We start from the raw sequence: 144,179 nt of genomic DNA on the forward strand, positions 1-144,179 counted from the left end.
AACAAGATAAAAACAAAACATGATGATGAAGCTGAAATACAAAAATTTTCGGCGCGCTCGCTGCGCTCGCTCGCCAAATATATTATATAAAAAAGAAGGTAAGAACAAAACTTGATGACGCGGACAAAATGACAATGTCTATTGTGTTCACACATGTCATTTAATATTTAGCAGGCAAAATGTTTCACTGAGCAGCGGCTGCAATTTCTTTCGTTCTGAAACGATCGCCAATTGGATCAAAAGGCGCCAACGGTTTCGAACATACGGGGGGGGGGGCGCAAAAAAAAACCCAAATCAAACAAGATAAGAACAAAACGCAATGATGACGCGGAAATATACAAATTTCGGCTCACTCGCTCGTACTAATTTAGAGTATTTTTTCAAGTCCTCGTTTGGTGGTATAAATCGTTATCTATAAGGCCGTCACTATATCTTGATTAGAATTGTAAGATTTAATAAGCAAAAAATGACAAGAGTTCCATGTTTAGTAAGCTGAAATATAAAAATTTTCGGCTCGCTCGCTGCGCTCACTCGCCAAAATTTATCAAAAAAAGGAAGAAGAAGATAAGAACAAAACGTGACGACGCGGACAAAATGACAATGTCTATTGTGTTCACGCATGTCATTTAATATTTAGCAGGCAAAATGTTTCACTGAGCAGCGGCTGCAATTTCTTTCGTTCTGAAGGCGATCGCCGATTGGATCAAAAGAGGACGCCAACGGTTTCGAACATACGGGGGGGGGGGGGGAGGCGCAAAAAAAAATAAAAAAGATAAGAACAAAACGTAATGATGACGCGGAAATATACAAATTTCGGCTTCAGTTTGTTGGTATAAATCGTTATCTATAAGGTCGTCACTATATCTTGATTAGAATTGTAAGATTTAATAAGCAAAAAATGACAAGAATTCCATGTTTTGTAAGCTGAAATACAAAAATTTTCGGCTCGCTCGCTGCGCTCGCTCGCCAAAATTTATCAAAATTCGCTACATTTAAATCACCCTCAAAAGACCCCTTTAGGTGCTTGAAAAAAGCATATCATGTAGACTTTGTTTAAAGTCCCTACCGGGATGGGGTTGGGGTTGAACACTTTTTCAGAAATTAGGGGCGCAATTTTCGCGCTTGCCCCGGGCGCCGTTTCCCCTAGATACGCCACTGCTTGGGATGACCCCAAAGATTCGAAGACCAGTATCGTTACATGACCTTTTTCTTCCATGATGCTGGTTAGTTCGGACTTCCAAACCGTGAGCACGCTATTGCCTCTACACAATCTCAAATAAAAAGAAAATAATGCACAGTACAAGAAATTGATTCTATGAACATCATATCATCACTACTGACTTTATTCATCCCAATAACCAACTGAGTATAGACCTTGTCATAAACATACTGCTACAGTCTTTATTGGTTCAGTTGGTGTACACTGGAGCACATGTAACGAGTCTGACATCCACAAGTCATACAGCCTACGAATCAAGCAGACGAGCTTGACACTGTGTAAAATGATAGTCCATACGACCCACGACTATATAGTCCACCATCTCCACACTATAGGCAAATATCAACAGGCCCATGAGTCCGACATTAGGTAAACAAGGCCAATGAGTTTTGAACGAGACAAAAAAGGCCCACGAGACAGACATTACATCATGGGACTTAATGTACGTATTAAGTGTTGGTCTCGTGTGCCTTCTTTGCCTATGGTGTCGGGCTTATGGACCTTGTTTGCCCAGTGTCAAGCTCAGGGATCTTATTATTATTTGCCCAGCGTAGTGTCGAGCTCATGGGCTGTATGACTCATGGACTTTTTTTTTTCAATGTCGAACTCGTGGGCCGAATGACTTGTGGGTGTCGGGCTTATGGGATGACCCTGTTTACAGTAGTCTGGTTTCCAGACCCTTGGCCAACTGGAATTCTTTTACAAAATGCGCCCTCCGGTGCGACGAAGTTGCACTTGGAAATAAACAATTAACTGGGTTAAGGTATAGAATGACTGAAACACACATTTCATTTTTCATTAAAACAAATGAATAAAAATGGTACAGCAAAATTACAACACAAACTTTGCATAAGAAAACTTTCACACACACACACACACACACACACACACACACACGAACACACACACACACCAGACGCACCCCAACATACGCACACATACAGACAGAGAGAAATAGTGAGAATAAAGCCGGCCGCACACTCTACAACTCACGACCTTGGATCTGAAAAAATACGCGTATGTATTGTGAAGCTATTGTGATTTATTTCGGATTCAAAGTCTGTCAGTCGTAAGGTCGTGAATCGTAGAGTGTGCGGCAAGCTTGAGAGAGAGAGAGAGAGAGAGAGAGAGAGAGAGCAAACAATTTGACAATCAATGATGCAAGGTGAAGATGGCATTATTTGCTGATATGATATAGTGTCGTATATTTGCATAGATCATTGTAACTGCCTGAGACTCCAGCGGTTATTCATCAAAGTTAGCACCCACCAGCAGTCTGCAGTTGGGGTCTAGGGCAATTACCCCGGACCTTCCATGTGGCCCTAATCCTAATCCTAATCCTGAACCTAATCGAACCCTAATCCTAACCCTAACCCTAATCTTTACTCTAACCTTACCATTAACCAGTATTTAGCCAGGGGTAATTGCCCGGATCCGCTGCAGTTGAAAACAGTTGCATCGGTGCTCTATGACGTTAACTACATTCTTAGTGGGATTTCACGGAGCACGCGAACGATTTGCGAAGGACGCGAATAACAAAATCCAGCATTCGTATTTTAGTCTGCAAAAGATCGCCAAACGAACGTGAGGGTTCGGAAGCGTCGTCAATTGTTCGCGAATGTCGTTTTTACTTCGGCGAGAATTTCAAAAAAGTTTGACATTTTTTGCGAACCTTTTCCGCACACTTGGTGGTGATTTGCTCGTGAATTGTTCTCGAAAGTGTCTTTAAAGCCTCGTCATATGCGCAAGACCTTCGCAAGACACGCGCGATGTTCGCAAAATGTTCGTGAAACCCCAAACAGACTCCGAAACTTTGGAGAATGTCTTGCGTATCTTACGCGAAATCTGCGAAGTTTTTCCGATCATTTTACGACGTAATCGCAAACTGTTCGCGTACCTTTTGAGACATTCTCGTGAACGTTTAGCGCACGTTTGGGGGATGTATGACCTATACGTTTTCTACAAATAAAAATCGTAACATACATCTAAACATCAAACAATTATTAACAACTATAGTAACAAAAGAAATTGAAGACCAGCAAAGAGAAATAAATGGTTGATATACCAAAAAAAAATCGCAGAATACACTTAAAATTAATCTAAAATATGTAAAATTTCATTTGAACTATAAAGATTATGTGTTGGAGGAACTGCGAAAAAAGATCAAATGCTTTACTAGTGGAGATATGTCCTAGGAAAAAAATGTAGGCAAGCACACGATAGAGAAATGAGAGAAAAAGAAAGGAGAAATAGAGGAAAGAAAAAATTCAACTCAAGACAGCTTCCACCTCTCCTTGGGTACATTTTCTCCCATAATTATTGAAAATTTTTCGTTGTTCGCATTTCCGTCGCGTGTTCTTCGTGTACGTAACATGCTGTACTTTAGCAATGATACACACGACATTCGCACATACGTCGTGGAAACTTCGCACAAATTTCGCAAGAATAGTTTTCGGCTTCATTGTCGGAAAACATTCGGAGAAAAACTTTTCCGAATGTTGGATTTTGTTATTCGCGTCCTTCACAAATCGTTCGCGTGCTCCGTGAAATCCCACCCAAAGGGTGGGATTTCACGGAGCACGCGAACGATTTACGAAGGACGCGAATGATAAAATCCAACATTCGGAAAAGTTTTTCTCCGAATGTTTTCCGACAATGAAGCCGAAAACTATTCTTGCGCAATTTGTGCGAAGTTTCCACGACGTATGTGCGAATGTCGTGTGTATCATTGCTAAAGTACAGCATGTTACGTACACGAAGAACACGCGACGGAAATGCGAACAACGAAAAATTTTCAATAATCATGGGAGAAAATGTACCCAAGGAGAGGTGGAAGCTGTCTTGAGTTGAATTTTTTTCTTTCCTCTATTTCTCCTTTCTTTTTCTCTCATTTCTCTATCGTGTGCTTGCCTACATTCTTTTTCTTAATACCTATCTCCACTATAGTAAGGAGCATTTGATTTTTTTTTTCAGTTCCTCCGACACATAATCTCTATAGTTCAAATGAAATTTTACATAGTTAAGATATATTCTAAGTGTATTCTGCGATTTTTTTGTATATCAAACATCTCTTTATCTTTGCTAGTCTTTAATTTCTTTTGTTACTATAGTTGTTAATAATTCTTTGATGTTTAGATGTATTCTACAATTTTTATCTGCAGAAAACGTATAAGTCATGCATCACCCAAACGTGCGCTAAACGTTCGCGAGAATGTCTCAAAAGGTACGCGAACCGTTTGCGATTACGTCGTAAAATGATCGGAAAAACTTCGCAGATTTCGCGTAACATACGCGAGACATTCTCCAAAGTTTCGGAGTCTGTTTGGGGTTTCACGAACATTTTGCGAACATCGCGCGTGTCTTGCGAAGGTCTTGCGCATATGACGAAGCTTTCAAGACAATTTCGAGAACAATTCACGAGCAAATCACGACCAAGTGTGCGGAAAAGGTTCGCAAAAAATTTCAAACTTTTTTGAAATTCTCGCCGAAGTAAAAACGACATTCGCGAACAACTGACGACGCTTCCGAACGCTCACGACCGTTTGGCGAACTTTTGCAGACTAAAATACGAATGCTGGATTTTGCCATTCGCGTCCTTCGCAAATCGTTCGCGTGCTCCGTGAAATCCCACCCTAAGGGTGGGATTTCACGGAGCACGCGAACGATTTGCGAAGGACGCGAATGACAAAATCCAACATTCGGAAAAGTTTTTCTCCGAATGTTTTCCGACAATGAAGCCGAAAACTATTCTTGCGCAATTTGTGCGAAGTTCCCACGACGTATGTGCGATTGTCGTGTGTATCATTGCTAAAGTACAGCATGTTACGTACACGAAGAACACGCGACGGAAATGCGAACAACGAAACATTTTCAATAATCATGGGAGAAAACGTAGCAAGGAGAGGTGGAAGCAAGAAAAAAATCAACTCAAAAAGCTTTCTTGAGTTGATTTTTTTTTCTTTCCTGTATTTCTCCTTTCTTTTTCTCTCATTTCTCTATCGTGTGTTTGCCTACATTTTTTTCCCCCTAGGACGTATCTCCACTAGTAAAGCATTTGTTCCTTTTTTTTTTGCAGTTCCTCCAACACATAATCTCTATAGTTCAAATGAAATTTACATACTTAAAGGGAAGGTAAACCCAAAGAACAATGTGGAGTGAGTGAAAGCAGCAACATTAGTAGAACACATCAGTGAAAGTTTGAGGAAAATCGGACAATCGATGCAAAAGTTATGAATTTTTAAAGTTTTGGTGTTGGAACCGCTGGATGAGGAGACTACTAGAGGATATGACGTATGAGTGGACAACAATACAAAGAAAATATAAAGGAAATTCAACAAAAATTCACTTTTCTAGAATTATGAAAGAGCAATGGACCAACCGCTTTCAGAAAGCAGGAAGAATAATTGCAACCCTTAACATATGTCAATATCAAGTTGATGGAATTTGTAATTTTCATGAAAAATGGATTTTTGCAGGATTTTCTTTATATTTTCTTGGTATTGTTGTCCACTCATACGTCATAACCTCTAGTAGTCTCCTCATCCAGCAGTTCCAACATCAAAACTTTAAAAATTCATAACTTTTGCATCGATTGTCCGATTTTCCTCAAACTTTCACTGATGTGTTCTACTAATGCTGCTGCTTTCACTCAATCCACATTGCTCTTGGGGTTTACCTTCCCTTTAAGATTGATTTTAAGTGTATTCTGCGATTTTTTTTTTGTATATCAAATATTCTTTCTCTTTGCTAGTCTTTAATTTCTTTCGTTACTATAGTTGTTAATATTTAATTGTTTGATGTTTAGATGTATACTACGATTTTTATTTGTAGAAAACGTACAGGGCATACATCCCTCAAACGTGCGCTAAACGTTCGCGAGAATGTCTCAAAAGGTACGCGAACAGTTCGCGATTACGTCGTAAAATGATCGGAAAAACTTCGCAGATTTCGCGTAACATACGCGAGACATTCTCCGAAGTTTCGGAGTCTGTTTGGGGTTTCACGAACATTTTGCGAACATCGCGCGTGTCTTGCGAAGGTCTTGCGCATATGACGAAGCTTTAAAGACACTTTCGAGAACAATTCACGAGCAAATCCCGACTAAGTGTGCGGAAAAGGTTCGCAAAAAATTTCAAACTTTTTTGAAATTATCGCCGAAGTAAAAACGACATTCGCGAACAATTGACGACGCTTCCGAACCCTCACGTTTGTTTGGCGATCTTTTGCAGACTAAAATGCGAATGCTGGATTTTGCCATTCGCGTCATTCGCAAATCGTTCGCGTGCTCCGTGAAATCCCACCCTTAGTGATTTCTCTATGTGGGTGTTACCTTGTGATTCATGTTTTTATGATCTGTAACGTATACAGCGTCATAGAGGATTTCAGCATTCTTGTCTTCCATGCTAGACTACAGGTAGTACCCTGTTATCAGTGACATAAAATAGAATTTCTATTATTAAACTAATCACTAGTACGTCAACACTATCCTCATAGGCACTAAATACATGTTCTCTTTTCTCTGTCTCGGCAGTTCGTAGAGGGCGTCAGGGGTACATGTATTACCAATGAAATTACTACAGAATGTACACACTCAGTTTTTGTTTCCTTGAATTGTGATAATCATAATGATACCATTACCAATGAAGGATAAGGATAAGGATATCTAATCCAAGACCTTTCGTGCCGGAAATGATCTTGTTGAAAGATTTTAATTTCTGCTTCATTTTTTTTCTATTCCAGAGAATCTTGATAAAAGATCGTCGTTCTATATCAAGATTAACAGCAAATGGTCTCTGAACGGGACAACCCCCTTTCATCTACTGTTTCAGTCGTGTCACAAGTTATTTTACATAGATGAATTTGCTGCCCATAAATATATATTCGTATATACAATGAAAGATGAAAGTGTCTTACAAGAATGGAATAGAGAGTTTGTATCCAGTTAACGCTGATCACTAGGACAAAGGATGTACACTAATAAGCACACGTACAGGTACAGGTTGGGCCTATGCATTGATAAACTGGAATCCATGCAACATTTTTATAAAGTCGCATGGGTCCACGTCATTCATTCTATTCTCATATCTTTTGTGTGTTTCAACTACATTTCAGAGGAACTTTTCTGGCAAAAAGTGACAGTGGTGTAAGTGACAGTGTCACCATTTAGCCTCTATCACTTTAAAGAATGTATTAAAAGTTTGACTCCTTAGAAGCTTGTCGTGGCTTTTTCTCTTTTGGAAAATATTCAACACCAGAGTTTGATGACGAGGTTTTTCGACTCTCTCGCTCTTCACGTCTGCGAGTGTACAGATCTCCAAGCGTGTAAAGGTGTGGATTGACTGCCGAGTTGATGGGGAGGATGAACACCACGCACCATGCATACAGCGCTGTCGGTATCACGAACGCGCCGGACTGCGCTAGAATGCCCATTATTATGATGGGCATCCAACAACAGAAATCTGTGCCGATAATCAGCGCCATGCGTGCGGCGAGACGAAGTTCCTGGTCCCGCTCGGGCGTGCGCTGAGCCTTCCGCGCAGACCTCCGGGCGTACACAAATATAGTGACGTAAATGAACAGAATTATCAGGAAACTAAGAAGATTGACTCCAATGAAGACAATGATACTGTAGTACATGTAATTTCCCACTGCCGCACTTGACACAACCGGCTGATTGTTCTCATTGGCAGTACTGTCAAAATTTTGAAAGGTGAATTCTACTTCTGTGCTACGAATCAGGGGAAGTCCGAGGCACACGTCAGAGTAGATATAAAAGCTGTCCCCGTTGGAAAGGACGTGAGTGACAATGGGAGGGATGAGGCTCATTATCACCGACACAATCCAAATAACAGCCGCAGAGATCTTCACCGACTTCTTAGTGAGGTGAAACCGGGAAAACGGAAAGACCACGCCCTGGAGTCGATCTAGACTGATAAGGGTGATCATCAGCACTGAGGCCTCGCTCGACAACACCGCGATGACTCCGACTACCTTACACAGCGGACCTTTACGCCAAATGTGGGCATGCACGAAGTAATTACTCCCGTACGCCGCGTCAGCGGACGCCAGAAAGATCATGTAGACGCCGGTGAGAAAGTCGGCGGCCGCCAGATTCATGATCATTATGGCTTGGATCAGGGCCTTCTCGCTGCGGCCGCCCTTTTCACGCAGACGCATCACCAAGACGAAGGCGTTACCGAGCAGGGCGCTGAAGCCTAGGATCCACATGAAGACGCTCAAGACCTGGTACTGGAGGAGACCTCCTGTGCAGGTTGAGAAGCGGGTCTCTGCGTAGTCGACGCAGTTCTCTAGATTCGTAACCCGACAGCAGAGACGGAAATCGCTTACGTATCTGTGGAATCCAAACAGACGAAAATGATGACAATTATAGATTAGGTAGAACCTATAAAAACGCATACAAACATCATGTAAATACCTGATTAGGTTGAACACGTACTCCTCACACCGAAGAGCGACGTACACCGACGTAGAATGTCTCACGGTTACCACTGTTAACATTTCCTTCTAATTATCAGGACTGGGGAAAAATTAAAACTGTCATTCAAATTCTTCATCTTCAAATAGTATTACTGCCCATTGATTACTGTCGTAGGTAAGTAAAGAAAAAGTAATAGTCGTAATAATCCAACAGGCAAAGTCATAGAGATGGCAGGGTATTTAGAAAATCTTACATAAGAAGGACGGGATGCTTTGCTTGTGAACCTTTACATTGATAAGGTCGTAACAGCTTTGATAAATATGTATGGTATACCCCATTCCTCATAGATTTGTACTCGTTTAAGCATTTAATAATGATATCTAGCTGCAAATAATTTTTAATGGCCTATTTTTTTTTTACTGAATCATTCAGACCTACATTGCCAGCATAAGGGCCCATGCAGCTCAGGTTGTTTGGGTTTGTTCCTTTCCTTTTTTTTTTACTGAGACTATTGCTTCATTTACAAGGAGATTATCATCCAGCCAAGAAATTAAATAGAAGTGAAGCTTTGAGGTGTTGTAATCTTTAATTAAATGAATACAGAGTAAGTTATGCTTACAGGTCTCGGAGTCCATCCAGTCCTTCGAAAATATCGACAGGAAGCTCGATCAGCTCAGCCTCTGTCAACACTCTTGGGAAAGATAATCAGATAATAAATATAATAAAGATAGTAATATTGGCTATATTTAGCAAAGTTTAAGACATAATTTATCATTCGCTTATGAAACGAAAACCCATTATATAGTGCTTTGAAATAGTTCCAAAATGTGAGTTAGGGATAGAAACAACCGCTGAAAAAATTTGAGTCCGTTTAATCGATATACAGCATTGTCAAATACATAAAATGTGAACAATAGCTATAATAGAAATGTTTCTAGACTACACCTTCTACTGTTAGGTTTATTGAGAAAAATATTGATATCTCCTTATATTTCAGGCTTTATTGCAAAAATTTATAAGGCAGGATATTTTGTTATAAAGAGACATACACATATGCGTCAAATGTGATATCCTGAACATCTTTCAAATAACTGCTCCCAAAGGTAAACTGGACCTTTAAGGTCATCAAAAATAGCTAAATGGAGCATTGATTCCTTTACTAAGTTACTTTCACGTTCGGTTTGTACCATGCAAAAAACAACTGACGTTCTTGATTCGGTAAGTAAGCATTTTCAATCCCTCCTATCAAAAATCATCTTTGCAAAATTGTTACCAATCACATAAGTGTGACACATCCATTCTTTTGTTTGGTTTTCACGAAACATTAGGTCGGATTTTGTGTGCAGGTCGATGAAAGACTTAAGTGGAAAGGGAACCATAACTGTATGTGACAAAAGTGGCATGCTAGTTGTATAGCATGCAGATAGTGCCATGTCTGATAATGGTCATTTTCAATATCCGCGGTCACATTGGCAAAAGTTTAACTTCGGAAAGTCTTTACGAAATTTAACTTCGGGAAGTCTTCGCGAAGTTTAACTTCGGGAAGTCTTTGCGAAGATTAACTTTGGGAAGTCTTCACGAAGTTTAACTTGGGGAAGTCTTTGCGCAGTTTAACTTAGGGAAGTCTTTACAGAGTTTAACTTCGGGAAGTCTTTTCGAAGAGTGCTCAACATTCTGTCCTCTAGTTACAGGCAACTGGGCGAACTGAAGTTACCGATACACTTTGTCCAAATCTTTGTAGCATTTGTCTGCCACATGATCTTGCAAGATGCAAGCTCTTGTAGGCCTACTACATTTTCGATACACAAGGATGAGAAGCAAACATTTGTAGTAATTTCGAACTGCATGCTTCTCGTCATAACTTACATTGCGTCGACTCGAATCAGGGAATAGAACGCTCCCGAGTCGATTCGGGAGATTTCGTTGCCTCCGAGGTCACTAGCGCATGAGGAGACAGTAGTTTACAAGTTAGAACCAAGAAATACTTGTGGGATTTTGTTGTAGAAATTATAGTATCATCATAAATTGACTAATCTTGATTATTGTTAATCTTTTCCAAATATCAATATGGGAGAAACATTGGTAGAATTTCACTATGATTTGCTAAAATTTCACAAATATAGACTTTTTCGTTTTAATACTTGGCAACTTGAGAGATGTACTGAGACTTAAAGCTTCTTGAACATGTTGCCAATCGAAGAATAATGGAATTACATTTAGCATTTTAGAGACTGTATTCCGCATCAAAAACAAAGAAATGCATCATAATAGACAATGATAAACAATGAAAGGTTCATGAATGAATTGAGTTCTTTACTATACGTTATAAAACACAGACAAGATGCATAGGAAAGCTGGAAAACGTTTCAGAATAAGAGTAGAAATATAGGAATATATCAAGACTTATACAATGCTGATACTTACAGTATTCTAAGGCTGATTAGTCCATCGAATGCGTCTGTTTCTATATACTCAATGTCATTACTTTGAAGGGTTCTGTAGATATGAATATATCAGGGAAGAAACGACATAGAAGGAAAAAAAAGACACAATTCTCAGATTATACATGTGAGAATAGAAGCTGATGGACAGCGTTTGAAAAACTTCGAAGGAGCGCTGTTAAACTAAATAATTTAACTTAACTAATAATGAATTATGCCAAGATACGGTCGGACTTTTTTTAATGTGAATGTGAATTGAGATGTAATATATCACTCGAAGACAATTGAAAATGGCAGGTTTATCTTATTGTCGGTAGATAGGACCCATTTTAATCGCATGTGTCACGCACGTTTTGGTTTGAATATCTTCCCTATTAAAATTCACGCGATCACCGTAGGAAAGCATGAGGGCAAGGGGCGCATTATACAAATCCTGAAAGCATTCGTGCTTGAAAACCATGCAAAAAGACGATTATCAATGCCTTTTCAGTATCAAAACATAACTGCATTGACTTGGCACTGGCGAGTACGAAGCACAGTGTGAACCGTGAATACACGCTTCACGGGAGGCCAACAGACACGACGGAATACAAAGACACGATTTCATGTTAATACATTCGAAACAAGCGAATGGTGGAAAACGGGCGAGAGAGTCGAATGAACGTCTAAAACGTCTCTATGAAAAATTAAAGAACATAAAAGATGATAACAACTGTCCTAAAAGAATTTACTTCATTCATCACTTGAATCATCTAAATCGGTGTGTGTGTGTGTGTGTGTTTTGAAGCTGATCTTCAGTATGGTCTTACCGATAAAGTAAGTTTTCCTCTGCTTATACTGCTAAATTCACGTCCGTAACATTTTGTTATTATACTCTTCATTATGATAAGAGGGCGAGAAGGCACAGAAGGAAGTGGAAAAACTGACGGACATATAAATAGACAAAAAATGCCCTATGACCCCACCATGAAAAGTTAAGATGACTCCTCATTCCGACCATTTAGTACTTTGTTCTACTTACAAAACTTCCAGGTTTATGAGATCTATGAAGGTGCCCGCCGCGAGTGAACGAATCCTGTTGAAGTTGAAATTCCTGTTGATGTGATATACATGTACGGGGCATGAATTTATAATGTTTTTAATCCTGTTTTAATGGAATCAAAATGTGGCACACTGTTCATTGTCTTTATTCATGATTGCAATTCATTATTCATCCTTTATTACTCATCAAAGAAATCATTCAAACATCCGTAAAACTATATGCAATGTGCTCCCACATGAAATCCGTCATTTTTTGTCGATTAAAGCTGAACTTTGGTATAAATGACAAACACTTGCGATCTATATATGAAAGTTGAACCTTTTCTGTCCATTTGAGCTTGATACTGGATCCCTTCAATAACACATTTCTGATATTCTATGGAGAGCGCAACACAAAAAAAAATCGATTCAGACGACAGCGAACTATCATACTACAAAACATGACGTCACAGGCAACTATTCCGTACACTGTCTATAATACTCAACTTGTTTTCCCTTAGTAAACTAGTTTGAAACTACGTGACATAAAACGAGGTCATGACAGCAACAACACATCAATATTTATTGATACCGCCATATTCATTTCTTACACTATAATTCGGAAAATAATGTCATGATGGCAAATTAGTGTAGAGAAAGATTTACACCTAGCCAATCGGTGACATGATTCGGTGTTTGTTTGTTTGTTTGTTTTGTATGTCATTAAACTGTTAATGATAAATGTGGTAAAGCACTGATATCAAAGTAGGTCTACTTTACATGATTTAAAGAAAGCCAAATTTATATTCGGATGGAACTGCATGAAGATAGAAAGGAATGGTACTTAATATCAAAATGAGATGAAGAAAGTCTATGTTCGCACTCTACATATACTGAAAACTTAAATCTGTTGCTGGACACACAAAAAAAATGCTACTTCGTCCTGCTGGACTGTCATGTAGGACTAGTTTTATGCTGTAGTCCAGTATGTGGCAAACTAATTTAAGTTTCCATTGACACTTGTTCTAGACAGCGATATAGTTAAGTAATATGATATAATCTTAATCGCTCCTTTAAGCGGTCTGGTTCCACATATTCATGACATTTAAGAATACAGCTAATTTCATCACCAGAAATTCGTTGGTGTAATAAATAATAACGAACATATTTGTTAGGGGTTTACAAGAGAGAGATGCAAAAATGATCAACTTACATGTAGGTCAGTGTTGACAGTCCCTCGAGCATCAGGCTTGTGATGTTAGACAGTGAACTCCCCCTTAAGATCCTTCAAAGAGAACATCAATAAAAGTACAGTAAGACAAACTCTCAACTTTTATATCAGTGATAATAATATGACAGTGGATAGAAAGAGCCATCCTACCCGTCCGACGAGACCGACACTCACGAGTCATACGGCCCACGAATTCGGCATTGAAAAGAGGGTCTATGAGTCATACAACCCACGAGTCATACAGCCCATGAGCTCGACACTAAGCAAATAAGGTTCATAAGTACGACAGTAGAGAAACAAGGCCCATGAGTCCGACACTGAGCAAAGAAATTGAAAAAAAAATAAAGAATTGGAGAATTCATCCATTTATAGTTGCAAAATTGTCTTTTCACCAACCTAATAATCATACATAAAATCGTGTGTTTATTTGCTTTATTCTTATTTACCAGCTTTAGGCACAAAAGCATACGTGTGTTTGCACGAAATCTGCATGATATGCAAGCAGATGACTTGTTAAATGCCTTTTGTTCATGTCGGTCGATTATGGTATGCACGGCAGGCTCCATTGTTTATTCAATCCAAAAGCATTCCGCGGTTTTACCGCTATTTCAATTTCTTTTTTAAGTTGGTGTCAAGTATTTATATCAGAATGTTTAGTCTCGCAACTACAAATTCAGCATAGTGGATGATGTCTCTGGTAACTACTGAAATCATAGTGATTTTTCCATGAATTGAATGCCAGTCCACAACATGCTGAAATTTACCTGGATGTATAGAGTTGAATTGGAAATAATAGCATGCTACACCAAACTTGGAGATCAACTTTTCAATTTCTTTAGGATATTCATAATCATAATTTCTTCATAATCATTACATTTCACAAGAGTCTGACGGAAAGAACATAAAAAATACTATGAAATTCAAAGTTATGTCATGACAGGCTTCAATGAGTCTATTCCTGCTTGATGGAAATGAAGAAATGATATCATGATGATTATAATTATTATCATTATGATCATCATTGTCATCATTATTATCATCATCATTATTATCATCATCATCATTTCCATTATTGTTAATATCATCATCTTCATTATCGCTTTTAAACGGCCACCATATACTATGAAATATCGATGTTATATCAAAACTGAAATTGCTCTGATTCTAGCGTTCCAGGATTCCCCAATATCCCAACTTTTTAAAGGGGATGGCTAGTACCTGATCAGTGGGAATCAGTTGGAATGCTTGTGGGATTCATCGAAGAGTACATCATATATATATATATATATATATTGTGTGAAAAATTATTTTTCTTCAGAATGGTCTCATATTCAAGTAATGTGCAGTTTAATCGCCCCATTACTGTACAGGCATGCTAACCTGGAAACATTAAACTGCACATTACTTGAATATGAGACCATTAAATTCTGAAGCAAATAATTTTCACACAACAATAGACATATAATGAATCCCACAAGAAGTGGAACAATCATCTCCCAGCATTCCCACTAACTCCCACTGATCGGTTACTAGCACTGGCGTAGCCAGGGGGGGGGGGGGGGGGGGCGATGGGGGCGGTCGCCCCCCCTAAGATTTGGACCGGGGATTTGGGAGGCGGAAAAAAAAATGCGTGTATACTGTATGCATGCACATGAAGCGGGTCTCCTTTGCAACCTTTCATCAAATAAGATATTTTTTTTTTTAATATTTCACTCAAAGTGTGCACCAGATCGTTGAATTTCAATTCAAAATATGCAAAATCTCTCGTGCTTGGGAGGGGGTATCCCCCTCCCAAACCCTCCCCCTCTGTGCCTCTTTCCCTAGCCAAGTACACTTTTTAGATTTACACAAAATTCTGAATAATTCTGAGTGCACAAGACATATCACTTATATTCCGAAAACTGATGGTTCCGTCATGTATCTTAAGGGGAATTTCCCCTTTTAATCGACCCTTTCCTCCCTCAGCCCCCCCCCCCCAAGAAAAAAAAAATCAGTTTTTTTTTTTTTGGTGATTTCTCAAATGTTGATTCCATCAAATATGCGTATACGAGATATCTCAATTTCAACCTTAAAAAGATAAAAGCTCCATCGGAAGGGAAGGGTGGAGATAACACTCGCCCACGCCTTCTCCCTGCTCGCCCCCCCCCCCCCCCCCCCGGCCATGCAAAGAAGTAGACTGTGGCTATACCCAGATCGCTTTATTTCAATTCTAAAAACGCAAAAGCTCCGCGAGCGGGAAGGGGAATCCCCCTTCCCCTAAGCTCTATACCTCACTAGACTTTATACATACGCACAGATGGTGCACATTCGGAATAAGAGCTAAATTCCGTGATTTTAATTCTTCGATGAAAAAGTATTGCACCAAAAATTTGCACCAGATCGCTGAATTTCAGGTCTGAAAACGTAAAATCACCTTCGTGTGGGAGGGGATATGCCCCTATCTACACCCTCGTGTGCATGCTTTTTCTGTTTGATTGCTGAACAGACAGCGTTCATGATATTCAGTGTAAGAATTAATACAAGAAGACTAGTGTATCTAAATTATACCATTTTATGGGCAAATTGTTCAATAATAATCTACACTAAAATATACTGCAACCTTAAACAAGTGGGACTGTTTCAACTCGTTAAAACACGCAAAAACATGCATCAAATTGCACCATTTGCAACATCAAAATGCAAAAAGTTCTCGCCGTGGGAGGGGGGACACCCCCCTCCCACACCCTCCCCTACCCCCTCGCTCGATCCGCTCGCTCGGGTTCAGTCGCGTTCATGATATTCAGTGAAGAGAATTAATACAACAAGTGTATCTAAATTATACCATTTTACAGGCAAATTGTTCAATAATAATCTACACTAAAATATACTGCTACCTTAAACAAGTGGGACTGTTTCACGTCGATGAAACACGCAAAAACATGCATCAAATTGCACCATTTGCAAAATCAAAATGCAAAAAGTTCTTACCGTGGGAGGGGGGACACCCCCCTCCCACACCCTCCCCTCCCCCTCGCTCGCTCCGCTCGCTCGGGTTCAGTGGCGTTCATAATATTCAGTGAAAAGAATTAATACAAGAAGTGTATTTGAATTATACCATTTTATAGGCAAATTGTTCAATAATAATCTACACTAAAATATACTGCTACCTTAAACAAGTGGGACTGTTTCACGTCGATAAAACGCGCAAAAACATGCATCAAATTGCACCATTTGCAACATCAAAATGCAAAAAGTTCTTACTGTGGGAGGGGGGACACCCCCCTCCCACACCCTCCCCTCCCCCCTCGCTCGCTCCGCTCGCTCGGGTTCAGTCACGTTCATGATATTCAGTGAAAAGAATTAATACAAGAAGTGTATCTAAATTATACCATTTTATAGGCAAATTGTTCAATAATAATCTACACTAAAATAAACTGCTACCTTAAACAAGTGGGAATATTTCACGTCGATAAAACGCGCCAAAAACATGCATCAAATTGCACCATTTGCAACATCAAAATGCAAAAAGTTCTTACTGTGGGAGGGGGACACCCCCTCCCACACCCTCCCCTACCCCCTCGCTCGCTCCGCTCGCTCGGGTTCAGTCTAGTTCATGATATTCAGTGAAAAGAATTAATACAACAAGTGTATCTAAATTATACCATTTTACAGGCAAATTGTTCAATAATAATCTACACTAAAATATACTGCAACCTTAAACAAGTGGGACTGTTTCAACTCGTTAAAACACGCAAAAACATGCATCAAATTGCACCATTTGCAACATCAAAATGCAAAAAGTTCTCGCCGTGGGAGGGGGGACACCCCCCTCCCACACCCTCCCCTACCCCCTCGCTCGATCCGCTCGCTCGGGTTCAGTCGCGTTCATGATATTCAGTGAAGAGAATTAATACAACAAGTGTATCTAAATTATACCATTTGACAGGCAAATTGTTCAATAATAATCTACACTAAAATATACTGCTACCTTAAACAAGTGGGACTGTTTCACGTCGATGAAACACGCAAAAACATGCATCAAATTGCACCATTTGCAAAATCAAAATGCAAAAAGTTCTTACCGTGGGAGGGGGGACACCCCCCTCCCACACCCTCCCCTCCCCCTCGCTCGCTCCGCTCGCTCGGGTTCAGTGGCGTTCATAATATTCAGTGAAAAGAATTAATACAAGAAGTGTATTTGAATTATACCATTTTATAGGCAAATTGTTCAATAATAATCTACACTAAAATATACTGCTACCTTAAACAAGTGGGACTGTTTCACGTCGATAAAACGCGCAAAAACATGCATCAAATTGCACCATTTGCAACATCAAAATGCAAAAAGTTCTTACTGTGGGAGGGGGGACACCCCCCTCCCACACCCTCCCCTCCCCCCTCGCTCGCTCCGCTCGCTCGGGTTCAGTCACGTTCATGATATTCAGTGAAAAGAATTAATACAAGAAGTGTATCTAAATTATACCATTTTATAGGCAAATTGTTCAATAATAATCTACACTAAAATAAACTGCTACCTTAAACAAGTGGGAATATTTCACGTCGATAAAACGCGCCAAAAACATGCATCAAATTGCACCATTTGCAACATCAAAATGCAAAAAGTTCTTACTGTGGGAGGGGGACACCCCCTCCCACACCCTCCCCTACCCCCTCGCTCGCTCCGCTCGCTCGGGTTCAGTCTAGTTCATGATATTCAGTGAAAAGAATTAATACAAGAAGTGTATCTAAATCATACCATTTTATAGGCAATTGTTCAATAATAATCTACATCAAAATAAACTGCTACCATAAACAAGTGGGACTGTTTCACGTCGATAAAACGCGCAAAAACATGCATCAAATTGCACCATTTACAACATCCAAATGCAAAAAGTTCTTACCGTGGGAGGGGGGACACCCCCCTCCCACACCCTCCCCCCCTCGCTCGCTCCGCTCGCTCGGGCTCGGTCGCTTCGCTCCCTCGCAGACTAACCGCCCCCCCTAAGATGAAATCCTGGCTACGCCGTTGGTTACTAGCCATCCCCTTCAAAGCTAGTAGGCCTATGCAAGGAAAGAGTAGAAGGGCACTCCGAGAAAGCAGACCTCCACCAAGCAGCCATGATTAAAATATCGCCATCTAGTACGCAGTATCTTCGACACAAAGATATTGGTATAATAGGACATCTACGCTTCAATATACTTTGGTGAGAATCTGATAATCCACTGTTCAGTTATTGGGAGATGAAGCTTACTTTATGTCCTTTATGACCCCTATGACCTATGAGCTGTAACGTCGTGTTCCCGAATTTGATTACATCTTTTTTGGTTCCTTATGAATACAGTCTGCACTTTTGTGAAAATCCACTTATCCGTACTCGGGTGATTAGGACTCATTTGTTGTTGTTGTTGTTGTTGTTGTTCATTTTCCATCTGTGAAGATGGCTGGATAGCCCATATTCAGCTACACTAAGCTGGTCTTCCATGGGGTCCAGTTGGATGTGGGGTAGGACCACTTCACCGGGTTAGACACCCTGCTCTTTGCGATGAATGAATGAAGCGGGATCTTTTACGTGCATGAGCTGTGACTCTCTCATACACGGGACCTCCATTTTATGTCCTATCCGAGGGACAGAGTGTTTTGCCTCTTGCTAGAGGGGACGGTATGTTTACACACAACATTGCTCAGTCCAGACTCGGGTTCGAACCCGGGCCGCGTGATCGTGAGGCAGACGCGCTACCGACTGAGCCAACTCACCGTACTCTATGTACTCTATGACCCCTATGACCTTTGATCTCAAGATCCTCAAATTTAATCGTTTCTTTCTTACGAGATTATGGAAACACCTTGCAATTTAGTGAAAATCTGATAATTTGCTCTTGAGTTATTAGGAGATTAAGCTTATTTCATATACTTCTGGTCCCCTATGACCTTTGACCTATGACCTCATGACCTTAGAAATTAAATTTGTTCTTTGTTACATCATTATAAACACACCTCGCAAGTTTGATGAAAATTCAATCATTTGTTCTAGGATTATTGGGATATTAAACTCATTTATGTCCCGTGACCCTTTTTATGAACTTGACCTTTGTCCGCATGACCCCAAAATTTAATCATTTCTCTCTTACTTCATTATCTACTCAAGTTTCATGTTTGATGAAATTTCATTATTTGTTTTAAAGCTATCTTGTCCACAGACAAACAAAGAGTAAGATAGACTGACGGATAAAGATATGGCATCGAAAACACAACTTTCGCCGGTCGTAGGTTTCACCTCCTGGCGGGGGTCATCAAAAAAGAAGAAAAAAAATCATCATCATCATCATCACCATCATCATAACGCATACTTACAACGCGAGAAGATACGAAGTCGGTTGGAAGGCACCGTCTTCAATGAACAAATCATACCGTTGTCTTACTGGCATTGGAGCTGAAACCACTCTGTCATAGAAAAAAAAAGAAAGACAACCAAGAAAAGTGTTGTCACGTCGATTCTTGTACGTCAGAGTTTGCTTGTTTGTTTGTTTACCATACGTTATATATAATTACTTTAGTGAGTAAATCATGTGCTTGGAGATGGGCTATAGGCAACATTAGGTGATTAAGCAACGCAACAGCGGGTCTCTGTAGATAACAAGGAAGACGAAAAAAAAATCGAGCCATGCTGGAGGAATGAACCTCGAATTTGAAGCTTATGGTTTGGCGACAGCATGCACGTGGTATGTACTTTGCTGATACTCACAGCGTGTCGAGATAAGGCGCGATCGCCAAGTCGATGACTACGGCTCCATTCACGAACGCCCTCGACGCATTTCGTCTGATTTCGCATCTCCCCCTAAACTCAATATAAGTACTGTAGTGGGACAAAAATATCGAACACATCGTCATAATCAAGGTATACAATAACAACAACCACAACAACAACAACAACGGCAAAAATGATGATGATGATAATAGTCATAATAATCATAATAATGGGAATAATGATTATACTACTACTAATAATAATAATAATGATAATGATGATAATAATAACAATGATGATAACTATCAAATGATTAATTCCTGACAGAGCTCAATCACAATAAGGATCCTTTTTATCAACAAGACAATCAGATAAACAAATAAAAGAAACAAATAGACCAGAGATGTTAACAAAGCATTGCAAGTATGAAGATGACGTCACGCTGTTGCTGACGTCATTATAATGCTTAGTCAATTTACATTACTGTATGCTATGCTAGAATGTGAAATCGTTATTATCGCTGTTATGACGAATGACGTCTACTAGTATAATATGTCAAGAGAGTGAAGTGAAATATCTATTCAATTTAAACGCTGGATGTAGTGCAATTAAATCGAACTGTGGCACGAAATTATCCCTGCACAATTATTCTCTTTAACTGAGAACTTTCTTTCCAAATTTAGATTTATGTCTTTCCTTGTCTTCAATTGTATATGCCATATGGCAGTTTAAACGTATCTTTACATATCTAAAGCATGGTTATTGACAAGTTAGTATAGTTTCTTTATTAGGCCTATATTAGGAAGCATAATGTAATCAGGTAGCACCCTTTTATTATTCTTGTTGCCACTGACATGGTGGTGGTAATGCAGGCAACATCCGGTTGCCTAGTAATGGTTCACCAGTGCGAGCCGTTTTTAGTTCGTTTTGATTTTTTGTCCACTACTGTCAATATGGTTTCCATGCATGCTAAGCTTATAAGATAAGATGTATATTCAGCATATTCCGGAGTGTTATCAAGTGTATATCCACTCCAATAAATGCATAGATGATGCGAAATTATCCTTCATTGACAGATTTCATTGAATAAAGTACAATTCTGGATAACGATAGAGTAAAAATGAACACTAAGCCTATGGTTTCTCCCGAAGGGGATAGCGTTTTGCATAGAACAGGATTGCTCTGAATGTAATACTACATTAGAGCAGGAAAACAGCACTGTTAATCATTATACGTCTATCGTGGTGGGGGTCAATGAAATGCTAGAGTATTTCGATGAAATGGAAATGAACTTACAACACCCTTGTTCCGGAAGACAAGACACTCACACCCTCTGGTGGAGGCGTTTGATTTTGGTTGCCGTCTTCTCCAGTGCAATAGATGCTCCCGATGTCACAAACGCAGCGGTTGGGACATTGTTCTACAACTGGGTGAAAACAACGAAATTATTTATTTTGTTTGCCGTTGTGCTGTTAGTGGTGCGTTAAAGTGGATTGGTTATGAACAGGAGACTGTGGACGTAAATTCAATTGGGGAATGCGGGCATCGCTCCACAGGTCTTTAAACCCACTACTTGTCGCTCTCTACCAAGACGCCAACGTGGGTGCTTTTTACCGCTGGAGAAATATCAAAGGGCATGCCATTTGAAAGAGCAATAATAAGCCAGTTCGGGGTTCCAGTTTGAGCATGAGCAGAAAAAGGTCATTTGTACCGAGAGACAGGTTGGTTTGTTATTTCACTTAGATAAGCATCTGTAATGCTATGATTATTCATGGATTCCCTATAAATGGTGCCTGCCAGTACATCCACCTGACAGTAAGCCTGGTATTTGGCAATGTTAACAGAAAAAGTTTGTTAATGATTCAAAACAGCACAATGAAATAGAAGCTTTCCAAAGTGTTGATTGACTAACCATTCTGGTCACTTCATCTACACAGGTTCATTCTTTGTTAGAATACAAGTTCCATAAATTGTTATGTTGGGCAAGCTGCTATATTATGTCACTTTGAACTGAGTGAAGTGCTTAACCAACTGAGAAAAATGAAAGGTCATTTGTACCCATGTGCACATGAGCATTCTCCGAACTGGCTTATACTATAAATTACAGCGGTTATCTTGTTTGGACAATACAATGATATTGTGACTTCCTCTCAGTTCCTCTCTTTTTTGGTTTCCGTATGTTTTTATCACCTTGACTCTCCCTCCTCTAGTTATAATCAGTCTTCTTATCACAAAAACTATCATCTCCTCTCTATTACGATTTCGTCATAAGTCAGGAACAGCATTTTTTTTTTTTTTGGGGGGGGGGACGAAAGCTTACGGCATTTACATTAAGTTTTACGTATATACACGTATATGTAAGTAAATATATGTATATATATATATACATATATATATACATATATATATATACATATATATATTTATACATATATATATATATATATATATATATATATATATATATAGAGAGAGAGAGAGAGAGAGAGAGGAGAGAGTCTTGATAAAGGGCAGGGCCCGAAAGCTCGAGAAGTAAAATCAAATTGTGAGGATTCAAAAGCTACGTCTATACCGTCTCTTCTTTACTCTCGATATATATATATATATATATATATATATATATATATATACATATATATTTATATATATATATATACATATATATTTATATATATATATACATATGTATGATGTATATACATATATATATATATATATATATATATTTATACATATACATATACCTGTATAAATATGTATACATATGTGTATATATATAAGCAAAAAAAAAAAAGGAAATAACAAGATGAATGATCCCGTACTACAAACTTCATTCGTAGATCCTCGCCTCATGGGGCATTTCTGGTTACTCTGGCAGGATGCAGTAGGTTGGTAGCAGGTGTTGTTGAAGGGACAAAGTGCGATGATGTTACCCGAGGATGTGGCAAAATTCGGGACAGCGCAGGGGTATTGGTCTGGAAGAGAAATATTGTACACAGATAAGACTTCCGACTCCCGCTCGGAGGACCCGAGTTCGAATCCCGCCCAGTGCTTACGTCCTTGTGTCACTCTCGACACGGGTATATAAATGAGTACCTTGCAACGCTAAGGTAATGATAATGGCAATGACCCTCTGGTAGAGCCATAGCAACACAGAAGAGACTACCCTGGATAAATAAGATTATTATTATTATCATCATTTTAATTATTATTATTATCTTTACACAGAAATCCCACGCTTGAATCATGGAGCTATAACACAACTCCACGCTTGAATCACTGGTGCAGTAATTTGAATCCTTTAAAAGCTTTCGCGTCATCATGTCTCCAATGTACCACATGCATCGATACATAATACATACATGGCATTATCCTGAGAACCTGTATTCCTTCATTCGATGGTGCGCGTTCAGGAAACAACAACGCGACAAAAATAGAAGCCCTGAATCTAAACTAGTGATTCACGAGTTTTCGATAGCAACATGAGTCTGACCTAAGCGAAATACAAAATATAGGTCAAGAATGCCACCTCGAAATGTTACCGTGTATAACGCTAATTGAGTATCATACAGTTAGAAATACATTAATTGCTTATACATTTTGCAGTCGGTAAAAAGAAAGAAACCAAGATGTACGATAGTAATGGTGTCTCATGTAAGCATATTATGCATAGTTCGCGGATGGTTCGTGATACAGATCTGTAGAAAAAAATGCACATGACTATTACCAAGGTTCCCCCCCCCCCCCCCCCTTCCCCCACCTTCCCTTTTTTTAACTTTGGCGCAAAGTATTCTAGATTTTGATTCATCAACTCCAAAAACATCGTCGTCAGTGAAAATGACGAATCTTAAAATTGCAAGGCTGTTCATTACAATAAGAGTATGAAAAGAAGTTAAAGAAAATATTAGCTATTCTCATCCAAAATAACATTTTTTGTTTTTTGTTTTGTTTTGTTTTGTTTTGTTTTGGTGTGAAAGGACGCCGGCGAAATACAAAATATTTTCATCCAAGAGTCACCATTGTACTTCATGAAAGAAGATGTTTCCCAATTCAGAATGATATTGATACTCAGTAGATATATGACACTGTTCTTTGCAGTGGTCTCTGTGTGCAGTCATGGACCTAGGTCCCCATGGTGCAGTTAATAGGGAGCTTTAGATTTTAGCTAGACGCGCGGACGTTCAAAGGGAAAAAAACATGATCTGAGCGTGCGCAGTATAATGACCCGCGCTACTGCGCACGCTCAGATCATGCTTTTTTCCCTTTGAACGTCCGCGCGTCTAAAATCTAAAGCTCCCTAATCACCTTCAGATGACGACATAAAGTCTTCACATATTATAGTGTTTGGTGTCACAAAGCCCAATCAGAGGAAACAACCGAATAAAGAAAGTGTTCCTCCGTCGGGGATTCGACAGTAATGAGGTCAACTAATTATACTCACAACAAAACAACTCATCGTCCCTTCTCGGGCAGTCTGGCGTCCCATCACAAACCCTGAACCGCTCGATCACCAGCGTCGAATTTAAACATGCGTATGGATCCATGACTTGTGGCGTTAGCCCGAGCGATGAAATGTTGGCGAAGACTATGATTTGAATAGAGCATGATATACAAAATCATATGACATTAGCCCTACTTAGTATATCATAATCATGTTTAATTGGGTCTCCGCCCTACATAAAAAATCGTAATTTTATCATCATTCTTTTTATTGAGTACATTGTTTACAACATAATGCTCGTATCCTAATAATTCAACGTAACTATAGAAGTCAATGAGAGGACGTGACGATAGACTCTGTTTGGACGACGACATGAGCTGAAAGATCTCAATAGAGGGGTGGCTGAGGTAAACTTGATCCCTAAGCTCAAACCAGGGAGGTGTTAGAAAAGGAGAGACAACTCTTCGTAATTCATGCAAAAACATGTTTGGGTTCAAAGCGTTACAATGGGATGTCTAGCATTCCACTATACACGCTTTGAAGTCATGCTCTGCACCGCTTTTGTTGCAAGGCGAAGTTTGGAGACGAAGAACGCATTTCACCTATCGTTGAATTACAAGCTTTATTTCACTGTGAAATGTTAAATGAAATACTCGAATTGATTAAGAGTAGTTAAGGAAAGAATTCAATATTATAAACATGCAATTCTAGTATCTTTGTAATGCGCAAATCGAAATGAAATGAAAATTAGGCCTTCTTAAAAACCTAAGTTTTCTATAATGCGCACATTTCCGCAGGTTAGTTTTCTATCCTTTAATCTGGGATATTTTGATCTATCAAATAAAGTACTCCGCTAAAGCGTGCTCCAGCGTGCTTTTAAACTATTTGCTGTTAAAGTTGTCAGTTTTACACTGCATTTTGATTCGCTGCTCCAATTCAAGGTACACAAATTCATTGTTGCCATCACATTGAAAGAGAGAGAGCGAAATGCAGTAGAAGCAAGTATTTCTAGATGTGAGAGCGCTAGTCCCGATTATTGATGCTCTCTTTTGTCAAAGCACCTGATTTCAACCTGTAGTTAAGCGCATAACTTCTCGGCGGTGCCGCGCATGACTTCAAAGGAGAGCAGGAGTTGTCTCTCCTTTTCTAACACCTCCCTGCTCAAACTAGATCCAGATTCTGGTCGGTTTTTACGGTAGCACAGTAACAATCAGCATCAAAACTTCGTTAGCGAGCTAAATAGTGGAGAAAGACTTGAAGAAGACTTGTCAACCCTCTGTGTGCCACGTTGATTTCTTATCTACAGGTATGTGTGTGAAATTTGTGCACATTATACTCATTGGCACAGAAAAAAAAATAAAAGATTACAGGGTCCAGGTGAGTTTAAATTAATCCCTTTCCGGTCCTGAATTTGGCGCTTGTGAGACTCTCCTTCTAGCGTTGTTATCGTAAATTAATAAAGAAGTCATCAGCTTCCGGCACTTCCGTGAGACGCTAAAAAGTACCAAGATGCCTTGTCGAATAGCATCGAGTTCATAATGATTAAGCTGATATCCTTACATCAGCTTGTAACACATGTCACACTTCCTCAGGCTTCGCTTTATACCCAAAAATTCGTCAGCTCGAATAGATTCTTATGTCAGACATTGCAATGAATATTAGTATATTGTGTAGATGGCGTCCTCAACGCCAATAGGCAGTTTGGAATACAATAATTCCTATTAGTCTAAGTAATATGGACCAGCTATCAACCTATACATACCACTACCGCTTGAATTCGTTTAAGTCTCTCCTTCGTAGGTGAGGGTCATAAAGCCTGACTATTGAGCAGTGTATTACAATAACACTGTAATGAAGCGGTAGCATTTAACAATTACTGGTTACTGCTTGCATAGTACTATATTGCTTATATAATACTCTCGCGTGATTGATTGATAGCTACAGCAACAATGCATAATTATACTATCTGCCGCGCATCATCTCTTACTGCAACAGCCGAAGGGGGCGCACTCGTTCGCCATTGCGTTGCTTGGGCACCTTGCGTCGAGCTGGTCCGCCTGTTGTATCGGGGGCGAACAGCATCCGATCTCCAGTGGCTGCCCCTCTGAAAATCAGTTTTAGATTAGAATCAAGAAAATTGTTCAATTCTTTGCTCAACGAAACATTCCATGTTTACCAGAGATTGAGTATACATATCAAACAGTCAGTTGGAATCGAACAAAAGTCAGTGGAATTGAACAAAACTTGCCAAAGAGTAAACAATATATCATAGATATAACCGTTTACAACATAATTCAGAGTCAATTCAGAGTCGATTCAGACATTCGAGTACTAGTAATATTTATCGGGAAGATAAAACAGTACAACGTATCACTGATAATCAAACCAGTCCGACTGCCATGAGCAACCAACTTGTCTCAAATGCATGGTGTCACATAACCCCTAAGTTTCGCAATGATAATTTCATGCAGATTCGTTATATTGCAGCCAATGTTATACTTGGATACCTACGCAATTTCTGTAAGCGGGACTTTGAAACGAAGGATATGACTTGCACATTGCAATTTCGTTCAGCTTTACTTGCTTTTCGGTATATGATTTTCATTATGATGAAAAATTTCTTAATCAAATTGAGTCACCCGTGAATCAAACAGTTATATTTGCGTGCTTGACATGACTTGTAGTATCAGTGTGAACAAATAGACCTTCATTCTTCCCTTCGAAGTCTGTCAGTTGAGACTCCAAAAGTACGCCACTTTTTAAATGGGATATGCTAACTTTATGCATCATTTTTTTTTGATATTTAGTAATCTCCTTAGCATATTGTCCTTTCAGTGATTCTTGCTTCTTTTTTGTCTCCACTCAGATTATTATCACCAAAGATCGTCTTCAATGTGTAGCTATATCCTATTTTCTTTGATAATTTGTCACTTATAATAACAATTGGTACATTTGCGAAATGTTATTAGTTTGGTTCAGCAAGCCTAGTATATCATAGCGGCGCGACTATTGCACTTAAACAGCGAACCTCTCTTTTCTCACAAGCGTTACGGGTTTCCATGTCTTCCTATAGTAAGCAAAGCTAACAGCGTTATAAAGCTGCTACAATATCGCATGTCCCCCCTCCCCCCCCCAAAAAAAAATGCATTGGGACCCACCGCAATGATATCTTTAAAAATAGTGAATCAATCTAAATACAAATTCAGGGTATGAAACAATAACTCATTGCCCACATCTTGCAGAAAAGCCAATTCGATTTGCTTTAGTGGTCAAAGAGAAATGAGGAGTTTCATAGAGGATGTCAGAAATCTCTTCCCTCCAATCGATGTCTATTGTATTCACACACAAGAGCATCGAAGTGCTAAACTTGGAAGAATCACACTCATAACATGCTTTTTATACAACAACCCACATTTCTATGTGACCACTTAACCAAATTGAATGGGGTTTTCTGCAAAATAGAGCTAAGATATTATATTTTAAGACTCTAAAGTAGCATTTAGACATTTTAATCATATTGGGTGTTATCAATGCGAAAATCTGATTGTAATTTCTTTTTTTTTTTTTTGGGGGGGGGGACATAATACTGCATAGTAACAGCGCATTTTCTTGATATAGGATTATTATACTTTACCTGCTCGTAAAATAAGCAGTCCCAATGAAATACACAGAGTAGAGTAGACTCCCATTGTCGAATATCTATAAGAGATAACAAAGGAATAAAGATAATTCCATGCACTGTCATTGCACATTCTTGCCCAATTCTCGGCGCTTCGTGAAATAATTATGATTTCGCACGTAGGTTCAAACAGTTTCTGCTCGCGAGGAAGAGACGGGAGTCATGAAAACAAAAAATAGGATCGCATCGTATAAAAGCGACAATGGTATTCTAAGAATGAACATCATTTGATACAAAGTAAAGTTTACACGATTACTTTACGTTTCGATATGGTACACAGAAACTAATAACAGGGAACCACATGATTTCATACTAACTCTGCAACAGAGCAATGCTTCCGAACAAAATGATTACGGATCAAATAATTTGCTCGGTCTCATTATTTTTATTCAAGAGTAATCTTCAAATAGTATTAAACGTGTTTATTAAATATGACACGTGGTGTCTGCCGGCGAGACACACACCCACGGGGAGAGAGAGAGGGGGGGGGGAGAGGGAGAGAGGAGAAAGCGAAAGAATCAAGGCAAAATAAGTAAAAAATGGAAAAAATATAATAAAAAGAAAACTTTCGGCATGTTTTCGGAGTCAATCGTTGCCTCACACCGAGGCCACGTAGCACAAGCTACCCTATTGAGTATAAACAGGTATAGGCGTCTTTCTCCCTTGACCTGTTATTTCAGAAAACATGTTCCACCACACCCTAAAAACATGGATTCAATTTAACAGACAACAAAGATCATCAACCGAGTACGTAAGGTTTTCACGTCATTAAGGTACTGCACCAAACTAACAAATCAACTAAGTTGCTCTTTTCATTTCTCATTTCATTTATTTCATTTCCAACAAAACTAAATTAATATATACCATTTTAAAAATACATATGCAGAATAATGCAGCTCATTTCAACAATTAAGGAAAATACTGTCAAAGGAAATACAATCATAAGCTGTAACTTTATTGTATCAAAGAGACTTTGTTGGAAATGGAGGGGACTGCTTAAAAGCTTCTTTTGTCATTTACTGTGAGCAATAAATAAGAAGTGTAATTACTCATGAGCAAACCGCTTTTGTATCATATCTCTGAAATGGCGCGAAACGGTCAAGTTATAGTGGCGGTCGGCTCTAGATAATCAGGGTCTACCGTGACATCTTAGACCCTCTTGTTTATTGTTTAGAAATGAGAAACAAGTACATTGTATCAATCTAACACTACAACAATACATTACAGTTCGGCCAACAGTATTGGAGAAGCTCATGCTTCTTCTGCGTCAGCCTGAGATTAAAGATATTATCATTTTAATCACACAGCTTGCAAACGCTATAAACTCATGTGAAACATGTCACAACCAAATCGGAGCACAAGCGGGAGCTCTTATTCAGTTTTTTTGCCAATTTGTTGTATGGAGCTGAAACAATCATAATAAACTTTGTTGTTTTTTTAATCATCATATCGATATGACTGGGTTCTTGAAACATTAATGAGCAATCTTGGAGAATCCACTTGAAATTTAGAGCTTGGCAATATTGTTACACATACACAAGGTTCTCAAGACAGTTTGGCCACATTTTATGTCTATCTGGTTTATCAGTACAGCGGAGGAGAATAGATTCCAGAGAATGGTAGACAGCTGTTTCACCACTACAGCAACGTGAACAGTGGTGAATGCCGATACCAATACTTGCTGGATAAACATGATGTATACGGACCGAAATAACATATTGGACATTTTTAAAACAAAATCAACCTCAAAGCAAACATTACGACCTTCGAATCCTAACGACTATAGCAAATAAGATGCAGACATTTCGATAACATTCAGTGAGAGTTAAATAAAAAACCCGATCTGATAATGACGAATAAAGAGGGACTACGATTAGATATCATTCAAATCAATGCTGTCTGCATATTACCAGCAACAGTATAACAGTGTCACCCAAATTCCAAACTGATCATAATCAATGTTTTTAATACTTTACCATGTGCTTTAGTTTTTTTGGAATTTAAGTAGAGCGTTCAATATCATCGAATGTGGCATTTACACTAAGGTTTTTGTGGCATAAAATTTAATAGACCATGGGTATAAGGTTTCTGATCGAATCGACAGCAATACATCAGTGTTAATGACTTAAAGCGCAAATATCGCATACAGATTATATAGTCCCATAGGGGTCCATGATAATGAAGGTCGAACTTCCTAATGTGTTTAGTTATAAATTCCTTCTCTATGCAATCTTTCATTTTCTTAACCAATAATGCCACAACCTATATCCCACAAAACCAAAAAGTGATAATCAATTCAAAGTGTACATAAATTTTGCCAACTCATGTTGTTTACCAGTTTGAAAGAAGCACAATATAATAAAATACGTACGAATATTATAGGCCTCACGACAAAAAAAAAAAATCTATATTGCATGATTTGCGACGTGTACAAAAATTAGATATAGCAATCGAAAAGAGTAATACTTAAGGGTGGAGCTTAAGAGAAATGTCGCATAACATTATTCATTTTCTTCATTTCCACCTCTGAAGGCAATCCATCTGGTATTGTGTGCACAGTAACTTGATGCTCAACTCACATGCCGACACTCACACGTCTTTGCAGAGCATTGTGACATCATTTAGCACTTCGTATCCTTATATACCAAAAACACAAGTTTTACTTTCTAGCAAACGAAATAAGACTGTTGTAACTTCATTCCCTCCAACCTCCTTGATGATAGCACGCATTATTTTCTATACTCATCAATGATGATCTGGTAAAATAGTGCGTTTATAAGCTAGCAAGAGCAGAAATTAAGGGAAAATAACGACAAGTCAGAATCCGATATACAGGGTGCTATAGGTGCATAATCAAAACACAAATCAAATATCTTAAGAGGTCAATAAAAAAACAATATAGAATTGACACACTTAACTAATTGACGTGGCCCTCTCCGTTAAGACTAGAAAAGTACTCACTCTTTTATTGTCATATAATAACAAAAACAATAAAGTGGAATAAGAGTCTCACACTACACGTAATCACTGTGTTACATATTCAAATATTATGTAACACGGTGATGACGTGTATAGTGTGAGACTCTAACAGAACTGTATTGATGGTAAAGAAATCAAAGGAGAGAGGGAGAGGATATATTTCAATTCAATTTCAATTCATTTCATACTTCTCATGATATCAATATTACATCGAAAGTGATAGCACAGGTTCCCGTAGCTTGTGAATAACATATAAAAAACAAACATATCATGATATATATAATGATATGATATACACAGCAATTATGATATCTGGTCGAAATCGAAATCAAGTTGTACAAAAAGAAGTATGACGGGACCTACAGGAAAGCAAGCTTGTTTAGCTGTAAGCCCCTATTGATCATTGTTTTTGAAAGAGAAAAGGAGAGCGGATATAGAAGTTCAGACCAGTAAATGACAAAGAGAGAGAAAGAGAAAAAAAAAGCATAATGTATCGATCTGATGGCGATAACAGATGGTAGGAATATACACATAATGGTTATAATTTTACTTAATTTCAGCGTTGATAGAGAAAGAAAATCTATCGAAATGAAATATTAGGATAATCAAACAGAGCCCTGATCGGTCTCGGTCTCTCTGTGGGGAAAAACTTCTATACGGGGCTCTCTAATAACCTGTTCGGGCCAAGGCGGCGCAAACACGTTCGAGACTAGCCAGCGTAGAGATCTAGCAGGAGTTTTCTGAAATATTTTTGGAAGAGTTGATGGATTTCTTGCTTCCGCTTTTCCTTTGGGGTCATTAAGGAGGAGACCATCTGGTTCAAGGAGATTCACTCGCTCCATTCTCAGTCCATGAGGCCCATCTTTTCATGATTTTGAATAAACTTTAAAGAGAATGTGCTGGAGACGCTTCTTGAACGGTCTAATGTCGCCATGAGCTCTTTCCACGTAACATACGTTGTCATACTGTCAAAATAGCCAATTTGGAAACTGCCTAGTGTGGATGCCGTCTACGATTTTTGCGCAATAATGTCAGCTTAATCATATCTGACGGATACTGTACGGGAGAGGACCTGACAACAAGGTATATTTTGACCAGTTCATCCTTCACTCCTAAACATATCCTATGATGTGATTCAAAAATCGAAATCCAGACTGCGGAATAAGGTTAGTCGGTGCTATGTAGAACAAGCTCGGGCGAGGTTTTTGTTGTTGTTGGTGTTGTTTTTTTGTTTTTTTTTTTTGGTTGTGAGGAACAACGTCTGTCATAGATAACATACTAGGTGTTGCAAAAACCATTTCCTATTTTTTTTTTAATCCTCAATAGTTATACTGTACGCGTGTATATCAGATAACGCTGATACTGATATGAGCTATAGCTGAATATTGTACAATTTTGTTGCAGGTAATTCAAAAATGAAAGCATAAATCAGTTTCATTAAATTCAAGATTAATTCTTGAGTTAGGGTTCAGATTTAAACCCCCTGTCTGCTGTGCAAATTTTAACTTCGCACGGGGGTCAGTTGGTGTGTATGGGAGTGTGTGGTTAACACCCAAACAATGGTCCTAGTCAATGACCAGGGTTTAAATGCTCTATTATTTATTCATAAGGAATTCCACTATTACAGCTAGTCTTTATTCATCCTTAAATGTATAAGAGTATGCAAGCACATGGAAACATGTGCTTACTTTTCTTTATGTGCATGCATTTCACCTTTACCACGAAGTCACACAAGCAGTGCCCAGGGCAATCCATCATGAATTATTATAAAGCATTCGTGTGCCTTAATTGGAGCAAGAGTCCAGAAATCTATAGTCAGCAGAGCTCTGAAAAGTTGGTATCACATGCCCATAATTATTGAGGGTCAGTGGTCAGCACACACTCACGCACTCATCATTGGTTCCTGTGTGAAGTTCTATAGTTTTGTACAGAGTGTAAGGATTAGACCAAAATCTGGAACCTGACTGTATGTTTAATGATGGGTTTAATGAAACTGATTTACGTTTTCACATTCAAATCACATCCAACTAAATTGCACGTCAGTCAGCTATTAGTCATATCAATAATAGTGTTATCAAATATATAGTTTTCGAACTATTAAGGATCAAAAGTGCGGGAAAGCGCTTTTGTAACACCTAATACTTTAATAAACTCTCGTCATCAGTAAACTCGTCCACGGTTTACGTTCCATCACCTCGCTTGCCAGCCACGGGATTCCAGCAAGGTAAAATTTAATCCGCCTGACGCCTCCCCTTTGTTCATAATATTTTCTTACTGTTGAGTGATATGACAAAGAGATGAGTTGCTTCATAATATCAGTATTTTTCTCACTCTATACAGTTGTTTGTTTACTCTTTTCTCTGCTCCACCTTGTTGATTTTCTTACCTTCAAATTCATTACCCCCCCCCCCCCCCACGCTGGGTTTTTCTATCCGCTCCTGAGGTCAAAAGTAATTCAGCGGCTGAACGGAGGCCTATTATCCTCTCAAAGTTTGAATGAAATAAGGCTTGATAATCCGATAATGTAAAGAGGGCCGATGCTTACTAAAAAACTTTCGGAATTACGAACCTTCTATTATTTTGTTGATGAATTAACGAACCTCCTGAACTAACGAACTAGAACCGTTTGAAGTATAATTATAACAATCGCGTTATTTGCGGGAGTAGTAGCCTGATGACGGTAAGAATGTATCAAGTGTCCAAAGTAATGGAATGCATTCATTTTGTCTCGGATTTGACAACGTTACTTTCACCTTGATCTTGATCTTGACGGTATAGGTTGATCAGCCCTGGTAGAGCAACGCTCAACTTTGGTTCATACATAGAGGTCATGGTACACCCGTGGTAGGAGGGACATTACTCAAAGTGTTTTAATAATGTATCTTTGAATAAATTTGGATCAGCTATATCGGTTACTGCTTGTGGTAAGGAATTCCAGTATCTGGTGGTTCTTGGGAAGAATGAATGTAGATGGAGATCAGTTCTAGAAGAAGGGAGCTTAATCTGGAGAGGCTTCCAACTCCTGGTCCTTCTAAGTGGTTCAGGATTGAATTCACCATGTCTTTCAAAGGGCGAATCAACCAGGCCATAGATTATTGCTGTTCATGTGACGCCTATGTTCCAGGGTAGGTAGTTTGATATTCTGGAGCACGGTTGTTACAGAGCTTCCATAATCATAATCGTTGGTTATAAAGCGGGCAGCTTTCTTTGTATAGCCTCTACTTTTTGGATAAGCCTCAAAGTGTGTCGTGTGGGTCCCAAACAGGGCTACAGTTCTCCAGGTGAGGGCGGACTAGACTCTATACCCCTTATATTATGCCTGCACTTTGACATTAGGAGGAGCTCTATTAAGGTTAATTACGCCGTAAGAATCCAAGCATACTGCTTGCTTTGTTGGTAATGTTGTCAATGTGTGTATTCAATATTTTTGGTCCGATGACAGGGTTATTCCCAAATACTTGTGTTGTGATACCTCAGCAAAGCGGACCGCATAGTCTAACAGTCCTGTAGCTCCTTGCTTTATCCAAAGCTGTGGACTCCCGACGCAAGGTCGGGGAATGATAAGCTGAAAATGGGAGGGACTGTATACGGTTTATGCTATTTAACACCCGAGGAGTCTGACCCTTTGGGAATCTGGATTTCATGCTCGTATGCGCTTGGAACTCGGCTTACTAGTATTTTACTGTCGCTGTATAACACACAATACAAGGTGTATCAAAAGGAAAGGTTCCTGTAGTGAATGGGCCTTTGAGCACTGAAGCAAATCACACACAATACACGCATACATACCTACTTACGTACAGACTTATACAGTCATATAATCATATAAAAAAACGCACACAACAGCTACACAACTAAACCTAACCTACCACTGCAGAGATAGAGTGCATGCTAAACAAAAAGCGAAAACGGAAAAACGGTCTCACTATCCTCTGTTGTATACAAACGAAGCAAATCCATAAGTTATTCAGGCTGATTAGGCCTACACTTTTTTTGGAAAATTGAATAAATGAAATGAAATGAAAGGAAAGGAAATTATTGCTTTCCATTACACCTTGTGTGTTATACTAGGTGTTATAAAAACATTTTCCACTTTTGATCCTCATTAGTTTTAAACTATAGATGTATAGATTACACTGTCATTGATATATGAGTAATAGCTGAATAGTGTTCAATTTATAGTTGGAGGTGATTTGAATATGACAGCACAAATCAGTTTTGTTAAATCCATGATTTACTTTGAGGTTAAGTTCCAGATTTTGGTCAAATTTGAATCCTCTGTACAAAATTGAACTTTACAGTACACTAGAACCAATAATGCGTATGTGAGTGTGTGCTTATAATGACTCTGAACAATAGACATGAATACCACGAATACCACCTTTTCAGAGCTCTGCTGACTAGGCTTTTAATCTCTACTTGTTCCTAGGCACATGAATGCTTTATCAATAATTCATGATGGATTACCCTGGGTACTGCTAGTCTGAATGCATGATAGAGGGTAAAATGCATGCACATAAACAAATAAGCACAAGTTTTCATGTGCTTGCATACACTACATTTCAGGATGAATCAAGACTATAGCTGTGATCATGGTGATAGTGGAATTTCTCATGAATATGTAATAGAGCATTCCAATCCTGGCCATTGTTCAAAACCATTGTCTTGGTGTTCATCACACACTCCCATACACACCAACTGACCACTGTGCAAAATTAAACTTTTTGTACAAAGAGTTAGAAATAGAACAAAGTCTGAAACCTAACTTAAAAATAAATCTTGACTTTAATGAAAATTACTGATGCTATCATTTTTAAATTACCGCCAACAAAATTGTACACTATTCATCTATTGCTGATATCAATATCAGTGTTATCTGACCTATAGTTTTTGAACTATTAAGGATCAAAAGTGGGAAGTTTTTTTTTCTAGCACCTAGTATTATTACTGAAACTGCCTATGAGGCGAAGTATACTAACTGATTTCTATAGGTCCTGTACACGTGGTTGACTTCAATGTATAAGGACTCCTGTACAGTCACACTGGTATAGATCGGATGCACTTACCTTGCGTTATAGAAATACCACGAATCAACAGATCTGTATAGGGCCCATCAGATTACCCAGACTATATGAGTGTCATTGATGCCTCGTGTTCAGTCACACCTTTGCCATGCATGTATACAAGCCGTTCTCCGATGAACAGTCAACTATCTTCGAAGGCGATCCCACCGATCGATTCAAGTTAACATGACTAAACTACAGCAGCCAGAGAGCAACAAGAACAGAACGGCGAGTTTCGGGGTGGGCGTGTTCCCGTGTACCACACTGGTGAAAACTGAATGCAAATATGGATGTTTTTTTTTCTTTTTATTTTGACTGCATCCATGACCAAAGTACTCAAATAGGAAGGGCATTTTGTTCTACAGCGGCGCAAACCCAGTGGTGGCTCTGAAACGTGCCTCTTACTTGTCATGGAAGAATGCACCTTTCCGCGCTTGAGCAGTTCCCTAAAGAAATCAGGTGACGTCTCCTTTTTGATGCTACTGTCGTTTTTTTGTTTTTTTTTTTCGTCTGTCCTATACTTTCCAAGCCATCGTGGAAATGACGTCATGGTAAACAAAGCCATGTTTCGTCACAGTGCAGTGTTGATGTGAGACATTCTTCTTTCATTCGGAGCACGCAGACTAAATCCATGCCGATGCGCAGTTGTACCATGCAGTACCTTGAGCACGTCAACCTTAACACTTTTCGTTGTCCCATATCCCACGTTTTACAAGTAAAATATACACATAACAAATGTTGAGTGCGTCAATAAAAGTCGAATACAACAAATAAGAGAGTAACATGCGAAATATGAGGAATCTATTCCGAGAAACATTGCTTGTATAAAAGTGCGCAGATTCACAATCTGTAAAGACATATATTGTTTGTTTGTTTTATTGTTTGTTTTATTGTTTGCTTGCTTGCTTGCTTGCTTGCTTGCTTTTTTTTGGGGGGGGGGGGGAGGAATGGGATGGGGAGAGATACAACCAATTTCTGATACAAGTCATGTATAGACCGAACTCATCATCATGTATACGGTGACCATAAGGAACACAGATATTTCTACTTCAGGGACTCCCTACCGAGCTGGACCCCCTTGTCTGAATAGAATATTTAAAAAAAAAGGTTGAAGAGAAAGAAAAGAGAAAACAGCGGTCCCCACCTGTACTATATGATCCTGATATCAGTTTGAGTGCTTGCAGTGATTCTAGTAATTACTCTACTGTATGAAGCTATACGTATTTTGTGAAGATAGACGTCTTCTTCGCTGACAGCACCAGGGAATCTCAAACGTTCACTGCAAAAAGTCCGGTGTTAAATAGTGAACACCGAGCTGGTGTAAAATTTTCGGCGCTCATTTATGGTGTTAAATTAACACCTCCGGGTGTCATTTCCAAATTATAAACTGTTTTTGAAGAGTTTCTTAGTACCTGCACTTCTTGTTGATTTTTTATTTAAACAAGACGATCAAGAATTTTACATTAAAATACTAGATTTTTGAAAAAATATGAAAATAAATTTACACCAAAGTAACACCAGCTGGTGTGGTCTCTTATTGAAGCTGGACGGGTGTTAAACCATTGATATTAACACCAACAAATATCAAATCAACACCATGTGGTGTCATTTTTGAATTAACACCAGTAGAGTGTCAAAATAACACCAGGTACAGTGTCAAATTAACACCACGAAGTGTCAGGTGAACACTTTTCAACACCATCACAGTGCATTTTTAACACCTGTGGGTGTGGTCCTTTATTGAAGTTTGATCGGTGTTAGATTTAACACCCGTGGTGTTAAATCTAACACCAATGTTTTTACAGTGTTGAACCTATCAAATTTACTCACCATTTACTATACTGTGTGCATTTCACGTCTAGATGAACATATACGACTTAAAATATCAGCATTATTTTTGCAAAATAATGCCTCACAAAAAGAGATAGTGGTTTTTTTTTCAAGTTCATGCTTTGTTTCACACGTAAGCCTATATCACTACATTAATTCGTTATTTAAAGAACTTCTTTAGCAGTGGGAGGGATAATATCTGAAGCTATGCCATTCGTCCTGCTAAGTCGAAAAAAAAGGAGTCATAATGGACTGAAATGCCTACACCTTCTTTCTTTCTTTTATAAGAACTAAAAGATTTTGGAGGTCACTTTCTTTCTTCGCTTGCCAACACAACTTTCTATTTTTAAGAAAACTATAGGCCTGATATCATTCCACGTAATATGTTGTGCTATAACACACCGAGATTTCCAGTTTGCGATTATCAAATAGTGGATAGAATAAGAAAAGAAATTGTCTTATCCTGCCTATAAACACATTACTGAAATCTGACCAACAAAGATGGTGCTGTCCATAGTTTCTGGTACATGGTACATCGCTGTCTGATTAAACACTTGCGGACTCCTGGGTCCCGTTGCATAAAACTTTTTCAGCACCTTAGAAAATTCTGGTTGGGATTTGCCCAACCTGAATTTTTTAAGGTTGCTAATCTAAGAATGTAAAATCCGTTTCATAAAAACTCTGGTTGGGAGCTTCCAACCGGAATTTTGTGATTTCAACCGGAAAAAAATCCGGTTGAAGTTTTAAGCAACGGGCCCAAGGTATCTTGCTACAGTAATATAGGGCGGTGAGTTGGCTCAGTCGGTAGCGCGTCTGCCTCACGATCCTACTTGTCCTAAGGGCAAAGGGCCCGGGTTCGAACCCGAGTCTGGACTGAGCAATGTTGTGTGTAATCATACCGTCCCCTCTATCACGAGGCAAATCACTCTGTCCCTCGGACAGGACATAAAATGGAGGTCCCGTGTATGAGAGAGTCACACTTCATGTGGACGTAAAAGATCCCGCTCCATTCATTCTTTTAACCCGGTGACGTGGTCTCACCTCACATCCAACTGGACCCTATGGAAGACCAGCTTAGTGCAGCTGAAAATGGGCTATCAAGCCATTTTCACAGATGGAAATGAACAACAAAACAAACAAACAATATTATCGCCATGATGAAGTATCACATCATTGGATAAAGTAGTCAAGATGAAACACAATATGGGAAAAAATCCTACTTTTTAAGCATGGAAGTATGGATACCCTCCCCCACCCCCACCCCATCTCTTTGCTCCTTTCTTTGGTACGTAGACATCTAAGGAAGTCAGACGAAATCACACTCACAGTTGATTCATTAGGCGTTTTCACATCAGCCCGATAAAAATCCAAGCTCGAGATATTTTTTAATTTCCCAAGTCAGAAAATAGCGCGCTATTTCGAAACATCGGGTTGATGTGAAAACACCTATTGTCAAAGAAAATTCAAATTAGAAATCATTAGTCATGTTCATGTTTTGTTGCTATTGTAATAAACTTTTCAAACTATTATGCTTCCACTTCAATTTATCCCATGCAGACAACATTCGCTGATTATTCTTAGAGCTCACCTCAGCATCGACATTAATTTTGATGCCTGAATTCAAAAGCTTGGAATATTCAAAGGAAGACATCATCCAGACCTATAGTAACCGAAGTTGGCTTTGTACATTCGAATGCTACTAACAGCATGCAGTCATGGTTTTCACAATGGACCTCACCCCACGTCGGCTGGATTTACGGTGTTTTCGCGATGAGTTTGCTTCTCCTCCAAGCCTGGCTCGTCGGCAACTTGGACGGAGATGAAGTCAAGTATTCGGGTAGGCAGGGCAATCAGTAATAGGGAGCTCTAGATTTGCGAAGGACGCGTTCAAGGGGAAATCCAGTCCAAATATCATGTTAGTCTGATGAAAAAAAAGAGTAAAATCTTACAAGTTGAATGGTACAAATTTGACTGAAATCGGATGAAAAATAAGGAGATTATGACATTTTGAAGTTTTGCTAATTTCTGCCAAACAATTCTTGTACAGTGGAATTGAATGTGTATGCAAATGAGTGACCTAACCATGTCATAACCTCACAATTTTCCATTGATCGTGTACAAAAAGTGATAAATTTTTTAATGTTTCTGTCATTGAAGTCTGGCCTGGTTGAATAACTTCAGAATAGTGATCAATTAGATATACACGTGTACCAGGATTTAAGCCTTGGGCATAATTGCGTTTGAATGAAAAACTGGAAATTATAAAATTTTCTGTACACTATATTGGAACTTGTGAGGGGGGTGACATGCTGACTTTGCCATATGCATATTCATATTGACCGTTCAAAAACTGTTTCCTGAAAAATTAGCGAAACTTCGAAATGACATATCAGCTTCCTTTTCTTTTCCCCCAATTTCGATAAAACTTTGACCGTTGAACTCGTAATATTTTAGTTTTTCTTATCAGACTAACTTATATTTGGACTAGATTTCCCTTTTAAGACGACGATTGCGTTGGCCGTTTTCCTCTCTCCCTGCGTCGTATTGTAAATCAGCTTTAGATTTCGCGAAGACGCTGCCTATGCAAAGTAAAATGGTGCCCCCAATTATGTCGTTTGTCACAATGGCATCAAGTAGATCTCTGGGTCGTGGATTTGAGCCGACGCTAAAATGGCGCAGAACTGACGTGAAAACTCAGACGACGAGAGATCAATTTTGGTAAGCGGTCTTGCGCATGCCCAGGACAGTTTTTTTTTCCTTTTAACGTCCGCGTCGTAAATCTAAAGCTCCTTATTACTAATAATAATGATAACGATGACAGCTACAATTAATGAAAGGCCGGGTAGAGTAGTTATGCAGATGGCGATGTTTCACTATTTTACATCTCCTAAACATTTTGGTCTCAAAAGATGCTAGACAGAATATAACATCAAAACATACTGGATAGTCGCATTTATCCATCATAAAATTATTGGTCATCATTACTTCATTTCATTTTCATTTCATTTATTTTCCACATCCTGATAAAAAGCATTTACAAAAAATACAGGAACGATACATACACAGTAGAACATTGGAACAGTGTGTAATCTACTACTACTACTACTGCTACTATCTACTACTAATATACTAATAATAATAATAATAATGATAATAATAAAAAATAATGATAATAATAATAATAATAATAATAATAACAAGTTATAGCGCATTTCAGACTTGAAAAGAATTTCAATACACCATACAAAACGAATTATAACATAGTACAAAATACACCAACAAAAATTTACAACACCAAGTACAATATATTTCTCTGCAGTAATCATTTCACAAATACGCACATACATAAGAGGTTAGAGCAACCAATTATACCTCTGACATAATTACATAAATATGTTCAAGTTTAACAAACATAATAATTATGCTATTTTGTACTAACAAGTTTTGAGATTTTATTTGAAATTATCAATATTGGCATCTGACTTCCCAGTGGGTCGGATGGCCAATTCTAGGGTAGAGCATATGAAAAATTCCCCTCCTCAAGACTTTGTACTTAATGTTAAAGAGTCTATACACGCTATATCGTAAACAACGAAATATGTACTGAGACTTGTCGCTGAGATAGCCGTTCACATTTTGTCGCTGGGACTAAATGTTTTACAAAACACACCCAGAACGTATATAGGAGGTAAAGCAAGTCAACACATGCATTGATAAAGAAAAAAGGAACGGAAACAGAGAATGTTGGTGTACGTAAAACGATATAAAAGCAAGAATTGAAGGCAAATAATGATATTTGTTCAGGGAAACCAGCAGCGTTTCATGGTTAGGTCAAGTTACACTTATGACACCAAAGACAGAAAAGACCCTACCTAGTAATGTTTGATAATAGATTTAATATTTGAAGCGAGTATTGATTATGGAGAACGAATGTTTAGATTTCTTTGTAGCATGTATTAAAAATGTATTTCTGCATGGTGTTTGACTTCCTTTTGCAGGTGAGTTCAACAGCGAAGTCCCCGCTCATGCAAGTATTTCACGAATTACGTCTCATACCGAAGCCTCGTCAACCTGCAGTCATCTTACACAACCCGCTCGAGCTGCTGAGAATTTGACCGCGGTGATAACCTCGTCCCAGGTTTTGTCTCCCAAGGATACAACTCACCAAAGGAGATCATTGTCACCACAAGCTATTGCCAAAATAAGGTATTACCACCTTACATTACACCTACACACACGCGCTCACACACACACACACACACACACACACACACACAAACTTAAAGTTATGGGTGGGCAAGGAGGTGACCATCTCCCTGCATGGGGTGGGTTAGCGGTATTTTTTTTTCACATTTTTCATTGCCAATATATATGTCTACTTTATATGGGTAACAATGACCAGTACATTTGTATTGGGGGGGGGGGGGGGTTACATTGTTCAGAAATTGACACTCGAAAGCCACACTAAAATAGAATTGTCAATTTGGCCCCGAACTGTGCTAAAGGGGGTGGCTAGTAACTGATCAGTGGGAATCAGTGGGAATGCCGGGGGATGATTGTTCCAATCCTTGTGGGATTCATTTAAACATATACATTACGTTGTGTGAAAATTATTTGCAGAATTTAATGGTCTCATATTCAAGTAATGTGCAGTTCAATGTGTCCAGGTTAGCATGCCTGTACAGTGACGGGGCAATGACCTGCACATTATTTGAAGATGAGACCGTTCTGAAGCAAATAATTTTCACACAACAATAGATGTATAATGTACTCTTAAATGAATTCCACAAGAATTGGAACAATCATTCCCCAGTATTCCCACTGATTCCCACTGATCAGTTACTAGCCATCCCCTTTAAACCGCCAATCGAGAAAATGCGATACCTACAGAGGCTCACATGAACCACACTAGAAGGCTACGAAGATGTAAATCTTTATCACAGAATCAACCTTGGCAAGTCAGATCTTCCGGTTATTTGGGGTTTGCTAAAGATTAATTTGCAGGAGCTCACCAAGTTGGTGCCGGAGTCTGCGACACTCACCGGCGCGCCGCGGCGGTCATACGACATTGGCTGATGTGCCCTCATAAATTTCTCGATTTTTACATGATTATGAACATTGAACTTTGAACATGTTATTTTCCTTCATCATACGTCCATCTTTGCTAAATTTCGAGACAAAGTGACGCCTGTATTACAGATTGTTGGAAATATTCCATATTATCAATGCGAGGCCCTGTGGCTCAATAGATACGATTCCTGACTCCCGACTCCCAATCGGAATACCCGAGTTTGATTTCTACCTAGTGCTTACGTCCTTGGACAAGATGTTTTTACCCACCACGTCCCTCTCGACCCATGGTGTATGAAATAGAATGGGTACCTGGCAACGCTAGGATGATGATAATGACAGGACCCTCTGGTCATAGAGCAGTGGCAACACTGAAGAGTCTACCATGGATAAATAAGACATTATTATTATTATCATTATTATTATTATTATTATTCTATTATTATTATTATCATCATTGTTACTGTTGTTATCATTTTCTTTATTATTATTATTATTATTATAATCTTTATCATTATTTTTATTATTATCATCATCTTCATCATCATCATTATCATTATTTCATTCGATTTTTGTCATTAGATTGTCTCCCATGTTTTTTTGACTCTCTTGAATAGAAGCCGAATTGAACAAACAGTGAAATCTTGAATAGTCTCACGTATTACGTTAGTGATCTCTACAATTTTTTCATGAACTTAGCATTCCCCATCCCCATGCATGTTTATAATTATGAATATTTGCTTTGCAGGAACCTTATTTTGAACCACGTCAACCCCAACACCACATTGCGGATATTTCGTAGGGACGTCGCACCTGCAGATTTCCAATACGGTCTTGGAATAAGAACCGTCGTTGCTCAAAACATGACCAGCCCCCTGCCAAAGATTGGGCCGCGCTGCGCGGTCGTAGGAAGCTCTGGACTCCTGGAAGGCAGTCGCTGCGGATCCGCTATCGACGACAATGATTTCGTCTTCCGAGTAAACCTCTCCCCCGTCGGTGGACCCTTCGAGGACGATGTCGGGTCTAAAATCAATGTGACGACCATCAACAGATCTCAGCTGGTTGAGTTTTGCAGACTTAAGAACATGAATAGGCCTATAAATCTATACAGTGATGAACACTACTACCCTATAGCAAATCGTACATCACATGGTATCACTCAGCACACGATAATTTGGTACCCCAGACATTCCGCTGAAAGGTTGGGCTGGGTTGCAGCCTTCTTCAACGAAGCGCTGGATCTATGGCCTTCTTGGGCCTACAGCCCAAGATCACTTGCGGATCTCTCATCAAGGTTTGTCTTTCACCCATACGGGAGGGCCACGAGTATGTTCTCGGTATCATTTGCTGTTGTTGGTTTTTTTTTTCTTCTTCTTTTTTAGAGTCGTTAGTTCTCAACGAATCAAATACGTATTATGCAAATGAGAAATTACCATTCATTATTATCTTATGTGGACGCAGTATCTCTCTCTCAAAAAACAAAAAAAAAACAAAAAAAAAAAAAACATCTTTAGGCCTGTGTCATGTATATCGACTTGAAGGAAGAGTGTGATTTTATTTTCTACCAGAGCATAATAACTGAAGGAGATGTAGATCTAGATGTTCGTTAATCGATATTAATTCGAACGTTTGTGGCTTATTCAGAGGGTTTGTTATTCAGGAGGTTCGTCATGTTCGTTAGTCCGAAAATGAATAATAAGGTTAGTCAATTTTCGGATTAACGAACCGGTGTTTTTTTTTTTTTTCATTTTCGCATAAGTAAACCTTCTTAATCATCGAGTATTTCATTTTCGAAATAACGACCCTCCCGAAGAGCAAACTGTATTAGTAACTATAGTAACCCATGCATTCGGCCTCTTTTTATATGGTGTTGTAAACCTACATTGGGGGTGTACCAGGTATCTCTCTAAATTCAAGGCACGGCTTTACTGGGAATCCGACATTTTCTTGCAGAAGTATTGTTCTGATCATACGTGTTATCATCGTCATCGTCGTCATCATTGTAGTGATACTCATTATTTCTTTCATTATCATTGATACGACATTTTTGTTAACATTTTTCGTTGGGTGGAATCATTGGTTTATTGCAAGAAGTTGGTGACACGACATTCGCTCCCGCGACAATGTTATTGCTCCGGGTTTATTTTCTCCGAGAGCTCATAAGGTACGGGTTAGGGTTGTGATAACGTTTTAGCTTAAATGTGATGTGAGGATTTGGATTTAGGTTAGGGTTATGTTTGTGGGTAGGTTTTATGTTGTAGATATTTCATGAGAGCAATGTCATGCAGCCAAGTAGTTGTCATAATCAATAAGGTATTAAGCAACTCAAATGAACTTTTCCCTTCGTCAATCTACAGGGTGTGGGGGATCCCGATAGCTTCAACAGGACTCTCTGTCATTACCGCCGCTATTCTCCACTGTGATGACGTCACACTCTACGGATTCTACCCTTTCCCGCGGGATTCGCAAAATCGGAAATTGCGCTACCATTACTATGAGGACGACGGCAAAGAGACCAATGGTGGCCACAACATGGACCAAGAATACGCGCGTATGCAACAGTTGGACGCTGGTGGCGTACTTCGACTTGTGACAGAGCCTTGTGTTGCAGAATGAAAATCAGTCGAATGGACAATGCCTAACATACTCGCAGCACTGATGGGGTTTCTTTGCTTTGCTACGAACATTGATGATTATTGTGATGAAAACAGGAAAAGATTTGGAAAATAGAAGAGGAGACACTTTTTTGCAACAGCAGCTTCTTTCACTAAACAAAAATGATTTTGATTTATCATGAAATAATGACATAGGGCCTACTATAGTAGTATTTTTAGACAACTTGTGAATATTTTTCGTTGGTGGATCTTTTAACTGGGATTACAGCTGTTGAAATTTGTGTGGAATGTATCCTATTACAAGAGATTCCTCAAATTGCTTGAAAATAGTCACTTTTTTTTTACTTTAATTTCACTTTAGCCAACTTTTCGATGTCCACCGTTCCCCAGCCTTTACACACGATTGTTTTTTTTTTATCTTGTTGCTACATATCTCTGCTTTCAGCTTATCATTTTGATCTTCATACATTACCTAAAAAGCTATGATTCAACTGTGAGGTATGCGCTCACTGTATAGACAGACTCATGCAAATGAGGTGCTTGATGCGCATATGAGTGAGTACAAATAGGTTGCTAAGAATGATGGATAGGCCTATATATTATAATCAATATGTACAACTGTTGCATTTTATTTTGAATATTTCACAATGCGTTGATCTTGGCATTTTTTCCCCGATGGGTTGTTAAAACAGACGTCTGGATGATTTTCAGACTTTTCAGTGTGGACTATAGTCCATAGCCCATAGTCCACACTGCTCGCCGACTTCGTTTCTTCTCTTGGTTTCATGAATCTTCACTTCTCTCCCCTATCTCCATGATTCTCCAACATTCAACTCCTCCCTCTTCCTCGTCCCTTCTATTTCATCTTTCCCCTTCTAACGATGTCTGAACATCTTACTTGATTCTCACTCTATTCTTCCTATACCACTCTCTCTATTCCTTTCTCTACCGTCTCCATTAGTGCAACTTCAACTTCTAGACCATTACTGTCCCCCACTCTTCACTTTTTGCCCTCCTTACAACCCCCATATGTCGCTTCCCTCTTCAATTCCCCTCTTTCTAGGCTCTTCTGCCAAACAACGATCCGGTTAAGGACTACATACACATGGTGTCACCGCAAATCTTTCTCCCTAATATTATTATATTCATCTCCGATTTTACTCTATTTAAGTTATAGTATACTCGCCTGGGGAAACATTATCCTCGCATTTGGCAGTTGGAAGGACTACTTTTGCTAGAGAAAAAAAGCTCTTCGTGGAGAACTCACACTGATGTGTTATTTCATGAAAACAAAATCTTAAAGGTAATGAATAACGGATTTGTATTTTCTACATCTAGGACAATTCATGTACAAACTTACCAACAATTACATTCTCTCCCATTTGTGTTTAAGTCCAGGCTCACTAAAGATAGATCTGTTCATCTTTATCCTACCCGGCAATCCAACTCATTTCAATCGCCATTAACTACACACTAAGAAAAAATGATTCATTCTTGCACCTTTTAAGGGTGCAAAGTGATGTCACACTGGTGGCTCCCTATGGGTGTTATCTTGCACCCTCAAGAAATTGGTGCGAAAGTAGCACCATGGTGCAATGGTATAATTTTGCACCCTGTGGGTGCACCTTTGCCCCTCCATAGAGGGTGCAACATTGCACACTTTATTTAGGGTGCGAAGTTCTTCCCTTGGGTGCATATTTCCACCCACACTAAGTGGTGCTAAGTTTCACCCTTTTCTTGAGGGTGCATCTTTCCACCCACACTAATTGGTGCCGAGTTGCACCTTTCTTGAGGGTGCGATCTTTCTCCCTTTAATTTTCGGCGCAACTTTGCACCCTCTCTTGCCTCTACTTTTGGTGCAACTTTACACCTTTCGTGAGGGTGCAAAGAAGCACCCTAAGTTCCAAGATTGTAGCCTCTCTTGAGGGTGCGATTTTGTGCCATATATATAGGTATAATGTTGCACCTATGTGGTGCTTATTTGATCCATGACTGCAGCAAAATTGCTTCTTTAAAGGAGCCAGTCAGTGTCACTGTCTACGCCTTTAGAGGCGCAATGTTGCCTAGTATAACCTCAAGTGCACCTTGAGATTACTGGGCAATATTGCGTCTCTAGAGGAACAGGCAGTGACACTGATTGGCTCCTTTAAAGAAGCAATTTTGCAGCAGTTTTGGATGAAATAAGCACCACATATTTGCAACATTATACATATAAGGTAAATATACTTAGCATCACATAACAAGGTACAATTTGGTTACTTAACTACTTTAAACCTTGAATAGTGCGAACTAATGCAAGCCTGTTTGCTCAGTATATCAAACTTATGCTGTTGTTGCACTCTGCAAAGTAAATAAGATTGGTGTAATTTGGATCCTGTGAATCATGAAATGTGTGTGGGGAATTTGTGAGTTTTGAAATGTTAATGTAGAAGTTAACTTATAGTTGTGTTTGAATGACATACTAAAACCAAATATTTACCCAATTACCTTTCCAATGAGGTGAGCACTATCACTATCTATCAAACAAACCCTCTAGGCAAGAGCATACATCTGCATGAAGGAAGAGGTAAAAATATGATATACATTTGTCTGGATACGTTTTATTCAAAACGCATTTGAATACGTACTTATTCACATAATCTATAAGAATAAGATATGATTTTTACCAGTACACAAAGCCTCAAAAAACAAGAGCATGCTACGTACATTTCTAAAGTATGCACCATATCTTTAAAAAAAAATGTAAGAGGATTTAACAAGTTGTTTGTATGCATTTAAACGAATAGGCCTACATATTTCCATGCGTACAATATTCATGTATTACAGTGACGTCATCATGAATCATCAAAAAGATATGTTTCCAGCATAGCGGACATGAATTTATCTAAAATTTAAAACATGTCTTACAATTAATAGTTTGTTTTATAATGACGATGCCAATTAAAGTCCTTATCACGACATGTCTTGGTGTTCACACTTATTCAAATCATGAGATTCTTGGCACTTAGATTACGACTACAATTTATTATGGTTTAGATACCTAACTGACATACGCATACCATATACAGGTATACGGGCATTTCGATGAAAACATCTAAATACAAGGTATAATTGTAATATGGGCTTATGGGCTACCAATGGAGACTAGGCAGAATCGCAGTTATCATGGTTATGTATTCAGATTTTGTTTTGGGTGATACACGCATTCCGACTGATTTGGGATCAATTCGAGTCCCTCGAGCTGAGATTCCGGAACTGCAATGAGCAAATCATCATAATGACTAACAAAGTGACTGAGAATAATACATGCACCAGTTTCTGTTTCGTTGTTCTGTACATAGAAAGTCGTTACGTTTTCCAATCCTCTGTAGGCACACAGGGATTTGCAGATCACCTTTGGCTATAACGCCATGGTCGCGTGCAAAATGATTGCAGCTTATCTAACTTGTAGTTTCCGAAAAGGGGACTACCGTGCTTATACATATTAATCGGATGATAGACCCCGTCAAAGAGTAAATTGCGGATATCGTATACCATTGTCATATCCACTTTTTGTTCTGTACACAGTTTCACTGGACTCTTATGAACCACTTAAGCATTACCAAATCATGGAGTATAAGAATAATCTTATGTTATTTCCTTGAAACGGCTGCATTTGTATGAGCGGGAACAGTTTGGCATCATACATGACTAAATGCATGCATTATACAAGGTTTCAGGACACTTTGAACCGTGTCCCCCCCCCCCCAAAAAAAAAAAACACCACAAAATAAAACAAAACAAACAACAACAACTAGTGAAATGTTGTATACCCTAGGCCCATTAGTGTATGATCTTTGACCTTTGAATACATTGCCCATATTTTTCAACGAATAGGCATCTGGATGCAACGTAGGTATATATAAAATGATTTTTTTTAAAGGAAAATACATTTAACCACTTCAGAAATAACTATGGAACAAATAGCATAATATTGACACGTTCCCTTATTCCTAAATGACGTGACAGAAAACTTTCCTCACCGAAATCATTCTGTCGTTATTCAAGTACGAAGACATTGATGATTATATACCTAGTTCGATTAAAAGTATACATGGAGTCATTGCAAAAGTATCTAATGAATAGCATGCTTCAGAACCACATCATTGTCATTTATTCTATGACGCTAATAATAGAGTAATTGTTCCGCCATACTGCCTGGCAAGTTGTAGTCCTCCTACGACGTTTGTTCAGCAAATAAGGCACAAAATAAAATTTTGCGAATTTTACACGCTGTTGCCAAAGTATCTAATCTTCTTTTTTCAGACATAAGGTATGCTGATGCTGTATGAATTAGAAACGGAAGCTTCACAAATATTCACCATCTAACAAGGTAAAAGCGAAGTGATGTCTTGCCCACATATCGAATTTGTGATTACACTGATTTTCAAATGTAAGCTCATTGACTTTTTGACTGTTGACGGAGTCGGACTTCACCAATATCAACACTTGACAGCCATCTTTAGATGATATGAGGAGTGAATTTGGTGTTCATATAGCTCAAAAGTGTGGAAATTTATTAAAAGAACACCACAATACTATGTCGACAGTGCTTACAAGGTGAGATACAAAGAAAGAGCACGAAATGACATTGTAGAATTTAACAATGACCTACAATATTTGACCTTGAACGCTGGCACCCACAAGGTGGTAGAAGTAACTTCGTCCAATCGCACATACATATCCAAAGTTTCATTTGGATACCTCAAACAGTACTTAAAGGGGAATGAAACCCAAATGTACCCGTGGATTGGAGCAATATCATAAGAACACCTAAGTGAACATGGAAAATCGTATGATCCAGTGGAAGTTATGCATTTTTTAAAGTTTCAGTGTCACTTTCATGTATGGAAACGTATATGAAGAAAATATCAAGGGAATTCCATAAAATCTGATTCTAAATGAAAAGTACAAATTGCCTCCACTTATTTGTCGTTGCCATAATGTTAAGGGTAATATTACCCCCCTTTCTGGATGAAGGAAATCAAGTGCTCCTTTTGTAATGCTAGAAACGTGAAACTATGCCTATCTTCTTTACATTTCTTTATATAATTTTCCATGGTTGACGTCAAAGATGTAGCTTTCTCATCTCGTAATGGCGGCACTGAAACTCTAAATATATGTGTATATATAGTTCATCAACGGATTTTCCGATATTCCTCAATTTGTGACGATGTGTTCAACTGCTAAAGTAATCTCCCTGCATTAACTTGTCCACTTGTACTTTTCGTTTCATTTCCCTTCGTGATACAACGTTGCCATAATCGATAACAGACTGATGTACGAACGGAGGGACAAGCTGAACAACATCATTTCTCTGGTGACAATTCCTTGTAAAAGTATACACCATGAAAACTTTAGGCTGGTAAACTATATCAAGACAATTATTGAACAATATTGTTAATGACATGCCGTAGGTTCTTCTTCGTGATAGTTGCCTGTTCAGATCAAGGCTTGCAATGTGCTGCTGAAGTATGCATCGGGTGTTTCTGCCTTGTCTGGGATACTGAAAGCCACAGAGCACAGAAGGCCGGAAACATTGTAGCGAAGGAAGACACGATTGTATACAGGAATTCGGGCAGATTTCACAACCATCCAGCCAAATAGTGATGTCACTAGTGCGCAGCATTCACAGTGAAGATTGTGGGATTTAGTCCTGTCAGGTTCTGAAAGAGATTTTGGCATAAATAAATAATGACTGAATAAAATTTCGAAGGAAATAGGTCGTTTACACTATACGCAGTTGTGTTGCTTACATAAACTAACAGGTTACAACTATGACCATTGACCAGAAGATGGAAAATTAAATTGATTGCATAGATCTACTTCAGGTTTCTAACGTCTTTTGCTGAAATAATGAGAAATGGTTTTGAAATAGCTGCGATATCCAAAACAGAGCAATAATAATATAATATAGGACTCACTTTTTATCACGATCGCTGCGTTTTATTTTGTTTTTGGATGGCTCATCCATTTCAAAACCAATTTTCATCAAATAATCTTTAGAATTCCTCTTAGAATGGCATACTCTCTATTATTTCATAAGTAGGTTCTTGGTATATCACAAAAAGTTAAAAGCCCAAATCCTCACCTCCACCAATACTATACCATCCCTTTAAGCTTTGATATTGGTTTCTAAACAAATCCGGTCGGATCGATTTATTTCAGCTCTTTGTCATATAAGTAAAACATGATAATGTTGCAAAGAAATATTCCTCTTATATTTCTAGTCACAAAGTAGATGGAATTCCCGTTTCCCATAAAAAAATAAAAGTGCAGCACTTACTTTGTCACAGACATACAGCATGTCCTCTCCAGGCAGACGGGGAATTAGGAGACAGCATGCCGACATCATTAAGTTAGAGCTGAAAAAAAAAGAATAGATGTGGAATAGCCTGAGTAAAGTCATGGTGAAAAGAAAAATGTGGCGAATTTGGACTGAGATGAAAATACACACCTTTTATGTAGGCCTGCATACATTTATGACATAGGGCATATTCAAATATTCCCACATTTTTCCTGACGAACTCAAAGTCTTCATAACATAAAATAACAAAGTAAGACAACATCAAATTACATGCCAATTCAACATCAGTTTGCTGTATATTTTACACAGTTAGGAAAGGAGTAAGACTTATAGACCTCAGCCATTCAGCCGTTGCTGAGCTTGCCACAGATGATGATCCGGGTGCTGGCCATGGCAATGGGTGTAATGATGCCCATTATGGTTGACACCTCTAATCCTGCTACCACACACACAAAAAAGTGAAAATATAGCCCCCTCTACTTATTCATAACATTGATTTGATTTACTTTGATAATACTGGTTACAGAAAAGAAGAATACCCCCCCCCCCAAAAAAAATAAATAAATAAATAAATAAAAATAAATAAATAAATAAATAAAATAAAATAAATAATAATAATGATAATAATAATTGCATTTATATGGCGCTTCATACTGACGTTTCTAAGCGCACTTTGCTACTCATACAAATAGACTAGAAAACACAATAACATTAACAAAATTAACGTTAACAGTAACAAAAGAAGAAGAAAGAAAAGAAAAGAAAAGAAAAATACATGTGATACAATGGTACAATAATTGATAACTGTGTGCGCCTCCAGAAAAAAAAAAATTACAGCTGATTAAACAGGTAAGTTTTAAGAAGAATTTTAAATGATTCGACAGATGAGGCATTCTGAATATAAAGAGGGAGTTTGTTCCAAAGAGTGGGAGCAATGGAAGAGAAGGCTCGGTCACCATAACGGGTTTTTGTACGTGGGCCATGAAGTAATTGGAGAGAGGAAGATGAACGGAGGGGTCTGGCAGAAGAGGAGGAGCGGAGAGAGACTAGGTTTTGAAGATATATGGGTGCAAGATTACGTGTGATTTTGTACGTCAGAAGTAGGATCTTGAAAGTAATACGGGAATGTACTGGAAGCCAATGGAGTGAGCGGAGAACAGGAGATATATGGTCATGTCTCCTACTAAGGGAGACTAATCTAGCGGCTGAATTTTGGATACATTGGAGAGGGGATATGTGAGAAAGAGGGAGGCCGGCAAGGAGGGAGTTGCAGTAGTCCAGATAGGAGGAGACGAAGGCATGGACGAGCCGCTCAGCTGATGATTGATCAAGCAGACGCCTGATCTTCCCTATTTTGAAAATACCCAATGATGCAGACTTACAAATGTTTGTGATATGGTGTTTAAGAGTTAAGTGTTTGTCCAAAGTAAAGCCAAGGTCTCTAACACAGTCAGAGACCTTAATAATCCCGTCCCGAGTAGTTAGATCTGGTAGAGGAACTGTGCTCCTAAACTGTGATGAGAAATGGATGAGTTCAGACTTGTCTTCATTCAGACGGAGTCTGTTGGCAGTGGACCAGGCTTTGATGTCGTTGAGACATTCTCTCAGTGAATTTACAGCAGCAAACCTATCGCCAGGTGACATAGTTATGTAAATTTGAGTGTCGTCAGCATACATAGCGTAGTTGACTCCATGATGACAATTGATGATTCTGGTGAGTGGACCTGCATAGAGGAGAAAAAGAAGGGGGCCGGCAACGGATCCTTGCGGAACTCCGCAGCTGATAGGACTAGGACGTGACCAGGTCCCATTGATTATCACCCTCTGTGTGCGATCTTGAAGATATGACTTGATCCATTGGATGGCAGTGCCTGTGATGGAATAGTCATTACTAAGTCGTTGTAGTAGCAACGTGTGGTCGAGCGTGTCAAACGCAGCCGAATAGTCAAGAAGAAGAAGAGCAGCCTCATTGCCCTTGTCGACAGCAAGAAGGAGATCGTTGAGCACTTTCAACAAGGCAGTTTCTGTTGAGTGGAGGTTGCGGTATGCTGACTGGTTTGTGGGAAGCAGATGATTACTGTCAACATAAGACATTAACTGTGTAGACACAATCCTTTCAAGAAGCTTACTCACAAATGGCAGATTGGCAATTGGTCGGTAATTGCTCAGGACATCGGGATCTAGGTTCGGTTTCTTCAACAGAGGGGAAATAAGAGATGTCTTGAAAGGTATTGGAACTATACCCGATGACAATGATGTGTTAATGATGTTTTTTAGAACCGGAAGCAGCTCATCAAGGCACTCTTTGAGCAGCCAAGTTGGAAGAGGGTCCAGACTGCAAGATTTTGGTGGAGATAGCATGATGAGACGTCGAAGCTGTTCATCAGTGACTGGATTAAACTCGCTCAGGTTGCAGTTCAAAGAGTTCTCAGGAGCCTGGACGGATAACTCCAAATGGTTCACGTCAGATACAAAGGAAGACACAATATCATCGATTTTCTTCATGAAGAATATACTGAACCTGTGCGCCAGTTCTGAATCAGATGAGTGTTCAGGATAGATAGAAGAGTCAGAAGGGGTGGACAGTTTCTTCACGAAGTTGAATAGTCGTTTCGAGTCAGCATTGGCGATCTCTTTTCTCAGATACTGGGACTTTGCATCAGTAATCAGACTGTAGTACAGCTCACATTCTTGACGATACAGGTCCAAGTCAGTCTGCATGCCGGACTTCAACATGCGACGTTCAGCACGACGCCGACGCCTCCTGGCCTCCCTAATCTCATCAGAGAACCAAGGGGCATTGGGTCTAATTGTCACAGTCACGGTTTTAACAGGGGCATGCTTGTCCAACAGATTACTCAGCATGTCATTATACATTGAAATTGCTTCTGTAGGACAAGACGTACACTGGGAAGTCAACAAAGCCTGTTTAATGTCCTGGCGGAAAGAGTTGGTGTCAATATTGCGAAGCTTTCTAAAGCTTACTTTTCTTCTAGGATTTGGTGGGCCTTTAAGATTAATGGCGGAAAGAATGTCGGAGTGATCAGATGGCAAAGATGGCAATACAGTGATATGGGAAATAATATCTTCAGATTTCCTACTAAAGACTAAATCAAGTGTGTGGCCTGCTTGGTGAGTGGCACCCTTAACATGTTGATGAAACCCAAAGGCTTCAACGGCATTGAGAAAAGACTGAGCGAAACTATCAGCAGAATCATCTACATGTATATTAAAGTCACCAAGAAGAATAGCTGGATGAGCATCAACAGCAGCACTCTCGAGGAGAGTTAAAAACTTATCAAGAAAGTCGTTGCTGGTAAAGGTGTGACGAGAGGAATGGGGTGGGCGATAAATGCAATAAACCCGAACAGTAGATGAAGAAGTGAGATGAATCGTGAAATCTAGCAGTTCAAAAGACATAAATTTGTGTGTGTCATTGACAACACAACGCGCAGCAGACCTATACAGGACGCAGATACCACCTCCTCTAGATGTCTTTCTGGGATGATTGATAATATTGAAATTTGGAAGGGATAATTTCAATTCAGCAAGGGTAGGCTCATCCCTCTGGTCACCTGAAAGCCATGACTCAGTGATGACCAACACATCAATATCATTATCTATGATCAGAGTTGACACTGCATCGACTTTATTCGTCAAGGATCTTGCGTTCCATAAACCAAATTGAGACCCACTGGAAGCATCACAAAGGGACTGTGACCTTGGAATCCTCCGCCTACGGCGTCCCCTGTGAGTACGCCGCTGCTGCGCAATCCCAAGATCACATACCCTTCTCCAAACAGTCAAAGGAAGTAGATGACTGGGCTTCCCATTAAACTGATGGAGGGCATGTACATCATATGTAATACGATTCGGTTGAAAACTACTGCAATACTCATTAGCATGTTGCATTACATCGACTTCAGTACATGGACCTGGGTTTGTTTGAATGTCACCGGACAGTAGGATGGCTATTAAACTGAAAACATGCACATGTGTTGCTATAGTATGCAACAGGTTTACCACAGTGTCTGACAAGCCTGTGAACAGGAGAAAGTAGACTGTGATTACAGTTACAAGCATCAGTTGGCAACATGAATACATGGTTCACGTTCAAGAGAGATACAATCAGAGGTATACAAAAGAAGAGATTCCAGAGACGCCAGATCTTAATCCCCTCCATTGCTGTGGAGGTGATGCTATTGACATACACATGTGAACGGTGTGACAACAAAAGGTGCTATTGAAAGTACAAAGCAAGTACACATACAAGATGCATGAAGCAAGTGTGCAACACTGGGCTGGACACTGAAAATGGCAATACAGAGTAGGCAACAGTATCAAGATACAAAATTCATCTGCTTAAATATACAGCTAACTTACCAAAAAATTGACTAGAAATGGTCTAGCAAGATCCTTGACACAAGCAGAATACAATATAAACAACCATACTGCAAAAATGCAGCAAAAACCAGGTAAAAGAGACAATATAATCAGAGCCCTAAATGAGTGGGGCTACCTATGGAGGCGCACACCAAAAAAAAATAATAAAATAAATAATAAATAAATAAATAAATAAAATAAAATAAAATAAAATAAATAATAAATAAATAAATAAATAAATAAAAAAGAAAAAAATGAAGATTCTTGCGGGGTAGAGATGCTGCCTGTATGAGTTACAATCCATCATGGAGTTTTCAGGAAAAAGTCCGACAAAAAAAAACTGAGAAGACGTAGAACGGAAAAGGCAATAATGAATGATCGCAGTGGTCCACTTGAGTAACATATCTCTCGATTATAGATGGTATCAAAAATTGCACTATAGTCTTATCAAATTTTCCGCAACCCACTAAACGGTGGCTACGTTATAGTAACTGATAGAACTGCGTTCATGTGTAATAATAAGCTTTAATATAATATACTTCACGGATATCACATGCTGAAAATCTAGATGAATCAATAACCTGAAAATACATATACATGTATTACGGATTAATCCATTAATGAAACTTACATATTTTGTTGAGGAATCACTCTGTCCTTCAGAATTGCATATAAGTTTACGTGATCAGGAGAATGCGCGCAACTTCATCATATTCTATCTTGCTTGAATACCTGAAAAGGAAAATCAAGTGTCATGAGTTCAAGGCCACTGTTCATGCGTGTGTAATAATTTTGCAGAAGAGCTAACTTATGTAAATGTGACTACATAACTCTCTCCATGGCAGCTTAATGTATAGTTCAATTCTTATGCACTGCCTTGCTGCATACAGGGTGAACTTAAGTCCACCACTAACACTACCTGACTACAGAGAATTATCCCAGCATAAAGATAAGCGTGCAATGTTTGCCATTATGAGTTTAGTTAGTACACTGGTCTATTTATCCATAAGTTTATCAACAATTATTCATCAACTTCCGTTCCTTTAATTCGTTATCAATCAAATGTGGTATGGCACGACGCGATGTATTATCCTTGGGGATGTGTGTGTGTGGGGGGGGGGGGAGGTGGCGTAAAGGTTATGTTAAGGATACACTTCCTTAGGAATATCCGATTCCACGTTTTCTTAGCTATTTTGTTTTGTTGTTGATCGGTAAATATAAATAATTACTTGAAATTTGTGATTATGTATGTGTTCACTGTATTGTGAGTGTAAATTATGCTTGTATAATTGTGTATGTAGTGAAAATTGTATCATTTATAATGTGTACATGTACATGAATATATGTGAGTTTATGCATGTATGTAGATATTCCTATGTGCACGCCCATGTACCAACAAAAAGAATTTCCTATTAAAATGAACAATAAATGAATCTGAAATCTGAAATCGGAATGCCATGACATCTTTAGCAAGACATTTTATCGCTAAAGCTGCTCTAATTCCACAGAATGGTTACGAAACAAAGCAAAATAGAACAGACAACAGCACGCATAAAACTAGCCAGTTTTAACAGAACTCTAAAATGAACATTTTAATATTACTGCCTGCAAGCCTACATTATAAGACATGGCTATACAACCAAAAACATAACAGATACAAGAAATTTGATGAAGGGTAATATCGAGAGTAAGGCCTTGGTCGAGAACATTGTGGATATTTCAAATCATGCTTTACGATGATGTTTTAACTCACCATTTTCCACGTAGTATAGGAATCTGCGGGGTCTTGATATTATGAAGTGGACAAAATAATTTTGAAGTCAGAGTTGCAGTAAGCCGCTACGAAAAGCCTCAGAAGAGCTGATCTGCTGTGGAAATGGAATTTGCGCTAGATGCTCAGCTCAAACACGCATGAGCGAGCTGTACAATGAGCCATCTGGGAGTCAACTTATGTGCACATAAGTTTGCACGACTCAACAATTCATTGAATTCATAAATCATGTTCAAGAAAAGAATGAACATGCCCACACCAGGTGACCAAACTACTGGGTCCGTGAATTGACACTTTAGGAAACATCCATGTCATTATTTTGCATCGAATGTATTCTATGGATTAATAGGCGTTTAAAAAAAAATCCACTTTTGATTCTTAATAATTCAGTAACTATATATCAGATAACACTATCATTGATATGGGAGATAGTTGTATAGTGTACAATTTTGTTGGAGGTGGTTTAAAACACAAATCAGTTTCATGAAATCTATGATCAATTTCACAGTTAGGTTACAGATTTTGCTCTATTTCCAACCCTCTGTACAAAATTTTCACTTTGCACAGGGGTCAATGGGTGTGTATGGGAGTATGTGGTTAACACCCTGACATTGGTGTTGAACAATGGCCAGGGTTTGAATGCTTTATTATTTATTCATGAGAAATTCCACTATCACAGCTAGTCTTTTTTTCATTCTAAAATGTGGTGTTTGCAAGCACACGGAAACATGTGCTTACATTTTTCATGTGCATGCATTTTACCCTTAGGCTTTACCGTGCATGAATCCATGAAAAAAAGGGGAAAAAATCAACCCTTACAAATAAATTGTGTAGTTTGCACCCTTATATATCCGCGAGTTTGCTCTCTAAATGATTTTAGTTTATCATTTCCTTTACTTTCACTTAATAAAATATGCATACATAAAATGTGACAATTGTCAATGGTACGAATAAAATAACAATGTGACAAACAAACAAACAAAGCAAACAAACAGCAAAAGATATCAAGTGAAGGGGTGAGTGAGAAGGCAATTGGCCTTATTTAAAACTAATCCCGGAAAAGTAAATACATTGTATATACAGAGAAAAACATTGGCACACACACACACACACACACACACACTCACACATACACACACATGCATACACAGACAAAAACATGGACCAGCGCATATTAGCAATACACAAGATGTCATTTTCACAAACACACCCTATCTTGCTAGTCTCTTATAAATTCGTAAAATGATATTGGTAACTTCCAGAAAACCTTTCAAGTAAAATACGTTTGAAAGCTTTCTTAAAACTTTGTACCGTTTTCTTACATTTCACATCAGAAAGGATGGAATTCCAGATTTGAGGGCCTTGAAAAAATATATACTTTTTTTTTCTGTCCCGAGATCGAGTCGCAACGAAAATCTTTAGCGTGTAGTAGGGTTTGACTCTATCATCGCACAGTAAGCATGCAGGGAATGCTGTGACATATTCCATTTCGATTGGTCAATACCAGACGAGCAGTCAAGTATTCTTCGTTAGCTTGTTCGCAGACCCTTTCATCAAAGACTCAACTTCATTTAAAAATGCTCCGATGAATGATTTTGAAATTATAAGAGAACATCAAGTTTTATGATGTCTTTAAAAAAAACATGTACATAGTAGCACCACGACGGTATGCAATATTGTATTCAAGTGTCGATCAACACCATATGGGTCTTTCTTTGAGACTTGTTATGGGCTCAATATTGCACCTTAGCAAGAATGAACCACAAACAGGAAGATATGTCTTTGTAATGGTAATTACGTTTCGACATCACAACCAACAAGAGATAGGTTAGGTGAATGTTAAAGACACGGGGATACACGAATAGAAATTGCTCCAAAAAAAAATGAAATAAAACGAACATTATTCTAATAGGCATGCCTGGGCAGTAATCTGATGTTTCTATTGATAAAGAATTCTATTTGAAGATTCATATCAGTTTGCTTTGTCAGAATCATGAGGAAAAGTGATAAAATAAACCGGCTATCCAGGGTACAGTTTAAACACTTTCACATGAAACAGCTCTGATTAACACTTTTGCACAATAATATTTCTGTTCAGAATTGACTTTTGTTTTGTATGTTTTTATCTTAAAGTATAGGATTTCATTTGAAGCAAAATTATGTAAACGTCCAAAATGAATCTTCAGATTGCTCAGCGAGACGGCGGCATCGAATCCCGATCAGCGAAGGCACAAATGCACCTGTGGAATTGTTTTGTACAGCAATAGAAATCTGACGACTATTTGAATAATTACATCCAGTTGGAACTTCATCTGTTAAACCTCCTAGGTTATGTGTACAATGTGATTGGTCAATACCAGACAAGCAATCAGGTATTCTACGTTTGTTTTTTAGTAGACCCCTTTCATCATGGACTCAACTTAATTTGAAAATATACTCTCGATGAATGATTATAGAATATGAAAGAAACTTAATTTTCCTGATATCAAAAAATATATGTTCATAATATCAGCACAAGGATATGTAATATTGCATTTTAGTACCGAGCAACACCATAGGATGGCCTTTGTTTTGAGACTAGTTTGAGGCGTAATATTGCACCGTCAATGACCGTGGCAAGATCGAACCCAAAATGAACCATATAAGAAGCAAAGTTCCACCATTTTTTCAAATCGTGTAGTTTGCACCCATTTTCGCGACTTCGAACCCTTCTAGCTCCCTTACTGAACCTTTTTTTCTTAGTGTGTAGGGCTATGTTTGTTAAATCTATATTTTCTTTTACAGGCCCCAAATTTTGGAATTCTCTCGATAATAGTTTATGACACAAGTTCTATTAAGTTTAAACACATTTACATTCATACTGAAGAAGTTGTTCATAAATTCCTATATAGCGGAATGAGTTACATTTTAGTTAGCCGTAATTTTGAGCTCTTTTTCTTACTCTTCATAGTCTTTTTTTTTTTTTTGGGGGGGGGGTTGTTTTATCTATTCCCTTTCTGTATTTACCTCGGTGATCCATTGAATCTTGTGCCTTGCGTGTGCTGGTATAATAAACCCTTCATCTCTTCTCCCTTTTGGCCTTTTTTCCCTCTCTCTCTTCCTGTCTTCATGTCTCTTTCTACTTTATCTCCTTTCAAAATAAGTTCCTCTTTTTCCTTCACTGTGTTCTTTTTTTCTCTCTCTCTCTCTCTTTCTCTTTCTCTTTAACAAGAGAGAACACTGTGTTTTTTGTTTGTCTGTCTGTTTGTTTGTTTGTTTGTTCGTATAGGTCTGATGTGTTGTGCACTTTGTCCACGGAAGACTGCAAAATGAACTTAGCTTTACAGCATGTCTCCTCCATTTCCTGCTACTTTAATTTTAATTCAATTTCATTTGCTTTTGTGATGCGTAGTATAGTTCACTTCACTAATTTTTCTTTGTAACTACATTGTATTGATATTGTGTTATTTTGTGTATGAAAATGTTCCTTGTTTGAAATGAAATAAACGAAATGAAATTAAATAAAATGAAATGACATGAAATGAAATGGATTTAAGAAATAATCAGCCCGTTTCCATTGATAATAATACCATAATACAACACTCACCCGATAGCGTTTCCTTCCAGATTTTTGCTCCATTCATATATGGCGAATTTCATTGCTGACCTCGGGAATATGTGGGATCACTAATTTGCATGGATCATACATTAAAAAAAAGCACCCTGAAATAATCTATAAATATAATTGGTCACGACCGATTTGCACTGACACTCGCAATATGTTGAACTTCACTGCTTGAAGAAGGTATTATATGCCTATATTATAATTATGGTCCATATGCCGGAGTTCATTTTTTTTTTTAACTAAACAATTGTTCAAGTAGGCCCTACTGTCTTTCAACAGGGCCTGGCAAGATTTGATAGAACCAGGGAGGTGATTCTCTCACCTCCCTGATAGAGTCAAATTCCCAAAATGACTCTTGGTCCTTCGACAAGAATTAACCTTTTTCGGGACACGTTGAAAATACTATTTCCTGGGTCATAGGTTCTAATGTGCGTGAAATTTATGCACATTATTTGACACAGTGAGAAATCGGTAAAGTAGCAGAGCCGAAGCCAGCTTGGACGAAAATTCCCGCCGTTAATACCAACAATAAAAATGAGACCAACAACAAAAGTGCCCTTGGGTGTTTCCGGTGGAAACGTGTCGCTACTTTCCGCATGACTTGGTACACCACCACCTGTTGTACTGTTTTTATTTTCTTTATTTCCCTTTATTCTACTGGTACGTGTTCCTCAGCTCGCGTGCACACTACAGGCACGACTGTACGGCAATACTGAGTTTTGCAATCGCTTTTCGGTTACGCACATTCGACGTTGGATCGATCACAGCTATTATTCGTATTCACACCTGCCCACTTTGTACTTGTGTATGGACTCGGGTTCAGAAGGCCCAGTCCAAGTTGGGTTGTTAACTACGAACTTCAACATTAGATTGAGCTTTTTTCAAGTAGCAAGGAAATATTGAGCACAACAATGTCTCGACAGTTATCTAAAGATGTCGCTGACATCGAGGTAAGTAATTTTGTTCAGCATTGAGTTGGTTCAGATGATCGCAAGCCAAATTTCATTTTGTAAACAAAGTAGCCCCTACCAAAACATGGACGAGTTTAGTAATATGATGCTTAGCTGTCACTACACATACAACTGACAGGATTCGTCACTAGCACACTGGGCTACTGTACCCGGGCCCGCGTCGACACCTGTCCATCGACCGAAGCACCGGCCAACGGATCGAAGTGTAACTTGTTAGACGGAACAATCTCTTCGGCTGTAGTTGTGCGAAGGAGTTTTATACCATTTTTTTTTAAACTGATCTTTCGGTCATGTAATAATATATGTATCAGTGAAATGAGTTGTGCGGCATAGTAAGGTAGTAAGTAGTAGTAGAGTCTAGTGCGAGTAGATCAATTAATGACAATGCCCCAGTTCTGAGAAGTGTGGTTGTGAATGGCCTGTGAGGAGGAGGGGAGTGTGACGTAAGCAAGGCCAGGAGAGCTGACTGAGAGCGCTTCATCCATTGTCACCACATCAGTGCGATCTACTCCTATACTACCAATAAAGTTAGTACAGTTAATCCTTGAAATCCAAACTTACATGTTACAATGAGAAAGTGTAGGCCTACCGGTACATTGATTTCGAAGGTTTGTTTATTCAGGATATACATCCAATAGCAACACAGCTGAAGATTTGATCAGAATTTCTACCGGTACTATTAAACAGTTACATTTCATTTAGAATAGGATTTTTTAGTTGTATTGTCTACTTGTAATTTATACAGTAGGATCTAATGTTAGTTAAGAGGCTGACAGTGGTAGAATCTAGTTTTCTGTTTGTTAAATTTAATATGAATTTCATTTTCAATTCAATACTTACATACAATGTACATAGGAGACGGCAATCCATTCCAGCCCCCTCCCCTTTTCCGCATTTAGGAACCATGCACAGCTTACGAATTCAATTTGACATTATCTCTTACTTTAATTAGTCTTGTTGCTTTAATAGCGATGTTGAGATACAAAGTTCTGGGGTGGTATCCTGAAATCCTTCCTAGGAAGAAATTTCTTCCTATAAGTCAAGATTTTTTCCTACGTAGTATTCTGAAAATCTTAAGTTTTCCTTAGTCTGTTCCTATGTTTGTTTGTTTTGTTTTTTTCTAAACTTTGGAAGAAATTTAGGAAGGGGGTGGGATTATGCAAATTTCTGACTTAGGAAGAAGTTGGTATTCCGGAATGCACTTAGGAAAGAATTTTAGGAAGATATTTAGGAAAGCTCCTCCCCTGTCCTATCGAAGTATGTTAAGATGAAATAGCAAGCTGCGAACATCATGATAGGTGCATATGTCATTCACTGCGCGCAACATACTGTGATGCACAAATTATTAAAGGACAAGTTCACCTTCATTAACATAAGGATTGAGAGAATGTAGCAATATTAGTAGAACACATCATTGAAAGTTTGAGGAGAATCAGACAATCCGTTCAAAAGTTATGAATTTTTGAAGTTTTTGCGCAGTCACCGCTGGATGAGAAGACTACTGCCGTGTATGATGTAACATGCGTACAACAACATAAGAAAAATATAAGGAGAATTTCACAAAATTTCATCTTTTGAAAAAAGTACACATTCCTTTGACTCGTTACTGACATATGTTATGGGTAATATTATTCCCATTGACTTAAGAAAGAGGCAAGTCAAGTGCTCTTTTATTACGCGAAAAAAAGTGAAAATATGTTGAATTTTCTTTACATTTTCTTTATACTGTTGTACTCATATGACATCATGAGCCTTGGTAGTCTCCTCATCCAGCGGTTCCAACACAAAAATTTTAAAAATTCATAACTTTTGCATCGATTGTCCAATTTTCCTCAAACTTTCACTGATGTGTTCTACTAATATTGCTGCATTCTCTCAATCCTTATGTTTCAGAAGGTGAACTTGTCCTTTAATAGACATGGGAAAGGGAACATGCCCCATACGTCATCAGAAATATGCGATTTTCATTGGTTGGTTCCTTATACGGCATTTCGTAGTGGCTTAAGAAAGGTCATGGGCGGGGATAAGGATGGCCTAATTTGCATTAGGAGTTCCTTGGAAGAAATTTCAGAATACCAATTCTGTCTTTCCTAGGCACTTCCTAAGTTTCTGACTTAAGAAGAAACTTAGGAAGATTTTCAGAATACCACCCTTGTACTGTAGATCTGTGTGTTGGATGATTTGTCCAATTCAAAGGTGCAGTCACAACACTAGTTTTTGTTGCACTACCTTGCAGTCAGCTAGCAGTTTTCAAGGTGTTTGTTTGTAGTCTAGTGATAGAATTATATGAAATTTTACTTTAATTGTCTTAAGACTCATGGCACAATCTTCATTTCATTGCCTTTTATCGGTAGCATAAATAATATCCTAAACTAAGTGGGATGAAACAAATCAAGTAAATCTACAACTGCTTAACACTAATAGTGCTATTAATGTACACTGTATATGTCCCTTAATAGTTTTATTTCTTGGCATAGGCCATAGCACTGCTAAAGGAAACCCAAACCCAAAGAGAAAAGTGGATTTGAGTGAAAGCAGCAGCATTACAGTAGAACATATCAGTGAAAGTTTGAGGATACAAAAATTATGAATTTTTAAAGTTTTGGTATTGGAACCACTGGATGAGCAGACTACTAGAGATTATGACATAGTGGTAATGTGTGGACAACAGTGTAAAGAAAATATAAAGGGAATTCCACAAAAATTCATTTTTCATGAAAATTGCACATTCCATCAACTTGATACATGTTAAGGGCAACAGTAATTCCCCCTGCTTTTTAGAAGCGGATAATCAAGTGCTGTATCATTATGCTAGAAAGGTGAATTTTTGTGAATTTTCTTTTAGATATTTTCACACATATGTCAGTCTAGTAGTCTCCTCATCCAGCGGTTCCAACCCCAAAACTTGAAAAATTCATAACTTTTGCATCGATTGTCTGATTTTCCTCAAACTCTTCGCTGATGTGTTCTCAAATACTAATGTTGCTGCTTTCACTCAATCCACATTGCTCCTTGGATTTGGGTTCCCTTTGAGAGATTGTCCCCCCGGGCAATAGTTGTAACAATGTCCTTGAAGCAGTCAATATTTGGAAATTGTTCACAGAATGTTCTGATCTCACATTGCAGCTTCCCCAAAGGTGTCAATATAAAGCATTACTAATAGTATTTTGGCTTTGAATGCTGGTAACAATTATTGTCAAACTCATAATTCAATGGAATTCAAATGCCATTAGATTAGAACTAGGGTCCACTCTTTGTTTTATTTGGATGCATGTTTAAGTGAAATTTGCCTCTGTGTTGAATTGATTGTTGGGGTTTGATGCAGCCAAATCAGTTTTTCTCTTTCACCCTATTTTTTTACAGAACCTGCTTGCTCTGAATCCTGTAGTCCCATCCCATGCAAAACTAGTCACGACCAAAACAACAAAGCAGAACAGGAAATACTGGAAGAGGAACGGACCAAAGTCGTGTAATGTACGTGTAACAATTTCTTCTCTGTTGATACTCAAAGCTGTGAAGTGTGCTCAAGGACATGATTTTGCTGCAGAAATGACTATTTTGTCCACACTAAATTCACAACTCTGTGTGGCACATCAGAAAATGAGGAAAAAGAATGAAACTGGTTCAGTTCGTAACATCTCTACAAAATCAGAAAGTAATTCAATATTTGCCAGTTTTAGAGAGAAACAATAACATTGGTCTATTCAAAAATATGTTGCAAAGTAAAGAGTTGGTTGTAAATTTAGCAGTTAAAGGGGAAGGCTAGTAACTGATCAGTGGGAATCAGTGGAAATGCTGGGAGATGATTGTTCCAATCCTTATGGGATTCATTCAAGAGTTCATTGTATATCTATTGTTGTGTGAAAATGATTTGCTTCAGAATGGTCTCATATTCAAGTAATGTGCAGTTTAATGCTTCCAGGTTAGCGTCCCTGGTCAGTGACGGAGCATTAATCTGCACATTACTTGAATATGAGACCGTTCTGAAGCAAATCATTTTCACACAACAATAGATATACAATGAACTCTTGAATGAAACCCATAAGGATTGGAACAATCATTTCCCAGCATTTCCACTGATTCCCACTGATCAGTTACTAGCCTTCCCCTTTAAGAGGCTTTTCATGATTCTGCAACATAGACAAAAAAAAACTATACAAGCCCAAAATGAAATGTAAATGTACATCCATGTATTTATTTTAAATACTGCTATATGAAATGTTTAAGGAGAACAGTTAGTAAGAAAACAACACAAGATGCAGCAACAAATATTTGGTATCTTTGAGTCAATAGCTGACATTTTCACATTCCCAAAATAGGAGCATCGTCACATCTCAAAGAGCCGATCTCCTCATTCTGTCGTTGTCATTGCATGTTCCACAGACTTGCGGGCAGCTTGATAACAACTTTGACGATGTGAAACACACCACTCTGAGTGAGAGGGCGGCTATGAGAGAGGCTGCCCGATGCCTCAAGTGTGCGGACGCCCCCTGCCAGAAGAGCTGCCCCACTCAGCTCGACATCAAGGCCTTCATAACCAGCATTGCTAACAGGGTATGATTCTCAATCCAATCCATCATGGGGCTGATTTGTGCGGTATTTTAGATTCATAGATACTGATCTAGACTCTCTCTCTCAAAAAAAAAAAAAAAAAAAAAAAGACGAAGAAGAAGAAGGACTGACACAGTTTTCCTTTGGGCTGCTTTTGTTTTAAGTAGGCCCTGTTTAATCATAGATATGATTTTTTGCTATTTTTAGTGACATTGATTGATGCATGAATGTTATTGTTGTCAGTGGTATTGATATCATCAACTTATACGGTATACATTGATAGTGCAGTAGAAATTAACTTAATCTGAAATGCATGTCATAGAAGGAGAGCAGTTTTTTTTTATGGTATAGAAGATGGGAATGGATTAATACAATTAATGTGCATATTTTGGATACATTAAATTTTGAACAAGATTCTTTACAGAAGACCTTATTGTTTAAATGCAAAATCACAAGCAAACTGAATTGACCCATAGCTAGAAGTTCATTGCACAAAAGACTCCAGTTTTACAGTTCTTCAATATCCAGTTCCTCGTTTCTCCTCTCTCCTGCAGAACTACTACGGGGCATCCAAAGCCATCTTCTCAGACAATCCTCTGGGTCTGACCTGTGGAATGGTGTGCCCAACCAGTGACCTGTGTGTTGGTGGCTGCAACCTCTATGCCTCGGAAGAGGGCCCCATCAACATCGGCGGTCTACAGCAGTTTGCTACTGAGGTGAGATGACTGCATGTTAAAAATCCAAAAAAAGGGCAGCAGTTGATATTTTGCTCCTTCTAGCATCTCACAAATTCTTTCATGTTGCATTGTTACTATACCAACAGCTTGAATTGTCTCTCTGATAACTATGATTATACTGGAAGCTCACATTTTTCCATCATTGTAATGAGTGCATTGATTCAAAGTTTATGACCAATCATGAAAAGATAGAATTTGGAACAGGAGTAATGTTACTGATTGACAAATTGCCCTACATCGACATAAGGATTTTACGGAAGAATTTCATGAATTTGAATGATGAGGAGTAGTGTTGATTGCATTTATATGTAGATTTGAAAACTTGTCAAATCTGACATGTTTGTTTCTTTTATGTATGTGTTTGCTGGTTTCTTGAATTAATGTTTATTCCTAACTATTCATATCAACTCTTCAAATGATTACCTTTGAGCCCTCACTCAAGTTAGTAATGAATTCTGTTCCTTTTCCTACTGCCTGGCAGATTTTCAAGGAGATGAAGATACCTCAGATACGCGACCCGGCAGCAGCCCCTCTCGACGATCTCCCCGACAGCTATCGCTCCAGGGTGGCCCTGATTGGATGCGGTCCAGCAAGCATCAGCTGCGCCACCTTCCTTGCCCGCATGGGTTACACCGACCTCACCGTCTTCGAAAAGGAATCCTACATCGGAGGCCTCAGCTCCTCAGAGATTCCCCAGTTCCGGCTCCCCTACGAAGTGGTCAGCTTCGAAGTAGACCAGATGAAGGATCTTGGTGTAAAGGTAAGATTACTCATTGGTATTGAGGATGCAAGAGAACATCTTATTCACCCTGGTGTTTATGTGATGCTCTTGCAAATAGTAGCTAAGAGGTATCTATGTAAACTTATTTGTGTACAATTTATATGGTTTTGTGTTGGCTGAATATCTACTTAAGTGGGTTTTTATCGTGTTAGTTTGTTTTTGTTAATTTTCTTTTTTACAAAACGATTGAATATAAAGGCTACTATAGTTATTAAAACTTAAAAATATTTTGACAGTCATCTCTACATATGCACATGATGCGTAAGTTTATTTGATGATTTCTTTCTTTACCACACTTTTCTTCTCTGCCATATCCTTTTGACCACCTCCCCAATAAAAGGTGGAGCTGAATAAAGGTCTCGGCCTCAACGGGATGACACTCGATTCACTCAGGAGCTCCGGCTACGATGCTGTTTTTGTTGGAATCGGTCTGCCTGAGGCCAAGAGAGCCCCCATATTTCAAGAGCTCTCCGAAGAGCAAGGATTCTTCACCTCCAAAGATTTCCTGCCCAAAGTGTCGCTTGCCAGCAAACCAGGTCCGCTGCATTTTTACTCTTGATTTCTTTGATATTCATGTTTTTAATATGGTGTACAAATGTCACAATATTCACGTACATGTGTGTCGTCTAGGATAGTTTTTCATATTTATGCAAGTGGAGTGAGTGGGAGTTAAGGTAGGAAAAATTTTGTTTTGGGCCAACCTCCTTGCAGTTGATTCACCTTTGATTCACCATGATTTCTGTGCCAAACTAGTTCCTGTAGATTCACCCAAGCTAATGTATTATTTGCTGCATAATATTAGGCATACTATTCATTTTCAGTCTTGCTATTGTACATTTCAAGAGTATGTTTGAAATGCATAATTATTCCTAGGACATGATGTTTAGCTGTGACTTGTCAGTAAGAAGTGTGTGTCACCATAATCTTACTTTGGCTGTAAGGTCTGCTCCAGGATTTATTTCTCTAATAAGAAAATACTTACACGAAAGATGATTGAGGTGTGGCATGTTAATGCATTGGTCATGTTCATTGTGCAGTATCATAGACGTGGAAAATAATGCGCAACAACAACAAAAAAAATATTCCCCTCCTTGACCAGGAATGTGTGCCTGTAAGAGTGCTCTTCCAAGTCTCCATGGCCATGTGATCGTCCTTGGGGCCGGTGACACCGCCTTTGATTGTGCAACCTCTGCCCTGCGGTGCGGAGCCAAGCGGGTGTTCATCGTCTTCCGTAAAGGCTTCACCACCATCAGAGCTGTTCCAGAGGAGGTAAGGAAAATGACTTGTTTCATGGCTTCTCAACATTTTCCTAACTTGTCTTTTAACTTACAGACCAATCTTTGCTAGACTTGTACTTAGTAAATGTCAAGGTCGAGTCTTCGAGCAGTAGCCTGTAACTTTTGGAAGCAAGGTATCCACTGGGCATGTCAATTTACAAGTCATTTTAGTTCTTTGCAGTTTGAGAATCTTTTGTTCTCCTGTGACTTGTACTTGATGATTGATGATGCGTATCATATTTGTGTAAAACTTTTTGTACGTATCAATACTGCAGCTAGTCAAAAGATCTCAAAGTTCACAGGTCCCTTTCAAAACTTTTTCAATATTGCCAAACACAAAAGTGCCATTTGTTCGCAATCATCTCAGCATGTAAACCTTCTCGGAAATATTTTTGCTGTTCACTCTAGCATCAAATCAATCCTGAAGGCATTCCACAGCTGAACGAAACTGTACACAAAAAGATCAAACATAATTCCTTCCTGTGTGCTGTACTAGACCTGTAAATTGACTTCCATATTCACAAATCTTGTATGCTTTTGGACGTAAGAGTTGGAGAGTGTATAGGGTGTTGTTAGGTATTGTTTGTGTTCACTTACTGCTAATTCTGTTACCCATATACCGGTAGCCTGTTACATGGATGGAAGTTCAGGCAAGGCCTTTGCAAGATGAAAATTACCCCCCCCCCCCCCCCCCCCCCCCCCCGGGATAGAGGGGAAGAATGTGGAAAGTAAAGTTCCGTTATAGAGTATTTAGGAATTGGATTACAATAGCATGGGAACTGTTGAATTGTATTGCCTTACACTGCAGAACTGTGCTGATACGTGAATAGGCTGGTTCATCACAGAAATTAAAGTACTGTAAAAGTGGAAATTTTCGCGTATTTCGCGCAACCAGAAACTAGCGCAAAATTAAAAGCATGCAAATATTTTTGCTTGCCATATGTTCCAGCAGTTGATGTCTTGATCCCACGGAACTTAAAACACACAAAACTTTTCTTGCCCTGCCAAGCACAAAAAATTTGTCACGCAAAAATATCCACTTTTACAATGATATGCAGATATCAGTTTCCCTTCAAAGGAATAACTAAATAGATATCTTAGCTATGTATTCATACTCCTTACATTTCTTAACTTAGAATCCAGCCTACATGCATTTAGTTGGTGCTATGTCACTCAAGTTTCACACAAACTTTCTGGTTGTCAGGCACAACCTTCGTAATAGAGGCGTTCATAAGATTTGAATCTGTTATCAACCAGTCTACTTTCTCCCATGCTCACACGCTATTTTTTTTCTGATAACTGTTGCTGTTTCTGGATCATAGCATGTATTTTATGTATGCACAATGTATGTCACATGAATAGTCTGGATATTAAACATTTTTTGGTATTCATGCCAGAAAGATTCTGTGCAGAATGGTTTCATCAATGTGAGGTGTGCACTTCCTGTGTAGAAAAAAATACACTGACATGCTTTTCGTATGTTCATGTCTTTTTGTGTGTGTGTGTTTTTCAGCCATAGCAGCATTGTATCACATGACATTGCATGTGATCCAAATAGTGACTGTAGTCAAGGCAAAAGGTTGAGGGGATTTCCTCTTGGCCATGTGTGCAAACTTTAGGATTCATTGTTGTTATAAGGCAAACCAACACGCAATCAGACAAGAACAGAAATCACCAGAGAAGACGGTGGTGTGTATATCGTGTAAGCACTTTCTCGATTGCCCAGGGCAAGTAAAAATCAAAGTTGGGCAAGTGTTTTGGAACAATGAGGAAAAAATGCTTGCCCGATTGGGCAAGCAAAATGTTTTGAAATCACCTTGATTTCCCCACACTTACATAAAGAAGTCCCAATGCAATCCAACACCAACACTCTATCAAACCAAGTTTGTTACTCCGCTCATGTGCTCTTTATTCAAATGATAGTATTCTATCAAGCCCTTGACTTTACAAGTGATTTTCTATACCATTTTCTAATGTCTTTAGACTTTCTTTTCTGGCAAGTAAAATTCATCTTAGGGCAAGTGTTCTGCAACAATTTGAAAATCTGCTTGCCCGACTGGGCAAGTGATATTTCAAAAAAAAAAAAATGTTATGTAGCACCCTGCTCAGAGAAGACCAGTTATGTGTGTGAGAGTCTGAAAGTTGATATTCACAGGAATAATTTTCTCACTCATTTTCGATTAGCATTATCAACTGATGAAAATATTTCAAAAGGTATCCTGTACACCTCTATGGAAGAAAACTGTTGCACAAATCATCAATTGTGTGGGAGTGGTATAAGAAATGCATAGCAAATTTGTGATGCAATACAAAGAAAATTGTTCTCTGTTTTCTCAGCTCTTAAATGGTAGATGTATAACTCGTCCATATTGTCTGGTTCCTATCCAAAGAATTGTGTTTATTGTTAATGACTACATTGTATATCACATGTTCTAAGGATGATTGTACATGTACATGATGTACAGTTGAACCTCTCGTATCCGGACAAGTCGGGAGCGGGTCTCATCCGGATAAGGGATTTGGCCGGATACGGGAGACTCAATGCTTTATACATGTACATATACATACACATGTACTGGTGTAGCCCATTGTAGTACCACATGTAGTAATGTGTATTCTGCAACCTTTTCATTGTTACACTCAGTAACAGAAAGCTACATTACCTAATACCGTACCGGGCCCAAGGTAAAAAGTGATAGCGCATTGCGATTGGGTTGCTGTCTTCCCCACACTCTCTCTCCCTCTCTCTTTTTGTGTGTGAACAATTTTTGAGTGTTAAATATCATTCGTTGCTCAGCCAATGACTCGAAACAATGCATGTCTATCTAGTCATATCGACGGCTGTGTATGGACCTATATGTGGCAATGCGATATGAGAAGACTCGAGCGCATAATCTGTCCATGTTCTTGCGATGATTTGGGGATGTTTGGGGATGTTAAAATGTCTGAAGGTAAGCAATTTGGAAGGAAATTTGAAGTAATGTATGTTAATCATGTTGGAAGTAATATGTAATTCATGTGTGTTTGTGTAGGAGTTCTCAAGAGGTTAGGAATCCCCCTTTCCTCCCGTAATTATTTTTTTTTTTAAATCACGGCGAGATTGCGTCCGTATAAGAGAGATATCCGCATAAAGGGAGGCCGGATAAGAGAGGTTCAACTGTATGTCATTGACTTGTATTTTAATGCATTGTATTTCAGTGACTGTGTTTTCTTTATTGTTTATGAAGTTTTATGGATGGAAAATTGCCAACATTTCTAACACACACACACAGATAAATAAAGAATTATTTCTCATTCAATCACTTTAGTTCTCAGTTGTGAATTTAACCACTCAATATCGTTGTCTTGCAAGTCCCAATTTGCACAATATCATGCTGGTAAAATACACATGTTCAGGGTATATTTTATAGTATGTTTTCAGGTAGTTAGTCCCAAGTCTCATCATTAAGATATCTGAAAAATGTTTATTGTTTTTTGTTTTTTTGTTTTTTTTACAGCCAAGGTATGCTACTTCAGGCTTAGATACCCAAATTAGATTTTGGACAGATTCCCTCAAGGTCAAAGGTTACTGAACTTTGGCTGAAAATATAACAAGTTTATACCCAGCATGAGTTATGTTCTGCCTCTGCCCCAATAAATAGGCAATTAGAGGCAACACTGCTGTGAAAGAATATAAGCTTTGATTCCTGATAACACCCAATGCCTCAGTATGCATGTCATTGCACTGCACAGTGATATCTCATTTGCATACAATCACTGGAGATAGCGAGGTAGCTTGTCCACCATGGTCAGCTTTGTGGCACGTGGCATGTGGCACTGGCCTGGTAGCGGGACATTGGTGTGTGTTGCAAAACAAATCTAGAAAAGCCACTGGATTGTTCCTAATGACTAAATTGCTACCACTGTTGCTCAGCTGTTTCTGCTACCAAATACATGTACCACCAAATACATGTACCACCAACCACTATCATCAATTCTGTTATGAGGACTATATATCGTTGCTGGGGTGACAAGACCTTGTATCTGCAATTTTGGTGAAAATGACTTTTTTGGATTAATGGCCAGATAATCAGTTAAGTGATGTCCTGTCCAAATCCTAGATCTCTTACCCCCAAAATGAGGCCACCACGGCATGTCAAAGGAATGTCTATCCCATTGGATATAGTGCTTTGGCTGCCATGTTTTTTCGCTCTCCTGAACATTTGACATTTTGTAGATACGAGGTCTTGGATTAATGGCCAGATAATCAGTTAAGTGATGTCCTGTCCAAATCCTAGATCTCTTACCCCCAAAATAAGGCCACCACGGCATGTCAAAGGAATGTCTATCCCATTGGATACAGTGCTTTGGCTGCCATGTTTTTTCGCTCTCCTGAACATTTGACATTTTGTAGATACGAGGTCTTGTCGCCCCAGCGACGATATGATTTCATCAGTTATTTGCTACCACTACTATTGCTAGTACTATACAGTCATGTTAATTTACTAACTACATATTTGAATTCTTCTGTTACCAGTTTTGACAGTTACTAGTATTGATGGAGTGTGTTATCATTGAGATAGCCTTTTCTACATACTGTCATTAGTAGTACATACATGTATCTGCCCAATTACTAATGCTCCCACACTGTAACTATCCCCACTACCAGCTCTCTGACAAACCTCTGGAGTGTCTTCGGTATACCTGCACTTTACACTACACTTGTGCTCATGTTTCCTTTTCTATATTTGGCTGTTTTTAAAAAAAAAAATGAAAGAAATACCCATGGGATCAGGAAGATCAATCAAAAGGTGTGAAAAGGAGTGAAGAATGAAACTGAAAGTATATCGCATTTGCTTTTAATAGGGCAGAGGATGTATCCTAGAGAGTCATTTGAATGTGAAAAGACATACGGTACATTGCATGAACTCTTGTTGGGGAATTAGCTTGTTTTGAGTATGTGAGGGGGGGGGGGTGTGCCTGTAGAGGGGACTAATTGTGAGGTGTTGGCATGATTGTAAGTGTTCTTCTGTGTGTTTCTTTTTTGTTGTTGTTGTTGTTTTTTAGTGTGTTTTTTAGTTTTGTGACATTTGCTCCTGCGACAGTTATTGCTCCAATGAAATACCTGCATGCCAAGCCAAATAAAATTTCTACCCACAGACATAAACCCTTCAAACCCTTTTGAATCCTAATCCTCACATCAAACTAAACCTAATACCCATCACAACCTGATGCTAAGCTTGAGTCTTTTTTTGAAGGAAAAAAGACAGGAGCAACTGTTGCTGGAGCAAATGTTGTGTCACCACTTTTCTAGCAGACACATAATTGACAGTGCGTCAAATTCTAGTGGTAGCACAAGCTTAGTGCCATGTCTGTGTTTGCAGTCATACCCCCAGTCAATATTTGAGTTCAATTTAACGTGAGGAGTGTGAAAAGAGTGTGATGTTTGAAGTGATAATAGAATAGAGTACACTGACTTGTTGGCATTGTCGGCTTTTCACACCTGAATTCATTGAATCAGACATAAATCCAACGTAGCATTTTTTTTCTTTTTCTGTTCTTTTGTGAAATTTTACTGGGGAAAAAAAATATAAAATTTATGTTTGAATTTTATTCATTGGATCTGCAAAGTCCAAACAAAGATGAACTTTGAAATCGTTTGAAATCATTGACAATTATTTGATTGTGCAGTATTGTATTTTGTACAGGTACGTGCATGTACATAAGTGTGTATGGACATATGCCAGGTTGCCAGTTTTCAGACAAAAGCCTGATATTATGTAGGCCTCCCTTTATCCTCCCTTCATCCAGATCTCTCTATTATTAAAGTGGATTATGCGATCAGAGTATTAAGATAATCATCATTTTTCCAATGACACTTTCTCAATTTTCTGAATTTTGATACTGAATTCCTGCAGCAAGACCCTCAAAAGAAAGGGTGCAAGGATGTGCAGTAACTCACACTGGCACTGTAGTATATTTTTGTAGCAAAAGTGCAAAAATTGAAATTCTGGATCATATAGTTAGGCTCAGAATGGTAAGTCATTTTTAGAATTCATGAGTCCTGTATTACATGCCCACTCCTTACAGTGATAACAAACACTTGGCTATTAAAAAATGAAACTAACTTTGAATACAATGAATGTATGATATACTGGTTATTTTAAATGTCGAAGTATACCCCCATCCTTTCTTCTTCTTTTTTATATTAGACTTTATTTTTCATTCACCCCTTATTTACTTGCATTAAATTGTGGTGCAAGTTGCTCCATCAGCTCTCATGCCATACAGCATATACCAGACTTAGCCTTGTAACCAACGTGCGACAATACATGTAGATCTATCGAAACTTCCCATTTATCTGGAATACACAGGATGTTGATTCACGTTTCAGTTGGACAGAATACACGTAGTCGAGGGGAAAAAATAGTGACCTTGGTGTAAAATCAGAATAGTGACCTATCACATAACAGCTACTGGACTGGCATTGTATTCCCATCCACACACCAAAGCCTCACTCAGGCATTGCATATTACAGCATATGGTTGTGTTTAGTTGTCCAATTGAATACAGTACGGTACCTTGGTACTTTGCAATAGCTCAATGCTAGACATGTTCTGGAATATAATGCACATTTGTAATAAGCTTATGTGCACATTTCCAAAATGACCTTTCTATTTTTCCCCCAATAGGTAAGGCACTTCACTCATTTCCAGAGTGGGGAAATACATTTAAGCTTGCCCCACATAACAATTTATGGAATCCATGATGAAACAAAGAATAAAAGAATAAATTTGTATAGACCAGGTGACCAGAAAGGTCTGTCATTTAGCACAGAGTTTGGGAAGAATTCATTTCATTATGTATATGTTTTAACAAATTTGTTCTGTTCTTATATTTGCCAAAATACTTGGCTTTAATGATCACTTTGTTGTTGTTGTCACTTACAGGCCTCGAATTTCGCCAGTTTTAGGGACAGGCAATTTTGGGTTTTAGGGGCACTCTCTCTCAAAAATTTTTAAGGGCAGCAAGGAAAAGTTGCAGTAAGCATGGTAATTTTGAGAGAGGCATTGCGGCAAGTAGATAGGGCATTGCGGCAAATTGCCTTTTGCCTCCCGGGTAATTCGAGGCCTATGTCAGGTTGATGTGCTGGCAAACACCATTTATAATCATTATATTCCAGATACTTATATCAATAAATTTAAAAACAAAGATGTCTAAGGGATAAAAACTCATCTAACATTTATAGATTGTCAAGTTTTCCTCAAACTTTTCTGTTAATGTGTTCTACTATTAATTGGATCATTCATCAATCCACATTATTTGGTATCATCCCCTTTAAGTTGTCGCTAAGCTGTAACTTGCTGTACATTACCATTACTTGGTGGATTCCCCCTTTAAGCTTGACCAAGGCATATCAACATATGCAAATTCAGGCTTAAAGGTATTATTTACCATTGGAAGCAGTGATTTAAAAAGATGTTAGAGTTATCACATTTGATGCATGTGTAGGTCAGTTGTATTAAAAAAAAAAATCCTGCCATGTAAACATTTTGCAATAAAGGACAAATACAATGAGATATCACTATTTTTCTCACTGAACCATAACTGTAGACAGTGTAGAATAGAAACAATTTTAACTGTTCATATTTTGTATGTTTAACAATATATTTACTTAACATCGCTTTTAATGATTAAAATTTGTACATTGGTTGTTTATATCCCTAACTCACAGTTTAGATCTATTTTGAAGCACTATAGCTCCGTTATATCCGTTATATGGATTTGCAATAAGTGCGGAATGCATAACATTGGAATGAGTATGACGTCAGGGATTGGTAGCGATATCTTGGGATTTTCGTCTGACGATAACACTTTTGATGCTCTCGACCCGGGCTCAGAAGAGGAAGAAGAAAATGCAGATGATGTCAATAATACGTCATTCACACAGAGTGATATTGGTTCACCACTTCATATGTCTTCACCCAGTAGAAAAGTTGTAAGACCTAGGAAATCTAACTTCCGATCCATTAAGATCCTCAATGTCAACTGCCAAAGTATTCGCGCCAAAAAACAGTCTTTCCATCTCCTGACGCAAATACATGATCCAGAAGTTGTCATTGGTACTGAATCATGGTTATCGTCATCAGTCAATAATAATGAGGTATTCCCAACTGATCAGTATCATATTGAGAGAAGAGATAGACCTAATGACCCTCATGGTGGAGTATTTATTGCTACTAAGAGAGAACTTCTAGCTACAAGAGAAATTGAACTTGAAACAGATTGTGAAATTCTCTGGTGTAAATTAAATATGGCGGGATCTAAGACTCTACATATAGCTGCGTACTACAGGCCTCATGAAAATGACGAAGAGAGTCTTGCAGAGCTTCAACGATCCCTTTGTAAATTGAATCACGATCATATGGTAGTCATAGGAGGTGATTTTAACCTACCTGGATGGGATTGGGAAACAAGACAGGTGAAAGCATGTCATCACCCAGCGCTTCATCATGCTTTTGGTTCTATGCTTGATGACCATGGGTTAACGCAGGTAGTTATGGAAACAACCAGGAAAGAAAACGTCCTTGATCTATTCCTAGTAAATAATCCAACGTTAGTTACTGATGTCTCAGTTGTACCAGGCATTTCAGATCATGATTGCCCAATTCTCACGATTGCTGGTTGTCCAACTCGCCAGAAGCTAGTAAGAAGGAAAATTAACATCTACAGCAAAGCGGATTGGGAGAAATTTGCTGATTTCATGCAAGGTGTAGGCAAGGAAATTGAAGATAAGCTTGACTTTTGCTCAGTGAATGAGGCTTGGGTTATGTTCAAGAATGGAATAGAGAAGGGAATGACAGAGTTTGTTCCACATAAGATGACATCCAAAAAGAATGACATACCTTGGATTTCAAACAAGATTAAAAGGTTGATCAAAAGGAGAGATAGGTTGAACAAAAAAAGTCGGAACATGAAATTGAGAAACGGGGTAGTCCCTTTTCAATTGGAGGAAGAGTTGAAAGCAGTTAAGAAATCACTGCAACAGGAGCTAAGGAGGGCTTACTGGAATTATGTGGAATCTCTTTTTTCTATCGATGAAGATACCACAGAATTTGAGAGTATGAAGAGATTTTGGGGCTTCATCAAACACAACAGAACTGATAATACAGGAATAAGAGAACTGAAAAGTGATGGTATTACGATCACTGATCCAATTGCAAAAGCTGAAGCATTGAACCAACAGTTCAAAAGTGTTTTCACCAAGGAAACTCCCATACCGAATGACTTACTACCGGAAACTCCAGACTTTGAAGAAATGGAGGATATTTTGTTTACATCAAAGGGTGTAGAGAAGTTGCTTTGTGGTTTGAAGACATATAAGGCCCCTGGACCGGATGGTATAACTCCACGAGTCTTGAAGCAGCTGGCAAAAATTCTGGCTCCAATTCTTTGCAATATATTCCGGTTGTCATATGAATTAAGTGAAATACCAAATGATTGGCGTGAAGCAAATGTTGTACCAGTCTACAAGAAAGGTAATCGATCTACTCCTGTAAACTACCGCCCCATTTCGCTGACATGTATTTGCTGTAAACTAATGGAGGACGTTTTAGCCAGCAAAATTATGAAGCACGGGGACGAAAATAACATCATTTTTCCCCTGCAATATGGCTTCCGTAAGAACATGTCATGTGAACAACAATTACTTGGTTTCACAAGCGATTTACATAGGAACTTGGATGCAGGACGTCAAACGGATGTTATAGTCATGGATTTTTCAAAAGCTTTTGATAAGGTTGGGCATGAGCGGCTTTTACGTAAACTGGACTACTATGGTATCAGGGGGAAAAATCTGAAATGGATTCAAAGTTTTCTCAATGGAAGAAGTCAGAGGGTTGTTTTGGATGGTATTAAATCTTCTTCAGTAGCGGTAGGATCTGGAGTGCCTCAGGGGTCGGTTCTTGGGCCTTGCCTCTTTCTACTTTACATCAATGACTTGCCTGATGGTCTCGCGTCAAAGGTTCGCCTTTTTGCCGATGATGCAATTTCTTACATGACCATCGACAATCAACATCATACGCAAAATCTTCAAGAGGACCTAAACAAAATTGGTGACTGGGCGAAAAAATGGATGATGGATTTGAACACAGATAAGTGTAAGGTTTTGACAATATCCAGGAAAAGAAGTAAGGTGCAACACGTGTATCATCTAAATAACGCCCCTCTTGAATCTGTTGAATCCGTGAAGTACTTGGGTGTAACCATCACTTCTGATTTGAAGTGGACCCAACACATTAACAATACTGTCAATAAAGCCAATAACGTGCTTGCATTTCTAAAACGCAATCTTCGCATAAAATCTGATGTTAAAGCCACAGCTTACAAAACGTTGGTTCGACCAATTGTTGAGTATGCTTCCACAGTTTGGGACCCATCTACCAAGAACCTAATCCACCAAGTGGAAATGGTCCAGAGAAGAGCTGCGCGATTCACTTTAAATCGCTACCATAACACCTCGAGTGTCACCAAAATGCTACAAGAACTTAATTGGACCACTCTGGAACAGCGCAGAGAAAATGACAGGCTAATTATGATGTACAAAATACACAATAATCTCACTCCTCTTTCAGCACAGGACTATATCATCAAACAGGCTACTCAGTTAACGAGAGCCTCGCAACCACACTCCTACCAGGTACCATATTCGAGAACTGAATCGCATCGCCATTCGTTCTTCCCAAGAACTGTAAGGAACTGGAATTCCCTGTCGTCAGAAATTGTTTCAGCGCCATCTGTGGGATCATTTCGAAACCGTCTAACGGTTGATCACAGTGGCTAGTATTTTCGTCAAATTTTCTATGTGCTTGTAAATATCTGTAAATAAATTGTATTATAATGTAAATAGCACCAGTCTGCAAGAATCTTCAGTCTATTGAAGGAGGCAGACTTAATCAGAAGAAGAAGAAGCTAGGTTTTGGTTTTATCTGCAAATGGCAAATAATGCCTTTAAAATGCACCTCAGTACACTTGGAAGGCACTGGTGACACAATGGGGATTATGGAGTCCATTATCTCCAATTTATTGCCGATTAGTTGACAGACATCTTTTCCAGTCGACAAATAAAAGCATGCCAGCAGACTAAATGGAGAAGAAAGCATGGTAGGGGTTAAATATCAGCATACAATGTAGATAGGGATAGCCGAGATCCTCTGTCCACATAGTGGCAATGACAAGTTATCTTCTTGATCACATCGATTGGGTTTATGTGGCACTGTACATTCAGCGTTTAAACCCGTTGAGGACGGTTTGATTTTGCTACAACACGCATTTCCCCATAGACTCTTGCCCGAGTATACTTGGGGCTCGTCCTCAACAGGTTAAGAGTGGACGACACTGCCTTTGTGACGCTCAGCAAACATTAAAGTCAATTTGCAACCCCAAAGATCAAGAGATTTTCACTCAACTCAAGACCAGACATAACATGACACTTCTGTTCAGAAATGAACAAAGTTCAGAGAGTAAACACGGGTAAAGGAATTGAGGCATTGTGTGTGTGAGATCAGTGCAAATAAGACAGTTAAATGCATTAAGGCATGCAAGGTTGCATATTGTCTCCTCAGCAGCCTTTGACTACGACTGCCAAGAGTAAAAACACTGAATTACAATCTTTGTCCCTGTCTCTTCATTTCAATATATGGTAGTACAGTCAGGAAAATTGTGTGTGAGTGTAGATATTTTTTTAAACAGGTGAAGAATGCGGTGTCAATGTTTGTAGAGCCATATGGCATACAAAGATTGAAGAGCACTACAGGGAGGTTTACATGTACATGACCTTTCAGAAGACGCATCCAGCCCCCAGGGCTCTTTTTTTTTTTTCAGGTGAACTATTAACAGCACAAAGAGAAGTAGAATAGAGCAAAAAAAACCCAAATGTATTATGACTAGAAATCTGGTGCCCAACACTGGAACTATAGTGGTGTACCACGAAGCGTTATAGGGGTGTCTCATCAGTTCACAATACAGCATGCCTGGTTTAAAGTAGTTTATTCTATCATGTGTGCAGAAGCATAGATAATAGAATTGCAAACTGTATGTTGTGACCCATGAATTCATCTGAACCACCATACTGTATGTATGGATGCCAAAGTTTGTATTATTATTCTATTATTTGTTTGGTATGTAGCTGAGTGAAGTGTACCTTGAATGGGTCCATCTGTTTCTATTGGATGAGTTTCCCATGCATTTGTTTACTAGTGGTTCATTGTACCTTGATTGATGCAGGCATTGGTACGTGTAGCCAGCTTACCATACATTTATGGTTGGGGGTTTTGAATGCTCTTGTGGATGAGTTGTTCAACGTTTGAATAGCAAAGAATGTTAGTATTTTGTTAAGCATTGTTTTCACCATATCATGATATTGGTCGCAATTTCTATATGCATTTAAGCTGGTGATGATGATATATAGCTCACCACTTTTCCTATGGTTTGTGCCCACAAAAATGATGGTTTGGAACCCAGTCCTTAAAGTCACCATTTAACATTTGTTTGCAGTACAACTAAAATCTGATAAGAAAGATCCAATTTTTCTTTTAAAAATTCTATGCCAAAGAAAGAGAGAATTTTGTTAAGCTATCCTGTGTAGATCTATAAGAGACTTGTTAGGGGCATACCTGGAGAATAAGAATAACATTCTATTTTTTTCTACTTCTTTTTTTCTCCCATTAACCCATTTCACACCAGATGGAGGTTGCAAGGGAAGAGAGGTGCGAGTTCATGCCCTTCCTTTCCCCACGCAAGGTGATTCTGAAAGGGGGTCGCATCGGGGCCCTGGAGCTGTGTCGCACGGAGCAGGACGAAGACGGGAATTGGGTGGAGGATGAGGAGCAGACCATTCGCCTGAGGGCAGACTTCATCATCTCAGCCTTTGGCTCCACCCTGCTGAATGAAAACGGTTAGTTCATCAGAATGCATGTGCTCCTCACTGGAAGAAGACTTCAAAAATAGCACTCCCCCTGCATACAGTTGGTGTAAACACACAATGCTCTGCACTGATGTTGCAGTTCTTTTGGAAATAAAAAAAACTTTTTAGGAATAAAATGCTGTCAGTTTCCTCTCCCTTTGTAATCATCTTTCAGTTTGTCTGTCTTTGTGTAAATATATGTTAGCATGCATCTGTTTATCTATCTACCTACCTGAATCTATATGTAAATATATTCATCTGTCTGTTGACTCTATGTATAGCCACATTTGACTGGTGAAGAGAAGATCAGGACAACCTGGTAATTGGAATTCTCGGGCTATCTCTTTTAGTGGCCTGAACGGGCTACCAGACAAAAAAGTTAGTCTTATCGTACAGTTTTGTTTGAGACCTAATTTCGGGTTTCTAACATTTTTTGGTGAAATAATGAGAAACCTCTTAAGAAATATGAAAGAGCATGTAATTCTATGAGGAATTCAACATTTATTTGATGAAAATTGGTTTTGAAATGGCTGAAATATCCAAAAAAAAAAGAGCAATTCTAATAAAGTGTGGGACCCACACTTTATTACGATCGCTTTGTTTTACTTTGTTTTTGGATGTTTCAGTCATTCCAAACCTGATTTTCATCGAATAAACTATGAATTCATCTTAAAATGGTATGCTCTGTACTATATCATAAGTGTTTTCTTGGTACCTCGCAAAGAGTTAAAAGCCCAATTCTCATCTCCACCAATACTGTACCATTCCTTTAAGTCCCATTATAATTATTTGACATGTACATTTGTTATTAGTTTCACCAGGAAAACAGTAGGAAATATATGACTTTTTCTGTGTACGTGTTAATTGTTTGTGGGGTGTTATTGCTGAGGTTTTTGTTGTGTGTTTATTTGTTTGTGATTGTAGTGAAGGAGGCCCTCGCCCCCATCAAGTTCAATTCCTGGGGACTGCCAGAGGTCTCAGGGGAAACTATGCAGACAAGTGAACCGTGGGTTTTCTGCGGCGGAGATCTGGGGGGTGTTGCCCAGACAACCGTGGAGTCTGTCAATGATGGCAAGACGGCTGCGTGGTTCATACACAAATATCTCCAGGTGGGTGTACTTCTCAGTAGAGAAAGGCTTTTGTTTCATTCAAGGCTTTCTTAACCACAGAAGCTGCTAGTTTACTTTCAGGCTGAAATCAAGATCCCACATTATCTGGTATGTGGCTTAAGCCATTGACGACAAGCTGATTTTGCTATATTGGTATTATACACACATTAAACTTCCCAAAACCTGCCCGAGTATGCTCAAGACTAGTCATCAGTGGGTTAAAGGACAAGTTCACCTTTATAAACATAAGGATTGAGAAAATGCAGCAATATTAGTAGAACACATCAGTGAAAGTTTGAGGGAAATTGGACAATCGATGCAAAAGTTATGAATTTTTAAAATGTTTGTGTTTGAACTGCTGGACGAGGAGACTACTACAGCTTGTGATGTCATATGAGTACAACGGTATAAAGAAAATGTAAAGAAAATTCAACATATTTTCATTTTTTTCGCATGATAAAAGAGCATTTGACTTGCCTCTTTCTAAAGGTAGGGGGAATAATATTACCCATGACATATGTCGGTAACGAGTCAAGGGAATGTGTACTTTTTTCAAAAGATGAAATTTTGTGAAATTCTCTTTATATTTTCCTTATATTGTTGTACGCATGTGACATCGTACACTGCAGTAGTCTTCCCATCCAGTGGTTACTGCACAAAAACTTCAAAAATTCATAACTTTTGAACGGATTGTCCGATTTTCCTCAAACTTTCAATAATGTGTTCTACTAATATTGCTACATTCTCTCAATCCTTATGTTTGTGAAGGTGAACTTGTCCTTTAAAGAAAAGCCACAGAATCAAAATGATGTAATATGGCAAAGCTACAAGTTCAAAGTCATATTTTTTCTTAGAGTGACAGTTTGTTTCGCCAAGGGATAATGTGGATAAGTTGTTATCCTGCTGCCAAAATCTCAAGTGATTACTTCCTTCCTTTATGAATCACCAAGTATGCTAAATCAGACACCGAATGCCTACTGGTCTTTTCCCGCAGTAGCAGTCATTTAAAGTTGAAACCATGTTTTCGGGAACAGGGGTGGGGGGGGGGGGGGTGTTGCACATTTTATGTAGCGTTGTGGAAACTTTGAGCAAAATGAGGTATGATATTGCCACACAGAATCCAAGACACCATTTCTCCCATCCTGTTTGAATTCCAGTCAGAACATGGCATACCTGTATCCAACACACCTGCCCTGCCAAAGTTCTTCACCCCCATCGACCTTGTAGACACCAGCATCGACATCTGCGGCATCAAGTTCCCCAATCCCTACGGCCTGGCCAGTGCCCCGCCCACAACATCAGCACCGATGATCAGGCGAGCCTTTGAGGCTGGCTGGGGATTCTGTGTCACCAAGACGTATTCACTGGACAAGGTAAGGGGGACGATCAAGTTTGTGTCACTTGCATCAATGTAGGTAATTTTTCTGTAATGCTCTAGAAGCAAATGAAGGTAGGGTGCGAGATGTTGAAAGATTTGTACAGGGGAAACTCGGTATAACAAACACTGCTGTAACGAGATATCGGTTATTACGAGGAAATTTTCCCGGTCCCAAATTTCCTTCCACACAAGTCTATGTAAAATGCTACTCTTATAGCGAGATCGGCTATAACGAAATAACTGCTATAACGAGATAAATTTTGTGATTTCCAAACAAAGAAAAACATAGCCAATTAAACCTATAGCGAGGTAAAGCAAAATGTCTTCGGGTAAAGCTTTACTTCGCCTGTGCTATCACATTCCGAGATTGTAAAGCTCAATGCGCCAAAAACTGTCTTGTACACACATATTTTCTTCAGTTCACTCTACAGCTAGCACCGCATGTTGTACGTGTATGTGTGTGTGTGCGCGCACTGATACATGCAGAAAATGTGGTGGGGCGGCCGTATACATGACATCATCATGACATTTAGCAAGTGTGAGGCAATCTGATGCTGTGATTGGCTTTCTACGTAGGGAATTCCCCATCTTCACACACACACGCAGTCATAATGTACATACAGAATGTGTCACACACACACACACAGCATTGTGCAGACCATATTCAAGCTTTCCACACACAACACACACCCATACCATAACCACGTACCAATCCACAGACGATCTTCACACAATCGCAAGCTATATAGATTTACATATTCAAACATCTACAATTGATAAGAAAAACATTCTTGATATCGGATTTCATTGGCGAAAAAAAACATCTTCTTACCCATAAAGGTGAGTAATTACCTCACACACATTACCAAGTTATCAGTATTGATTGAAAGATGATTTGGTAGTCCTACGTGTGCAAATTAATGACTTGATGTTATGCTTTCTTTTATGCCTACTGATATAACGAGATATCAGCTATAACGAGGAAAACGACTCGGTCCCGACCATCTCGTTATATCGAGTTTCCACTGTATGTTTTTTAAAAAATCATATTAGTAAATGTTTTCGATGTGTCACACTTTTCTTGAATTACCTGATTTTGCAGATGTTCTCCAGCTTAAACACTTGCAACTTTCAGCATGAATGGTTTATACAGATCTCTTCTGCATATGTACAGTATCTCCCAACATGCTTCCCATTATTTTGTGTTTAAAAGAGAGAGGTTTTGTGTGAAAAAGAGAGAGAAAAATAAAGAAAAAACATAGCAAAACATAACATAATATTCATTGTCATCATAATTGATGTTACATATGTACATCATATTCAGGACTTTATCACCAATGTATCACCACGCATCGTGCGCGGCACGACGTCGGGCAACATATACGGTCCAGGCCAGGGTTCCTTCCTCAACATCGAGCTGATCAGCGAGAAGACAGCGGCATACTGGTGCCAGATCATCGGCGAGCTCAAGAGGGACTTCCCAGAGCAAGTAGTGATAGCCAGCATCATGTGTGGCTTCAACAAGGAGGACTGGATGGAACTGGCCAAGATGTCAGAGGTCAGTGACCCCAAGATTAAAGGAACTCTATTATATATATATTTTTTTTTTTTTTCATTCAGTTGGGCTTGATGTCAGTTCAGTAAGACAGACACATCTTTAAATTTTTATAGTATTTGATTTATCAGTTATGTTTATACTAAAATATTTTATTCTGGGGTGAGTTCGAGCACCAGAATGTTTGATCAGGCCTAGTTGTGCCCTTGTCTGGCATGAATTTCACAGAACAGAATTATTTAAACTATATATATATATATATATTTTTTTTTTTTTTTTTTTTTTTTTCAAATCAATAAGTCTTGCATGGAGTTGTTTTTATTGCAACTGATTCTCCTTGATGAAGGGCAATTTATCAATCAATGGGGGTAATATCATGGATAATGGAGAATTTTCATGCTGTGTGGGAGGCGACTAACAACATCTCACCATCGGTTCGCCATCCAGAAAGCAGGGGCGGACGCACTGGAGCTCAACCTGTCCTGCCCCCACGGCATGGGGGAGAAGGGAATGGGTCTAGCCTGTGGACAGGACCCCGACTTGGTGCTCAACATCTGTCGCTGGGTGAGGGAGGCCGTCAAGATTCCTTTCTTTGCCAAGCTGACACCAAACGTGACCAACATTGTGGACATCGCCAGGGCTGCCAAGAATGGTACTGAAGGACGAGTGATGCTTTGTTGTTATTATTTGTGGTCTGTTTGTGATAGAAGTAGCGGGAATAGGGATATTTAATGCTTTTAAGTGCAAAGAATGGAAAAGACCAATTACTACTGTTAGGCATTATTTCATTCCAGAAACATACAAACTGACATGCATACTTCATCTTTCTCTCTCCCTTCAGCTCCATGTTGGAGATTTTTACAGTCATTTTTACAGTTTGACTGACACTAATAATGAGATCTTAATACATAGTTATGATTGAAGTGTGCACTGCTGTACAAGCAGACACTTCCATGCAATAAAGGATTTTTCCACTGTGCCAATGATAGGGAACTGTTATTCTTTATGGCATTGCAGATGAGGGTATTCTAGTACAAGATTTTTGTATTTCAAAAATATTCACACAATATTATTTTCATAATATAGTACAGTCGAGCTCAAAATTTTGCTGGTGAAATATTCTTTGTCTGCAGTTTGTTTTCGACAGCTATTTGGGGGAAAACATTGAGCTACAATTTGCTCTCTGAATGTGACTGTGGTATAAGCCTTGATTAATATTTTTGGCTTTGCAACTTCTCAACCCAACAGGAAATGCTGATGGCGTCACAGCCACCAACACCGTTTCAGGTCTGATGGGACTAAAGGCCAGCTCCAGTGCCTGGCCAGCAGTAGGCAAGGAGAGGCGTACCACCTATGGGGGCATGTCGGGTAATGCCATCCGCCCCATCGCGCTGAGGGCAGTCTCCGCCATCGCTAACAACCTTCCAGGCTTTCCCATCTTGGCGACGGGGGGCATCGACTCGGCAGAGGCAGCCCTGCAATTTTTGCACGCAGGCGCAAGTGCAGTACAGGCAAGGAGCATCTAGTCATCCTGTAATGTTTTAACCTTGTGATAAAACTGTATGACTTAGAGTGTCCCAAGGCAACATACATGCTATACAACATTTGCAATGCAGGACTATGCAGAGCACTGAGCACATCCCACATATCATGTAAGAGCATTCTTTCTCCCCTGCAAATAGGTTGCAGGAGGCATTATGTTTTCAGGTCATTGGGTCATCCACCCATTATGTAATAATTCATCCAATAGGCATATCTGACACGGTGTGTAGGACACTTGATTTATGAGGTTTCAATTAGAGTGATGCTGCTTAGTTATTTTTTGATTCCACTACGAGACATGGCAAGGATAGTTTGTTGTCAAATTTTCTCGAAAAGAAAGAAGGAGAGCTAAATTTTCCTTATGAAGAGAAACTAGAGAGGGGCCGTCAAAGGCGGCAGACCCACGCCTTGTACAAAGTCGGGGTAAACATACTGTGCATTCGGTCATCTACCAGAATTCGGTCACTTAATTGCCAGTGTCCTTTATCACCAGCCAGTGCGTTCTACCAAAGATCGTACACTGAAGTGTACGATCTTTGGTTCTACAGTCACATCACATGCAAATCACATCATTTCACATACGGTAACACTCATTCACCACAGGAAAGTCCTTTAGTCTCCTCCAAAAATCCATCGAAAATCCCAAATTCCACCGTCAAAAGTGCAGATTCGGAACTTTTCCAAGCGCGCGCGAATTAAGTCCAGTTTTAAGAGTATTGTCTACGCGACGGGTCGCCGAAAAAGCGCTAAATATCGAGAAATACGCCGTTTTCTTGCGGGATATTTTGCTTATAGCAAGCCGAGAGTGTGTTGATATCAAAGGTCGTATGAGTGTACGATCTTTGATGGTATCCACAAAAGCGCAAAAGAAAAACAAAATTTACGTACCCCCTAGGCAATTACCCCTATGATTAGTGTCTACGGGAATTATTCAATGCAAGGGTTAAATGCAAATGTCTACTGCACCAGTATTCGGTCACCAACGAGCGCCGCAACGTCCCCGATGCTATTTTGCACCAACAGGGTAGAGCGCGATGCATTTTCAGCGGCCTTGCACACGCATTGACATTGAGCGCGCATATCGTGCAGTGTGACTGCGACCGAGCAAATGCTCCTCCAACGAAAAAAAACAATCAATTTTAATTTGAAAAATCATCAAAATACGGGCCAGTTTGTGACGACGGAGAACGAACTTTCATAAATCCAGAAGGACATAGTCCTTCAAATAGGCCTAAACGTAAATTTCGGAATTCTTACGAACATTTGAGCAGCGAAGTCCGATCGTTTGGGAGTTTATGTTTTCGTATGGTAGCGGAAAATCGCAAAGTGAGAAACGGGAAATTTTCGGAGTGGTCACTATACCATGGGGTCAAAACTTAAAGGTCGCGCAGAATTTGCAAGGGTCAACCGATTATCACCAAAATCTAATCGATTCTTTCCTGTCATTATCCAGACATCCCCTGAACATTTCGTGCAAATCCGTTTACCCGTTCTCTTGTTATCTTGTACACAAACAAACAAACAAACAAACAAACAAACAAACAAACACACAAACAAACAAACAAACAAACAAACAAACATACGGAACCCTTTACATAACCCCCTGCCGATTTTCATCGGCGTGGGTAAAAAGATTGGTTTCTCTGTGATGTAACTTTGGCACTGCAGATTTCAAACTTTCAGTAAACAGGAAAAGATATCTTATATTGCTGGTGAAGAATCATTTTTGTGTAGAGTGACAATAGGGTGTATTGTAAGAGGATTTGCTTATACCATTGAAGAACCTGTTAAGTGCTGGATATAATTTTGTTATTATTGTCATTATAATATTTTCACTATTATTGTTGTTATTATGTCAATGAATTTGATTATAAGTATTATTATTCTAGTTGGAGGATACACTTCTCAAAAGTGCTGAATTTACTGCTCCAGTTTTGACACAATTGACTTACCCATTTACATGTTTGTATAGACTGTTAAAGAACTGTTTCATGCAAACTATTTAGATTCGGATTTTCACTGTTTTACTTATAACATTTTGCTTTTTCCTATCAGACTGACCTTTAACTTGTCTGGAAGTCCCCTTTCAGATAGGGCTGAACCCACGGTTTTTAGCCACTAAGTGCAGTAAAGTATCAAAAATGACTGACACACTCGATGGATACTAACCTGGATTGTGCAGCAGCTGTAGGCTGATGGCCACTGATTATATGAAAACAGGTTTGACAATTCAAGTTCATGAAATTCTTCCGTTGAGGTGTTTTCATTGCAACTGATTGACAAATTGCCCTACATCGACATAGGTTTGACAATATTTTGTGTTTCACCCCAACCATAGGTCTGCAGTGCCGTTCAGAACCAGGACTTTACGCTGATCGAGGACTACGAGACCGGCCTCAAGGCCCTGCTCTACCTACAGAGCCTGGACGAGCTGGCCGACTGGGATGGTCAGAGTCCACCAACGGTCAGGCACCAAAAAGGGAAGCCTGTCAGGGTGGCCGATGTCATTGGCAAGGTGAATACAAATATTTAGGACTGGCTGTGGTAGTGTACACACTGGTATTTTCACATACAGATATTTCTGTGAATGACAGTTGCTCTGACATTTTGACACTTTTGCTGTCTTCTTATCATGATAAGTGTGGAAAAAGACAAACCCAGAGACATAACAGTTGCTAATCTTTCATTTCTTGGAAAGGTTATAGAGAGAGCTGCGGTTCGGCAGATTCAGCATTATCTTTCTGATAACAATTTACACTCACCCCTGCAGTCTGCGTACAGACCATTCCACAGTTGTGAAACAGCATTACTCAAAGTGTCAAATGATATTAATCTTTCTCTAGACCATGGCAATGAAACCATACTTGTTCTGCTTGATTTTTCATTGGCATTCGACACCATCAGGCATGATGTTTTACTGCACAGGCTGCAACACAAGTTTGGTATCACATCTCTTGCTTATAAATGGTTTGAATCATACTTGAAGCAGAGAAGGCAGACAGTTGTAATAGAGAAGTTAGAATCCTCGGCTCATGTATTAGATATCGGTGTCCCCCAGGGCTCTGTGGTTGGCCCAGTGTTGTTTACCATGTATTCTTCTCCTTTACATGATATTATCGTGTCCAACCAAATGTCAGGGATGTGTTATGCTGATGACACTCAGATATACATTTCATTTCAACCTTGTAACATGCAGGATGCAATCTCTCAAGTTGAATGTTGTATCAGAGAGATTAAACTATGGTCAATCCAGAATGGTCTTAAACTGAATGATGAAAAAACTGAGATCTTACACCTTACATCTAGATTTCGCAGAAGAATGGAACTTCCTGCTATAAAGATTGACAGTACTTCCATTGTACCTGGTAAAACAGCCAAAAACCTTGGTGTGATATTCGATCAGAATATGGTCATGGACAAATTTGTTTCAGAGAAATGTAAATCAGCATCCTTCGCTTTATATAAGCTTGGAAAAGTTCGTCAGTTTTTGGATGTTAAGACCACTAAGAAGCTTGTTCAGGCTTTTGTTATATGTCATTTAGACTATTGTAACAGTTTGTTGTATAATATCTCTGACTTACAGTTACATAAACTCCAGGCAATTCATAATGCAGCTGCAAGATTGATCACCCGCACAAAGAAGAATTCTCACATAACCCCCATTTTGAAACAGCTCCATTGGCTTCCTGTTCAGTCACGTATAGTTTTCAAGATACTGTTACTGACTTATCAGTGCCGCCATTCAATGGCACCAGAATATCTCAGTAAGTTCTTGGTCAGGTACGCTCCCTCTCGTAATTTAAGATCAACTCAGAAAAATTTTCTCCAATGTCCTATTATCACAACAAAGTTTTATGGTGAGCGATCTTTTGCCCATGCTGCTCCCACACTGTGGAACGCTGTTCCGTGTTATATAAAAGAAGCTCCCACAGTGTTAAAGTTTAAAACTGCTCTCAAGACATTTCTGTTCAAAAAGTATTATGAATGAGTTTGGTTCATCATTTATGGTACACATATTGTACACTGCATTTCTTCTTTCTACTTCATCCCTCTCCTTAAAGCGCATAGAGACACCACGGTAGTGATATGCGCTATATAAGCACTGTGTTATATATATATATATATATATATAAATGTCTAGAGGAAGGTGCGATTTATTTAACAGTTACTTGTTTAAGCGTTGCTTGAAATAAGCCAGCTATTACTGCTAGTTAGTATTTAGATTATGCCAGTGACCACTATTCTTATGTTTATGGCATTGAGGCTCTACTACCAGTAGTCCCTTGATCTTGCAACACTGGTGTGCTGGCCTGGGATAGAGTGTGCAGAGCAAATTTTATTTGGATTTTTTGACAATATTTTCACGTATTGGTACTTTCTTGATCAAGAGCCTATTTTTGACATTCACATTAGCAAAACCACTGTAAAAATTTCAGCGTGTAGTTTTACAGCTGTGGCCAAAACATCATACCATCTGTACAGGTATGCAATGTTCATACTCGGTGACTTTGATTACTGGCAACCTCCTGAGATTTTGTCCTCTACTAGAAGTATTCCTGATTACTCAGGACATTAACCTGTTGAGGACGGCTTGATTTTGCTACAACAAGCATTTCCGGTAGACACCTGCCCGAGTGTACTCGGAACTTGTCCTCACTGGGTTAAAAGAATTATGTGGCATTAGCAGTAAGCGAAAGGAGGGCTAGGGTTTGCTGAGCAGTCTATGAGATGATAGAGTAGAAAGTAATGGTTGCCGTTATCTTCACCTCCTCCTCCCCCAGCATCTACCATCGTTTGGAACATACCAGGAGGAGAGACTAAAGCTGGTTGCGGCTCACAAACGCACCCTTGACTTGACCGGAGAGGATCAGCAGCCGGGTCCCCAGAGGCCTGCCAGGGTGCCCAAGAAGCCTGTGCCTACTATCAAGGTGAGTCTCCATATGGGGGTGCATGCCGCTGTAAAACCAGAAATTTTTGTGTGCGTGAGATTTTTGCGAATTTCAGGAGGAGTCAAGATACACAGAATTAAAGTGCACACAGAAGTTCTTGTCTACACTATGCATTGAATGCCAGTGGCAATTTGCGAAATTGTATGCCACAAAAAAGGCTGTCAGTTCCAATTTGTGAATATATCATGCCGCAAACATTTCTGATTTTACAATATCCACAAAACTTGGGGAACTGTTCATTAACTCTTTTAGTGCTAGTGCATTGTTATCCGATTTGCATGCATGCTGGAATGCTTTTGTTTGTCAAAAGATATACTGTATAAGCTGTGATTTTCGTGAGGGTTTGAATTTCGCGAATCACAGTTGGATCGCGAATTTAACAACACGCGAAAATGTCTCCATGCGCCCAGTTAATAGTGCATCACGTAAGCTTCAGCGTCAATTCGTAAAAAACATCTCGCTAAATTGTCTGTGGCCTCGTCATTCGCAAGAATATCTGTATGCGAAAATAACAGTGTATACAGTAGATGTCTGGAGACTTTTTGTCAACAAACAGAGATTACATGATCCTTGTAGTCTGTATTGAGTCACTATAACCTTCCTTTTGGACACATGGAGACACAGTGCTGTCATGTCATTGACCCAGTTGAATCAGTCTACAAATTATGAACTCCTTTGTAAAGGTGTGACTCATCTCTGATTGAATATTCTGAAAGAGAGCTAAAAAATAAAACCTGCCACAGTATAGCGCTAGAGCAAATGTAGTATGCCCACTGTACAATTTTTTTTTCTCCAAAATTGACAAAGACCAGATAGGCTCAAAGTTGCTCATACTCCTTTGCCAAAATGTATTGTTCTGAACAAAGTCTAGCCATAGTAAACAAATGCCCAATGTATGAAGAATGATTGATTGCTTATTATGTAGCTGGTGTTGTGTAATTCTGAAGAAACTTACAAGCTTGCAAAACATTCATACAACAAGAGATCAGTGTACACATTGTGCATTGATCAGTATTTTGTCCCCTTCAAAATTTTGAACATGTTCAAAGTTTGGAGGCCCCAGTTTATCTCTGCAAGCTGCACTGAACTGCTAGCATGTTCAGCATATGTCAAACACATCACAAATAAATGACAACTTACAACAGTGTATACCTAAAGTTTTTAAAAACAAGCAAACAAGTAGATGTGCACATGCTAGTTTAAGCTGTAGTGTGACAGCACCGTAACCTTATAAGTTGCCATTCCCGATTTAATTTACATATTGTATTAGCTCTCCACACTTGAGCACAACAGACCCTGTGAGGTATGCATAGCAAGGGATGTTTTAAATAGGGGACATTCATGAAGAAAAATGCCACAAAAAGAAATTTTAAGACGTACTGTAATTAGATATCCCTTACTAGCTGTATGAGTGAATCAAGTACTTTGATTGTGTATTGATCTTACAAAGTACAGGACACCGCACAAACATTTACATTAAGTTATGCACAGAGTTAGGATTACAGGAGTTGAAAAAAAGAAAAGAAAAAGAAAATACCTTGTTTTGTTATTCAAGTATAAATTGTAACTTTCATGAAAGAATGAAGGCCCCACCATTGACAAGCTGTACCTTCTTTTTTTTTTCTTTGCAGGATGTCATTGGCCAAGCCCTGGATAAAATTGGCACCTATGGACAGCTGACCCACAAGGAACAAGTGGTGGCGCTCATCGACGAAGAGATGTGCATCAACTGCGGCAAGTGCTACATGACCTGTAACGACAGCGGCTACCAGGCCATCACCTTTGACCCCAAGACCCACCTGCCGCACGTCACGTCCGACTGTACGGGCTGCACGCTCTGTGTGAGCGTCTGTCCGATCATCGATTGCATCAAGATGGTGGAGAGGGACGGCCCCTACATCCCCTACAGGGGCATCCCCTTGGCAATCAGCAGTGCTAGTACCTAGACCAAGGGATCTATCCACAGATCAACAGTGGCATCTGTCAGGCCTTTACTTATACTTCATAATTCCTTACAAACGCCAAAAGATTTTTTGCTATGGCAGCATGTGCAAGTCGAAAATAATTTGGACCAAAAACAATGAGACACATTTCTGTGAAAAGGAGATGCTGCATTATAATTCTACATAAATCATGAATTACTCTGTTCATCTGTCTTTGCACGACTGGCTTTTTTACATGATGTAAATAACACCAGGAGAGAACATTCTTGTGCTCCCTAAGACAGGTTTGCTTTGATTTTTGGTTCAGATTGTTTGTACAAGTGTAAACAAGGAGCAGAATGTGTGCCAGGAATGTTGAAAGATTATTTAATAATAATGATCATAATAATGATGATGATGATGATGATGATGATGATGATGATGGTGATGATGGTGATGATGGTGATGATGGTGATGATGGTGATGATGATGATGATGATGATGATAATGATAATAATAATGGTAATAATAATAATTATAATAATAATAAAAATGATGATGATAATAATAATGATAATAATAATTATAATAAAAATGATGATAATAATAATGATAATAATAATAATAATAATAATAATAAAGACATATAACGTGCAACATATCCACTAATAGGTGTTCTTATTTTTTTAATGATTCCAAAAAATATGTTTTTAAGGGAGTGCCATACCACTGTGTCTTGCTTCAGAGACTACAAATATGAAGCCAGAAGAAAATGTAATACCTGTTATTGATGCACACTTCTAGAAATATTTTGAAAAAATGTTGAGACTGGGGGACTGTCTGATCATGAACTAAATGTGAGTTTGAAGGTAGCCTTAATGTAATGCCAATAGAAAATTATGTGTTATCTCAGCATACTTGAATTATCCAAAAATAATTGTGCTTGACAGAAAATATTGAATGAATGAAATTATATACTGAGTACTTAAGTAGGCCCTACTAGTATTATCATAGGCAGACATTTAGATTTTTATCATTCCATTTATTTTTCAAGTTCATATTTTATGTAGTGTGTACATAAGCATCATGTTTTCTCGCCACCACAATTTGCATTTCTCATTAGTACATGCATCACTATATCATAAATCTTCCTAATATTTAAAAATGACCATCAGTACAGGTGAAAGATACTTGTTGGGGAGGACTTTTGTTCTGATCATTGAGAGCCATGAGATGACTCTTTGCATTTAAACTCTTAAAATCAAAGTTTCCTTTGGGTTTTGCATCAACATAACCATAAGAATACACATGTCAGTACAATACATGGGATGGTTTCACTAATATATGCTGCTTTTCGTGTGTTTTATGTTTAACTGTAGTGATTAAGGTTGAACCATTACCCAGTACAGGATTTCAAGTTTGACTGTATCATTCCAAGCTTTAACAAAGCTTGCTGTGAAGACCCATCTTCATCCAACATCAGTGGATACAAGAAATTCTGCTCGTCTGGTACATATGACCTTTTGAAACTCCTGGGCATAAATGAAATGTAACATTCTGCATGGTTCACCATGTTCTAGTGTGTCGATGTGTCATCAGTGTTGATTATTTTGGGGAGCAGGGCGCAAAAAGCATGTAATGGTTATGTGGTAGTGACTTAAGCTTTTCTTAATCAACTTGTGAAAGAAAAAAAAAAGGCTGCTTAGTGAAGCTGCAACTGAATTACCAATGCCTTAAACAAAAATTTCCATTTACTGTTGTGTGACTAAATGTGCATGCAAATGCTTCTTTTTTTTTGCACAAATTGCCTAATACATTCCAAAAAATCTTGATTTTGTATGTTTGTGTCTATCTATCTGACTTATGTAATGTACTGTGATTCTTGTCCATAGTAACAGCTGCTCATTTTACAACATGAAATGGAATTTTGTGTGGTATTTCTTGAGGGACAGTGCCATTGTCTGCCCCAGGTTATGTGAACCTGGCAGGTGGCAGCTTTAATAAGATGATATGGTTGCTGGTTCCAGTCAAGTCTGTTTCACCAAAGATGAACTGAGTTTGCTAGTTTGAAGAGATGTGGAAATCTAAAATGGCAATGATTATATAATGTTTGTCTTATCTGGAAATCATTTGCTCCTTTTGAGAGCTAAGCAATCATGTCTCTTTCTTCCAACAAGACTTGATGGCTCTTATGCCAGAAGTGAGGGATATGAAAAGCAAAAATTCTTCCCAAAAACAACCGTCTTTCCTGATTCTCCAAGAGCCTTCCTCAAAGTTTATATCTGTTTCTTTCTTGATGAGAGAAAATATCCGTCTTCCTGATACAGGAATCATCACTGCCAACTGAGCTACATTTTAAACACACATTGTATCTTCCTGATCCATCTTGCCACCTCGAGTCCTTGATTTCAATGTGGGATGTATGTTGCCCTGCTGAAGGCATCTCATCGGATCTAGGAATGAAGTCATCATTGCTCTAGGGTTGCTATCCATCCTGCCGAAGTTTGCGGCTGAATATGAACAGTTTGTTCTGCAATGCTACTTATTTTTCATCTAACCACCTTCAAGTGTTGTTCTTTTTCTCTGTAACATGGTGGATAAAAGTAAAGATCAGCACTCCTCTACACAGACTTGAAGTGTACCGGTGAATTTACATCGAAGCATACATATAGTCTGATTTTATTCAACGTTAGGCAAGTGTATAGCTAGTGTGCTTGAGCAGCCTTTGTTGAAATGGTTGTGGAATGCTTTTGTAACAACAGTAAAGTCTGTGACGACTAACACCCAAACATCATTTCCCCTCCTAGTGGTAATGCAGGGGTGAAGTTTTACATTTTCCAGGGTAAATTGTTTTTGTTTGTTTTTACTTTCTGGCATTGCATACTTCACATAAAGTATACGGTAACCATAAGTACATACAAATTGAGTTCAATCTTTTGTATTGCACTTGTGTAGACTACCCGAGCAAGATATTTTCTTTGCCCATTAAAATACAGCTGAATTTATGCCACTTACACAGAGATAAGGGATGGAGCATAAATTCTGAATTGTTGGAATCCTTGAGCAGGCATTGGTCAGTGTTGAGAAGTACCACTACACAATCTTTTAGATGAGTATTAAGTCATACATAGACGTGCGTGTATATCATCTTTATTTTTTCATCATTCAGTAGAACCATGTTTGAAATGTGGAAGAACCAATGAATTTTCACAAAGCATAATTATTTGTATGTTGCATTTTTAAAATGTGATTTTTTAAGTCAGAATTGGCTGTTTTTGCTATTTGTTGATGTACATTCTATGATCCTTTTTTTTTTCCTTTTTCTTTTTTGCTGTGGTGTTTTGCAATGGACCAAAGTATTGGCAATCATACAGTGGAATAATGTCATTCATTAAGACAAGACTACTACCAGGTAGTCTAACCTTACGCCCTTCTGCCATAAACTACATGGTGTGTGTGTGTGTGTATGTGTCTTTCTAGGGTAAGAGAGGAAATGAACTTTAACCCTCTGTGATGTATTGGGCCGTAGTCATGGGATAAAATCAGATGATTTTTTTTTTTTAAATCATGTATTAAAAAAGGAGTATATTGTTATACACAAATTTTATGTCTGGGAATAAAGGCAAGATGCCTACTCAAATAGATTGAAAATAATATCAGATGAATTTTATTTTATTATTTTTATTTTTACAAATCAATTTAATTTATCATGTATGTCATGTATGGAAAAAAAAAGTATATTATACACAAATTTTATCTCTGGGAATAAAGGCGAGATGCCGATTCAAATGAATTATTCTATAAGATGTCGAATCATATACAGTGTACTCGTGTACTCACAAGTATTTGTCCATGCCATTCCATGCCTTTGATATATATCTGACACTGTGATAACAATTTTTTCTCTTTTGTTTAATTTGAATTGTTATATACTCTACAATGTGCAAAGAATCACTTGCACTTCAATAAAATCATGGAAATTTGTATTTTTTTAATGGTAAAAAAAGTTTTCATTACAATCTATTTGTCTGTGGTTGTTGTCGTGGTGTGCAAATTTTTACAGAAAGTTTTCTCCATGGGTAACAGTACTTAATATATACATATATTGTAGTCTGAATTATAAATTGGTTGTTTGATTTCTGGCATGTCGCTCCTTCTCTTTACTTTACAGAAGTAAGCAGCATGAAACGTCATCAAAATAATGACAATTTTGAATAAGAATATTCTACTAATGACATCAGTGTAGCATAGTAGCACATTGTTTGGGCATCACGCCAGCAAGTGAGAACTTCCCACGATTGTTTCTGGTTTTTTGTTTGTTTGTTTGTTTGTTTTTGTTTGTTTTTGTTTTTGTTTTTCATTTTAGCGACATACACGAGCCGTTGTTATAAAAGGAAACACTGCGCTGCTAGATAATGATCTCGGAGACAAAAAAAATAAAAATAAAATAAAAACAAAAGATATAAAAACCTCCAAACTGATAATCAGATATTAAAGACAAAAACAAATGTACAGACAAAATGAATTAATGAAATGATAATACCTGTTATTAGGAAAATTTGTGTACACCGTGCGAACAAAAATTGAACTTTGTGACCAAGATGAAAAGTACAGAGTTTGTTTGGATGTAAAGAACACGATAGTGGGAAAAAAAGAGAAAAAGTATGGATCATGCTGCTCAACATGAGTGTTCTTATATTAGGACATTACAACCTACTGAACTGTGCATGATTTTGAACAAAAAAAAAAGATCTCGAGATATACTTGGCATGCATGATACTAACGTTCAAGAAATGACCTTGTAGACATGAATGAGAAATTAATTAGAAATACATGTACTGTATGTGTTCATACAATTCGTTTTGGTGCTGTGTAGTGTTGCCAAGTAATACTAAGAATCCAAGACACTATCAGAACACAATTCATCAATGAAAATCAATTCTAAAGATAAAGAAAAATCAACAGAACGTCAAGGAGATTGCCAAAAGGGACTAAAACATATGAATTCGTTTTATTTCAATCTATATCGTTTCTGGTGGCAAAGTTTCCAATGTAAATTCACTTGTGATCTGTATTAAATTGAAGCATTTTTCGTAGCTCAACGGCCCGGCCACAGCCAGAATCCGCAAAGAGTACTCTACCATGGCAATTCACAAGACACTAGCTAGACTTATGGACAAACAGTGACTTAGGTCTTGGTCTGGGGGGGGGGGGGGGGGGGGGGGTGGGGGAGGCCTGCCGTGAAATGACCTCAATGGTCAAAAGAAGTGACCCTTATAATCAGCTCATTAACCTCTAAGCTGTAGCCAGAGGACGTTAACAAACCCAATGGTATAGAATTGCTTGGCTATAACACGACTGGGATACACATACCTGGCTCATTGTTGCTTTTTGATAGGTTATTCCAACAGCTCGCTTTTTTTTTCACTGGAATTTTTTGATACAGTACATGATATGAAACGCTCATCGCGAATCATGGTAGTTGCGATGGCACTATTCTGTATATATTTTTTTTTCTTTTTTGTTGTCTTTGTTGTTAAAGAAGAAAATCAGGATCGTTTGTTCTTGTTCTTGTTTTTTGTCAATTTTGTTTACCATGCAGCTTCTTGAAAATCATGGGATGGTTAACTGGCTCGGTACTTACACCAATGTATAGGGCCTGATTATTAGGCCCCTACATTCGTTGCATGTACCGAAGTGCTGAACGCCACCAGTTAACCAAATAGTTACACCAGTAGGCCATATGTAACGTCAAGTGAAATGCTACACCCCCATTCATTTTATTTCACTTTGATCAAATCCAATTAGCAATGGTAGACGTCTCGATGGAATCGGTCTTAGAGAAGGCAATTCAAAGAATGTTACGTGTTGGTTTTTGTTTTTTTGTCACAAAATAGTGATATTGGTCACAACCACAATCATATTATTATGTTCATTTGCTGCAACATGATTGATAATAGAGTTGCACATAATTCACACACACACACACACACACACATGCACGCACGCACAATGAAAACATTACGACGAAAAGGAAACGAGACGGAGGGATTTCGAATCCAGTTTTTCATCAGCCAAATATACCGATATATTTTATCTGAGTACTGCTTGTGTTGGCATCTCAAAGAATTCACTCGTAACACTCAACTTAATCTACACAATTCAATCAAGTTAGGCGAAATTGCACTTTTGTCAAAATGTACATTACATGTAATAATCATTAACAAATCATTAACAAATTTGCGCACGTTTCCAGAACAGCATAGAAATCATCACACGACATCATGGAATGGTTGCAAGAAAGAACTAGCTTATGACATCGAGAAACTCGGGGAGTTCCCGGTGCGCATTGTCAAAATAGAAATACAAAAATTAGCATGTATCTGTAACTTGCTATGTCTTACACGGCAACAATTGATCTTGTCAATAAGCAGGAAAAAAAAATGTTGTTTTCGTTTTGGTTTTTGTTCTTTTCCTCAAGACCCTTGGGAACAAGCAAAATATTCCAGAAGAATGCACGCCGTGTTAGTACTATTACTTGACTGTACACATGCTTTGAAAACATTTTTTTTTCCCTTGTCTCATATACGCCGTGTCTATCTCATGACCATACGGCGTTGGAAATTGCTGCTTGCTTGTTTTTTGTTTTTGTTTTTGTTGGTTTTTTTTTGCGGTGTTTTTTTTTCACATTTTTTTTTTTTGAAGGTAGAGGCGGGTTTTCTATAAAACAAAAAGTTGCTGGGGACATTTTTGTTTTCATCTGCGTAATGGTTCATTATTGAAAAGGAGAGTGCATCTAGGCTGTATTTTTTTAAATGTCACTGTGGATGGTGGGTTGTTTGGGTGTGTGTGTTCTTCTCTTTGTGATGCAGTTGCTGTGCCATACAGTAACATCCACAATAATTTGTTTTTCTCAAGGGCAAAATTTGTGAGCAAGGAAGCTAAATAGTACTGTACATCACCCCAATCTCATCTGTCAACAAAAATTCTCATCCCTTCCCGATCAGAACACCCCCCCCCCCCATACGTCCCTCACAACTTGCATAACATTAATCATCGTCATATACTGACCACACACAGACACTTCTCACACATCATTTAGAATTTAAAAAAAAAGATATTGTTCTCCTTCGTCTAGAAGCCGAAAAATCAATCATAAATTCGAAAGAAAAGAAAAAAATTCTTGAAAGGCTCCATTAAAGGTAGTCATTGACAGACAGTTTCAGAGATGAAGGGGAGGAGGAAGAGGAAGAAGGAAACAATGAGAAGAAAAGAAAAAAATGAAAAGCAGAAAAAAATAAAGGAACTCTAAGTACAGTGAACTACCACCAAACATAATATGTTCCGTGATGTTATCAATAGCAAAAACCAAATGAAAATGTATCAAATGTATTGAAAAATGCGTCTTCTTCCGTTTCCCACTCTTCCTTCTTGAGAATCATACATTGGGGAAAAAAAAAAGAATCTGAACCTTGTGCTAAAGCGTTCGAAATTTAGGCACGATATGTTTACCACCTCCCAGCCTACCCGAGGTTTTGATGCGAGGTTTCTCGAGTCAGCATGAGCTAATATTGCAAACCGGTTTCTTGTCTGTTTAAATCGGTTAGCACTTACATTATACACGTTGTACCATGTCATTCGCACAAGATAAATCGATCTTTTTCTGTGGATACAGTAAAAGTTCGGTGTACCGGGTGTACATTATTATGTTTCTCTTTGGAAAAGACGTTTTATGCGAGTTTGAAGAGGAATGGCTTGACCTGTATTTACAGGGGTAAGAAAAGGTGCCGTTTCATACTGCAGGACTATAATCACCTTTGAGCGCGGGAAACACAATCAATAATTTTGTAGTCTGCCACTGTCCACTGTGTCAAAGGCTACTCTGGTAAAAGCGCTGTTCTTACAACTCGTCAATGGTATGTAGATCTAAACGACCGCTCTGAGCCCTGCCAGGTTGGTCAAACATGTCCGACTTTCTTGCCGATTCGTTCGTTTTATCCTCCTCTTTCTTACTTGGCGGATTATCAACATTCTGCGTCTGCGTCCCCGCACTCTTATGATCAACTATATCAGCATTTCTATCCGCACCGCTATCCGAGACTCGACTATCCGTAATCGAGTCTCGACTATCCAAATCCGACGAATATCCCTCGTCTTCCAACTCGGCTCCGTCAATATCGGTTTCTGTTTCCTCGGCAGTACTTAGGCTACCTTCGGAGTAGCCCTCCTCGGGCGAGTAGTATCTATCGTGGAATAGAATTTGCCGGTGAACGTCGTTGTCAACCGTGATCCAGTTATTTGCGATCCACTTCGTTCCTGAAATGACGTCACAGCCACCGTGTAAAGAGTGGTTCCGGTTGTCACCCATCCACCCTGAAAATCAAATTACAAATCACAGAAATACAACGATAGTCAGAATTTCCTTCTTGAGTTGAACATGAAGATTGGTTTTGGAAACAAGGAATGATTGTGGATGTTTCAAAATAAAGTGTTAATATACATGTACATTATACAAAAAGGAAAGAAGGCACGATTAACCATTAGATCGATCAACCTAAAGTTGCATAAAGTGAAGACCCGACTGTTGCGTCATCTCATTTACTGGCCATCCATACAAGGAACAAAAAGAAACATGATCTGGGTCTCCTTAAGAACAGTAAAATTACGAGTTCATGATAAGCTAATGAGAAGAATATTTTTGTACTCGTATTAACTATGTTTTGCAGATTACTATCTACTAAAGCATTTGATTTTTTTACCATGAATTTGATTGAAGTTTCTAAACATGTAATGGATAAACGTACCATCACTTGCACTTCGCATTGAACAACATCAACCTTTATATTATGCTCATAGAAACTTTCTTGCAGCACTTCACGGAACCTCTTGGTACTTGGGTTCATTCGTATATTGTTCTTCTTGTCGATGACGATGGTTGTGAAGGTGTTGATGTTGTAGTTGTTGCTGTTTTCTTACTGCTGCTGCTGTTGTTGTAATAGTAACTATTGTTGACATTTTCATCGTGGATATTGTGTCATAGCGTTTATAGCTGCTGCTGTTGTTGTTATTTAATTACAGTTTATTTATTTCATTTATTAATTTATTTGTTTTGTTTATATGTCGTGGGTGTCTACGGAGCAATTTAAGGGAGTGGGGAGAAGATTGAGATTTCCAGAGGGGTAATACGTTGCCCCCTTACCGTTCTCTTCGTCCAGGTAGTGGTTGTACCACAAGATGGCTTTGCCCTTCTCTGGAGGCACGACCACGTTGGACTTGTGACAGTGATTGGACAGGTCGTAGATGTCGTACGTCGAGGCGTCCAATGACTATAGGTGGGACAGGAATTGTAGACAGTAGAATAGATGGTGATTGAAGGGAAATTCTAACCAAAGTTCAAGCTCACTTTTAGTGTATATAAAGCGTGTGAAGTGTAGAGTCAAAAAGACGAGTCTCGTGAAAGTGTCACTAGAATCGACGAGGCAGATAAATAACATTGGTGCGCATTTTTAAGTCTTACGTGTGCAAACAGTAATATCGAGCAGTCACATAAAATTATGCAAACTAGACTAGGCAATGATTAATTTATGGCCTCAAAGTCCCCACTGGTTCGTGCAAAGCAAAATCTTTCCTGTGGACAACACATCATCAACTATAACCCCCTCTTCTCCTCAGAGGCATCACTGCGACTTGGGAACTCCAGGAAATATGACGTGAAAGATTCACATACGAGATAATTAGCGACTGATCATTACAGACGTATATGATTGATATCTATATAATTATTGATATCTATAGGACTATATGGTTACTCGATTGATTGAAATTCTAAGGTCAGTCGAATGAAAATATGATTATCAAAGAGAGATAGGTAGTTCACTCTAGTACCACAGAATCCTTCTTTGACTTGCAAATGTATTAAAATGATATTCGTCCACATACAGGCATTTTCTGTTTGAAACTCATATGTTTTCTAAATTATTTTGTCGAAGATGACATATGCTGTCAAGACGTAGTTCTTCTACCACTTTATGAATCACAGGGAAATAACTTCTCGTTCTTTTTTTTTTCTTCCTTTTTTGAATGCTCAAAATTGATTAAAGGTTAATGTCATCGACTGATGTTGAGTTTTACTTTGAACTTAATCATAAAAAAAAAAAATCTGTCTTTACGCAAATCCCTCAAGCACACAAGAGTATGGCAAAGAAGGAGTTGGTGTGATTTTATGAAACGTTGTATGTACACATACATAACGTTGCATGCTTTCAGTTCATTAATTACTAGTAAGTTTCTTATACCATGTTATATTCTGTGGAAGGGAAAACATGAAAAAAAATTGAATTGAATTAAATTGAATTGACAAGTTCAATAGTCACCTCTAGTGTAAATGTCTCGTTGTCGGCCACGGGAAAGGCCGTTTCGCCCCCTTCTTCTACATCATTCAAGTAGAACAAGACTGTCGCAAATCTGCAACGTCAATAAATCAAGAAACGCACCTTCGATGATCATAGATCAGATAATATGTCTACAACCAAACATTGAGTGATAAAGTGTTAATAGACATTTGCCTGTTCTCGGGGGAGCACTGTGGTATAGGGAATAGGTCTCTGAACTCTTATAATGTGTAGGAATGGTGAAATAATGATGATATTAGGGGGTTTCTGGACACGAATTGCTCACATTAAGACACACAAACCAAACAAACAAATCAAACAAAATAATAACGCCACCTTCCGTGTAAGAGGACAATATAATTATCGTTAGCATATTCACCAATCTAGACAGAAGTGTGACATAATGTATCAGGAAATCATAGATCCACGTTCCCCTGAGCCAACCTGGCCCCAGGAAAAAGCAATAGTTTGCCAATACTTCCTCATCGTACGTTACAGCAAAACAAGTAAATTTTAGTATGAGTTGATTGTATGATTTCTTCTATTTTCATAGCAATTCCATTACAACATCTGTAATATCAAGAGTACACAATTTCATTAATCTGACTTGACTTCATGTGACGTCATCTAAATTAGTGATAAAACTTATATGTAAATAAGATAATGAACTTCTAAAGACTGTATTGCATTGTAAAATTTTTTGTTTGGCATTCAAGAGGGAAATACATTATCATTATATCCTGGTTATACAGGCAAAGCAATTTTTAACTTATAATCATATAATAAGCGAAGCAAAAAACAAACAAACAAACAAACAAACAAACAAACAAAATGGCCAAATAACTAACCAACAAAAACCCCGAGAATCAAAACATATTAAGCTTTCTTATAACAGTACATCACAACCAATCGCAGCAGTAGAGAAAGACGGCTTCTTGACCAGCTCTTGTGAATTCTGTGCAAAAGTGAATTTAAATCACTATGATGCACTTACGCATTACCAAAGTTAGCAGGGGAGCAAATAAAGGAAGCAGGAAATCAGAAACACACATTATAGGCCTACATCACAAACAAGCAGTGCACCACGGGAGGAAGTGAGGCGGACAGGATAAAGCAGCGCTGTGTGATGGCAAGAAGGAAAAGAAAAGAAGAAAAGGAAAGAGTGTTGCAGGGACATTTAGAGGAAGAGATGACTTAAGGGAAAGGTTCCAAACGACTGTGTGTAAATAAAGTAAATCATGCGGAATAGAATGGTAGGTGACCCTGTACTATCGGACATGATACAAGAAAGGAATGGAATTTTTAAGTTCTGCATATCTTCACAAAAACATCGATATTGGTCTCATTATTTTCATCAATACGAATTATTTTGGAAACTGTATGTTCGTTGTCATTTTCCTGCTGACTTTTTTTTTTCTTTCAGTGGAAAGCTGTTTTATTTCAATTTTGCGCCCAATGGACTGACGTTGCTTCTTGGGCAAACTTATCAAACTCGGTGCACAATACGTCTGAGAGAGCGAGGGAACTACAAGGGGGAAAGACGGGACGAACTTTTACCTGCATAGGCGTTTGTGGTTGAAGTCGTTGTTGAAACGCGACGCCGGGAAATCGTCGTCGCTCTCGATGCCGAAGGTATGAGCGCACTCGAGGTTGTCGTCTACGTCGGCCGAGTCGTAGTGGGCGTGGTAGTGACCGCCTGGCTCGTACCTCACCACCTGATCACGATAGAAGGATTCGAACAGGGACGAAATGGGCTGGGTTTAAGATTCGAATTAGGACCAGATTTTACGTGCAACTTTATTCTATCTGCCCTCTTCCTTTTCCTCTTTTTTCGTCCACATCACCTGGGTTCATGAGCATCTTTCTCGATAATCTTTTTTCCTTCTTCTTAAGGAGTTTGGGTAGAGAGGTCCAAAATCTTAAATTTTTGCTCACTGGAAATCCTCCTATGTGGTACACTGTTTAGAATAGTTCTATTTGTTTTTTCCCTCCTTGTAACTGTCAGTTTGCTATTAATTTTTCACGCGCAACTTTGGGTCATGTATGAACGCGCTGTAATAGTTTGTTTCACCAGGCAGGAAAAAAAACCAAATAAATACAGTCAATCAAATAAGTCAATTTGAAGCAGATACCATAGTAACTGGGGGTGATTACCAAACTATGTTATTACTCTTACTCTTATTATTACTATTACTATTACTCTTACTCTTACTATTACTATTACTATTATTATTATTATTATTATTGTTATTATTACTATTACTATTATTATTATTATTATTATCATTACTATTACTATTACTATTACTATTACTATTACTATTACTATTACTATCACTATCACTATCACTATCACTATTACTATTACTATTATTATTACTATTATATACTATTACTATTACTATTACTACTACTATTACTATTACTATTACTATTACTATTACTATTACTATTACTATTACTATTACTATTACTATTACTATTACTATCATTATGATTATCATCATCACCATTACCTGAAGTTGCTCACTGGTCTGTATGATGCTACCCGGAAGCCAGGTCAGTCCTATCACCCTGTGTAACGTGAGAGAGAGAGAGAGGGGGGGAGAGAGAGAGAGAGAGGGAGGGAGAGGAACCATCACATAACATTAAATAGGAGATGGTACACAGATATGATCGGTTAGCAGGCATCGCATGATAATGTACAAATAGATAAATAGGCTGAAATTAGGTTACATTTAACTTTAGAAACTTGAACAATTTGGTAAGTGAACAAACATTGTACTATATGGGGTGATGGGGAAGAGGTGAGAGCATGTACAGAACGCAGACTGAATTATTCATTTGCATATTATCATCACGAACTTTGCGGCCGGCTGTGAATGCGATTTTTAATCGTTTCAGATCTTACACAAAGGTATTACCCAAACTTAACTGGATGATCTCGAGCTTCTATAATTATATCTGGGTGTTGTTAGTTTGTTTTTTCTTCATGTCCATTTTTAAGGGCGGCTGCAGCTGCGTTAACCCGTTGAAGACTATTCCCGCTTATACTCGGGCAGGCGTCTTTATGATTTACACGTCAGACACGTTGGTAGAATGTATTTCTGGTAAAAAATGAAAATGTTCAAAGTTTAGATTAATTGGTACGAAGGTTTATAATTGTTGAAAGTCCATACTCTTATGGTTGTGAAGTAACCTGTTGTTCTTGCCAAATTCACTATCAAAAGTTTAATGTTTATAATACATGTATGTAGTTTAAGAAAAATTAAATGTAAAATTAAAAGTTTGTAAGACTTTATAGATATTAACACATTGATAAGAATGGATTAATCCAAGTTACATGGTGATGTCATATTAAGGTGTTACTCTATGTATCATGATTCAGTTGTGTTGATGTTGTGAGTTCGTTCCTATTGCAGTATTTGCTGTTTCGTTAGTATATTAATTATCTTCTGATTATTTTGTGTTGTAATAAATTTGTATTCGATGTCTGTGTGGTAGGTTATATAGAGGAAAATCATGCAATTGCAGCCTTGTATAGCTGCAATGACGATTTTGACAAATAAATCATTTTAATAATATATATTTTGCGATGTGCGTGTTCTTTTCTGGCGATGGGTTGGTTCTGGCGCAGTGAGGTGTTTTATACAGTGCTCCTTGTAGACATTGATTTAACCCTTTGCATGTTTTGAAAGAAAGCCCACAGTGTCGAACACACTTTTCAAAATTCCCGGCACAGAAAGGGTTAAAGACAACATTCAGACGGAGGCACTCATACCGCGGATTAAGTCAACGTGTCATTTTGGCGCCGTACATTGCCGGCTTAACACACAGAGAACGAAAGCATTGAGTTAGATTAGGATATACCTCATTTCGTCCTACAAATTACTCATGGATTCAACGCAGGGGTGAGCGGATTCTCCTTTCTATGAATAAGTTAAATCTATGGAAAGAATTTGCTCGTTTTGAGGGCAATAAGGAAACCGGTCGAAAACCGCACTGTGCAAACACTGGAAATTAAGGGCTCCGATTTCTGACCGCAAAACGTGCTCTCCATCCCTATACAGGATTTCGTTGTTACTGCAGACGTTTATTAATGGCCTAAGTGTCATGTGTGAGTCATTAAAAGCTTCTTGTCAGAGCGCAATTCCTTAAAATGTTCAAGTCGGCTCTACATTAAAATCCAACAAACAGAATGATACATGTTTCGATAGGATTTGTCAAAAAAGAAGAAATTTATGAAATTTGAACCATGTGTAATTGTTCGACTTGGTTGCAGAATCATTAATGGCCTCTTAACTGCTAAATCAATAACTGATTTTTTTAACTGGCAACTTATTTCAGTATCCTTGCAGTATTGTCTTTTCCGTTACGAGCAGATTCAAAAAAAAAAAAAAAATCACCAGTTCTGCATGCCTAATCTATTCCCAATGTAAAGACGTGCAGTGACTATTTAGAGTTGCAAATGTGTGATAGGCTTCCACAGTAAAATTCTCCCTGGATTTGAGATGGGTTAACTCCACATAGAAACAGCTTTATATCTCAATTTATGCTATGTCAATGGGGTACTAGACTACGGAAGGGACATTGCGTTTATGTAGGAAGCTAATAGAGAGATGCAGTGGATTAGGCCCTGGGCTCTTCCGATGAATATTCGGGGTTCGGATTGACTATAAGGAATACTAGTATAAAGTTGTCAGATGGGCGTAGCTGTCGCAGCTCGAAAAGTAATCATGCATGGCTTTGAGGAAAAACAACGCGTAAACTAACAATGATTGGGTAGTTGCGACAGTCGTTATTCAGCATCATATATTGTTATCGTTCTGATGACAATTACCATTATCATTATTACTATTATCATTATTATTATTATTATTTTCATTATTATTATTATTATTATTATTATCATTATTATCATCATCATCATTATTACTATTATTACTATTATTATTATTATCATTATTATTATTATTATTATTATCATCATCATCATTATTACTATTATTATTATTATCATCATCATCATTATTATAATTATTATTATTATTGTTATTATTACTATTATTATTACAATCATCATCATCATTATTATTATCATTGTTTTCATTGTTATCTTTATCATTATCACTTAGTTACTTGGGTGTACTTGGGTGTATATAGAGACTGGAAGCTAAGCTAACTGTCCTTCGTTACAATGAAACTATCAACATCACTATTAATTTCCTTTATCATGATAATGAGTTTCGTCATTTACCGATCCTGGAGTCGTATAAGCACGTCGTCGTCCGTGGTCCACTGGTCGAGCCAGGTCTGTTCGCTAACCCGAGCCTGACTCCGCTGGGCTTCCCGTTCGTCCAGGCCGCCGATCTCCGCTAACCACTTGTTGATCTCCTCCTCCATCGCGGGTGTATCGGACGCGATGAATTCGTCGAGGTCGACCACGCCGTCGTCGTTGGTATCGAGCTTCTGGGCGGCCAGTTCCTGCGACGATAAAACAAAAACAGAATAGGTTGCACGTTATTTTGGATTTTGTTCAGTTTTGTCTGTTGTTTTTTATTTTTTCCATCTGAGAATGGGCAGCCCATATTCAGCGGCAGTAACTGGTCTTCCATGGGGTCCAGTTGGATGTGAGGCTGACCACTTCACCGGGTTAAACATCCTGCTCTTTGCGATGAATGAAAGAAGTGGGATCTTTTAAGAGCGCGAGTTGTGACTCAATCTTAACATGGGACCTCCATCTCATGTCCTATCCAAGGGACGGAGTGTTTTGCCTCTTACTAGAGGGAACGGTATGATTACACACAACATTGCTCAGTTAGACTCGGGAATAGAACCCGGGTACTTTAGATCTGGAGGTAGACGCTCTACCGACTGAGCCAAATCACCGCTGAAGGAATAGGTTGGAGACTTTTCATTCCCTGACATTACAGCTAGAAGACTGTTGGATAGGTTAAAAGACGACATGCTGAAAAGACGGGAAGCCTGGGTGTGGTTTGTGTACCATGTCTGGAGGAGGGAGGAAACGAGTGCGAAGGATGAACGATGCTGAAGGATGCAGCAACGAGGGAGGAGGACATAGAAGAGGAAGACCAAGGAGAAAATTTGCATAGATGCGGAGAGAGAAGACATCAGGGGGACCAGAAGGCAGGAGGAGGGAACAGAGGAGAGAGTGAGACGGGGAATCCCCTGGAAGAAAGCAGCATGAGAAGATGGGATTAACAAAGTAGTAGTAGCAGTAGTAGTAGTTTATTGTGTAGTAGAAGAAACATTATCATCCTTCTTCTCCTTCTCCTTCATCTCCTCCTTCGACGAAGTTGGTTAATCATTTTCGCATAGGCCTATATTTTATAATGCAACCTAGTACAGTCGCGAAAAGTCATACTGAATGATTGTATTGTTTGATTTGATATTCAGATGATAATAACAATTTTCATCAAAGTACAGTAGAACAAAATTTTATACGAAAAAAAAACGCGTTATGGAAAATTCAAACGCTTTCGCGAGGAAATCACGTTAATCTCTTTACACCAAAAACAACAAACAAACAAAACCAAAGTCGACGTAAATAACATCTCGACGGAAGAATTTCATGAATTTGAAAAATCAAAGTCGTTTCTACAAACATAATTTCATCAAGGCTACTTCGGACTTCACGTATTCTCCCAGTGTTCAGTCAAGATATTCAAATGAGACCGTGGTATGCGTGTCATCACAATCCAGTAACGGCTTACGGACAAACGACAAACATCGCTTCGTCTCTTCGAGGTAAATGACCGGGTGCAGTCGTGCATTAACTGACAAGCTGTCGAGGCTAGGATATCAATGTTGGTGGACGAAATCGTAGAAGGAAACCGACTTGTTAAGACAAGAGAGGAGAGCATGATGCTAATAACTCCACAGGGAATGGTGGAGGGGGGGGGGGCACAATGTTCTACATCTTATCAGAAAGGCGGGGATGATGAAGAAATTGAGACAGGAGGAGCAAGGATGTAAATCTCTCCCCAGACGATGAATTTATACAACATCTGAGCATATCAATATATCATTGTGCACCGAACGGTCATTTTCGCCACCCTGAATCGTGAGCAGAAAGCAACAGGCAGGGAAAATATGACATTATGCCTATCTAGGTACATATAAATATATATTTGAATAAATAGATAGATAGATAGATAGATAGATAGATAGATAGATAGATAGATAGAGACAGACAGACAAACAAACACAGACAGACAGACAGAGATAGAGACAGATATGTTGAATGTATTACTGAGTGTTTTACTGTTCAAGGGCATTGAGGTACATTAATCATGTTTTACGGGGCAGAGCTTGCCCAATCAAATCGTAAACTGAGCTATAACGACGTTGACTATAAATTGAGCTTGAAAATATTTGCATCCCTGTATGAGTAGAAGGCAAAGGGAACCAAAGGACCTGACAACTATTATTGTTTCAGTTTCACAACAAATTCACCTTTATAATGTGTCCTTACCTTGACATGATCAATCGAGATCTCCACTCCCTGGGCTGCCGAGAACGATGACACGGCCTCAAGGAGTTCTTCCGGGTTGAGCACCTCGTCCTCGTTCGCGTCGAGTTCCCGGAAGTACGTCACTGTGGCTTCGCGGTAATCGCCGTCCGGAACTTCCTCTGGAATCGTCTCGCTCTTGTAAAGACCTCGCCTGGACGCTAGTTCGATCAGGTGGTCGCATTCGGCGTCAGTGAGGAAGTTTTTGATCTCTGAAAAACAGACGGAATGAACAGCTCTTGTCTAGTGGCCGAGCATGAAAGTCAAACAAACCGCAGCATCGCATTTCCAGAGAGCAAGTATTAATTCATAAGGCAGCTGGGGGGGGGGGGGGGGGGGGGGGGGGGGTTCGATTACATTCACCTCGTTTGCTAATCGTAAATGATCATAACAAGATCAATGCGAAATTCGGGATGTAAATGACTCGCAGTAGGCCTACCTGAACCTTCACACAAAGGAAGATACCTCTAAGGAGGATTTATATACGTAAATATTACTTGAAATTTGTTTCTCATTTATTCATGATAACCATTATCATAGATCATGACAATCAATATCATAGCGCTTTTCTGTGGTATTGTTTATTTAGCTTCATACTTCATACCACGGAAAAATATTTTTGTGAAAGGTAAGAGACGGAAACGAATGGGGTCATGCGTTTTCTTTTTTCTTTTCGTTTCCCCAAGGTAAAACAGTAACAAAAGTAAGGAAATTAAGCTTGGTATTTATTTACAACCTTGAATAGTTATATCACTATTAGGGAGTGGTACAGTTGTAATTTCTATCAATGATGTTTTCTTTGGAACAGAATTATTATCTTACTTTATTAGCAGATAATTGACATCAGCCCTTATCAAATGGGTTGATAAAGAAACTGACTGAAGTGCGAATGACATAAATCTGCATTAGAAAACTCCTCCAAGAAGAGGTTCATATCCCCATCATAATCAGCTTCTGCTATATCACTATGTGATTACACTTTGAAATTATCATTATTATTATTACTTCTACCGTTAGAGTCACTATTATCAGTACCGTCGAGTTATAACTGCCCTTAAAACCGGGAGAGAGTTCGGGGATTTCGCCCAAAACATCAAGCAATTTCATGAAAATCTGTGGTTGCTATATTGACCATAATATTAGATAAAAATCCGTAGACTTTGGAGAAACTGACAAAAGAAAGCCACTTTATGTACTGTACTGATACAATCACAGTACGAATGAGGCCTTGTCATAACGAGGCCAAATCCATAGTATCCTCCGAACTCTGTTCGGGGGATACAATAAATCATCAAAAACGATGTGGGTACAAGACACCATCAGCATCCTCATCCTATTAAAAAAAAAGTAACAAAAAATATGACGACTTTGTCATATTGACATGTATCTTTTCGCTCCTGGTACTGCGTATATCAAAATAGATGTTCCGTTGAAACATAGATTATTTTCAATATAAAATGATTAATTATTTATGTCGACCATCCACTCTTTATCATGTAAGAGAGATTACTACTGAGAGAAATCACGGTAGGTTTCCCTACAGTCGGAGACGAAAATTCCTGACTATCTCACGCTACTATACGACCATGGTATGAGGATTCTGAAAAAAAAAAAAAGCTTGTCTGATTGCTGCATAAAATTAATGCATCGGCATGTAGCTTTGTGACAATGACGAATAGACTACGTCTGAGGGAGAAGGGGATTGGTTAGCGGCACATCGTTGACAGCAGACAATATTATGCACAACCTTGCTTTGAACTGAAGGTCACATGACAGGGAAATAATTCGTACCATGTCTTCCGGCTTCTTACCGAATATTGGTGGATTTATTGCGAGAGTCTTCATCTGTAGCATTACCCCGTCCTCAACCTCCACATCTTGAACGTGACCAACCTGAAAAAGAAGCCAATCATGTGTAGGAAATGAATTAAAAAAAAACAGGTAACTGATGAAAAAAAGATGTATACGCTTGTTTTAACGTTAACAGTATTACAGCTTGAGTCAAACAAACTAAAAAAGTGTAGTTTAATTTAGAAAAGTTATAGAATTCTCAATTTAAACTTGGTGAATGTAAATAACACTTTTAAATGTAGTTTTAGATATACTGATGATGTCACCCCTTCACAAGTTTATTATTGGCTTGCACGCATATCTTCCCACGATTTCTTTTATTACTTTAATCTTTAAAAAGAAAAGAAAACAAGAACATAAGACGTAATTCCTCGCATGAAACCATTCCAGACTTGTGATTTATGAATGAAGATCCCGCATGAATATTTTCACAGCTGCCACAATGATTACAACATTATGATCTGATAAAGTCCTGCATGTTTTAATTAACCAATGGCAGAATTATGAGACGATGATGTCACCTTCTCTGACGTCACCTTCTCTGAGCTCATTTTCAGACGTGATCGTGACCGATTCAACTGCTCCGTCATAAGAGGTGGAACTTTAACCAATCAAGTCCTTCATTGAGCAATATTTTGCTGTATAAATTGTCGTCTTGTCATCGTGAAATTGCCATCCCTTAATTTCACTGCATCGATGACAGATTAGATGAAATTTGTCAGATTCATTGAATCCTCACAAAATCTGATAAAAATTTACACAAAAATATGCCAAAATAAGGAAGGAACAGGAACTTTGTCTAGAATGTGCCATCAATTAAAGAATCAAAAAGATCTGGCAATTCGGAGGCTTTGAAAGTTCTGCAATTAAAATTACTTGAAAAAAAAAAGAAAAACAAAGGGCCTCAAATTGTAGTGTTTGTGTTTTTTAACACTTTCCCGTATGCATATAAACAATAGGTAATAGATATGAAAATAAGACGTAAACACAGACATGTGTTTTGTTTTGTTTTGTTTCAGCGAAGTCAATTTGCTGTTATCGTTATTGCTGCTGCTGTCCTTTAGTGGATGTCTCTCATCGCACACGATATATATTATGTGCATTTATCAGTCGAAATGCGCAAAATCCATGGACTAAATCTTGACTACCATTTCGAATTCTGGTTATTCTCTTTTAGTATCTCGAGCTGCCTTTCACTACCTCGACGAGACGGGGTTTTTCGTGGCCCCTATAACCTATACAGCACTCAGACTCTTACACATATAGTGAGTAGACTGTAGTCTGCTGAACATAAAAACTGATCGAAAACAATGTAATGCAATCGTATAAATGATATCAACTCGTCCAGAAATTAGATTAAACTCGGACTAGCACTCTAGACTCAGAGTTTCCGCGCGAAGGGAAGAAGGAGTACAAGAGTCTCTGCAGTCGGTCTTTCCTTTGCGAGACAAATCAAAATGAATAGAATATTGTCTAGACGTGATGTGTGGTATGCAAAGATCAAAGATTTAATCATAACAGTTTCCGCACACACACAATATCTGGCTTATTCTCTGACACACACATTATAAAGGGTACGCTCTATAAAAGAAAAGGGGTGCCTCTTTCAATTTACCATACACTTCACGAGATGGTTTGTGGGGCGTCTATTGACACAATCTTCCTATAGCACTGACACAGAAACTACTGAAGTTGTTCCCCAAACAATATCACGTGGTTCAAGCAACAATTTGAAATCAACATTGTTGGCATGTTCTCTTTTAGAATGATGCATTACTGTGTACATGTTTGACGTAAAGCTTATACAAACCTCAATAAATCCCATTAAGTATCAAAGCCCATCGAAACGATTTATCTTTTCAAATGTCCAGACGGCTCAGTGAAAAAAAACAAAACATATTTGCTCAAACTTGTGGCAGTCTGGCTCCTTACGTTTCGATATGTTTTAAGACATTTTTATAGTCAGAACATGGAAACATGAACCCGCTGTACTTGTTAGATTCGATGTTATTGGGATTTGTTTGGTGTTTTCTTCTAGCAGGTTTTTAGTAATTGGTAATAACTGACAGAAAACGAAAAAAAAAACTACAATAACAACGACGAAACAAAATAAAACACAGGGCAGATAATGAACCCAACCAGCGTATGGTATGTCTCTACGTTGGAAAGACAATAATATGCTTGTTACCAAATCGTAATACGAACTAAAGTAGCTTCTGAAGATAGAGACTGCGGATTGTTACCAATTATGGATGGAATTATCGGATTAATCAGCCTGGTGCAGCTATTAACAGAATGACTGCTTTATTTCTGGAAGTCCCGTCGCCCATGTGTTTACCAACCGTGACTCGCTCTCCGGCACGCGAAAGTGATGATATGAATACCAAATACGGTCTTTTTATTTCTAGTACACTTATAAATGATATTGGGGACAAAATTAGTCGCAGTTAGGTCAAAGTTTAATTAGCTTCCATACGTGACTGGGGCGACCGTGAAGTCGAGTGCCCGACACCTGCCAAATATTTCCAAGAATATGCAAGGCACATGGGATTGGAATATGGGCAAGGAGCGGATATCAATAACGAGGGATGGTATTACTTAAACTTTCATCTCGCAGGATTCTGACCCGCACCGATTCTCAAAGCCCCTGACGGCGAGACTGTCCACTTGATATGCACAACCTGCATGCGGCATATTTATGGTCGAGGAGTCTGCGTAACCACCAACCATTAGTATATTAATATTACAGCGTAGTTGTGACCATCTGTAATCGTGTGTGGACATGATGGCATGTCATTCTCATCTAATCAGACAAATTGCCCTCAGAGTACTAATACCACTATTTCCCCTTTCCGCCCGCTCTCCTCCATTAACACCCGAAGAAGAGGAAATGTATGATTAACACAGCGTGACAGAAAATATCCCTGTTTTGAAGACGAGTTCAAGCTGGCGTTCAATACACGTTTATAGTTTGGGTGATCCATGCAGACGATTCAAACAGCAGCGAAGTCAATTAGTGCCAGTTTCCTCTTCTGTCTTGAAGACTCTCAACTCGTCAAACTTCACCTCACTCTCCTCCCTTTCCTGGTATTTCTTCTTCTCCTCTTCCTCTTCCTCCTCTTCCTCCTCCTTCTCCCCCTCCTCCTCCTTCATTAACCTTATAGTTAATGGGCCCTGTGGCATATAATGGATAAGACTCCCGACTCCCGATCGGAGGACCTGAGTTCGAATCCGCCCAGAGCTTACGTCCTTGGACAAAATGTTTTAACCCATTATGTCCCTCTCGACCCAGGAGTGTAAATGGGTACCTGGCAAGGCTAGGGTAATAATAATAGGAGGGCCCTCTGGTAGACCAGCGGCAACACTGATGAGGCTACCCTGGGTAAATAAGACCTTATCATTATTATCATTATTATTATTATCATTATTATTACTATCATTATTATTACAGTTGCTGCAACCTGTGAGTGCTGACGTGACGTTGAGGGCGTCTCACTTTCATCTAGGGATGTTCTGTCTGACCTTTGTTCGGTTTTGAGAGGATCGACTCTAATTTATGGCCAATTAATTACCAGAGTGGGTTAACGGATGATTGGTGTTCCTTTCTCTTCTCACCCCTTCCAGCCCCTCCCCCTTTTATCACGGAAGCTTGGTCGAGATGGCAATAGACAAAAGGACTGTTGAATGAATTAGAGCAGATTAAAATTCTCATCTCAAACGTATGTATTGGTCTCAAATTATGGCAGTTAGAAACCGATATAGGTTTCTTGATTCACATAGGCATCTCTATCTCGTTACTAATTCTTCTACTCTGCTGTCTTTGCATCTGTCTACACATGCATCTATCATCATCCACCTTTAACATTTCTTCCTTTCTCGAGCACGGATAAACTTTAAAAACACGGCCATTAATATTTGGCAAACCAAAGTGAACTCCTCCGGTCCAGTCGCTGCAGGCACGTAAAACTCAACCAAAAGTACAACAAAATTCTGCCTTGACTTTCTGCTATTTATACATGCATCCATGACGAGTGTTTTTTGAGGAAAAATTGTCTCAGGCTATGCTTGACACGCTAATCAATCATACGTATCAATCAAAGTAGCGTCTTTGATACTCCCACGTGGTTCCTTGTCGCTCAAGCCGTCGTCGGCGGCGTTTCCTTCCCCGAGGAGGGGGACTGAGCACGTGACCCAATGTGGCCCGCAGCTCAGGGTCTGTCATTCCGGGTCTACCCGTGTATCGAAAATAATCTTTACCGCCAGAATTCAAAGAAATCATCAGCTTAAACAAGCTGGAAATTAGAGCACTAATTCGGACTCCTGATCGAAAGACTTCATGTACTTTTTTCTGGCAGTTGTGAACTCAGAGACTACATAGCAAGACTTTGAGCTCAACGCACTGTTTACTGAAAAATATATATTGTGTATTATAACGTGTTCACATAAATATTCCGATTTGTACTTATTTTTAATAAGTTAAATACAGGGACCAAACAGAGCATCAACGAGATAGATAGAGTAGATAGACATAGATAGATAGATAGATAGATAGATAGATAGATAGATAGATAGATAGATAGATATAGATAGATAGATAGATAGATAGATAGATAGATAGATAGATATGGATAGATAGATAGATAGATAGAGTCGATAGATAGATAGATAGATAGATAGATAGAGTAGATAGATAGATATAGATAGATAGACAGATAGATGGATGGCGATAGATAGATTGATAGACAGATAGATAGATACATGTAGATGGATAGATAGATAAAGATAGATGGATGGATAGATAGATAAATAGAGTATATAGATAGATATAGATAGATATAGATAGATGGATAGATAGATAGAGTAGATAGACATAGATAGATAGATAGATAGATAGATAGATAGATAGATAGATAGATTAGAGATAATAGAAATGATCTCATGATCTCCCAATTGACGTAAATCTGTTTTCCTATTTGGTCAGTATCTCCCCCTCCTGTGATCCATACATGAATCAATATATTTTGACACACACAAGTCATAGACGAACACCTGTTCTAACCCTAAAAACGATCGAAATTATCGACGAAATGAACCACTCTGAACGCGATCATACAGACTGTAAAATTCATTACAGTTACTCTCACACGTACTAGACACGTCATGAGTTATTCATAGCAGGTTTTCCTATGTGTACGTTATTAATATGCATTTCACGACTCCTTTCGATTGAAATAGAACAAGATGCTATTTGTATTCTCTATAGTCAACCAAGCTTGACTGTGTGGTACGTAACAAATTATACAGTATTTTGAATATGATTTGAGATTTGTCGTTGAAAAGTTTACAATTTCTTTAATCCATTGAAATGTGGAGAAGACTACAGTGCTATCGCGTGTAGTCTAGATTTAATATACCTGATTCTCACGAATGATCCACTACTCCTGTTATTGATAACAACTATGTCAATGATAATGATGAAACAGCAATAATCTTTTTTTTTTTAATGATGTCGCTATTACAGGACAAGTCAAACAAGTAAGTGTGGTTGTAGACTGCCGCGGGTTTTGAACATGGTTTGATTTCGTCATTCATTGTGAAAGTTGTACGTTTCCTCCAGCAAAATGTAGTTGCGATTAGAGGTATGTTTCTTTTTCGCTATATATTGCCCAAAATCACACAGAGATGATGAACAACGCGATCTCCAAACACCACTGAACGTGGATACCAACGCGACAAAATTCCATAGAAACTACAACCTTATCTCACTCTACATCAATCCTCTCAAAATACGCCACATTTTTTTTTTATCCGGTTACCAATGGAGTCGATGTACAGCTTGAATGTAACTACGCATCTAACCCTTATTGGTGAAACGTCAGCTTTACGACTACCCCCCCCCAAAAAAAAAAAACCACACAAACAAACAACAACAACAACAACAACAACAACAAACAACAACAAACAAACAAAAAAGTGACATACATGTTTATTTCAAAGTTGATAGAATATTCAGAATTGTATTGAAAATCACTGCCGGGGATGGGAATAAATAAGAAAAAAACAACGTTGTATTTGAAAGGCTCACAATGCTACTGAGGGACTTTTGATCTCCATGAAATATGCACTTATTGCCCCGGGGCTAGAGCGTTCTGTGTATTTTCAAAATCAGAGTCACCATCTCTGAATAAGTCAAAGATCAGGCGCTGTTAAGTCTCGAAAGTCAAAACGCAAGTTCGACTTGTTCAGTAAGTTCAAGTTCAGTTTACTTCATAAACTTCCAATAGATTTCATAAGAAGTGCATAGACTGGTTAGCTACGAATGTTTATTCCTTCGACCGCTCTCCAAACAGCATCATTCTATCAATTGATAATGTCATTAGCTCAGGGGAGAAGGTTTTCTTTTGGTAGAACAAAGGCTCTTTCCATGGGCAAACATTACAAATGCTCTTTCCATTTGCAGGCATTACAAAAATGTTCTACAATCAAATGGCGACGTTGTCCACTGGTATTCTGACTACCCCACGTGATATTAATATAGATGAGAATTCCGCCTACAAAAGAACCTTTCTTCACTCAAACCTTGTGTTAAATGATGACGATATCTGTCTTACCTCTATGGGATCATATTGGAAAAGCCACAAATCGCTCTCATCATCATCGTCGAAATCTTCGACGTCATCATCGACGTCGTCATGGTCCTCATGCGACTGTCCTGGCTGTAGAGTCGAGACGACTTCCGCTTCGTCAATGACCACTGCGCCATCGGCAGGAGACCGCTCTAGACTACCCGAAGGAAGGTCGCCGTTCTTGCCGGTGACTTCTTTGCTACCAGCGCCGATAGACAGCGCCAGAAAACAGGCAGTTGTACTCAGAATCATGATACTAGTCCTCGAGGGGAATTTCTTTGGTAGCCGTGTGAAAGTAAGTCCTGTGATTGCCATTTTTCCTTCTTCAGCCACTTCAACTGACGGCTGCTTTTACAAACGAAAGAATGGACTATAACCTGAATGGTACCTCGAGGTACCTGATACGCGGTGTTCCGATGTTCGCAAATGAATCGGAGAATGAGCGAGGCGGACGAATGTTCTTTATTGTCAAGCGCGTACGTGCGTGCGTCAATACAGGGTTTCAGTCGGGTGCGTTGTTGTGACGTAAACGTACCTTGATTAAACGAAACGTCGCACGTCGTATCGCCAGGCCCTGCCTATAATTTACCATATATTTCGTGAATATAGAAATACGTTTTTTATTTCCGTTCTCCTCTTGGCTATACCTTTCTGTTGCTCTCCTTTCTCCTCTTTCTCGTTTTCAAATGCAGGTGTCAGTCTTGCGCGTCCTGTTATCTGTTTCCAAGAATACAATATTCCCATGTGTAGTAAGCAGCAATCATCATTTTCTTCTACATCCTCCAATTTCATCCTCTCAAAGATAACGAGGCACAGTTGGACTTCCGACAGGAAAGTGTCAGTGCAAATGACACCGTCGCTCCGAGGTGGATTGCCTGACCCGACGGGAAAACGAGCTACTCGTGGATTCCCGAAAAGCAGTTAACCGTCGCCGTGAAGTCATTAACCTTTACAGTCCAATAACAAATGTTCCCCATATGCCAGAATTGATAGTCCCACGTCCCTGCAAATAAAGCAAAAAGACATGAACATTAAAAAAAAAATGATTACGGATAAGAGTGTGATAAAACAACCTTCATTATTGAAAATTCAAGAGAAGGTTGCAATGAAAACGGATTCGTTAAAAGAAAAAAAAGAAAGTCATATTACAATTCATACATGCTCAGTCATTGGAACTGACACCGCAGATACTTCCGAAAGGTCCTAGAGCTTTATTTTGTACGTCATTCTAGTCTAGAATGTTGAGCACACAATTTGGACGCATCGTGTCTGTTTCAGCTGCTCGGTTTTGTACAGAACGCCCGCTTCATACAACCGATCACTTTCTTCCAGGGGTATCTCGTTCCTTTCTTCTTTTTTTTAATCGTAAAAGTTATAGAATCGAAATTGTAACCAGACTTATGAAGAATTTTTACCTTTTCCCCATGAGACTCTCAAAATATTCATGAACCTTGCACAGGATCCAGGAAGAACGCCAGAGGCAATGGTCACGATACACGTCATGAATCAGTGGCTTTCGTTGACACTACCGGCAAGCTAGACACGATTTGGAGGCTGTAACATGACTTTAACATGAACCCTCATTTGCGAGACATCATTAGTACCCCGTTTAAGTTGCGACCACCATTGAGCCATGACAACCCGTCGTATCACTAAAAAATATCATTTCGCACAGAGTATGATTTATCACGACACACGATAATGCATGCCCCCTCCCCCCCAAAAAAAAACCAAACAAACAAACAAACAAACAAACACACAAACAAACAAACAAGAAAAAAACCTATACTCTGGAAAAAAAAAAACAGTTTTAGGCTAGAACTGGTAACTATAATTTGGTGCTATATGAAAAGGGGATAGCGTGAGCGAGGTCGGAAGAGCAGGAGTAAAGTGTCAATAACTCATCTATATCATACTCTGACGTCATAACAGGCATTTCCAGGGAGACAACTGACAAGATCGTGAATCACCTTCCTTTGTCTGCGAGGATGTGAAATAATATTATATCCTTGAATAGGCAGAGTCACTATGAAAATGGCTCTTCCGAGAAAACTGATTAAATTCTTCTCTGCTACGATGAGGTCTGTTACGCAAATGACGTCACAGCCACGTGATAAAGTTTATGGTATTGTGCCAATGGCTGAAAGTCGTGTGAGCTCACTTCATTACAGGTACATGTATCGAACTGGTCGTAACTTTGTCGGATTTTACTCCATTTTCACTGAGCTGTAATTTCTTGTTTGGGCTTTTTTTTTTTTTTTTTTTGCGTTAAAGGAATGACATGAGATTCTTCTTTAGGTATAATTTCCTTGAAGGAATTCAGAAAGTCAAGACCAATTCGGTAACTGTTCCTACTTTGTGTGAGTGTGTGTGTGTGTGTGTTTCACAACGCTAAAGCGAAAGCACAGTGCCAATCTTATGGAAATTGCTTCAACTTATACCTGTTTTGTGCCTTTAAAGAACTTGCCAAGAGCCTCAAACTTATGAATAATAATACTGAATAGTTGGAACAATTGCATTTTCCGTAATATTACACATATTTCTAAATCACAGTAACAGAACACTTTTTGGAATCTGTGGGACTCTATCCCTCTAAACCATCCCAGCTCTCTCCCTATCCCCCCCCCCCCCACGCACACACACACTTTCTCTTCTGAAAGAGAGGGAACGTATACTGCTATGACGAGAATAGAGGGCACTTTTTTATCATTAATGTTGTGTTTGCTGTCAATCGCCCAAATCCTCCTACACACGCCTCTTAGAACGTAATATATCTGCGGCAATGCCTCATAACATTGCACCCATACTTTAAAGAAAGTTTTTGACTCTACGCTGACACTATAAAAGTGACAGAACGGATACTTAATCAATAAGAGCATGTTCGTATTGAACATGATCGTTCCTGATTCATCTCTTTCTTTTTCAGTGAAGCTTTCGCATGATTACGTGCCCTTGTTCTTTAGAGGTCCCATTTTAATGTGGTTGCTCGCTCATAGGCATACGTAACGACATACACAGCAAGAAAAGATAAAAGAAATTCACTAATCTTAATTTTATGTGAGAATATTCCTTTTGCCTGTTATTGAGACATACTCACTCATATTTTATACATTTGTTATTTTCTATGCACTATAGTTCAAGTGCTTTACGATATTCTAGAGAGAAATTACATCAAGCAAAATTTAATTCAAGTCATAACTTTTTGAACGAATTGTCAGATTCTTTTCAACCTTTCATCATCATGAGGCATTCGCTGCATTCAGATATTAGTTGGCCTAAAGTTTTGAAAAACTTCTCCGTGAAGTCAAAGAGTAAGATAACGCTCTTCCCCTCCCCGCACTTCCGCTCTTTGTCCATCACCACCCCACCCCACCCCACCCCATCCCATTCCACCTTCCTCCTAAACGTCTCAAAACCTGCAAACGCGGATACGCCGCCTGGAACGCATTAAGGTATGGCGTCCTCTCCCCTTTGCCCGCTTTGGTTTGAACCCTGACCTGGCCCTACCATTAAGGATCGGAGGTACGAAGCAAGCTCGCCTTGTACCTCCTTGGCCCTATAGTGCGAGTACTAGCGAAGCAGAAACTCTAAGAAGACGTCTATGAGGAGAAGGAAATATTGCTGTCGCAGCTGTGATCATGTATGCAAAGTACACTGTACGTGTACCCGCGATAGTAATCTACTGACCTTGTTATGAACACGTCCCCCCCCCCCCAATATATGGTCCTGTGTATGAATATCAAATCAAATGCACAATCGTATTCATGGTATTGACTTTTCTGCGTATACCTCATGTACTTATAACGTAGTCAAGCCCTGTAGGCTATCAACTTCAGATCATGATGACGTAGATTATGTCAATCAAGGGCAATTAACCGTGTAAACAATAATTATGTTAAAACTTTCATAAGCACGTCCATAAAGCGTTTGATTTTCCCAAAGCATGTTGGTGAGAATGTAGGTTACGTATAAACAGATGTAAATTTGTGTTTTTACAATGTGTGTTGTTGTGACAATATCTCTGTCATTCAACCATCCTGTCCCTCGCTTATTCACAAGTGGATTCTCTCTCTTTCATGATTATCTTCCGGAAATACTCATGATATAATTTTATGGCCATATTTAGCAAGATCAACATTATTATTCCCACTATGGAAACTCAAGGAAATGTACCCGTTGGATTGTGTATGATCAACTCATCTTACGGCTACTGTCTAATATCATGATAGATATATGTATGTATACATTATAATTAAAAACGTAAACATAAAGATTATGTACATGAATATATTGATTTTTCCCGCTCGATTACCCTACTCCCCCCCCCCCCGTCACCACCCATCTCTCTCTACCCCCCCCCCCCTTCTCTCTCTTTCTCCTATTTCTAATATCTGCTCTACACGACAACGCCCCTTTCTATAGTCGAAATCGGCTTTTGTTTCATTCTTTTTCTGTACTTTTGCTTTCTTGCTTATTCTTGCATGCTCTTTTCCCATTCCGATTTACATAATAAATTACAACACGATATCTGGAGACTGCATTTCGTAGATCTAGTGCCCAGCGTTGCTAGTGCCGATAGAGTGGTACATAGGGTCTGCACTACTACACACCTCTTTGCTTCGTATATAGTAGCACATTAACTATGTATTCAAAAGCAGGACAGAAAATGCAAGTCGTCTGCTTTGATTAACACACTGTATTTCCCAGAGTGCCTCACGCATCACTGACTCCATGTCACTTCTAGTTTTGAATGAGATCGCAGTCAGTTTTACCAATTTTGTCTGTTTGTGTGTTCTTTTGTCGTCAAGCTTTCAAAAATGACGGTTACTTAATTTCGCCCAAAAGTGATTTTGGACGCTCACTGTTTTTTAAATACCCTGACACTGCCTGAGGCCTCTACCAACACACATTATTATCATAAGTGTATTCCTAAATTTTCAACGTCATAGTTACTCATGTTCAAAGAATTCATGGGACGTGAAACATACGAGAATATAAGCAAAGTAGGGCCTACTCCCCTCATGCACATAGAACATATTCAATTACGACATACGGCAGAAAATGATGTTACCAAAAACCCTTAAACACTAACAAAGGTTTGAAATCGTACTGATACCTGACAAGAGATGCTAAAAGAATGTTGTCCATTTGGGCATGACGGTAATTTGATTAACTTCCAACCATAAGTAATAGACAAGAACGACCAAAACGACAATGACAAAAACAACAGATTAAAAAAAAATATCAGATAATGACTAAAAAAGTATGTGGAGTTGACCACGGCAAAGAAAACAATACATTAAAAAAAAACAGAAAACAAAATGAAAACAAAAAACCAATGACCAAGGCAGGAACGACAGGGAAAGGAGTTAACAGTAAGAGTGAAAAAAAAAACAATAGGGAATCCCATGACGTCAGCAGTATGACGTCATTTGTGACATTATGCACCTGGTGAGATGCATGACGCCGGACAACCACTAGGTCCTAACTCCTAGGGCAACAATGCATTTTTATTTTTTTGTTGTTTTCTAGGATGATACCGGATGGTGACTGCCCTCACAATCTGCGTCAGGATTTTGGGTCAAGCAATACAAACCATCGATGATGGGTAGAATATAATACATCGGTTCACTAAATGTATTATGCATCATGGACATATTTCCTCAAATCATCTAGGTCTCGTAGTGGTTAAATTGTTGGCCAAAAATCACGATTTTAATGAACATCACTTATCAGGTTGTACAACCATTGGCAGATCTGAGATGCTTTGCCCCCTATCTCCTCGTGTAATTTGCATGATGGTGTTGCATGACATTATTCATTCGTGTAAACATATGAAATTTTGTTATTCAATTACTTGCTTTTGCTATAAGTTACGTATGGCTAATGGAAACTTCTCACGCTGTTTCTTTGATTTTACTCTATTTACATGAGAAAGCTACCTTTTCTGCTGCCCCGCCACCGAGCTGTTAGCATGACAGTAAATTTCATCTGTAGATGAAGTAGGTGAAAGTGTGGATCGCTTTCGAAACATATCCACACACGATGAACTTTTGCACAAAAAGCTCTGTGTATAGAAGGCTGTAAGCGGACCCCGTCCACATCCCACTTTCTCTCTAATTCAGTCACAATCAGAAGAATTAGATCCGAGCTAAATTCCCCCACAGGGATCGAGTTCAAGCTTCTGACGAGCGCACGCTACCAAGCAGCGGCTTATACGCGTAGTGTACACTTTTAACTTGAAAACCTGCATTACCTTCAGTTGATAGGCATCTAATCCGTGCGCAGATCAGCGACCAGTGTCAAACAAAAGAGTGATAGGCATATATATCGTTTGATTTCTTGCGTGATTCGCCCCAGAATGCACATTTCGTGACCCAATTCAGTGTCAAAAGCAACGACATCTGCCTGCCCGCCCGGCCTATCAAAAAATGAATGTTCAAATAACGATGCTGTTGCCATGACAACGACTGCGCAAGTCCCACTCTGCCTCTTCCAAAGTCTACATATCAATGGCGATGTCGATGGTAAAGGAGCTATCTTGAGGGTATGTTAACATGTACATTCAAGTGTTATACTCAATTTCTAATATAAAAATAAATACTAATATAAAAATAAACTATACTTATTTCGGAGCGCATAACAGAACTGCTATTAATAAAACTGAGTGACGTAAGAGCCCACTTTTATTTAAGAAGTCGTCTTCACACTATATCTACAGTTGAACATGCACCTGTCTGTATCTAGGCCTATTCACGCATCAGCCGTTAGGTCGTCAACCCATGTCAGATGCGATCAAAATAATTAATGACCCCGGCGACCTGTGTACATTACGTCTAACTTCGGATCCGATCTTTATCGAGAATTCGTCAAATCAACTATGATACCGTGTCTTGATATGCCGACAACAAACGCAAACAAGTCTCGATATATCCGTAGAAATTAGGCCACTATATACAATAATGCATACAAACACACTTACAAATCACATAGTGCAATTATATTTGGGGTTTCATCCTTACGGTTTGTTTGTTTGGGTTTTTTGTTTGTTTGGGGTTTTTTTAGCTTTCTATATCTGCGCTTTTCTACTCTTCTCAATGACAATTCAAGTGCTCACATTTACAATGGAACCTCGTCATAAAGATGTCGAATATAGAAAAACAAAACAAAACAAAACAAAACAAGCTGATATTGCAGAACCCAACTCGTTTATATTTCCTCGTTTTTGTAAACCCTGATACAGTAAGGACTCTGCGGTCATTGTCATGATTTACATCATTACATGGTGTCAATGCCGTTACAGCGTGGCGAATGTATTGACGAATGTACAACGTGTATCGGGTCCGCAGAAAGTAGGTAATCTACCTATCCGTTGAGAAGGAAACGACTGATTTTTTTTTTTTCATGAACAAATCTTTTAATCATTTTCGTTGGTTTTTTACATACTCACCAGCATTTTTTTTTATTTTATATATAATGCTACAATTAACACGAACTTCCGTTTGACATCAGTTGCCATACGTGCCACGAATGCTTCACGCGGAGTCTGTCATGGGTCTGACACGAAATCGGGGGGGGGGGGTGTTTCATCAACGTTTGTCAGCGCTGACAAGTTGTTAGCGCTGACAATTTCAGCAAAATCCTTGGTTTCAATTGGATGAGATGCTCTGGTCACTGACTGTTACTATGGTGATTGTCAGCGATGACAACTTTTTGCGCTGACAAACGTTGATGAAACACTCCCAGAACGTTCGATATCACAAGGGTGTCACGAGAAGGGAGGGGGGGGGGGGGGCGCGGGGGATAAGCCCAGCTATTAATACCTCAGCAATTCCCAGTGCAACGACTTTCCACATCCGATGGAAAGCGAAGGAGCAGGGTACTTTTATTCATCGGCACAGGGTCCCACATTAACCTAAGTTTTACCTTCTCTTTTTACACGTACTCTTAAGCAGCGAGTATTGAGCAGACTATTGATCGTCACGCCCTGGTGAATAAAAAGGTGCGGGTATTATCGATCTTTCACGGGGCACTACCGATCAGAAGGCAAAGAAAAAAAAAAGAGGAAAAGACAAAAAAAAAGATTGTACAATCATACTCAGCGTTCATGAAAAAAATAAAGGCTATCGATTAAACGCGTCACATTTCCGCTTCCGACGAGACATTGTGCTCGATTCCTTCCCTTCTCATTCCCTCCGAGCACCTTCCCCCCCCCAACCCCCCCCCCCCATCCCCACCCCCATCTCCTTGCTGCATCTGTTGCAGGGGGCAACATTCGCGTACAGCAACATCCCCAACCCCACACATTCTACACCATACACGCATTCATTCGCCCACCTTTAATGTAGGAGGCGTTAAAACGGAACTGTCGTGCCCCACGAGAGATTTGAACAAGGACCTAATATTCCCGCCTATACCAATCTGAGGATATTGCATATACCGCTTTCAATAACAGGCGACAATTCTCGATATTCAGTGCGCATGATTATTCTCGTATTCTCAGTTTGGAGAGATGTTTTGTAGATCATGCTCACTAAGAGATGTTTTGTCTTCGCATAATATGCTGTTCGTGCTTTCTTAAACTAGGGAGATATGAGAGAAAGTTGGGGGGTTTTTTTCGTTTTGGACTTGTCTTCCACAAGTTTTTCTGAGCATGCGCCGTCGACTGTTCACTCCCGCCTCGACTTGGGTGTCTTTTGCACACGCTTTCGTAACCACCTTGACATCCTTCCCACCATTAGCTAGCCCCCATCTGCCCCTCTACTTATTGTGTATCACTTCTCCCACACATTGTTGTCATTTCTGGTCCTCTCTATTATATTTACCGCTAAAAGTTAGCTCTTTCTCCCCCCCCCCCCTTCTTCTCTCTCCTTTTGTCTCTTTGGTCTCCAAGACTATCAATATATTACTCATGTTGCTTTTGATTACACATGGATGATAATGCTTCCAATAAGTAGAATCTAATACGTTGTTTGTTTTCGTTTTTCATCTGACAAGATGGCTGGATGTCTCACCTCCCTGGCTACACTACAGCTGGTCTTCCATGGGGTCCAACTGTGAGGATCACTTCACCGGGTTTGCACCCCGCTCTAAAGCGGGACCACTGGGGTGCGTGCCTTTCCCAAGGACTCAGCTCAAGTTATAATATGGCACGATGTGACGTCTTTTTAAGGGTCTCATCATCATTATCTGTGCCCAATCTTTTGTTTAGTTTGTTAGTTTTGTTGAGCTTTTTTGTTTTGTTATTCTTTATTGTCTTGTTGAGGTTTTTTTTTTCTTTATTGTTTTGTCTGCTGTTTTGGATTTTCTTTTTTGTGCTGCTTTTTGCTCATATCGTCTTGGCATAGAGTTCAAAGTGATGATGTCACAGTCTTTTGTTATAGGTTGGACTGGAACCAAGTGTGAGCATGGTTAGTAATAATAGTGCTCACAGACCTTGGCAGGTGAGGTTATTTAGAACCACTTTCCATCGCGATGACTAGATGGCTAGGATATCACACTTTGGCATTCCGTACTTTCTTTCCACTTTTGTTTTGTGTATTTTAACCACATTGCGTAGAATTAAAGTGCACTATTTTTGGAGCTAAATATCAGACGAGGCATCAGTTGCTTCAATATGAACTATAAAAGATGTAATAGAATCTCCATGAAATTATCCCAATATACCTCATTATCTCATGGGATCTGCGAAGCTTCCGAAAGAGTGTAAACACCTTATTGGAGATCCAATTCCGTCTAGCGCTGCATCCCCCTGCTCAGCGCTCGAAGTCGTCCCTCGTGGCGCCGTGAGGTATACGTCATAATTACGACCTCATCGAAACCGCCTCTCATAGAGATGTCGAACTCCAGACTGGAGAGTGAGCTAAAAGTCTGCCAGCAGGAAGGGCACGCACGCACGCTCGTCCCACGCTGCCTTTTCAGTCGGCAAAGACCAGCCTCACCATCAATCATCGGGATTTGCACTTTTATGGCCGAGTCGCCCATCTCAAGTACGGCTGCACCATTAGAGGGCAAAAATAACGTCAGACCTGATGCACATGGCGTATTTCGTTATCGGCTGTTTGACTGAAGTGCCTATAAATAGGTTCGTGACTTTGAAATAAAACATGAATGTTCGTGTATAAAAGATAATTTCGTCGGGCGCGTGATTCAAGATTAGCTCTACCTATGATTAGTTTTACTAACTTGCTTATGAATTAGAGTTCTGAAGAAAAAAAAAACGATGTTCACGAAACATTAATCATAGGGAATGCGGACTGAAAGTAACGATCGCGTATACAACAAAAACAAGGAAAACGTCAAGCGATGTCTCACCTCTGTATCGCAACTTGTGATTATAGTGTTTTCCAGTGTAAGTTCATTGACCTTTTGACCTTTAGATCTTTGACTTTGTCCGACATTACCAACATTCGAACTCGACCTGCATCTTTAGGTGGTGGTGTTCCTGTGATGTGAGTTTGTGGGCTTGCCACAAAGCTTTGGAAAGTTATTAAGAGCATACAATATGATACTTATCAGGAAAAGTTCACTGATATTTTACACAGACTTTATATATCTCTCGTCGGAATTCATTACTATTCAAACAGATGATTGTTAGAATACATTTGACTGGCATCTTTAAAAACGTGTGGTGTGAATTTGGTGGTCATAAATTTTTGTTTCTTCCTCTTCATTTCGTTACTGTGATTTTGGTTTTGCGTTGTCCTTGTTATTGTGTTTTCTACAGTTTTCTTGAATAGCACCAGTGCGCTTAGAAACACCCATATAAAGCGCCATATAAATGCTATTATTACCGTTATTGTTATTATTATTATTATTATTATTATCGTTATCATTATTATTATCATTTTATTATTATTTTATTATTATCATTATTATTAGTTTATTGTTATTATTATTATCATTATTATCATAATTATTATTGTTATCATTACTATTATTATTATTATCATCATCATCATCATCATAATCTTATATCAAATATGTGGACAGTTACTGTTAGTACAGTGCTTATCAGAGAAGGTTCATTGATATTTTGACCTCAAGACTCCTGAGGACGGACAGTCAAGCTGTCCGGAACGTCGAGCCTTCTCTCTTCGCCCTCTCTTCTGGTTCACAGTTCTTTTCAGGACTCACACATTTTCAAGAAAGAATACCTCTATACTCTCGCTCACTCTCCATCTCACTTCTCTTTTCTCACTCTTCCCTCGTCAATTATCATCTACATCTCCTTTTTCAACAATCCTTTTCAGGACTACCACATGGTGAACCGTAAACCCATTCTCTGTGATTTGCTATTGTTTAACATCTTTTGATAATAATGCAAGTTACAATTTCATGAATATCAGTAGCATTTGGACCACACTATAAACATAATCAGTTAATCATTGTGTTTAATGCTATGTTTAATCCTTCCCATGCACACATTTGAATAGCATTCTAGTGAGCTTTAATATTTCCAACTTGTCTCCCTGACACATGGGCACACATACAAGCTTGTATATGCGTGAAAACATAATTCGATCTCTAAAATAGCCCGCAGTCTCGATTTGATGTCTATCAACGGTCGTATATTCAGGTGCTGCACAAAGGGGAACGTGAATCAACAATCTGTTTGTACAAGCACAGAGGTTAGACCCCACCCCATCCCGTGGTAGAAGTAGTCATTATTATTATTATTATTATTATTATGAAGAACAGACTATGACTCGCTTTACTTAGCACATTTGAAAGGATACGTTGTATTCTTTGTATACAACATGACAGTTCAATATTTGTGAAATACATTGAATAATGAATACAACGCAATGACATTTTACGGCCAATGTACAGATTTCAATCCTCAGCGTCTGAGTGCCAAGCAGAAAGACAGAATTAAACAAATAAAATGACCTCTGTTCGGAAAGCGATATGTGCGACTGTATGGACCCAAGAGGCGCTGCAGCGCTGTAAGGAAAGAGGGAGGTGATCGGACAGACAGAGGGGAAAACCCAGATCTAAACGCAATGTTATTGTAGAACAGTCCGATTGCAGCCAAGGGCGTAAAATATGAGTGTAGTGTGTATTATGTGAATACTTAAAGTTGTTGTGAATAAAGTCACCTCGGTGTCACGGAAGAACAGACTTCCTGAAAATGATAAATCTTACCGGAACATAGACGTCTGGTCAAGACACTTTAACAAAATATAAAAAACGAACATTCAGTAAGACAGGAAATTGCACTTGATAAGAACCAGCCAGATTTAATTATAGATAAGCGGAAATTGCGCTACATAATGCATTCCATCTGAAACAAGACATTTTAGAGCGAATTTCGTTTCTGCGTTTGACACACAAACGCCGAAAGGGAGTTTTCTGACTAACATTTTTGAAGGTTCTCCATAGGAGAGGGATTCCGTAAAGCTAGACGTCCTCTACGCTGAACATATCCCCGACGATATAGACTTTTCGGTCACTACTATCCTTTCTGTCAATATCGTGGTACAATACTTGAAGTATAGTAACGCAGAATTTACGGGGCACGCTCAACATCCATTTAAACTTATACACAAACTGGTAATTGACTTTGTTCGGACTTCGAAAACTGAAATCGCCTATGCACCCACTGCGAACTCTATCGATTCTAGTTACAGTGTACATAAGATACCGAAACATTCCCTCTTTCACCTCCCTGCACATGGTTCAGGGCATGCAAACAATCCCCAACGCTCTTGAAGATCGGTCCTGCGGGTAATGTATTGGGAATCAACCCTACACGGTATCCAGCCATCACCAAACACCTGTAAAACTCCCGCGTTTGATCTGTTCCGGACTGGTAACCCCGAATATAGATCAACTATGTTCGTATCGCGGATGTGATATTGAATAGCGCTGTCTGTGGCGCACTGTTACTGCGGCCACATTGTTTGTCATACGTGCAAAACAGTACCTACCTGTATCTTTCGAACCAGGATCGCTCTTTGCACTCTGAACTAGACATGCAGGCAGGCCAAGATTAGAAGACAATAGCGTCTAACGGAATAAGTATATTGATCAGCATTATCCCTCACAGCTTACACAGCTAATTCTGGATCTCGCTGAAGCCCGAGTCTGGCGCTTGTAAGGCTGCCTGTTGTTCAGAACTCGACGCCGTTCAGAAGTCAGCAGACCCCTGCCACCTGCACTCTGTCTCCGCAGCGGAGACGACTGCTGGGTACACGGAAGTTCGGTAGGCCTGTGAAATGTTTCAGGAACCAGAGACAAATTTCGCGCGTCTACTGTCGGGATGACAACAGGGTTCGAAAATTTCAAGCCACCGTACGTGTGATAGGTTCACTATTCGTCAGAGCTTTTTGATTACTTACCTCCGTACAGGGCAATGCTACTAATTCACGGCATTGAGACACCGGCAGAAAAGTGAACCGATCTTTACCCCCAGTTGAATCATGACGCTCCTTGGTTGAATGCTCTTGAAGGCGGTATCAGGTCACGATTACTCCTGATCACAGTACATGACTCGTATTGACTTTCCGTGACCGTGCAAGCTTGCCTGGCAAGCACTCACTGCAGTATCGAGAGTCAACCTCGCTCCACGAAATATCGAGTTTGCTGCCATCTAGCGGTGGCTGTGCGCATATTCCATTCTGTTTCGTTCTTTGGCAATTTCGCAAAAGACCAAGAATACAGTCCGATCGCGATTATCTGGACATCTCTAATCTGATTCCTCTATCATCCGGACGTCTGAAAAAAAGATAATTTCAAACTAAAACTCCTGCAAATTTCACACGATTTACCTATAATATTCTTAACAGAAACATGTTTTGAATTTAACATATGTTTCACTTTATACAAAAAAGAGACCATAATTTCAACAGAGCAGCTTAGTTTACACCACTATTGTGGTGTACGCTACTGACCTATACCAACCACTGGATCGGCAGTTACAGGTACATAAGCATGGTTTCTCCCATATCCGGCCAATAATAATAATGATAATAGCAATAATGATAATAATAATAATAATAATAATAATAATAATAATAATAATAATAATAATAATAATAATAATAATAATAATAATAACAACAACAACAATAATAATAAATAATAATAATAATAATAATAATAATAATAATAAGGTCTTACTTTACCCAGGGTGACCTCTTCAGTGTTGCCACTGCTATACCAGAGGGCCCTGGGTTATACTGTTACACCCTAACGTTGCCAGGTACTCATTTCTACACTTGGGACGAGAGGGACATAGTGGGTAAAAAATCTTGTCCAAGGACGTAAGCACTGGGATGAATTCGAAGTGGGGTCCTCCGATCGGAAGTCGGCAGTCTTTTCCATTATGCCACAGCGCCCCCACCAAGTCGCTTATCCGGATGGACGCCGCGTCGGTCCCGATGTAGCGGATGTTTAAATTTTCATTGGATTGTGTGCTGGAAGACCATGAATATAGACAGATAGGTTGGGGAGGGAGTGTCAGAAAAGTACTGAAAAAGCGACATTGGACAGTGTTGGAAGACACTGTGAAACGCAAAATAAAAACCATTTTTATCATAGTGAAGTGGGTATTTCATATTGCGTTGACAGAAAGTGGCGATGAGGTTACGAGATACATTAAAAAATCAAATTTAATTCAATGAACACGTGAAGGAAGGAAAATGGAGATGGAGAAATTATGTTTCAAGAAACTGTCAGTTAGGTCTAGATGAAAACTGATTTGGACTATATACAAACATTGATCAGTCAGGGTTCTTCTTTTTTTCAAACTATGACTAGTATAGCATATTTTCTGACACAAATAGTTACTTTTTTCCACACAATTTATATAAGATAGGTTCATAATAAAACGAGGATGTGTTACGTGTGCATGTGTGTTGTTAAGACGGGGTCATCCCACTAGACCGACACCCACGAATTCGACATTGAAAACAGGTCCATGAGTCATACAGCTCACGAGTCATACAGCCCATGAGTTCGACATAAGGTAAAAACAGCCCACAAGTTCGACAGATACAACACGGGGCTGTGAGGTCTGAAAATAGTAACGATGAAATACCATGAATTTTGATACATAACAGAAATTGCTGAGTGCTTTGCTAACGCACGACAGTGCACACCGAACGCAGTGTAAGAATGAATGCATCATTATTCACGCGTTCTCTTTATTTCAATCACATGATAGTGCCTCAACGATCACCACGGCTGATTCCAGTGGCTTTATGATAAACACCGCCATGATGTAACATGTAAATGAGACTTTGTTATAGCCGTGACATGCACTGACATACTTCTAAGCTATAAAGGAGATCCATCCGCCGACCATACGCCCACACACCGGCATCATCGGGAAGGCTTTGTCGAGAATCAAAATATAAGAGATCGATCACACTAGTCATGCTAGTCGGCGATCATGCTTCAATTTTAGAAGGTCTCGGGCCCGTTTTATCAAAAGATGTAATCGATTGCAAATTCTCTTACCACACAAGCTGCCATAGACTTATGATAGAAATCGACTATACCCTCTTCATAAAACAGGGCCCTGATGTGCTTTGCTTTCTATCTGAGTTATCGTACGTACTAATGGCGAATGATAAAGTGATAATGTGAAGTAAAAAAAAAATACATTGCTAATCATCCTATGCATTTATGTACTTTTTTTGTAATCTTTTATTGATTCCATAAATCACGAAATAACAAATAACAGTCAAAATATAACAAAATTAACACAAATCAGCAATGTAAGTAATCAACAAGATTCAATCATGTTATACTTTCATCAACCCACACTTCCATTAGAATTCACAAAAGGTGCCCGATATACAAAAAAAGAAAACGTCAACTGAAACTAATGATATTGGTTGTTGTTTTTTTTTTCCACGGATGGGTTTGAACCGCACAGTGGTTACACAACGCCTCGTCTGCTTCCTATACATCCATCCCCTTTACCTCTTCCCTTAACCCTAACCTTCCCACACCCCCACACCCCCGCACCCCCAACACGCCTCCGGATCGACCTTTGCCTTTGACTCCGGACTCTTAATTCTTGGTTAAACACTTCTAGGATTTCCATTTACTAAAATGGATAGTAAGACACCCCCCCCCCCCCCCGTGATAACCAATTTACCATTATTTTAACCTACTGTTTTCTGACTATGACATTTCGAATCAACTACCATGCTGGTCGCTCCTTTTTAGTGTTTATTTGACTCTATAAATATGTGAATAAACAAACAAATGGAAGGTGTAGACATTCAAAGAATGACACAAAATCTCACCATATACATATCAGTTCATCACCATTGACAAAATCCATTATTATCTCCCAATATGAATGCTATCGGATTATCATTTTCACCCCGACGACATAAACAAACGGTTAAAGAAAACACACAAACACAGACACACACACACACACACACACACACACATACATACCACATACACTGGAAAAAAGCATGAATATATAGTCTTGTTATTTTGGGTCAGTTTATAAATTGGGAGGTGTATAGCATGAATAGAGTATACACCATGAAAATAACTCTGTCGCCTTGAGTTAAAGTATTGGATTCGTGGAATTTCATTACATGTATTATGCAATAGCGTAATCACATTTAAAAACTCTGCACTCTGAATAACATGCAGTTGTACTAGGTGTTACAAAAACATTTCCCACTTTTGATCCTTAATAGTTCAAAAACTATATATCAGATAACACTGACATTGATGTGAGCAATAGCTGAATAGTGTACAATTTTGTTGGAGGCAATTTTAAAATGACAGCATGATTCAGTTTCATTAAATTAAACATTAATTTTTCAGTCAGGTTTCAGATTTTGCTCTATTTTCAACCCTCTATACAAAACTTTAACTTTGCACAGAAGTCAATTGGTGTGTATGGGAGTGTGTAGTTGACACCCAGACAATGGTCCTGGACAATGACCAGGATTTGAATGTTCTAATATTTATTCATGAGGAATTCCACAATCACAGCTAGTCTTTATTCATTCTGAAATGTGGTGTATGCAAGCACATGGAAACATGTGCTTACGTTTTTCATGTGCATGCATTTCACCCTTTGCTAGGAATTCAGACTAGCAGTGCCCAGGGCAATCCATCATTAATAATTAATAAAGCATTCATGTGCCTTGGGGCAGAGCTCTGAACAGGTGGTATCCAGGTTCATTGTTCAGGGTCATTGTAAGTACACACTCATATACACATAAGCTGTGTTCAGACGGAGGCAGATTTGGTCGGAGTAACTTCGGAGGAAGGGTCGGAGGAAGCTTGGTCGGAGTAACTTCGGAGGATAGGTCGGAGTAGTGCCCGTCTGAACAAGGTCGTGGTAACTTCCTCCGATCGGAGGAACTTACCACGACCTCTTCCTCCGAACGAGATACTCCTGAGTTTTCTCAGGAGTATCTCGCTACCACGACTAGCCGGTCGGAGTAAATTGCCCGTGCGGACAAGCCTTCGGAGTATCTATGAACTTACATACCTTACGACCTAGGTAAAACTTCCTGGGTCAAATCGCAATGTTGACATTTTGCGAGTACACGTGTGCGTGTAGTGCAATTCTAACCTAATCGACTGCGACGAAGAAGCTGCCGCTCTTGCCAAAATTTCCATCAACAAGAATGGAGAAGACAAATGCCACTGGTAAAAAAATAATCGCATGGTCGACCTGCGCGGCCCTGCCACTTCCGGAAGTTACACCGACCCTCGCACATAAATTGTTCGAAGTTTCTTCCCACGACCGTCGTGTGGACACAAGGGTCGTGGTAAGATATGCATTAATTTGAATTTTAATTGCCGAGCCATAAATTCTTACCCCGACTAGAAATACGTCTGAACATGGCTTACATTGGTTACTGTGTAAAGTTCAGGTTTTGTACAAAGGGTTAAAATTTGACCAAAATCTGGAACCTAACTTTGAAATCAAGCATTGATTTTATTAAACTGACATAGGTTTTCTTATTCAAATCGCCTCCAACTAAATTGTACACTATTCAGCTATTACTAATATCAATGGCAGTTTTATCTGATAGTTTTTGAGCTATTAAGGATCAGAAGTGGGAAATGTTTTTTGTAACACATAGTGTGTTAGCATGCAGTTGCAGTTAACACTTATTTGGATTAAGTTGAAAATTTGAACAGGGAAATATTAATACAGTGCACATTTGTACTGATTTGAAATTGTTTGACTTTGCATTCATATCGCTAATGTAAAAACAATCGCAGCTAAGATTGATTTTTCTTTTCCGTAAATTAACTTATGGACTACGTTATTGTGATATCACATGAATAATATTTGCATTAGTCTTTAGCATGCATATTTGCTCGTGGACAAAGAAGTTATGACGTGAATGATATCTCAGGTCTTAAGCATTAGGTCTATATTGTCACAGTCATTCTGCACTATGTGAGACATACTCGTGGATTTCATTTCATTCATTGTGACGTAATAAAAGTAACACACTATCTACACTATAATATGAGAGTCATGAAGGTATCGGGGACCTAACCGACTTTTAACCTCTGTGTGTGTGAGTTAGGGTTAGGGTTAGGGTTAGAGTTGTGACTGTGTGTGTGTGTGTGTGTGTGCGTGTGTGCGTGTGTGTGTGTGTGTGTGTGTGTGCTTTCTTTGTTGCATTTTTTCTCCTCCCCATTTTTTTTCTACTAAGCAAGTCTTGATGTCCTTTCTTCCAAAGGAAAGTTCAGGGTTTATCTAAATGTTTCAGACAGCTATATGCTGATTAGAATCTTGAAGTGAGAGCCTTCATCTTTCCAAAGAGACAGGATGCAATAAGATTTGGTAAATTGTTTAGAAACCATGGCAGGAATATTAATATCATAGTATTTGATTTGCGGACACCCACTCGCGATCCTTAAATTCCTCGTCGAACAGTGGCAGTAAATAAATCCGTGCAGGCCCGCCTCTGATGGCGTGTCTGAGCATACAGTATCATCGACACTATGCTATCTTCAGTAGATGGGATCGTGTTGTGACAGTAAGGCAGCAAGGAATGTGGAGTGCTGCTGGCACTGGTCACTCGCTGACCCATCCCACACAGCACGCGTGTGTCTTGCCTAGGAAATTACTCGTTCAATCGACTTACGTCGTCGGCACCATGTGAGAAATGCCCAAAAGTCATCGAGCGTAACTTGGCGTGACTTGAGCGTGCAGCAGAATTTCAGGCCAGCATGTAGTTATTTTCAACGTGCACTCGACGGACAAGTGCGTAGCCGTCAGCTAACGAAAGCACGAGCGTATGATCGCCCGCCAGAGTCCTGCACCTCCTGTGAATCCCTCGTCTATTTGTGTTGCGTGGCGCGGGACAATTCTTTGGCTTGTCGAGAGATTTAAAGCGTCTGTCGGAATTCAGATTCGATTTTTGACAAGTGGACGAAAGACGGCAAAAGGACAGCTGTGCAGTAAGTTTTCGGTGAGCAAATTTTTTTCTTCTAGGCCTGTAAGAATTAAGGCATGGTGACTTACAGTATGCTATCCATTAATCAGAATGCAGTGTCCTGTAAGAAAAATTTCAAACTTTATTAGCTTTTAAATCATTTTCTCCGCGTGATGCCATTGGTCAGAGTTCGCGCTGTCGTCTGTGAAGTCTAATCAACATGTTTCTTATGTTCAGATGTAAAAAAAACACTTACCTTGATGTTTCTGTTAAATGTACACATGAACAATAATGCCATTTGAAAGAAAAAATTAGGTGTGCCCTTTTGATTTATGTTTCTAAAGTTCAATTACACTCCGTGTTTAAGGTGGCTTTTACAGAACGGAGTTAATCAGACAAAGTGGTCTTTAGAAAAAAAAACAAGACGTTTGTTGGATTTGAAGAGTTAAGATGAGTCCAGGGAACAGCGATATCAGTCACAAGTGTCATAAGCTATTTAAAGGGTAGTAGAACCGAATGTATATTACGTGGATTGAGCGAATGCAGAAATTCCTAGTACACATCTGTGAAGCTAGAGAAGAATCGCACAATGCGTTCAAACGTATAGTAAATTTTACACGTTTCGGGACCGCCATCGCTATAAACTATTAAACTACATACAATAACATAAACGTAATGCCACAGTAAAATAACAATAATATTGTTGTTTTACTATGTCGAGAGAAGTCAACATATCATTTCATGAGTTCTAGCGTAATGACAGAGCACTTGGTTTACCTCTTTCAGAAGGCAGGAGGAATACTCTCAGGACATAATATGTCAGAAATAAATAAAGGGGATATAGACCATGTAGTTTTCAAAGATTGAAATTTTGTGGAATTTTCCTTAATATGTTGTATGATATGTGCTGAGCTCATATAATCATATATCATGCGACATCTCTACAAGGTTTTGCCGAAGTGTTTCGTGATGTAATTGTGAAAACAAATTATGGCATGCATTGAATCGTTTTGTAACGATACTTCAAAGCTCTTGTGTTCTATATTGCGTAAAAATTTTAGCTCTTGCCTCGCAGAACTTTTATTATGAAAGTACGAAAAATTTTGGCATTCGTTATCATATATTTACACATTTACTTCACCTACATGACAGGAAGATATGAAAGTGTTCCTTAGATTTATAGCGTAACTCCAGTAATTGTTGGTGATATCTCCGAATTGTTATTAGCTATATAAGTGTTCGTTTCATGATGATGGAAATATAATGGTTTTTATTTAAAACTAGAGAATACTGTAGACATATAGTGACGTATTGTATGGATACACATTTTGATAGGCCCTACATAACATGTTTTGAGACACCTATATTGACAAACGGGTGTTGGACCATAAGATATGAAAATAAGGTTGCACTGTAAGGTCAGCTGAAGCCAGGTTTATCAGATATGACATAACGTTCAGTATTCATGTAAATTATGTTTATCTTTCCAATGACAAACAACACTTCACACAAACAGAAAACGCTGGACAAACAATAAAGGGTTACTAAATAAATCAACCATGGAGAAAATTATTAGTCAACTTCTCAAGCAGTCAAGTCGCGTGTCACTGTACTAAGTAAATAGGACTGCGGTGTGCTAAATCAATACAAGCCCATTAGGACGCCATATCTTTACACGCACGCAGCCCCAAATGACGCTACACGTCAAATTGGACCTGCGTACTTCATCAGCGTTTTACGTACTAACTCTTGTTCCTTCAATTTAGGGTTAATTCTGCAGGTTTAATGTAAATCACAACGGTTATACAGTATTGCCATTATGATGATTTAGAACGGCTGAAAAAGACACACACATACACACACACATAAAAAAACGCAACAGCGAAGTTTAAATGCCACTTGTATTATGATAAAATGTCTAGCTGGGACATTATTACAGAAAATATCACATACACACACACACACACATAAGAAAACGAAAATACAATAGAAAAGTTGCTGTTACACTGCTTCCATTGATAAGATCATTTTACAGACTTATTTAAACCATCTTCCAGCCTAAAAACAACTATCAGAATGGAAACTGTACCCAACAGTGAAGTTCAAATGCCACTCGTATAGAAATGTGTAGCTGAGACATGTTATTACAGAAAGTATGGATATCTTAATTTAACACACACACAAGAAAACTGAATGCATAGAAAAACTCCTGTTACGCTGCTTCCATTAATAAGATCATTTTACAGATTTATTTGAACCATCTTTCAGCCTAAAAACATGCAGCTGTCAGAATGGAAACTGTTCATGATTTAGTGAGGTCACTTTGAACTGTACCCTTGTACTTCTTCAAACATAGCGGTTACTTAAAAGGAATCTACATTGTATTATAATCTCAGCATGCTCAGTTAGGCAAAGAGTTTTTTCGACCTTGATTCTGTTTTTGTTTTTTAATCACACCACATAACAGGTAAGGATAAATGTATTCAAATAAAAACGATGATATGCCTCATGTAAGCGGAATATGTTCAACATGATATATATTTCATTTTCATCGTCTATCATACATTGAGTATCTCGTCTTTGAAATATTTCTATAACATGTAGGCCTACAGTAAGGGATTGAACAGAGGGGTGTTGTTGAATATATTCCCGTTGGCTGTCACTCCTGTGGTTTTGCTATAGGCTAGTAACCAAAGGGTAAATGATTAGAAGCAAACACGATGACATAGTTGATTTGAATAGGTTGACGAATCGGAACAACGGTAATTAAGGTATAACAGTGTATAAAAAGGTCTTTGATCGACAGCAGTAATATA

At 38.8% G+C, this 144,179-nt stretch overlaps 4 protein-coding genes across 4 annotated transcripts; 2 read left to right on the forward strand and 2 right to left on the reverse strand.

Moving 5' to 3' along the window:
• Positions 1–7,408: 7,408 nt before the first annotated feature.
• Positions 7,409–43,135, reverse strand: LOC139741513 (uncharacterized). The gene is made up of 13 exons (XM_071652095.1): positions 43,079–43,135; positions 39,805–39,932; positions 38,560–38,693; positions 26,503–26,619; positions 24,516–24,659; positions 22,904–23,049; positions 21,403–21,494; positions 20,072–20,182; positions 13,332–13,403; positions 11,082–11,153; positions 10,524–10,595; positions 9,277–9,348; positions 7,409–8,570 (listed from the first exon to the last, which is right to left on the reverse strand). Exons 1-13 carry the CDS (start codon positions 43,133–43,135, stop codon positions 7,409–7,411), a joined length of 2,379 nt encoding a protein of 792 aa, XP_071508196.1.
• Positions 43,136–43,999: 864 nt separating this feature from the next.
• On the forward strand, positions 44,000–45,752 carry LOC139741514 (alpha-N-acetylneuraminide alpha-2,8-sialyltransferase-like). Its single transcript, XM_071652096.1, has 2 exons — positions 44,000–44,430; positions 45,494–45,752. Exons 1-2 carry the CDS (start codon positions 44,000–44,002, stop codon positions 45,750–45,752), a joined length of 690 nt encoding a protein of 229 aa, XP_071508197.1.
• Positions 45,753–62,667: 16,915 nt separating this feature from the next.
• Positions 62,668–95,713, forward strand: LOC139741533 (dihydropyrimidine dehydrogenase [NADP(+)]-like). Its single transcript, XM_071652112.1, has 16 exons — positions 62,668–62,805; positions 66,190–66,300; positions 67,210–67,380; positions 67,932–68,093; positions 68,596–68,874; positions 69,236–69,431; positions 69,995–70,164; positions 82,896–83,106; positions 84,040–84,224; positions 85,382–85,597; positions 86,927–87,160; positions 87,605–87,809; positions 88,406–88,668; positions 91,038–91,214; positions 93,481–93,627; positions 95,280–95,713. Exons 1-16 carry the CDS (start codon positions 62,767–62,769, stop codon positions 95,592–95,594), a joined length of 3,081 nt encoding a protein of 1,026 aa, XP_071508213.1. The 5' UTR covers positions 62,668–62,766; the 3' UTR covers positions 95,595–95,713.
• A 7,494-nt stretch (positions 95,714–103,207) lies between these two features.
• On the reverse strand, positions 103,208–122,481 carry LOC139741546 (transmembrane prolyl 4-hydroxylase-like). Its single transcript, XM_071652124.1, has 9 exons — positions 121,955–122,481; positions 115,304–115,385; positions 113,457–113,704; positions 111,219–111,445; positions 108,478–108,535; positions 107,519–107,676; positions 105,944–106,034; positions 104,770–104,896; positions 103,208–103,943 (listed from the first exon to the last, which is right to left on the reverse strand). The coding sequence occupies exons 1-9, from the start codon at positions 122,282–122,284 to the stop codon at positions 103,471–103,473; spliced, it is 1,794 nt and encodes a 597-aa protein (XP_071508225.1). The 5' UTR covers positions 122,285–122,481; the 3' UTR covers positions 103,208–103,470.
• Positions 122,482–144,179: the final 21,698 nt, after the last annotated feature.

Source organism: Diadema antillarum, unplaced genomic scaffold (genome assembly GCF_040938485.1).
Source record: "Diadema antillarum isolate AM-2024a unplaced genomic scaffold, OU_Dant_1.0 seq00000932_RagTag, whole genome shotgun sequence".
NCBI classification, from domain to species: domain Eukaryota; kingdom Metazoa; phylum Echinodermata; class Echinoidea; order Diadematoida; family Diadematidae; genus Diadema; species Diadema antillarum.

Excerpts from the sequence above, each read along its gene's own strand:
- LOC139741513 (XM_071652095.1), bottom strand. The coding sequence starts at position 43,135 with ATGTCGTATGACCGCCGCGGCGCGCCGGTGAGTGTCGCAGACTCCGGC. Across the intron at positions 39,933-43,078 it reads CAGACTCCGGCACCAACTTG|AGCTCCCTATTACTGATTGC; the intron begins GTGAGCTCCTGC and ends TCGCAAATCTAG. Across the intron at positions 24,660-26,502 it reads CGCCCCCTTCGGCTGTTGCA|TCTTCGCCAACATTTCATCG; the intron begins GTAAGAGATGAT and ends TTCAAATCATAG.
- LOC139741514 (XM_071652096.1), top strand. The coding sequence starts at position 44,000 with ATGACCAGCCCCCTGCCAAAGATTGGGCCGCGCTGCGCGGTCGTAGGA. Across the intron at positions 44,431-45,493 it reads CTTGCGGATCTCTCATCAAG|GGTGTGGGGGATCCCGATAG; the intron begins GTTTGTCTTTCA and ends GTCAATCTACAG.
- LOC139741533 (XM_071652112.1), top strand. The coding sequence starts at position 62,767 with ATGTCTCGACAGTTATCTAAAGATGTCGCTGACATCGAG. Across the intron at positions 69,432-69,994 it reads GTCGCTTGCCAGCAAACCAG|GAATGTGTGCCTGTAAGAGT; the intron begins GTCCGCTGCATT and ends CTCCTTGACCAG. Across the intron at positions 91,215-93,480 it reads TGGCCGATGTCATTGGCAAG|CATCTACCATCGTTTGGAAC; the intron begins GTGAATACAAAT and ends CTCCTCCCCCAG.
- LOC139741546 (XM_071652124.1), bottom strand. The coding sequence starts at position 122,284 with ATGGCAATCACAGGACTTACTTTCACACGGCTACCAAAGAAATTCCCC. Across the intron at positions 113,705-115,303 it reads AATAAATCCACCAATATTCG|AGATCAAAAACTTCCTCACT; the intron begins GTAAGAAGCCGG and ends TCTGTTTTTCAG. Across the intron at positions 108,536-111,218 it reads CTTATACGACTCCAGGATCG|GGTGATAGGACTGACCTGGC; the intron begins GTAAATGACGAA and ends CACGTTACACAG.